The 143,420-nt window shown below is 33.1% G+C and overlaps 2 protein-coding genes across 3 annotated transcripts; both read right to left on the reverse strand.

Annotated features, from left to right (window-relative positions):
• Window positions 1-27,126: 27,126 nt before the first annotated feature.
• On the reverse strand, window positions 27,127-77,878 carry LOC113398505 (uncharacterized). Of its 2 annotated transcripts, XM_064219187.1 has the most exons (5): window positions 77,700-77,878; window positions 34,075-34,285; window positions 32,790-32,937; window positions 29,616-29,654; window positions 27,127-27,172 (listed from the first exon to the last, which is right to left on the reverse strand). In XM_064219187.1, the coding sequence occupies exons 2-4, from the start codon at window positions 34,219-34,221 to the stop codon at window positions 29,623-29,625; spliced, it is 327 nt and encodes a 108-aa protein (XP_064075257.1). In that variant the 5' UTR covers window positions 34,222-34,285; window positions 77,700-77,878; the 3' UTR covers window positions 27,127-27,172; window positions 29,616-29,622. The 2 variants fall into 2 exon arrangements, with proteins under 2 accessions (XP_064075257.1, XP_026493050.2); XM_026637265.2 differs by lacking the exons at window positions 27,127-27,172; window positions 29,616-29,654 and having other exon boundaries at window positions 32,678-32,937.
• Window positions 77,879-104,287: 26,409 nt separating this feature from the next.
• LOC113398497 (protein boule) lies at window positions 104,288-143,174 on the reverse strand. The gene is made up of 4 exons (XM_026637258.2): window positions 142,448-143,174; window positions 105,940-106,002; window positions 105,461-105,614; window positions 104,288-105,154 (listed from the first exon to the last, which is right to left on the reverse strand). The coding sequence occupies exons 1-4, from the start codon at window positions 142,817-142,819 to the stop codon at window positions 105,006-105,008; spliced, it is 738 nt and encodes a 245-aa protein (XP_026493043.1). The 5' UTR covers window positions 142,820-143,174; the 3' UTR covers window positions 104,288-105,005.
• Window positions 143,175-143,420: the final 246 nt, after the last annotated feature.

Here is a 143,420-nt window from a genome sequence, read left to right on the forward strand (position 1 = left end):
TTTTAATATAGGTGTATTAAAAAAAGAGCCGTGATGTTCCAGTGACGATTCAAAAGTGCTTCTAAAAGCCTACTTTAATAAATATAATGAGTAGGTATATTTTGATTTTTATTTTGGTTAGAACGCGTACATCTTAACCGATGATTGTGGGTTCAAACCCAGGTAAGCACCATTAAATTTTCATTTCATGCTCCGCAGTGAAAGAAAACAATGCGAGAAATGCATGCAACCTGCATGTGTCTAATTTCAACGAAATTCTGCCACATGTGAATCCACCCGTATTGGAGCAGCGTGGTGAAATATGCTCCCAAACTTCTCCTCAAAGCCAGAGAGGAGCCAAGTAGTGGGAACTTTACAGGCTGTTACTATATACAATTTAAAAAAAAGTGGTGGACGAAGCTCCAAGCACTCTCCTTGAAAAGATAAATAGAACATTCACAGCTATACCTTACGTAACACGTCTCAGAGACCCTAAGAGACCGTCCAAATAAGACGATCATTCTGTGAGTTATAAATACCTAATATCCCTATGTTGCTAACAAGAAACACTTTCAATTAGGTATACATTTCGCATGCTTAACTTTAGATAACTTTATCATAGAAGTTCAGAAACCAAAAATTATTCACCGTTACATCACTACTGATAGAGATTATCATGGCAATGTGATATCTATTTATATAAACCTAAAGGTGATTATTGCGAGAATGAAATAGAATTATAACGTTGAATGATAATATTGTTTATTTTAAAAGCGCGTTGAACTTAAGACGCTTTTGTTCAGAGCGAGGGATATGAAAATTATATATATCGGTATTACTTACATAAGAAGTCCCCATTGCTCATGGACATTGGCATAACAAACAATGCCTTATGACACCAATGGGAACTACCACACCCCGCCTTGGAACTAAGATGTTTTGTCCCTTATGCCCGTAGTAACACTGGCTCACTCACCCTTTAAGCTGGGAGACAACAATATTATTGCTTGGAGATAGAACATGTGATGACTAGGTGGTATTTACCAGTGGGTCTAACAGAATGAAATTTTGCATGGGATTCCTTTATAGAATGTAGAGAAGTACTAAGAAGGGTTTTTTCAAAAATGTTCTTCTAAGGGGTTTAAAGATGTGATAAAACTATAAATTAAAAATAGTTTTATATTCAGATGTTACAAATATATATTCGGTCGTTAGGTTTTTGCTTATGAGTAAAAGGCGTTTTTTTTAGTATTTTTGAAAATTTTTCACCAAAGAGGGTGAAATTGAATATGAATTTTTGTATGGAAATTCGCCATTTTTTTTATTAGCGACATTGTTAATGGTATTTATGCTTCTGTTTATTGTAAAATATATTCATTACATGTAAAAGATTACATCAGAATTATTAATATTAACTCCTTAAATATATACAAATGTAAATTAAATAGTTACTGTATAAATCACGAACGCGTGGAATGGTGGCCAGAAGGCTAGCAACATTTCACCGTTGACTCGCAATTCCGATCCTCTGTCCAAAAAACGAACCAGCCCTCCTGTCACCAGTGGAAGCAATAAGGCGAGATGTTATACTGATAATGAAGCTGATTTCACTACTGCTAAAAGGTCCAAATGTTACAACGGCCTCCAGTGACAAATGGGGCAAAAAAATATTAATAAATGAACGTTTGTGTGGACGTTCATCATTTATAAAATTTAAAACGTGGAATTAAATATTTAGGCACCTGAAGTTTATTAACAAACAAATATAATAATATTCCAAGGAGACTAGTTTTTTTAATCAGTGTTCTAGTTGTTAAAATTTCATTTCAATAATATTAGACTGTTTCCGGTCTCGTTTCATATATACTCTGACTATACTATGTTGAGTTTATATATATGTATTCACTTATACTATCATATTTTACTTATTTATTTATTAAGGACCATCAGCAGTCACTACACTTACAAAAGTTATACATAAAAACATATTCATACTTAATGTAAAGTGTGCGACTTTTTAAGACGGCCACAGCATGCATTTTTAGGTACAATCCACATATATCTTTTTACTAAAATAATTTTATAATACTAAAATATTAGAGATTAATTACATTTCGTTTCAAAAATAAAGCAGTAAATATTATAATCAACAAGTTAGTTAATATAATTGATCACGTTAATGACATACAACAAAATAAATTCAATAAAAAATGAAGAGAATTAATAAATAGTACTAACTTAAAAATTTTAAAGGGAAATCTCTGGAACTAATATCTAATTCTATAAAACTTTCATCTGGTAAAAAACTACATTATTTCTGTGTATATTGCTTAAGTACTTTAATTGTCGTTAAGTTATACGAACAAACATAAAGTAAAGATTAAATAGTTCGATACAATTGTCCCAATTCCCAAGGACGATAGACCAAATAGCAAGGCAAGGCAAGACATTATAATGCATACGTATATCCAGACGCACAATTATACAATGGGATGGCAAATCTGACATGACCAAATATAGTTCAGGATCCACCAATGACTTTTCGTGCTTTCCAAGACACAAGGGTATAACACTAACATAAGACTACTAATTAGAATTTTGAGTCACATTTGACCACAGACCATGTCGAGATTTCGTACAAAGTAAAAAGGCAAAAACATAATTAGGTATTTATTTTCATATATCATATAAAACGAGTTACGAAAAAGATTAAGAATTAAAAACGAATATTTAAAAATTAAAGAACTAAAATTTGCCTATAAAATTAACTAGCCGAATATATAAAACTTTACCGGTATCACACAAACCGTCACCCCCATTTTATCGAGGGGTGAATTAAAAAAACTATACCAGATAGGTATTCCTCAGGCCCTTCCTCGGGACACAACCTACCTGTACCAAATTTCAGTTAAATCGTTTCAGTGGTTTGCGCATGAAGATGTAACAGATAGACTTACTCTCGCATTTTTAATATTAGTATAGATTTCCTATTCTGGCTGTAGGGCTATGTCAGACTTCATAACTAGTAATTTCATAACTAGAAACTCTGGAACATTTCATTTTCCTGCTTATGTTACTATAATATTACAGTTACAAAACGCATGTCACATCTGTGGTCGCTCGAGGTTATCGCTATGTAGATAAAATCTTTTAAGAAAACAATAGTAGTTTCAGGAATTATATTCTGCATAAACAAATTATTGTGCATTTATATAAATATGTATACAAATAGTTAATACTACTCAAAAATCTATACCTGGACTCTAGAGTATATTTATGAAGTATTGAAATTACTTAATAAGTCAGGCAAAGGGCAATTGGGCCATGATGGTAAGTGGTCACCACCGTCCATTGAAATTAGTGCTGTAAGTTATGTTAACCATTCCTTACATCGCCAACGCGCCGACAACCTTGGGAACTAAGATGTTATGTCCCTTGTGCCTGTAGTTACACTGATTCACTTACCCTTCAAACGGTAACACAATAGTTCAAACTATTGCTTTTTGGCGGCATAATACCTGATGAGTGGGTAGTATCTGTCCCAGACGAGTTTGCACAAAGCTCCACCATCAAGAAAGCTATATCTTGTGTATAATATATATATAATATTTTAAATTAATATATAATGATGTTATGAAAAACCTTTCCAAAGAAAAATACGTATATAAACCAAAAACATGTTACCATAATTTATGCTTAAAATCTCTTAATACACTAATGACATTGCATTGCAGGTGCGATATTTTTTCATCTGTTATCAAACCTGGCGCAAATAGGATTATGTTCGCTTTATAAAAAAATATTTTGTCATATATGCTTAAATTATATACAGACGAAATGAATAATCATTCTGAGCAGTATTGAGTCCAAAAAAAAAAAAAACGATCCAGAAAATTAACTTATTGATAAAATTATTTGATTTGTTAGTGAATCATTTTTCGATTGGAAGTCAATTCCACGTGCACGATAGCTAGCATCCGCTTGTATTGATAATGTAGTGCAAGTCAGCAAACTACAATGTTGACTTTGGCCTTTTAGATTGATAAAGTTTATTTCCAATAGGTTAAGAAAATGTTGGCATGTGGGAGCACAAATGTCCTTGAAGTGGAAAAACATTTATCATTGTGAGTTTCTTTATTATCATTCTGAGTTTCTTTCACCGGTTCTTCTCAGGTCTGAGGTGTTTCTCTCGAAACTGGTGGTAGATTATTTTGACAATATGTGAGTGTAATGCTGCCACATTGATTATTGACTTTTAACTTAGATTTTTTTAAGTTGATTTCAAATTTTAAATAGTCAAATAATTGTATTCAGACGGCTGGATGAAACACATGGTGTTTAAATGTACTCGTTGGGTTTTTGAGAACAAATATGACATGAATACACATAGAAAATAAAAGAGGACCCAACAAGCTACCTTGAGGAACGCTGGTAATATGTCTAAGTATATAGTATCGAATGTATTACTAGAATCAAGCCAACAACTCGCTGTGAACTCTGTGGCAGTTGATTGTATATTATTTTACATATAATTGAAGATATTATAAGGAATGTAAAATTAAGTAGTGAATATGATTATAAAAATTGTTATTGTGCTACGACTTCGCTTGCGCAATCATCCGGATCTCGATTATTATTTTACGAGAACATGAAATTACACTTCTTACGTCAATAGTCTGAATCTAAAGCGGGTGAAAGAGCGCAGTACAGATACTTGTATATACTAAAACCTTCTCCGATTTTACTTATATACAATTCTATATAAGATATTGGTACTAAACGGTTTACCTTTATTGGTATACTCTTTCCAAGTCATTCAGTCATGTCAGGTCGGCGTGCAGTTATCTCCGACTGAAATGTAATTTGTATTGACCTTTGATATTGCTTACGCATTTTTATTTATAATAATATAATTAACATAATTAGGTTTCACATTTCGTTTTCACATTCGTTCACACTTCGTTTAAAACAAATCAAAAATATACTTTCACTTAAAACGAATTAAAGTGACAATCAAAAGTATCAGACAGTAGCAAAACAATGCACGTAAGTGCAACTGATCTAAAATTGTGTCATATCTTGTAATTGAACAGAATTTACTTAATTAGAAGTTGATTCTTTATACTATTAAAAAAAAAATTTACTGCTGACTTTGTGCAGGCCTAGGTCTAAAATTAAGTGCTTGAGAAGTTACGACCTTAAATACTACATGTATTGAAATTTTAATTATCTTCCATCATTGTTTTTACCTTGGTGGCATTCTGGATCTGTAGGCCTATCTAATCTCCATCAATGAAGCATCTCTATTTTGGTTATATTTCGATTCCTTTGGTCAATTTTTATTAGAAGGCCACCAACATTTTTCTTATTATATTAAAACAAATAGGTATTATTTAAATGTTTATTTGAGTTTTACATTATAGATATTATATATTTAATATTACGAGTGTTTGAACTTTCTTATCTTTTTATAAATATGTACTCATTTGTACCACACAACACAACCTTCCAACAAAAGAAGAAGAGAAAAATATATTAATAAATAAATATGAGGAAACAAAAATCTACGTCACCGCTTTAAATGTACGTACTTTGAGAGAAGAAGAGAACTTAACAGAGCTAATATATGCGTTAGAGAAAATCAAATGGGACATAATAGGGCTCAGCGAAGTTAGGCGAGGTGAAGGTATAGGTGTACATCCAGACTACTTACTTTATCATATAGGGGAGACTCCAGGCCAATACGGGGTAGGGTTCATAATCAAAAACAAGTAATTGAGTATGTAGAAGGATTTGTAGCGATCTCAGAGCGTATTGCAATAATGAATCTAAAACTACCGGGATACAAAGCTCCCTGGTCTATTGTACAAATATATTTACCTACAGAGCAATCTAAAGACGATATTATAAATAAGTTTTACTTCGACCTAAATAGAGCTATAATAGAGCACTGCCACAAAAAATTAATAATATTAGGAGACTTCAACGGTCAAATTGGCGAAATACGCCCAGGAGAAGAGCCCACAATAGGAAGCTTCAGCTATATAAACAAAATCAGTAGCAAGAATGGAGAGAAAATTGTCCAATTTGCACTAGAGAACAATTTGACTATATTAAATACAGTGTACAGGAAAAACAAAAATAATGTGGACCTGGATGACGCCGGATGGGAAGAATAAAAATTAAATTGATTTTATAATGACTAACAAAACTAGATACTTCACAAACTTCGATGAAAATAATAAATCTAAATAAATTAATACGAACAGAATTAACAGCAAAACAATCTAAAAATATCAGACCAAGACAATACACAGGTTACGGAAATTCTAAAAATCATAACATAGAAGAAATCATATCTGCTATGAAATACACGTTTGCAAACTTTAAAGACTCAACTGAGGAACTAGGAACACAAGATAAATATAATTGGATAGAAAACAATATAAAGTCGCAAACTAATTTAGCTTCGAACACTAACAAAGAATCAAAGAAAAAATTATCAACAAATGATGTTAATTTACTTGAAGAAAGATACCATTTGATCAATGCAAGATATGCACCAGATAGAAGGAAACTACTAACAAAAATAAGTAAAGAAATAAAGAGTAACATAAGAAAGGACCGGCAACAAAACAGAGTGAAAATAATTGAAAAGTAAAAGTAAAAGTAAGACGGGTGGAATAAAAAAAACATATAAAGAATTACAAAGTTCTAAAGATTGGATAGTAAAATTAAAAAATGATAGAGGGGAATGGAATCGTCGCCGGACAGACATACTCAGTACAGCTACAACGTATTACAAGAAACTGTATGCAAGTGACACTACCAACGAGGTAGTCGATCTGGAAGAAATCTCCGATGTCCCTAAAATTTTACCATCTGAAGTAAAAAAAGCTATAGAATTGAAACCCAGAAAGATGACAAAGCACCAGGACCCGACGGCATAAATAACGAAATCCTTAAGCAAAGTAAAGATGTATTGATACCTGTTCTGACGGAAATGTTTAACAATATCATAAATACAGAAACCATTCCACGCCAATGGTTAGAATCTAATATCATCCTTTTATATAAGAAAGGTGATAAATATGATATTAGGAACTATCGTCCGATTAACCTGATGTCAAACCTATATAAGATATTTTCCAAAATAATACTCAAACGGATGGAATTAAAATTAGATGAACAACAACCCATAGAACAAGCAGGTTTTCGTAAAGGCTATTCGGTTATCGATCTTATTTAAGTAGTATGCCAAATTTTAGAAAAATATAATGAATATAACCTTACATACTTTATCGCTTTCATCGATTATAGTAAAGCGTTCGATTCTTTACTACACACAAAAATATGGGAGGCTCTAACCGAACAAGGAATCGAGCACAAATATATAAGATTAATAAAAAATGTATATAGTTATAGTACCGCAAAGATTCAGTTAGAGAAGAAAAGTACGGCATTTGAAATAGGAAGAGGCGTAAGACAGGGCGACTCTATGTCACCAAAACTATTTTCAGCGGTACTTGAACAAATTTTCAGAAAACTGAATTGGGAGCATCTTGGGATTAATGTAAACGGGACGATGCTGACGCATCTGACATTTGCTGATGACATTGTGCTCTTCGCCAAAACTTCTGAATATATAAGTACAATGATAAGTGAACTTGCGATTGAAAGTGATAAAGTAGGTTTAAAACTGAACCCAGAAAAAACTAAAATAATGACAAATGGAAATAAAAGTGCCATAGTACTAGAACAAACGGAAATTAATTACACAGATGAATACATCTATTTGGGGCAGCTAATAACTCAACGAAAGCCTATGCAAAACGAAGTTGAGAGACGAATTACTAATGGCTGGAAGAGGTACTGGGGACTAAAAGAAGATATGAAAGACACAAAACTCCGTGTAAGCATGAAAATCAAATTATTTAATACATGTATATTACCTGTTCTCATGTACGGCTGCCAATCATGGACACTGACTCAAAAATTGACAAATAAGCTTGCAACCTGTCAATATGCAATGGAGAGGAGTATGCTCAACATTAAGAAATTCGATAGAGTGAAAAACCACGACATTAGAAACAAGACAAAAGCTATTGATATTACATTAACAATAAAACGACTTAAATGGAGATGGGCAGGGCACACACTGAGAGGCCAAGATAAATGGAGAAAAAGAGTAACCGTTTGGTATCCTAGAGGAGGTAAGCGAAAGAGAGGTAGACCTCAAAAAAGATGGGATGGTGACATCAAACAAGTGGCAGGAGTGACGTGGATTAGAGTGGCTCAGGAACGAGCCGGATGGAAAAGGTTGGAAGAGGCCTTTGCCGATTGGCAGACGGATCTGCAAACGATAAATAAACAAGAAATGTTGGAAAATATTTAGTTCAACATTTGTTGTTTATTTATCTATTATCAAGTAATTGCTAGATTAATATTATTTTTATATAATACTTTTTGTCGTTTAAGTTTGATATGTTGTTTTCTATGATCCGAATAAAGGGCTACATTATAATTATTATTATTACAGCATGAGTATAGGCTGTTACTATACTCACGTGACATTGCTGGGCTAAGGCCTCCTCTTCCTTTGAGGAGAATGAACAAGGACATGAAAATATCTATTGAATTAAATTAATATTAAAAATATTATAAAAAAGTTTTTATGTACGATATTTCACGTTCATTCTCTTGACCGGTTAGTTTCGTCGCCTGGAGCCTATATTGAGTGTAGAATCAGATCATGTCTGTCATAAAAATGTAATATCATCGGAACTGAACCCACATGAATAATTTCAAATCCGCAAGTTAAGAAAAATTGACTCTAATTCAGCTTACAAGATATGATCCATACTAAGCGTTACACGATTAATGGCAGCTCGTAATTCGAATATGTAATAATTTTAAAAGTATATGTTATTAGTTGAAGATGTTTTCCTGCGACAAAGATCATTTACCTTCCTATCTATCGGTAAACTTTGACCATTGTTTACTCGACACGCGATAATTTCCGTGACAACGCTGATTATTTGTAATTTGTAATGTTAATTGATATTATTATTGTCAAGAATTAATACTGTTGCAAGGGAGAGACACATCTATGTTGATCATCGGGCTTGTTACAATTTTTTTGGTGACAAATCCCGAATTGTCCGATTGAGAAAAGGAGAATCCTAAACTAAGTTCAAGTTTGGGAAAAAGTCAGTGATTTCGTGTGCTTAATTTATATTTATAAACCATCTCGTACTCGCTGGTGACGGAGAACAGCTTGAAATCTGCCAATTTCGGATGTAAATATGCCACGTGTGTATTTAACAATCCGCTCTGAAACAGCGTAGTTAAATAAATTCCAAATTCCTCAAAAGTAGAAGAGACCCAACAGTAGGATCATCACATTACGTTACTTTTATACGTTTATTGTTAGCTTAATAGTAATATCATACTTTTAATATTGGAAAAGCCTCCATACTACCTTTATACCTATTATGTTGAGTAAGTAAAAAAAATGGCGGTCGTGAAAATTGGTAAGAGGTATCTACCCTGATGTACTGCAAGCAGTCCATACAACTTTTGACATCGAAGGCATCGCATGGGATGTTGTGTTTTATCCACGTGGCCCATTTTTTAGCATCAGGTCAAGTCTATGAAGGCATCTATTTGATTATGATTTATAATTTTACATATGCCATACCCCTTTCATCAAAACACACAGCTCTACTGAAGAAGATTTTTAAGAGCCCTTAAGTTGTTATTTAACTAGACTACATGATAGTATACCTTACTCACAACGGTGCTTGCCCGGGTATCAACGCAATCTTCAGTTAAAATTCATGGGTTCTGTCAATTAGAGAGTTCTCTTTTATTATACTAGTTGTTAGCCGCGATTTAAGTAGATGTATGTTAGTGAGATCTCAATGTAAGTAGCTAAAGCACCGCAGACACTCAGACTCAAGACGACATAGAAAACTAATGACTGTTTCTACATCGATTCGGCCGGGAATCGAACCCGGGGCCTCGGAGTGGCGTACTCGTGAAAACCGGTGTACTTACTATTCGTCCACGGAGGTCGTCAAATAATATTAATACGGATTATAATATCAGGAATCGTAAATTATAAAAAAAAATAACTAAGAAATTTAACAGTCATTCAATATAATAATTTCATTGTAAAGTACAGAGGTCCTTACGTTGCACTAAAAGGGCTATTGTGATAAATATGTTAATTGAGGCTAATTAATGTTTTACTTTCAATACTCGTATCCTTATTAATTGACTTGTTGTTCTTTTAAATAGGTTTTTGTTGATATCATAAACAGTTGTAAGTCACGGATTGATATTGTGTTTATTTGTTTTTGTTTTAAATTCATATAGGAAATATCTATACATTATCATAGTTATAAAATGTATCCAATATATAATTGTACTATCTGTACTGTTATAAATGAGAAAGTACTTTGTCTGTCTGCCTGTTACGTTCTCATAGCTAAACTATTGAACCGATTTTTATAAAATTTTCTTTGATTATGCTTGAACCCCAAGGAAGGGTAGTTTACTACAAAGGCTACTTTCTATACTTAAAACCTACGTCCCCGTAATCCACAGGCGAAGTCGCGGGCATAAACTCTACTAGTTTTACTAGTACTATAAAACACCCCTGTCATAGAGTCATAAAAAATAATGTCATAAATTATTATTTATGAATAACTATACTAATATTGTGAAATCATTATGATAATAGATCATTGGGAAACAGCATCCACACAGATGTCACTACAGATTTATTTATTTATAGATATTCGAAACACCATCGGCATATTCACAAATTTTTAAGAAAAAGTAGGAAATAAATTCATCTACGGTGTGATACACCGCTACAGGCGTTTATATTATACATTTTAAATAAAAAAAAAAATCACTACACTCCTACATTAATATATCTTTAAAATAAAAACAAAAATAATAAATTACTCCAAATTAAAAAGAAATATAATGAAAAAAAATATATATATCTTGACACTAATTGAGGAAAGAGTCTATTTTTTTCATAAAACTATGGCTGTTATGGCTGTATATATCAATGTCATTAGAGGCGATATCATTGTAACTAGTCATATATCGGATCGTAGGCGAAAACTTCCCTACATTTGTACGGAATCTAGGAATAGCGAAGGTGCTCTGAATTGGGTGACGCGGAATCGTTCTTGGGACATTTATATAAATTTGAGAAAGTAAATTTTGCGAGTCTATTGAACCATGGATTAATTTATGCAGAAACATTAAGTCATGATTGGACCTACGCTTCTCCAATGTGGCAAGTTTGAAGTGTTTCAATTAATATAAATATATATCAATATTAATACAGATATTAAAATTTCTCACTAAAACGACCACGTCGGTGTAGCGGCTGAATATTACGCCGCAAATCATTAGACTTTCGGTTTTACAATAGAGGTCGGGCCGATTAAAAGTTTATAGGTTTTACTGCTGAATAAATCAACAGCAGCGCGGAGTATGGAACTACATACACTATGAATCCCAAAAAGGACGTAATGACATTGGTCCGGCGCCTGAACCCTTTTTGATCGTATCTGACTTCCCATACCATCGGAGTGTATAGAGACGGCATCTGTTTTTTCGCACAATAAAAGGTTTTCAATTATTTTTTAATTATATATTTTAATGCGATATATCTCTTTTAATTAAATAATCATTTATTAAACAATAAGTGGTATCTCTATCTGTGAATATTAAATTCGTAATTGTTGTCGGTAACTGTACAATAAACGAATGCAATTTGTTAATTATTGATAAAATTCTGTAACTAGTTATGAAGAACTAGTGACTTAGATATTAGTATCACTAATAGTTTAGCTTAAGTACATTAACTTAACATCCGGCTATACTTACATAAGTAAGTTTTTTTATGACTGACATAAATAAAAGGTACAAATTTCCATTAAAATTCATATATATTTTTTTTACAATTTTTATTTAAAACTTCATTCATTTTAGTTTTTATTCAATATTATGTAGTATTCAAATCAAATCAAATTCCTTTATTTAAAATAGAATTACACTTACTTATTGATTGTCAAATAAAATACTACATTTTCGGAAAAGAAAATACCCTTACTTGATAACCGGCGAAAACTCAGTGAGTTATTTTTTTGTCAATATAATTCATTACCTAATTAACATATGTACATTCAACAAGTTGTGCTAACATCCATGAACTCACTTATTGTATAGTAACCTTTGCACACAGCCTTTAAAAAGAAATTTATATTAACTTTAAATTACATTTCTCTACATATTTAAAATACTTAATTGGCTTTTCGAACAGTTTATTTAAATTTTTTACTATACTATTATTTTGTTATATCTTAAACATATTTCCCTTTTTTATGTGCTTGTGTACTTTTATTAATTAGGTAGTCTTTAGTATATTGTTTACAAATGGTATTGTTAGTTAATATTAAGAATTAATGACATCTCATTACTTAAAGAAGCGAATTAGAAGAGGCAATTATCATAATCTTATTATTCCTTAGTTTAGTTACAAATTTGTACGAAAAAAATCCAGAATAAAAAGTAAATATCATATAAAATACCATAGAGATTTTTTTATATTCTTAAATAAATATTTACATAATAGTATATCTTTATCTTTAAACATGGATTACAGACAAAAAATATAGTCTTCTCTTTTCTGTATAATCTTTTTTATTAATTTTATTCTCTCACTATTTTCAATTCTTCTCCGTAGCTCCTTCTCTTCGTATCTCTTGCTTAAAATAAATTTCATCATTTGACTATACAGCCATTTCTTCATCGCATCAGGTTTTGGTTTCATGCCTCGAAAAACACTAGTTCTTGATGATAATCTTCTTCATTTTCGTGAAATGCTGACGAAAATTAACAACGAACGTACATACATACAAACTCTAATGTACGTATGTATGTTTGCTGTTAATTGCCATCCCATGTAACATACGCGTAATCTTCTAACCGTAGAGCTGTCAAAAATAGCACTCATTGCCCTACATCAGTTTCAGTTTCTTAGTGGTGGTGATTAGTTTAATTATTTTTTAATGAGTTTTCTTGTTGCTGTATATAATATGTATTTATAATAATAAATAGCAGGAAAGAATAGCATATATTAAAACTATGCTTTGTTAACAAGAAAAACAAAGGTACTAACTGTGCTACAAAGTAATATGACACACAAAATTAACTATTGACTGATCAGTTTTACATACAAATCAATTCAGGTTAAACAAGAGGTGTCGTGAGTTACAACCATTTGGAACTAAGTTATTTTCATAATACAATATCAATGAAATAATTCACACAATAAAATGAATATAAAAAACAGGAATATAAATAAATAAATGATAAATATTAAAAGTTATGATGACGGTAATGATGGTTGAAGTTTTACACATTTTCACCAAACTCTCATTCTCCATGCGTTAACTGTTATTGTTACGTCACTGTTAACATGTGATTGTAACATTAAAAAAAAAAACAAATATTATTTATTCAAGTAAGCTCATAAAAGCACTTTTGAATCGTCATGCTACAGTGTTAAATTAAATATAAAGCTACAACCGGTTCGGAACGTAGATTCTACCGAGAAGAACCGAAAAGAAAATCAGTAGTTACTCTTTTCTAATATGACAATTATTTTTTTATTCTAGGCAGTATATACTGCCTAGAAATCCATCAATACTAAGTCTACATTTTTTATAATATTAAAATAACAGCTTTTTATCAAATGCATATGTATGTATACACGGTACTAATACCAAAATAACATCTTTTTAAATTTTTGTCTGTCCGCCTGTCTGTTTGTTCCAGCTAATCTCTGGAACGGTTAGACCGATTTTGACGGGACTTTCATTGCAAGATAGCTGATGTACTAAGGAGTAACTTAGGCTACAACAATAACTTTTTTGTTCAATTCAAACGCGCACGAAGTCTAATATAACTTCTGACATACAAACCTAACGAACCATACGTTATATAATAAAAAAAACTCTTCGTTACCTTAAGATCTTTAATAATTTACAAATACTTGTCGCTTTTCAATTCGTTTCTTCAATTTCAAGTGTTATAAGGATATTGTAAATGCGAGGGCGGATATTTGTTGCTCAATGAATATCGAATGAATTGACAATTAAAGTAAATTGGCTTAGAAATCGATTGTGTCATGGTATCAGGGACTTTTTAATTTTTTATTATAATATCGGCAGGGGGACGAGCAAATGGGCCATCTGGTGGTAAGTGGTCACCACCGTCCATAGATAAACCAATGCCATCGCCACCAACCTTGGGAACTAAGATGTTATGTCCCTTGTGCCTGTAGTTACACTGGCACATTCACCCTTCAAAACTGAAGGACGGAACACAACAATACTGAGTACTGCTGTTTGGCGGTAGAATATTTGAATTTTTTACTTTGAGGGCTTTGTGCAAGTTCTACTTTTAAGCAACTTAGTAAATTCTTAATACTTTGTGTTCCGGTTTGAAGGGTGACTGAGTAAAGGCGGAATACGACTGTACGAGGATCATAAGATAGTCTTTTCAGAGTTTGGAGGCGCATTGGTGATATAAACATTGAATCTTTCTTACGGCACTATTTCCATAAGGTGGTACGGCACATTTACCCATCCGAGTCTTTTATATACAAATATTTATACAATGAGTTAGTTTTTTGATCCTTATAGCATTTGGTGATTACTTTCTGATGTTATCGACAAATTATACAGCTCGCTTTTTGTGTTATGAACTAATTAAAGAGTAACTAATGAGTTTCTTGCCGGTTCTTCTCCCTAGAATCTACATTCCGAAGCGTTGGTAGCTTCATTTAAAATAGTTTGTTAAATGACGATTCAAAAGTGCTTGTAAAAGCCTACTCGAATAAAGTATATTTTGATTTGATTTGATTATGAATCACGTGTCCTGTTAAATAATTTAAAGTCAAGTTATATTTGTATACTTATGCGTATATAGGGGATCTAAATAAATAATCGACCGATTTAAATGTTTTTTTTTTTTTTTGTGTTTATTTGAGTGGATCTCGAGTTGGTTTATTGAGCTCGGTAGATGAAGCTTCTATCGGGAAATAAATGAAATTATTTCACCCGGACGAAATCGGGATGAGATAATAAATGTTATCTTAGTATTTTACAAGTCTGTTACAGTTATAGTTTTATACAAATAAATATTAACTCGCGAAGAGGGATGTCAGCTGGTCATCACCAATCACCAAGAAGCAGTTTTGATAATTCATTTCGCCCGAAGTGTCCTTAGATGAACCACTCGGAGTCCACGCCCTGGTACTCTGAAATGCACAAAATAGTATATTTATAATTTTTTATTATGAATATTTACTAGTGTATACAATTACGTGTCTTTTAACTTTTGAGGTTTCGTATGCTTATAACGTCCCTCTATAAAACTTAATGATTGTGCTATGTGCAAGCCGCACTGTTATACAGTAATATTTAGTGTTATATTCCGGTTTAAAGGGTGAGTCAGACAGTGTTAGTCAAAGTCAAAGTCAAAGTCAAAAATCTTTATTCAATATAGAAGTGTTTACACTTGCTTATTAATTGTCAAAAATCTACCACCGGTTCGGAATTTATCACCTCGGACCTGAGAAGAACCGGCGAAAGAAACTCAGCGGGATATTTTTTTTTTTTTTTACTACAGTCACAAGAGAAATAACATCTTAATTCCGAAACTTTGTGGTGGTGGTTATAACATATATCCACGTGATAACCAACGCGATAAAATGAAATTTTCATTTTGCATTTCATTGCGGTTTTACGACTCAATTAGAGTCTGTCATACGACAGACGAGTTTCAGCAACTATGTGTATTAATCTTTTTTTTTTTTTAATCTGGCAACATTAACATTGACACATATTCGTCGTGGCGGGAAAATTGGTTCTCAGGGATATGTTTTTAATTATATAGGACATTCTGATAAACAATTGTTTTATTTATGAACTAAGGCCAAGTTTTTCAATATTTATATTTATTTATATGCCAACACCAATAAGTAGTACAACAAAAATACACAATAGACCAAAAGTCATCATAAGTAATTGGGTAATTGCCTACTTCTAACAGGTGTTATAAAATTACTTGAAAATTTAAATATAAGTCAACATTGTAAAAATTATAAAAAGTTAATTGATAAAATAAAACATTATAAAATTAAAATAATATTTAATGAGATAATAGAAAACAGTCTAAATACAGTTTTCTTGTCAAAATATTAAAAATTAAAAATATAATATATATACAATGTAATCATATATATATCAAATCAAATCAAATCAAAATATACTTTATTCAAGTAGGCTTTTAGAAGCACCTTTGAATCGTCATTTAACAAACTATTTAAAGTAAAGCTACCACCGGTTCGGAATGTAGATTCTACCGAAAAGAACCGGCAAAAAACTCAGTAGTTACTCTTTTTCAACATCTAAAAATACAGTCATGTTAGTTAAATATATGTATGTTATGTCTCCTGTCTGGAAGTCAACAAGCATTACAATATGTTGATAGTACAACACTATGATGATATATTTAAGGTAAATATATACGTTGTCCATTTACAAAGAAGGAACCCAAATGAATTAACGGAAAATACCTGTAATTTGTATGCCAGCTACTGCGATAAACATTACAAATATTGTTTAAATAATTAATTAGTGTTAACGGTAGAGTCCCGAACAGGCGGACGTTTCTTCGTGCTACTGCTGGGAAAGTTCCTTTTTTATGTAGTAGATAAGCGGACCAGTAAATGGGCTACCTGATGTTGAGTCACCACCGCTAATAGACAGATAATAATAAGAATAATCTTTATTTGAAAAATATAAACATTACAGTATTTACACCAAGTCACTTATATCTACACCAATTACTTAACATTTTTTTAAATATTCTTACTAATTTGACTAAATCATATTACTAAGGACGAACGAAATAAGCTTAAATCTATTGAGGAACTACAAAATGTATCTTTAAAATTCTGGAATATATAGAATTGTTTGAATATAGTATATTAATCACAAAATATATCTACATGTCAACAACATAGTAGGAAGCTATTTAACGTAAAAGTTTAACAGCCCTAGCAGTGGGACTGTTGCTAGCTTGGGGAGAATGCCACATATTTATTTATTAAATTGAATAAAGCAAAACAAATTGTTCAAGTTGGTTAAAAAAATTGCTCTAAGTGAGTCTATCGGGAATATGAGGGACGTGATTAGAACGTCTACGAATCGGGTAAGGTGGAAATACACTTCTGTGACTTATAATGAACGGTATTACGGCGTTTTTTATGATCATGTTCAAATCAAAATAAAATGTATTTTATTCAAGTAAACTTAAAAAAAAAGAATAACTAAAAAAGATCTAAATATTTGTGTCTTATGTCAAATTATTTTTTTGTTGCATTTGCTGTCGAAACACTTGGCCCTTGGAGTAATGGTGCAAAAAGCTTCATCAAAAGTATAACACCTCGCCTTATTGCCTTCACTGGTGACAGGAGGGCTGGTTCGTTTTTAGCCCAGGGGAATTGCGACGCAACGGGGAAATGCTGCTAGCATTCTTGCCACCATTCCACGCAGTCAAGATTTATACAGTGACTATTTTTAATTCATATTTGTATTTATTTAAGCACTTAATGTTATTAATTCTTATGTTAATAAAAAAAGTTGTCATATGCTTAAAAAAAAAAGTTAACTTTACGATGAAACATTTTTGAATAGTCAATATTTCAATTCGCATAATTGCTCTCAAATAACGAGATTTACAATGATGTTAGTATTGATATTTATTGTTTAATTAGTCTGTGTGTGCACCTGTATTTGCGAGCATAATTTTTAACTATTAATTATCCTACAATTATTTCCCCCCTTGTGCGTGAAAGCCGTGGTCAAAATCATAATTCTATTGAATCCCAAACATTAAAGAAAATCAAATAAACGATTTTATATAAGATTTTGTGTCTTGTAAATATTTTATCGATAGAAAGTGTCATCTGCACGTGTCGTTAACAATTTAAGATTATGTTCGCAATTGATAATATTACGTGACAAACTCGTAATTATATCAATTCATGTGTCATCATTTAATTATACAAGCACGTTCGGTAAATGTGATCGAAATGACTGAAATGGAATTGAAAAAAGTTATATTTAGGGCAATTATATATATATATATATATATATATATAATATTATGTATTAGGTGGCAAACGGGGCGAAGGCTCACTTGGTGGTAAGTGACGACCACCGCCCATAGACATCTGCAACACCAGGTGCGTTGCTGGCCTTTGAGAAATGAATAAGCATTTACATAGACATATTGGTACGTATTGGTAGATTTCTATTTAAAAATTAATTGTTGTAACATTAAAACTTATTTTTATAATTTTTTAATTTTTTTTAATTGGTATCTAATTAAATTCAAAGGAATTTATGCCGATAACTCTTTTGCTACTTCCCATATTTGGTGTTGGTAACACTTTTCGTTTGATTTTCGCAATTTCTCATACGTAATTTAAATAGTAAAATAAATTACTTATATATATTTTAACGGTTCAGTGAGATTATTATTGGAATTGTTATTATTAATTATATTTTGTTATCTAATTCGTTTAATGTATTGGCTTCTATATCATTTTGCATCGTTTCAGATCAATTTATTCCGTTTAGTCCTCTATAAACGTTAATTTTTGTTTTGTCGGAATATTTATTGTAACGGATTTATTTTGCCTTAAAATTGGATTTTATTTAATGAAATAACATTTCCTTATCTATTTCTTTCATTTAAATATGAACGTTATTACATATAATTCAAATTAAGGTTATGTTAGTAGTGATACTGGCCGCCTCCCTAAAGCTTTCAAAGTTCTTTTTGCATTTTTCTATCATCGGTTCAGTTTGAATTCGGTATTCAAACTTCAAATTCGATGTGCTGTATATATAGGTGAGCGGTATCCATGTTTATTTTGTAGTTGACAGTGATTTTAGACCAATTGGAATGATTCTCCGGAGTTGAAACCTTCATTTACAGTACTTTAAGCCTCCAGAAGGGAAACCATGCTAAAACACCTCAATAAAAGTATCTTCGTGTTGATTACCTAATTGATTCTGTAAATTTTTTATGTTCCACTCGAATTAGAAAGTTTAAGCTATAATAGTAAGTTTGAATGTGTCCAGATTCCCGCTGGTGGCACTCAAAGGATGCCTTAACTATTGGCATTATTCACGGACAACTTGGTGTCGTACATAATCAGCCTTTAAATTTCCCACTACTGGGCTAAAGCCTCCTCTCCCGTTGAGGAGAAGGTATGGAGCATATTCCACCACGCTGCTCCAATGCAGGTTGGTGGAATACACATGTGGCAGAATTTCGTTGAAATTAGACACATGCAGGTTTCCTCACGATGTTTTCCTTTACCGCCGAGCACGAGATGAATTATAAACAAATTAAGCACATGTAAATTCAGTGGTGCCTGCCTGGGTTTGAAACCGAAATCATCGGTTAAGATGCACGCGTTCTAACCACTGGGCCACTACACACTTTTTTTATTTCTATAGTCCATTGTATGAACTTACTTTATACTGGTGTTCATAATGGTGAACGGTGTTTTTAATTTTATTATTATTTATTTATTTATTTAGATTGATTTCTCTAACGTTCTTTTCCCAAACCACACTGAATATATCTTCCATAATTTTTAGTTAAATAATTTCCGAAACAACTCTAACTATAATTTTAAAAGTAATTTAAGATCTGAAATTGTATTAACAATGTGTAAAATCAACCTATTTATCTTTTACTTGTAAATAGAACTTCGATCCAAACTGAAAACAAAATTGATTGTTATAGAGTATAAGCAATATTTATAGTATATTATTTTCTCTTAAATTGATACCATCCGTGCGAAACCGGGGCGGGTCGCTAGTGTCCGATATTTCATTACCACACTCAACCCCCGTTCGCCATCTCTAGGGTGGTATTTAAAAGTTCGAATTTACGACTCAAACCCGACGCATTCGTCTAGGCGACTCTATTTACGTTTCCGCATGGAGTTCGTTTTATGTTTTCCTTGTTTTAGTAGCTAAAGTGTGGTTTAGAGGTACGAGTTAAGACTAAAGGATGGTTTTAAATGTTTTTACATGGTTTTATTTAAACCAGTATATAATAAACATATCTCGCTATAGGATTTTACACTCCACCAAATGTACCTACAGATAGACTGTCAAACTGTGAACACAGTAGTATAGCAGTGGCCATCCGTTGGCCACTAAGTACACGCACACTAGGAAAGTGGTATGATGTTTGACGAGAGTCAATCGTAGCTATCACGCACACCAAGATATTAAAAAAGTTGGCTCGATTGGTTTAATTTTTCGTAGTGCGACCCTATAGATAAATAATGTATGACTAATAAATGAGCCGAGACGGCCCAGTGGTTAGAACGCGTGCATCTTAACCGATGATTTCGGGTTCAAACCCAGGCGAGCACCACTGAATTTTCATGTGCTTAATTTATATTTATAATCCATCTCGTGCTCGGCGGTGCGTCGTGAGGAAACCTGCATGTGTCTAATTGCAACGAAATTTTGCCACATGTGTATTCCACCAACCTGCATTGGAGCAGCGTGGTGAAATATGCTCCATACCTTCTCCTCAAAGTGAAAGGAGGCCTTAGCCCAGCAGTGGGAAATTAACAGGCTGTTAATGTAGTAAATAATAATGACTTATTGAGCCGCCTTTTATTTTTCTCTGTCGGATTAAATGTTCGGTCATTTAAAAATGTAGACAAAAACAAAATCAAAATTCGAATAACGTTTATTAAAATACATCCGTAAAATATATATTTTCAAAAATCGAATGCATTCCAAAAAATTATTTGTTCAAAATACCAGTGAATTGTACTGTAACAGACGATTCTAGAATTCTTGTAACGATATTTCTTCTCGGCAACAACATACATAGCCGTGCAATTTAGCCCCTGATTTATGCTGTAATCTACGATTCTAAATAGCAGAGACTGTATTTATTCGTATTAAAACGAGCGATTTCAAATTAATTCGCGCAGCTTCGAAGTCGGCGCAGTTAATTTAACTTTAAAATGTAATTCTGTCTGTGAATCGTAATTATTTCGATGTATATATTTCGTAAATACATATTTAATGTTTATAGACAAGATTTTAATAATATACAGTTTCTTAATAAGATAATATTAACAAAAATATAGGGAAATCCTTACTAATATTATAAAGGCGATAGTTTGTAAGTACGGATGTTTGTTACTCTTTCACGCAAAAACTACCAAATGGATTTTGATGAAACTTTACAATGATATAGCTTATACATAAGAATAACACATAGTCTATAATTTATAAAGATATTTCCTTATATAATATGTCTCTGTAAAATTGTAAGTTACCGTTAAACCGTTAGATTACAAGATCGTGAACGGTGATTCAATTTATCATAAAAAGTATACAATTTCTGTTGTTTATAATCTTTCGGTTTGCTTAGATTTTTTATAATTTAACTAAATTTCAATTCGAAATATTATATATAAAATATATCGAAAAGTATTGCGTTAAATTGTAAGCAGTGTTTAATGGTTATCATATAATCTCGTAAGATATGTTCAAACCGTATTTACAATATGAAATACATATATAAAACAATTATTAAAAATGTTATTTTTTAAATAATATTCAGTAGCGAAATTAATTCAAATTTTATTTCTATTATACAATTTTGTTTTGCAAAGATTTATAATAATAAAATAATAATGAAAGACTAACTAACGTGGTGGAAAAATAATATATTTATGAATGATTCACCAAAAAACTGGAATGCTATGTCCACTAGTGAGATATTTGTTTGTATTGAACCAATCAACGAATAAAGATCCAGATTCAAACTGCTATTTGTTTAAAAATCGATCAAACAAACGAAAATAATTAAAAAAAAAAAGTAGCCTAAAGCATTAAAATATAAGTCCAAAAAAACAAAATCCATTCACAAGACAACACTATAAAAGTAAACTCATTCAAAGTTCCTTGCCCCTCGAGTCATTAACCGGTATTTTATACACATTATTCGGCCTATGAACATTAAATTCGAGTGCATTTTGTCGAGCGCGAATAAATTCGACATCGTAAATCTAGAATTTTCTAGAATTTTAAGTCTTGGCTTGTGTCAGTGAGGATGAATGTTCGAAAAAAATATGTCACAGATTATAAACGCGTGTAATAAACTAAGAAATGATTGCCAAGTGAAATATGTATGTGGGAACAATAAAAATTCATTCTTTGGGCGTTTTATACGAGTACATTTAAGTTAAACTTGGCCGCAGTAATAACTCGTGGAAAAACGTGATGTTCAAATAAATTGCAAAGTACATAGACTGTAGAGAGTAGTGTGTGAGTTTTGGCGATATTTTAAGTATCGTATAGAAATTGGGGTATTTTTCGTTTTAATGGTATTTTATTTATATTGAAAAATAATATAAATTACGCATTGAATAAAAAAAAAACCATGATACACATATATGAAACGGAATGAAACGTCAAATTAACTGATTCTAATTTAATCTGTGTTGTAATTGGTCGATGGCATTTGATGACGTAAAGTGACCAATGAGCGTTCAGTATTTTGTCAGATTAGTAAATCTGCCATTGATATGTGTTTAAGGATTTGAAGGTTAGTTTGTATTGCGTACTTTATATTATTCTATACCGTTGACTATTTTACATACAAAGCGTAATGAAAATAAGCTGGATTAATTAATGTAATTTACGTTGTACTAGTTAACTTAAAAATATTTATCTTTAAATAAATCTATATATTAGTACGCGAAACAAACTTTGTCTCCTTTTATAAGCAAAACGCAAAGCAAGTTTATATAGAGAACAGGAAGCAAAAATATTGAACATAATCAATATTAATTTTATAAATGCGAAAGTAACTGTCTGTTGCCTCGTCACGCTAATACCGTTGAAACCATTAAGATAATATCTGCTGTGGAAGTAGTATGAGTCCCGTGAAAGGACGTAGTCTTATTTTTTTTTTAATTCACCTCTTCAGGAGATGAATTGGAGGCGAAGGTGAAGTTTTATAAATTTGCCGCGAATAAAGCCGCAGATTCAGCCAGTATAATATAACTAATATGTTACAGATACTATATATAAAATAAAACATTCATACAAGAGACAAAACATGTCTTATCAAATTTTAAAATCAATGACGTGTATTTTGACATTTCTTTTTGTTTTTTTTTAATTGTAATAATGACAAGGGTATTGTCCTAATGAACTTTTCTTCTATTTTATCTATATATCTGATATTTTTATTGGCAATGAATTACGGTCGAGTTTTGACCATATCTAAGTAATAATCAATAGATAGGTACCTCGAGTATGTGCAGTTAGCATTCTGTAGTTAGCTATTCTGTTAAAACTCACTTCGTATCTCACTCACATTACAAAAGAATAAGAAACTGACTTATGTTATAGGCTATTTTATGCGTGTATTTGTAATATGCTACAATCAGTATAATTATAGTCACTTTATGTTACTTCACGAGAGTGTTCTACGGTTTTCGAATGTACACTCACAGAATATCTCTACAACCAAAAGAAGGCAATTTAAAAATACAATCGTTCGAAATTGATTCCAAATTTAAAACTCATTTATACAGCAGATAAAGTAACAAACCGAATTTAACTATTTATATTTTCAAACGATACAAAAGTAATTCTCTCTCGAAATGAATTCGTTAATATTATTCATGACATCCTGAGAGCAGAGACCGACGGAAGTGGCGAGTGTAGTTGAGCTTCGGGTGTAAACTTAGTGGGATTATATTTTATTCGCTGTGGCAGTTCATAAATGGTCATTTTTAATACGTTACGTCTTTCGTGTGAACCCTTTTAACTTTCTAAAATATATTTTTATCACAAGGGATTTTTATTACGTCTTTTTTGTGTCTTTTTGCATTTATTTATTCAAATAGGAAATATATTTTGCTTCAATAATTTCACAAACTATGAATTTAAAAGATATTTTCCAAATTTTGACTCAGTAGCCCCTGGGGGATTCCGGACCCCTACAGGTAGCTACAGTCCCTCAAACGATGGTTTATATCCATCATTTGACGGACTGTTAGATTACAATAACTGTAAAATAATATTGGCAGATTACGTGTTAGACTTAAGCTACAATGAAATAGAAAGTTTGTTACGATGAGTTTCTTAATACACAAACATACACACATTCACACACACATACACAAACGCATTGGAGCAGCGTGGTGGAATATGCTCCAAACCTTCTCCTCAAAGGGAGAGGAGGCCTTAGCCCAGCAGTGGAAAATTTAAAGGCTGTTAATGTTAAAAATGTAATGTAATATAAAAAGTAGTAATCTCTGCATACAAAAAAAAAAGAAAATTCGTAATTAATACCCAAATACGTAGTCTAAGAACTTTCCGTACCATTTCGTTCGTACTCCATATTCTGTGGCTTTTTCGGTTTTTTGCGGAATAATCTGAGATATACTATAATAAGATGAGGTAGCCGTTCGGACTACGCTCGCTGGAAACCGGCCAAATGTTCCCGGTTGCATAACCAGTTGTATTTAAGGATATTACACATACATATACAGAAATGATCACTGCAATGAAGCCAACAGTATTGTCCTGTATCCTACGCCGTTATACAAAATCACTAAATAAAAATGTCTATATGTTTTTTATAGGGACGGCAAACTATAACGAAGCCACCTTTGTCTATTTTGGCGTAGGAAAAAAGTCAGCCATTTCCGTATTCTCATTTATGTTTTTATTGGATTCGATTTTCGAAATTCAAATTTGACAAATGAGCTAATTGTAATTCCCGGTAGAGGTATTTTTTTTATGTTATAGGGGGCAAACGAGCATGAGGCTCATCTGATGGAAAGTGATTACCACCGCCCATGGACATCTGCAACACCAGGGGAGTTGCAGGTGCGTTGCCGGCCTTTTAGGAAGGAGTACGCTCTTTTTTTGAAGGTTCCCAAGTCGTATCGGGCGAAAGTTGGTTCCACAGAGTGGTTGTGAGAGGCAGAAAATGTCTTAGGTATTCTGTAAGAAGTCGAAACTCTCCGCAGAACGATCGTCAAATCTCAGATTGTGTGTAGTAGGCGACATAGACTACTAGAATTATACAATTTATAGGACACACGTATCAAAATGGTGTAATAATTGTGCGTCGGTTGTCAATAATGAGTTTCTAAATGAATTCTTACAGAATCGCAATGCATGGCTTGTTTCTCTAAAAATCCTACATTTATTACTCAAGTCTTACAAGTAATCTGGTAATGACTTATTTTAATGATTAAATTTAAAATTTTAACTTTATTTTTATATTGGACAACATCACATACATCACTCTGATCCCAATGTAAGCAGCTAAAGCACTTGTGTTATGGAAAATCAGAAGTAACGACGATATCACAAACACCCAGACCCAAGACAACATAGAAAACTAATGGACTTTTTCTACATCGACTCGGTCGGGAATCGAACCCTCGGAGTGGCGTACCCATGAAAACCGATGTACACACTACTCGACCACGGAGGTCGTCATAGAAACAGCAAATAAATTCAGTGATTACTTTTATTTAACTTTAACAAATTGCTGTGACGGACTGGAAACTATGTTAAGAGTATGTCTAACTTGCTAAACAAGAATCCATTCCATCTGACTCATTCCCAGTGTCGGCTGTACGACATTTGAATAAATCACCATCTCTATTAGTGTAATGTAGAGCTCCTTCATATGACGCCTTCAAACGACAAGATACAAAATGATTTTTATCGAGTATTTCATTTTATATTATATTAATTATTATTATTATTTTTGTGTTTAGTCCTAAGATTTCTATATTTTATGTTTGTGGTGTACAATAAAGTATATTAACATTGTTGACATAATCGTATTTATGTAAATACAATAATTAATTTCACTTAAATTTACTTGGTGGTATGGCCTTGTCTGGGTTGGTACCACAAACTCATCATATATTCTACCGCCAAGCAGCAATTCTTTGTATGGTTGAGTTCCAGTTTGAAGGGTGAGTGAGCCAGTGTAACAGGCACAAGGGATATATTAACTTAGTTCCCAAATTTGGTGGTGCATTGGAAATGTAAGAAATGATTAAAATTTCTCACGGCACCAATGTCAATGTCTTCGTTACGTAGCCTCACCGTCATAGCCGACAGGGGAGATTCGTTTTATTGCAGCCTGAGTAAACTCACAACTATAGCCACTTGGACTATATCATATATAACTTATTTTAAATATTTTTAATAAACTTGCTGTAATATCGAATTAGGACAACCATGTCCTGTAATATACAGTCCTGATATGTGTACAGTTTTGTATTATAAATAAATAAATGTGTGGCGGTGGTGACCACCTACCATCAGATGGCATATTAGCTTTTTACCTATTTCTAAATATAAGATGAAAAATAAATAAAATATATAATTTCAAGCCCGTTCTAAGTTTGACTGGTAGAGAGTCATTGCATCATTGAGGTCGACTTAAGTACAACAAAGATTATTAAGATGATAAATAAATATGATACAAAGTTTAAATAGTATTAAGACCCGCAAAGGATAAACAAAGAAAGATTCTAACATTATTAAAACGTAACACACCGTCTCCTTAAATATTTTTCAGATCAACAGCAAACGAGTGACAACTGCAGGACTTTTCTATGTCACGGAAAACAGGCGTCCGAAGACCCTTAACAACGCCATTTTGTAAATGATCGTTACAAAAAAAATTGTTTCTCACCTTGAATGCTTTAAGAAAATTATTTTAAATGTGAAAATTATTAGATTAGATATATTATTAATTATAAAATATCTACTTTTCACGTTTCTAAAGTGATTTCTGGCCTTAAACGGTTAACGCGGTTAGTATTCTTGCTACAATAACATGCGTTCACGACATGGTCAGTTTTAATTTGGATTTTTATCTACTTATTTAAGCAAATATTTGTAATTCTATAGTAATATTATATACTTACGTTTTAGTTTTGGGCTTTTTTCTTTTGTGTTTAATCCCAGCTCTAAGAAGACACCTGAAAAGTAAATTATAATTATGTATCAAGTTTGTCTATGAATTATATCTGTTACTATAAATGTGTATATGCATAATGTGTAATGCATATAAATAAATATTATATATTTCCTATTATAGAAATTAAAAACCGGTTTAGAAACAAAAAAAATAATCTTATCTTTCAATAATTCCTTTATTTATCTATTTAACTAATATACATAATATATGACGATATGATTATATATACAGGGCCGGACCGTGAGTTTAGGGGGCCCTGGGCTAATACTACTTCGGGGCCCCACTTAAGACACACCTAAACGTAGACTTGAATTGAATTAATTGAATCCACGGGGCCCTGGGCTGAAGCCCTAAAAGCCATTCGGTAAATCTGGCCCTGTATATACATATTTTATTTAAATAACAGTAGCAATGGCCCATCTTAAGGAATTACTAATATTTCTCGTTACCCCTTCAATGAAGCCTTAAACTTGAGCTAGGAGTGGGGACGCCAACAGCCCAAGCGCTCAGAATAGATCCCGAGGCTAGCGTCTTCCTGATTAAACAAATCTATACACTCAACATACTTTCATCAAATTCATTCTAATCATTCAGATAAATTAAAACTGGGGTCTAACTTAACCAATTATAAAGTTTACGATAAGTTCCTGAAATTTAATATATTTACATATTCCGGTTCAATATCGACCATAGTTACGAGGAGCAAGGGGACTTATTCACGAATCAACGATTAGGTTCCGATTCGATAACGACAGTGACAATTTGTTACGGGAATCCTCCAACTGTTTATGTAATTAAAAAAAATGTTCAGGCTTATCTATGAATAAAAATGTCTTAAATAAACAAAAATAATTCACAGAACGCGTGCATCTTAACCGATGATTGTGAGTTCAAGCCTAGGCAAGTATCTTTATATTTTCATTGTTTTATTTTTTTTAATTCCTCTCATGCTCGACGGTAACGGAAAACGTCGTGAGGATACCTGTATTTGTCTAATTTCAATAAAATTCTGCCTACATTTGTATCCTAATATAAGAATAACCGTCTAACCTTCTTAAACGAGAGATCTGTACCTTTTAATTTACCTTTTTATTTATAAACTTACACCAATGAACAAAATATAATAACCAAATATAAAAAAACAGACAAAAAAATATTTTAATATCATCTGTGTCTCTCGAGTGCGGGCTTGGTGTTTATAAAAGAAAAATCTTTCATAACAAAACAGTATTTCGTACTGAAATAAGTGGACCGATAACTAAATGTATTATGTTAGAAAAGTTCCATAGAGAGAAAAAAACAAGTAGCACGTGGAATTTTATATAAAACGCGGACGCAGAATACGAACATATAAATCACGGTACACACAGACGTAAAAAATGTACATTCTACCTTATACTATTATTATACCTTACCGTCGAGGTAAATATATATATATATATAAAAACTTTTTTTTAAATTACTTCATAAAAGGAGTACCTCGAGTGTATTTTTTTAATTTTTCTTACTTACGTATTTTTTCACTCATAAGTGAAAAAATACGGGAAAAAATCTTGTATGAGATCGAATTATGTATTATGTAAAGTCGATTTTTTTGTTAATATAATATTTAAAAAAAAAAAAACGCGTTTACATTTTCGTGTGAGAAGTTCTACTTCTTCAGCGTTGTTGATTTTTTTTTAATCCATTGCATTAATTGCTTACAATAAATAAATTAATAAATGTATATTATCTTTTCATCACTCCTATAAAAATCTGTTACAAATATAATCGTTTACACTTAGAACGTTGTAGAATAAGATTCACTAAGCACCTCAAGTTGTCTATTTCAAGCTTCTTGATATTTAATTAGCGATTAAGCGAGCAACTTCATTATCTAGTTTTTATCTCACCCTATGCACCTGCATCATAAAAAATCAATCTCGTCATTTTTTTACAACGCCCCAAAAGTAGTTTAATTTAAAAAGTTAAATCAAATATAAAAATATAGTTTTGAATCAATCCACAAGATTAAATTCATAGTAACACGACCTTTACCGAATGTAGATTCTACCGAAAAAAAAAACCGCATACAAAATTAGTAGTTATTCTTTTCCATCAAATTTGTACCTACATATAATCACAATTAACATTTCTATAACAATAGTTACTAGCTTGATAAAATATAAATTGCCTTTATTAAATAATTAATTATTATAATTATCAAGCGCCATAATAATATAAATTAAGTTAAGGCAGTAGACTCATATGTCTATTTCTACCCCCTATTATATTGGTGAGTGTAAAGGAACGATATAAGGGATAATGATTTAATTAGTATAATCTTGTTACCTTAGTACACGTTAAATCCACATGTTATTAAGTATTTTAGACTAGCTTCTTGAGCTTCTTGATTGTAGCCGATTATACTAAAACAGTGTAATTAAAATTTAAATAATACTTACATAATACTCATCCAATCCCTCTGAACCTAAGAACACCATCTGAAAACAGACTCGTTGCGGATTGTTAAAAGGACAAAACAATAATTATAATGCCCATAGATAATAATAAAATAGATATGTTATCTGTAATATACAAAATTATAGCCCAAGAGTTGAGGATAATTGTGGACTATTTAATTTAAACGTATAGCTTTAAACTTATGTTTCTACTTATTTACTTAAATCGTATTGTGACGTTGAGTCATTTCGCCTTTTGTACGCTTTAAACATAATCATTATTATGTTAATGTTATTTTATAACAAAAATTGATCGTTGTTTTTATGACTTAAACTAACATTGAACCCCAATGTCTGCACGCATAAACATTATTTAGTAGTTGTTTAGTTGAACAATGAATTGTCATTATGACATTAGGAAAAAAAAACAACATTCCTTATTTCATAATTCCTACACATTTACCCTATATAAAGGTAAAGTTAATAATATATAAAACATATATTATTATTAAATATGATACAGTAATTGAACTTAATTCAATGTCAAGAATAAAATAAATATAAAAAATATGATACCCAATGAATTAGCAGCCAATAATTCAATGGGCACCGAAACGAAAAAAAAACTGTATTTAATTATAATAAATAATAAAAAAAATGATAAATGCCTAATGTATGGTCTTACTTAAGTGAGCGTTTTATATGTAAACATCTGCAGTTCGGTTAGAACTCACTTCGTATCTTACTTTCGAAATGTTGTAAGTCGACTCGTGTTGATACGCAATATTGATCTGTGTATCTCATTAGTGTTATGATAATTATATTAAAGTCACATACCAGTTTTTGATATTCAATTATTTCCGGCGATTAATTTTGAGTGCCTACTCACAAAATCGTATTCGTAATTATAATTTTTATGAATTTTATAGGAAATCAAGGAAAATTAATATTTATCATCTATTTTTTTTATTAACTGAAGACTGTAGTTTTAAATCGGAGCGAGGACTATTGAGTTAATATACCTAAATTATGTTTTAAATTAATATTTAACTTGGTGACGAAGGAAATCTATATTAAGTAGCGGATGAAATTGTAGGTAAAAGCAAAGGTTGAAGCTCTAAAGATTTTTCTCAAATCAATAGAAAACCAATAGTTCCATACTATCTAGCAAAACAACAAAAAATTTTTGCTTTAAACAGTCCATTTATTGAGAAATATTTAAAGACTATATAATATCACGTTACAACCCAAAAGGACGTAAAATCAAAGTGTACCGTTCTAAAATAAACTTTACTCTTATAACATTTAAGGTATCAATTTGATCGATGTATATGTATTAACAATTTTTACAAATACATATAATAAATTAGTTTATTTTTGAGACTAGACCATGATCGAGCAGATTCTTAGCTATTAACTGACATACGGTTTATGATAATCATAATATAGGGTCAATAAACTCGACTCGTCTGACGCGAGGTCAATGAACGGTCTTATCCTCGTATCCTCCAAATCTGGCTTTCTACTGAAATTATTGACATGATAACGTTTTTTAAGGCTTGTCTGTCTGGATTGCTGGCCGTGTTATTCTAGTGTTATTCTATCTCTTCTTATATTTCATTTAAATATGTAAAAAGGTTTTAATTGTTATGTTTAAATTATTAATTCAACTGAAATGTAATCTCTCTATAGTCAATATTTTATAAGTTACAGTCTAGACAATTATAATTGTAAATTTCGTTACAAGTAGACATAATGTAGTCTTAAAAATTATTCAACTTTGGATGTCAGATGGAAAAGTCGAAAAAAAAAATCGAGTTAAAAAGTTAACTGTTGACATATAGTAAAACCTTATTACAAATAGATCCTCTTTAGATACTACTAAAATAATCACTTAATCTTCTCTTCGTAATTTAAGTATGACAGTTATGTGATTGAAAAACCTCGTAATAAAATAACTTGCTTTATACTTTTTATTTCCAATTAATAACAGCATTAATAAAGACTTGGTTCATTGAGCCTTTATTTTAGTTAATCTTTATCGAGTTCCTATGTTTAACAAATCTACTGTATATCTGTAACTGATCGTTTTCGAGTTACGAGTAAAGAGCCGTTTAAGTCATTTCTATATGTCTCAAAGTTCAAAAGTTACGAAACGTTTTTTATCAGCCACATATACAGACTTTTGGTAGACACGTAATAACGCAACCGCAACAAAAAAATCTGCAAATGCACCAATATTGGTAAGGTTAGGTCAGGTTTTATTTTTAAATTAACCTTAACCTAACCTATATTGTCGTGTTCGAAGATTTTTTTAAGTACGACACAACTTAGATGTAGCAAAATTCATAAAACCGATCACATTACGAATCAAGCGCGTCTTCAAAATCGTTAATCTTTATTAATTTCTTATTTCAAAAAGATCTTTATGAAAACTCAAAAAAATAATTTGTAATGTCATATAAGCAAATACATTCGCAAAATTGACGATAGTTTTTTTTTTTTATTTGTCGATGCTACATTTAAATTGTGTCGTACTTTACGCAGACTTTTATTAGTATTTTAAGATATTACTCAAACGATCAATTTTTGTTATGATTAGCTTTGCCGATTAAACAGATCATCGAGGATTACTCGACACGTTTCAGAATAACGTCATGGATATGTTACGAATGTGACGATAAATTATACGGAATCGACATAAGTATTCCGTTTATCATTTGTTCTGAAATTGAACGATTTGGACGGAAGCGAAATTTGAAATCGCTTCGACAATTGTTGAATATATTTCGTCTAGCCATTGTATATTTGAAACATGTATAGAATTCGATAAATTATATAATTTCACGTCTTAGATTAAACCAAAAAAGGTTTTTAATTGTTATTTTTTTTAATTGTGTTATTTATATCCCCACAGACGTTTTGATATAATGAATCCAACCATTTACTACATAAACACGTACATGCAAAGAAAACGAGATATTCCACACACGTAACAATTCTTGTCTGTGTTTAAGACTTCTAAATAATTACTATCAATTTAACAAGTAACACAGTATGCATTGAACTTAATTTGAGCAACCGAATTATTGCCGTGATTTCCCTCTTTTGGTTTAAAATAAGGATATATTTTTGTCTAAGCAGGATTATTAAGATATGTTCTTCTAGCTATGTCACCTCTGTGTGCTATAGCAATGATCTCTCTCATGCTGTGTTCTGTTTCCGGGCGGCGCTCGGGGCGCGGGTCGGCCGCGCGCGCCAGTATTTGCCTCACAACGTCACGTGGGGGGGCGCCAAGCGGCGTGGGCCGTGACGATAGACCCAGCTGCAAACAAATTTATTATTTAATTAATTGTATACGAGATATTAACATGTTTACTATTTTTAAGAAGACAGTCGCTAAATCTATTTGCAAAAAAATATTAATCACTCATTAGGCAATGACTGTACCATAAATTTAAGGTACCTGTGTCTGTAGTTATACAGGCTGATTTAAAAATGATAATTAGGAAAATGTGGAATAAGTAAAAGAACCCAGATAGAGTGAATACAAAAAGTTAATCATTCTCTCCTTTTGAAGAGACGACTTGGAGTCTATTTCACCACGCTGCTCGCATCGAATCCAGGTTTCCTCACGATATTTTTTTCAACCATTGAGCACGAGATGATTTGTAATAATACACATGAAAATTCAGAGGTGCCGGCTCAGGTTTGGGCTGCGCACTGTTCGACTAAGATTCACGCGTTCTAACCACTGGGCTATCAAAGGTATCCAGCAATTTTTTTCAGACAGCCTCTAGAGGAACGTGAACTTTAATTTTAACAATTTTAGTTTAATATTTTTGTTCCAAACAGATTTCATAATTCAACTTTTAAAAAAATATTATATTTTAACCATAAATTTCTGGTAAACTATTTTAGCAACATGGCTTGTGTTTAAAAGTTTCGGCTATTCATCTTACGAACGAGAAGTTCGGACTAATATAAGAGTTTCATAGCTCAGGCGTTTGATTGATAATCTGTGAACATAATTACGCTCGTGTGAATTTGTTTTATCTTTAACTTGAAATTCACCATTTAAATTATATCAGACCTTGAATTTCATCTTCAAGGTCATGGAGTTTTAACAAATATGGTTATTTTGAATCTATATAATATTTAGTTTATCTCTGCTCGCGACTAGTGCCGGCTAATATAGTTTAATTATAGCTATTTGTGAATCCAAATCCAATATATTTTATTCAAGTATACATTTACAATAAAGTAGTTTTGAATCGTCAATATTTGAACTCTATCACCGTTTCTGAAAGAAATCTCGAGAACAAACTCGCATAGTGGCTCTTTTACTTCCTTGTAAGTAGGTACCCGCTTAGACATGCCTACACAGTGTTACTGTGTCACATTCGGTACGTTCTGGGATGCTACATGGTCGTAGATATATATAGAATGAATGAATTAATACCTTGGCGAGTATCTGTGTTTTGATGTGTTCGAGTCTGGCCGGCTCGGGCGTTGGGACGTGAGGGTGGTGCTTGTGGGAGGCGGCGGCGGCGCGCGGCCGGCTCGGCGCTAGCGCGAGCGCCGCACACAGTAGGAGGCAGGCGCGCATGGGCGCCTAGCCGAGCGCGCTCAGCCCGCGCCATCGGCACCGCGCCCTCGCGACATCTCCGCGCCTGTAATGACACATTTGTTAAAGTGGCTCCGAGATAAAGGGACTTCCCTGAGAATTATTTGTATGACGACACATTCGTTGTCAGATAGAAAATATTATTATTATCATTGGTAATATTAATTTAACAAGGACATACTAAAAGCACTCTAGTCACCATTCCTTAAAATCTACTATTGAACTACGTACGCAAACTTAAACAAACATCAAATGACATAAAAATAAATAACAATCTTAGTCTTAAGATTTACCATTAAATACAAACAGAAAAGAGTAACTGGGAAATATAATAAAAATAATAAATACAAAATTTACTTTTGACGTTTATTCCACTTTGCTTTTATGCGGATGCATTTGTGTACGATTGCGGTTTACGACGAGGTTTATTGTGAAATCAAAGTACACGAATCTTTAGCTAAGATAACCGTATTCTATTCTACCATCTCACGTTACATTAAATCGCTATAAAATAATTAATTAAAGGTCTTAACAGTAAACATTGTAACATCGGGTCTCGTATAACATCGTTTTTTTAGAGTTATTTTATAGTGGACATGAAATGCTAACCCGGTCAAAGTAATTAAAGTGACTTCAATAAAGTAATTGAAAACTTTAGAATTTAATGCTGAAATCCATCTGTTTACTTCAACATTGTAACGACGTCCGATTAGTATGAGTTTTATCTCTGACCTCAGCTCTATCGGATATTGCTTTTTCTCTTGAAGTATAAACTTAACCTTACCTTGTTATATGGTATTCTAAGTTATATATTTTGTCTTCGTTTGTATGAAAGAGAGCGATCGAAAAGATACCAAATTTTATCAACACAAAAAAAATCCGCATAAAAAAAACACATTTGAATAAAATATATTTCCCTTCACATGAGGATTCCTGGAACTCCTGAAACAGTTTTCACAATCCCCCTTTACCATATACAATAAAAACGCCGTTTGTGATAACGGTACTCGAGGGCGAAATTAACCCCTAACAGGACGGATGGTCCGTGTTAAGAGCGGATCACAAAGACCAATATTTAATATTTCGCCAGAACGTCTTCCGCATTGGAGCAGCGTGGTGGAATATGCTCCATACCTTCTCTTCAACGGGAGAGGAGGCCTTAGCCCAGCAGTGGGAAATTTACAGGGTGATTATGTTTTATGTTATTATGTTAATAGAAATTATTCTCAAACATTGTTATTTATTTCAAACTCAAACTCAAATTCCTTTATTCAACATAGAAGCATTACACTTACTTATTGATGGTCAAATTAAACACCACCACCGGTTCGGAAAAAGGAACACCCTGACCTGAGAAGAACCGGCGAAATAAACTCGGCGTAATAATTTTTTAAATGTAACTTTTTTTCAATTAATATTTTCATACAATAACAATATCGTAGAACGAATACTGAATGACGTGGTTAAGGAAGTGACGTCACCTTTGAGACGTAGCAAAAGAAAGGGGCATCCATCTTGGATTGTCATGGTGGTAACAAGTTTGTAACTGTCAGTTGCGTTCTTCATGACTTTGATAATATTTTGTTGATATAACTAAAACTAAGCTAATCAGTGTCTGTGGACATTTATTTTAAACGTTTTAGTGAATAGTCAATTATAATAAATATATTTTCGTTATTTGAAACAGCCTGGAGGCGATCACCCCAAGGTGTGCAGTCAACTAATAAGACATTAGTGTGGTAACACTTTAACGTTTTTTTTACAATTGAATATTAATTATTAAACGTTTTCTGGGATCGAATATATGTACTTCACATTTTTTATGTTTTTGCGTACATAACATTATCAAAAACAAATTAAGAAGCGGATTCATTATTTTATTATAGATATAGATTTAATTATTTTTTTTACGTCACAGGTGGCAACGAGCGGGAGGCTCATCTGATGGAAAGTGACTACCACCGCAATGGACATCTGCAACACCGGGGGGCTTGCAGGTGCGTTGCGTTTAATGAAGGAGTATGCTCTTTTCTTGAAGGTTCAAATACATTCAGAGACTTCGGATCGCGTGACACAAACAAGCGAAATCGCTAGACGCTCATGACATGATATTGATTTCATATCAAAGTTCTGGGTCACGGGTCGCGGCAGTGAATTACGGTGTATCGGAACTTTCACCTGTTCAATAAGAACTTTACCCCTACCTTATAATTATACCACTTCGTAAGTGTTTCATTCGTTATCTGTTACTAATCTATTAAAAAATTATCGTTCTTTTTTTAAAATAATCGGTCATTAGTGGAGTAGTTTTTTTTTAATTTTACTTGCAATAATCAAGTCCTACCAGCAATATTATTAATAGTTATTTATTTTTATTTGTATATTTAAGTTTAAAGTGTGAGTCGGCTAGTTTATTTAAAGATGCATAGGCCATGACTTAGTTACAATAGCTAACCGAAATAACTGTATTATATAGAAACATGATATTCACTTTAACTTTTTCAACGAGTCGAGATGGCCCAATGGTTAGAACGCGTGCATCTTAACCGATGAATACAGGTTCAAACCCAGGCAACCACTGAATTTTCATGTACTTAATTTGTGTTTATAATTCATCTCGTGCTCGGCGGTGAAGGATAACATCGTGAGGAAACCTGCACTTTCAACGAAATTCTGACACATGTATATCCACCAAACCGCATTGGAGCGTGATGGAATAAGCTCCTAACCTTCTCCTCAAAGGGAGAGGAGGCCTTAGCCCGATAGAGGGAAATTTACAGGCTGTTACTGTTGAAACATTTTCAAAGACCTACTTTTGAATTGTACAGAGACTGATTGTCACTTCAAGGCGATCACTGGATATCAACATTGCTTGCGGCTCGATGCAATATACTTAGCAATTGACCCTTTGTAACGCCACCCTATTAAACTGACAACATTTTTTTCCTTTTAGGAACGAAGTTATTTCACTTGGCATACGAGTGAACTGGCTGAAATCTTCACGCAAGGAAAAAGTGTTATACCTCCTCTAAACGATATTTCGTATTAGGCTTTTTCATTTCTTAATAACAATTTTAATTATTTTCATTGAATTATTCTTAAATGTTAATTTATTTCATCGTGAATCTCATTTAATATATATTGAAAACATAATTTAATTGATGGAAAGATGTATTTACAGAGTATAGATCAGTAGTACTATGTTAAAATGCGTGTAATACTTACTCGAATAATGTATATTTGAATTTTAATATTAACAGTGTAAAACCGTAGAAAGTTATATCAATTATTATATATAAATATACGCGTATATTTCATTATATATTATAAAATTATATATAATATGTTATTTTATTTTATTATATTTGATTGACTTAACTTTGTAGTTCAAAAGTTTCATAAGAGTTACTACCGATAATGATATTCCTGGCGCCTAATTATACTGTTTGAGATTTAATATATTGAAGTACTATTAATAAATTAGTAGTTAAGTGACAATCGTTTATTAACGAATGAATTTGGAGATGGCCCAGTGGTAACAAAACATTGAAAATCGCGGGTTCAAAACCCAAGCAAGCACCACAGATTTTATGCTTTTTTATGATACCGTAAAATTCTATGCTATAATTTACTACTGAGTTTCTTGCCGGTTCTTCTCAAGATAATCTACATTCCGAATGGTTGTAGATTTAAATTTAATACAATTATGTAAAATAACAATTCAAAAGCTAACTCGAATAAAGTATATTATGATTGTGAATTTTTCGTTAACATTCCAGATCTGAGGTTTGTACTGGAATACGTCTGTGCAAATGCGCCCATATAGACTACCTTCGTGTTGCTGAAGCAGTAATTACAATCAAATAAAAAAAGTCTTTACCATGCAAGGCGATGCAAGTTCAATGTTTCCTATAGCTTATATAGAGATTACATTTTATAAAATTACCAGTTGTTAGATTATTATAATTGACGTAATTTATCCGGTAGAAAAGAGTTAGTACTGAGTTTCTTCCATATTCAGTAAAATCGGATCGGTAGTAATCAATTCACATCTAATTCAATAAAATATATTTTAATATTAAGAAGAACCGACGTTAATAACTCGACAGCTTTCCGAAATCATTGAATAAACCTTACCTGTTTAGCCGAGTGGTAATTCTTGAACGTTATCAACAGTATTCGAACTCCGGATAGGAAAAAAATATATTTATACTTTAGATCGATCGTTCACGGAGATGAGGACGGTACTGTTTGTTATCAGGCGGATCTTTTTATATATACCGCGGTGTACCTATACATTATGTACTTCAGTAAATAAAGTATCGTTACAATCAATACCGGTAAATTCTGTTACCATAGAACTATGTTAACTGGAAGTGGCGAGAATTATACTTAAAATTACATACTGGATCGAAGAATTCATGTTCGAAGTTTTTATTTCAATCTAGCTGTTCAGTAAGAAAAAACTCAACGACACAAATGTCAGAAAGTGTTATGCGGCATTTATTAAAATGAGTTATTATTTAAATGTGTTAGTTGTTGTAAATAAATAAATATAAATAAATATTGGACAACATCACATACATTACTCTGGTCCCAATGTAAGTAGCTAAAGCACTTGTGTTATGGAACATCAAATGTAACGACGTTACCACCCGGGTCGGTACATCGAACCCGGGACCTCGGAGTGGCGTATTCATAAAAACCGGTGAACACGCTACTCGACCACGGTCGTCATAAATTGTAAATGAACAAGTTTATAACATAGTCGAAAGCATGACTATTGAGAATGAATCGACCTACACACCTAAAATATACTTTATCTTGAATAAACTCTTATAACTTTTGAATCACTTTTCATCCGAGGAGTGCTGAATCAATTGACAGAGTCATGTTAATTAAATAAAATAAAATAATTATTATTCATGACCAAAGAAAAAAAAAATCGACTGTTATATTGTTTATATTGTGTTCCGATGTTGGATATTAAACTATATTAAAAAAATATTTAGTATGTAAGTAATGCCAACTCCATTTTATTTAAATTTATGTTTTGTTAATTGTATAGGAATATAAATTCAAAGAAAATATAAACTACGCTCAAATATATGTATATAGTAGTACCTTTTCAGTCACATCCAGTGAGGACTTAATTCCGTAATCATGTGTGGGCGTACTCATTACGTATATTATCATTATATACATTTATTTTAGAGATTTACTATGTGAAATATAGTCTCTCGTGATGAGAAGACAAGGTATATAATAAAATAATGTTATAAATCTAAAATGTTTTATCTTTATATATTTTTTTTTGTAGAACTTATAATGGACCAACTGATGGCAAGTGGTCATCACAGCGCACATACATTGGTACTGTAAGAAATATTAATCATTCCTCATATAGAGGATATATAGACCATGGTGGTTTATAATTATAGGTAATGTTTGTTAATAATTGGGTCCAATCGGCGAGCCAGTATACAGGTACAAGGGACATAACATCTTATCTCCCAAGGTTGGTTGTGTATTGGCGTATGTAATATAGTTAATATTTGCAACGCCAATCTCTGTGAAAATTGGTGAACAAAAATTTTTTTTTTGAATGTTATCGGTAGGTGGACGAGCAAATGGGCCACCTGATGGTAAGTGGTCACCACCGCCCATAGACAATGGCGCTGTAAGAAATATTAATCATTTCTAACATCACCAATGTGCCACCAACCTTGGGAACTAAGATGTTTTGACCCTTGTGCTTGTATTTATCCTGGCTCACTCACCCTTCAAACAACAATACTGAGTACTGCTGATTGGCGGTAGAATATCTGATGAGTGGGTGATATCTACCCAGACGGGCTTGCACAAAGCCCTGCCACCAAGTAAATACTATTATCAAATCCATTGAATTTGAAAAAAAAATCGCTTTATATTTTTAATAAATTTATTTCTATATCACAAATCAAACCAACTGTGCTATTTGTGTTATCTATAAAACGGTTATATAAACTCATTATGTATCCAATGAATGGTCGCCCACGTCGCTAATATAATAAGATGTAATTAAAATAGATGGAATATTCTCTGACTATTTTCGGATTAATAGAAGAACAGAATCGGATCACGAGAATAGAACATTGTGATATTTATAAATATTAATAATTATCTATAAATATTATGTTCCCGTGTCAGGGAAACAGTGTCAAGAGCCGGAGCCGTGCACACGATCCAAATATTCCTCACTTATACAACAAATATAGTGTCCCATCTGCAGTTGAAACACTTGGTCCTTGGTGTAGTGCAAAAACCTTAATCAAAAGTATAATGCCTCCACTGGTAACAGGATGGCTGGTTCTTGTTATGTCCAGAGGATCAGAATTGCGATTTAACGAAAAATACTCCTAGTATTCTTGAGACTATTCCACGCGGAATTTTTAATTGTTTTAACATTTACATATAACTGTAATTTGAAAATTATAGTTATATATCATGGAAGATAAAACAGATAGACAACATGTTACCGGGACAAGAATATATAATATAAGAAATAAGAATGCTCGGAGTTATTAGACATAGACATAACATACATATATAATTGTATTTAACTAACATGACTGTATTTTTAGATGTTGAAAAAGAGTAACTACTGAGTTTCTTGCCGGTTCTTCTCGGTAGAATATACATTCCGAAACGGTGGTAGCTTTACTTTAAATAGTTTGTTAAATGACGATTCAAAAGTGCTTGTAAAAGCCTACTTGAATAAAGTATATTTTGATTTCATTTGATTTGATTTGATTATTCGTTGATTTGGATTGAGGATATTATATAAATTTAATAACATATGGTGATTCGATGATATAAAAGAGGAATTAGCGAGTTTTATGTCGGTTCCTCTCCGTAGAATGTATTGTTGAAGAGTACTGCCCTGTTAATGTTTTCGAATGAATACTAATCTATTCCTAAGAAAATGTAGAGTTCTCGTTTGTATACTTGCATTTCATTGGTTTAAAATTAATTAATTACTGTAAAAATATCAAAATTCATTTTGAGCATTATTTGTAGAGCCCTAGTTAATGTTTTCGAATGATTGCTATCATCTATCCGTAGCGAATCTATATAGTTCTGATTTCTATACTTCTATGTTTCATGGGTATTCAATTAATTAATTATTGTAAAAATATCATTGTCTGTTTTTATTTGCATATCGTAGTCTATTGGTGGTTGTCTATAAAAGTCTTGAATGAACTACATTTTGATTTTCGAAAAACGAAAGTGTAAGCTGGGATTGATTCTACTAATTCATAGCGGCTATCGTAAGTTCCCAAATCTACTCTGTTTCATCTTCGACCGAATCGCAACTGAAGCGTTGTGTTCGTATAATATGAAAACCGTTAAAGAGCAACGGTAAAGTTTCGCTTCGTTTGAGGTGAAGTGGAAATTTGTCAGTAGATTTGATCACCTGGACTCTTCCCCCTCCTCTCTTCTTTGGGAATAGAGCTGATACCCATGTGTTCTACGCTACGGGTTGGTGAATTCAACTGAATATTTACATTTCCCATACCGTTATCTTTCACAAATGATAAAATGAATTGCATATATTAATTAAGAAAAGATGAATTATTAACAAGTATATGATTTATGTTATACTTGTTGTCGCCCACGGCTTTGTTCGTGTTTTAGGGGTTCGTCGTCACGTGTTAGGCCTCATGAAGTATCCTATGTATGTCCTGCTTTCTACACAAGTTTGCTTCAAATCAAATTTCATCAGATTCGGTCCAGTGTCTGATGCATCAAAGAGCAACAGACAGACAGACTGACAGATGTTCGCATTTATAATAGTAGTAGATTTTATAAGTATATCACAGAGCTATAGAAGATTTATATATAGTACAAAAAAGAAACTCAGTATGCACGAATTCAACATTTTGTGGAGAAAGAAAAATTTTATTAAAATATTAACAAAAAATTACAGATTATACTGCAATAGATCAACTGGCACTATTGTTGAATTTTAGAGAAAACTAGATAAATTATTTATCCAAATATAATTTCTCTAGGAAAAAATCTACATCAATATAACCCGTGCAAATCCGGATGTCGCCAATAAACCGTACTTTAAATTGTACAGAAAGACAATGCCATAACTCAGAGTTAATGTATTTAAAACAAGCAACCATTTCTCCAATACATCTCAACTTAAAATGAGAACAAAAGTTCTCACATTATTTACGGAGTGATAAGTTTTGTTCGTAACTGGGACAGCGGGGATGAAATAAAAACAACAAGACAAGTAGAAATAACAAATTAAAAAAAAATGTATATCGAAAAGCGCAGAGAATTTTTTGCTCGATTGAATTTAGATATACGTTTTTCACATTTTTATTAGAATGAACTCATACAGGCTGAGTTCATTCTGCAGACTTAGCAGACTTCATTAAAGAGATGATGTTTAATTGGAAATGGTCCCATTTAAATTTCGTTAAGGTATGAGAGCGGGACTTTTTCATAAATGCCAGCAATACAACATTATTGATGTCGGATATACTTTTTAATTTAGAAAACATTGATAAAAAAGGCATATAACTCAATACAAGATTATTTATTATTAAGATATTAATGATAAAAAAGCGTGGACTCATACTTTGTAATTAATATGGTCGAAAAGAGGAACTACTGAGTTCCTTGCCGGTTCTTCTCGGTAGATTATACTTTCTGAACCGGTGGTAGTTTTACACTAACACTCTAACACGTCGATTCAAAAGTGCTTTTATCCTACTTAAATGAAGTTTATTTTATAACTAGTCTAACTAGTCAACTAGTTTTATTTCATATAAAACCTCGAGAATATGTAAACATTTTTTAGACCACTAATGTCAAATCACGGCCACTAATTTTATGTCCCTTGTCTAGGCTCACTGAACCTTCAAACCAGAACACATTAATATAGAATATTGTTGTTTTGCGGAAGATTAAATAATAAATAGGTAGTACACATTCCATCGAACTTTCGCAAAGTTTTACGACTAATCATTACCATCTTTGGTTATTAAACGTAATATAGGTTAATAATTATTAATTACTAGTTTTTGCTAACGGCTTCATTCGCGTTTTAGGGGTTGGGTATAAAAAAACCTGTGTCTCTCCTTTGGCTTCAAGCTTGATTCATACAACATGTACAGCCTGTAAATTTCCCACTTCTGGGCTAAGTCCTCCTCTCCCTTTGAGGAGAGGGTTAGGAGCATATTCCACCGCACTGTTCCAAAGGTTTCGCATGTGGCAGAATTTAGTTGAAATTAGACACATGCAGGTTTCCTCACGATGTTTTCCTTTACCGCCGAGCACGAGATGAATTATAAACACAAATTAAGCACAGGAAATTTCAATGGTGCCTGGGTTTGAACTCGCAATCGTCGGTTAAGACGAAATTAATGCTAAATTTCATAAAATTTCGTTCAGTGGTCTGACCATGAAAGCGTAACAGACAGACAGAGTTACTATTGCATTTTTAATATTGGTATAGGTATTAAATGTAAAAAAGAAAAAGTTTGTAACACTTTTTCATTTTTCTTTAGTAATGAGTTTTTTATGATCATTTGGCCCATAGACGCAGACATTAGCGCTGTGAGAAATATTAACCATTCCTTACATCGCCAATGCACCACCAACCTTGGGAACTAAGACGTTATGGCCCTTATTTCTGTAGTCAAACTGGTTTCGAATGGGTGGTACCTACATAGGCTTACACAAAGCCCATCCACCAAGTAAATACCACGATATATAAAAACTAGCGATCATACGACACAGTCATAATATAAATAAAAAATACTTGTACGTTTGTAATTAAATCTGTACGCCTTTTTCAATATCGCCGACATTGTAATTATATTCGATTAGAACTTCGTAATGTCTAGAAGCGTTTTTCATCGTACGATGCGATAACGAAACGCGAAATAAATTTATTATTTTTTATTTCGGTCGCGCTCATATTTATTTTAAGTAAAAATTCTAACGTGCGATTCGGTAGTTGATACGTGGACGAGAATATTGAGTCAAATTTTAAGGATGCGTCACGTTTGGGCACATTTCGTTACGTGGGAGGGAAAAGATGAGACGTAGAGGGAAAGAGAAAGCAAGTTATATATTTAAGAAGCTGCACGCGCAATGATTTTTTATGTATATGAGCAAAAATATTAACTTTAAGATACCTCGTTTTTTATGTAATTTTTATTTATTTTAAATAATACGTACATATTATTTTGGCCCAGTGGTTAGAAGACTTAATCTCAACCGATGATTCCGAGTTCAAACCCGATCAATGAATTTTCATGTGCTTAATTTGTGTTTATAATTCATCTAAATCCACTTGCATGTGGAGGATGTGAATCGGTCACGTATATCCACCAAGTCGCATTGGAGCAGGTTAGAAACCTTGTCCTTGAAAGGGACAGGAGGCCTTAGCCCCGGAATGACACATTTACAGGCATTTAATTTATCACAATTACATTGTTAGCGAAAAAGACTCCGACGTTATTTAACATGACGTGAATTGATAAATATAATGATAATTATAAATAGAAATTAAGCTTATGAATAGTTAGTATTTTACTGTTAAAATACCTATAGTTTTTAATGGGTGATCGAGGCTTTATCCCGACTTAAAATAAGCTGGTTATCAAATCGTGTGTATATTTATTTTAAATATTTCTTACCTTCTGTTATTTATAACCGATTTGGAAATATTTTCTTTCTTGGTCCCATTTGAACTTAAAGGGAAAAAAACCGTGTCTTAACATACGAATATCGCACATTGTAAAAATGATATATAATATATAATGGAATTTATATATAATTTACATTCTTATACGATATTGATAATGTTCTAATATAAGTACTGAAATTATATGAACCAATTAAGCTGAGTTAGTAGAAGTACTTTTAAGTAATATTTGTATTCATACGTCTATTATTAATAACGAATTAATAATAAGAGTAATTTTAATTTAATAATTAAAACATAAATTTTGTTGCTTCATTATAATGTTTCGCTATATAGTCTCTGGATACAATTAAAACTTGCTTTTTATGATCAAAGCTACGCTGTAGCACAGTGCTACGCTTATTAAAATACGTATAATATGATCGTACATTGAAACATATCTCATAACATAATATCACTGGTTAGACATCGTCATTACTTGGATTAGGTATATATTTGGATAGTCGCACTACAAAATAACTAAAATAAAACAGGCCAAGTTTATTGGTGTGCGTGAGGGCTAGGCTTGACACTCGCTAAACGTCATACGTCTTTACTAGTGTGCGTATACTTAGGACAACTATTGACCACAATTTTTTTCGACGCGTTAGCTTTGGCGGTATATCTATACATATAAATAATCAAAGTATTATTTTCTATACATATAATAAAATTGGATTGTCTGTTTGTAATATTAAAATAACCGCCATTTGCTAAATGCTTATGTATGTATGACAAGGTACATATACCAATATATATATTTTTTTACATTTTTTTTCTGTCTGTCTGTTTGTCTGGCTAAACTCTGGAACGGCTAGACCGATTTGGGCACTTTCACTGGCAGATAGCTGATGTAATAAGGAATAACTTAGGCTACTTTTATTTTAGAACTGTATATAAAATAATAAAGTTATTATTTTAAGTGTTAAATACAAAGGCGTGTGAATTCCCGAGCACAGCTAGTTATATATATATATACAGTAATTTAATATAATATATAATGATGGACTTATGGGATCTCAAATAAGGGTTAAGTTAAGACTAAAAAACGTGTTAAAAGTTTCGTTTATTGTACATGTGATAGCAAAAGCAATGAATCTAAAGGAAAGTCGAATATATATATCTCTATACGATACAAAAAATCGTCAGTTAAAAGGAAGATTAATAGCCAGCATAATTTTTATTTCTGTCGTACCTTACACGGCGGGCTTGCACAGAAACCTACCCCAAGTATTAAATTTTAACGTATTAAAATGATCTTATCATATTTATCATAAGTAAAATAAACTCAAATATATTTTTATCATTAAAGGCACGCAAAAATCATCCTGTATTTAATCCCTAAGATAAATATTCTCATCGCTTAATCCTTGTATTGTATTAGAACAAAAAGCTCCACAGCGTTCATGTTTTAATGCTGTATCGTGTTACAAGTTAATTACGAAGTTTCTTCCAAACTTGCCGAATTGTTTGCACGAGTCTTATTTATATAGTAGGGTGGCCATTATATGAGACTGCAGACAAGGATAAAAAAACATCGATCGATTTTTTGTAATACCATTAAGGAACAGTGGTGAAATCTGTCTTAACAGATTGTGGGTTCAAACCTGAGTAAATATCAATGATTATATATTCATGTGGTTTTTAATTAATTTCGTACTTTATTATGGAAAATATTGTTAAAAATCAAAAACAAAATATTGTTTAAATTTTAAGCTATCGGTTCGGAAATTAGATTGACTGACTTTCGTCCGGATTTAAACATGCAGACATTTGAGATTCATCGATCCAGTAGTTCATCGCGTCTCACAATAATTTATATATTAAATATCAATTTTCGTCTACATTACGGATACTTAAGGAACTATTATTATTTACGAAAAGTAGAACCTTTGGATAAAGTTTCTAAAGCAATAGCTTTGAGGTTCCGTATGTGCGGTTCAAGATTATGAAGTGTAATATTTGTTCACGGAGTTCCAAAGCGTACATAACGTGTGACTGACACTTATAGAAACTTGAATACCGATAAGTCTGATTAGAAAAAGAAGAGAAGAGAAGAGTGCTCAGCTAGAGCGAGAGAGAATGATATGGAGATAGAGTTAAGGTGTATCTTCAATATATAATTTAATGTATTTGATTTGATTATACTATCAATATTACCTCATCATAGCGTTAATATTCCTTCTTTCCATGGAAGTATTTTCAAAATTGATTCAAAATTTTTAAAGATTAGCACAGATAATGTCAAACTATTACCGTAATTTATTATAAATACATATTTAGGTAATCATACGTATCATATTATAATAGTGATAACTTGGATAGATGTATGTATGTTTGTTGTTCAATTGCGCGAAAACGGCGGAACGGGTTAATGAATTTGGTACGGAGACAAATTATAACGTGAAATAATACTTTTTTTTTATTTTACAACAGCCACGGGCTCACAATTGCCCGTGCCTGTTTTTAACATTCTACTTTTATACATTTTGGCGTTTTATATTTTATATCTTTACTGAACATCAGCAGATCTTCGCTGGACTTCAAGCTAGTCGTCTTCTTGGAAGACTTGGCCCACATTGGTTTCTTTTTTTGTTTTCATTAATTTTAATTATAATATATAATAAATACGGAAAGTGTTATATTTACATACATTTGGTGTCACAAATTGAACGCTTGGGAGAAGATAGAAAGCTTTTTAATCCCATTACAAGGTTTACTGCAATCCAGCGGGCTCCTGCTCCACGCTCGATCAGAGAGAGCACATAAGTTACTTTTTATTCCGAAAAACTTAACATTTTCACTTCGTCTTCAAACGCGGATGAAGCCGAAATTAATAACTGTATAAAAGTATCGATTTACAATCAAATGGTTCGGAATGTTGATTCTACCGAGAAGAACCGGCAAGAAACTCAGTAGTTACTCTTTTTCAACATTTAAAAATACAGTAATGTCAGTTAAATACAATTACATATGCGTGTAATATATCCTGCCTGGAAGTCGACAAGTAACATACTATAAAATTGCTTTGGGACTTAGCCCTGTCTGTCACGGTCACAAGCACAGTGCTGAAAAACTTATCTTTATCAGTCGAACAAGTTAATCAGACCGTTAAATATTGAACTTAATATAATCATAATTATTCTCATTTGCAGGGCTGGGTAGGTACCACCCCCTCATCAGATATTCTACCGCCAAGCATACTGAGCATACTGATGAGTACTGACTCAGTATTGTTGAGTTTCGGTTTGAAAAGTGATGAAGCCAGTGTAATTTTAAACAGGCACAAGGGATATAACATCTTAGTTCTCAGGTTGGTGGCGCATGGTATTGTAAGGAATGGTTAATATTTCTTACATGGTCATTGTCTATGAGTGGTGGTACTTACCATCAGGTGGCTCACTTGCCCATACAATACATTTTTTACATTAACAGCTTGAAAATTTCCCACTGCTGGCCTAAAGCCTCCTCTCCCTTTGAGGAGAAGGTTTGGAGCATTGGAATATGCTGCTCCAATACGGGTTGGCGGAATACACATATTAAACATAACCACAAATTAAGCACATGAATATTCAGTGGTGCTTGCAGGTTTGAACTCGAAATCATCGGTTAAGATGCACGCGTTCTAACCACTGGGCCATCTCGGATCGCACATCCACCTACCTATATAAAAAAATATATAAAATGTCAAAAAATTGACAGCAGCCAAAAAAAATTGCCTATAAAGTCCATGTATTTTAATTGAAGCACTATCCTCAGGACTTTGGAAACAGGTCTAGTATTAAAAGATTATGTACTAATAAACAATAAAATAACCACAGTCATATTACTATTAGTGACTTGAAACAGTTTCATATAAATGGTATATTTATGATTTTAGTCTTAATAAGACGGAATAATGGTAATTGCTTTGGGAAGCCATATTAAGATAAATCCTATAACTTAGTCTAGACTTCTTTGATAGTCTAAGTTTAAGTGTTTCGTTCTAAGGCATCCCCTTGATGGTTCTAATTTACTAAGTTTTAGTTATTTAATATGAATAGTTTTAGTCCATACCTATTTTGGTAGGCGTATTTTTTGACATTTCATTTGACATCATGGTCATAAATTATACTGCTACCAAAATTAAGGCTTTCTGGAAGACCGTCTGGCAAAATCCATCACATCAGTTTAAAAGGTGTGTCAGTGAAGGGCCAGCATACTAATAAACTATAAATATCAGTGAACATTATTGATGATGTGTTAAAGTTGATAGAAGTTTTATAGATTGCCCATGTGCAATGTGCAAGTGTGATGACCACTCACCACCAGCTAATCAATCATTTGATTTTTTAATTTAAATATAAATAGCACGATTGCTAGACGGATTGCCAAAAAAATCTAATATGATTTTCTAAGGCTTACTCTGATATGGATTATGAAAATCATTTCGTGATTGGTGATTACAGATACTTGGAGGATATGGAGAATGTATACAGTTGAGACAAATCTGGAACAGATTCGTAGTTTAAAAGTAACATGGTCGAATGTGTGTTGTTGGATATTAATTCGTATGGCAGATTTCCGTCTAAAACCTGCAAGTTTGAATAGCTTGAGCACGAAATTATTAATGCATATAAAAGGTGTTTGCTAAGGCTTGAACTCGCTATCTTCATTAAAGATTCACATTTTCTAACTAGTGATACAACCAGGCTTTTATATGCATACCTTGCATATGACATAAGACTTTGACGTGTGACGTACTTCTCGTCTCGTTTAGTAGGAATCGCCTGTGTCGCCGTGTTTTGTAGTCTTTCTTACAAGTACTGTCACCCATGTACGCTCGTGTTCTTCAAGCGTGTGAATACCAATAAAGTATTCACGAAGAGTGATATTTTTATTACTAAGAGCCTGGATCACGAGGTAGTGAGATACTGGATAGCTTAGGGTAATAATTGCTAAGACTAGAGGAGGCTTTGACCTGACATTTACAAGCTAACTGATAATATAAGTGAAAATAATCCCAATCCACATTAGTGATAAGCATTTCAACAAAAAAATATCAGATAAAAACATAGAGAACCAAAGGGATTAATAGTAGATAAAAAAAACTTCCAGTCCTTAACCTCTGTTTCTAGACAACCTTGGGAGGCGCCGGCCTGTCTGGAGGGGGTGGGGGACGCGTGTTTGGGTGAGTCGTATGATGTATGTAGTTTTATAGTAAAATGTGGACTGACACATGACTTCGTCGACTATTTATATGACAGTTAAGATATTTATTAGGTAACATAATCGCGTGGTTTTAATAATTCGACCTAGTTCGAAAAAGTTTTTCGTAACGCGCAAGTTTAACATTGTGTGTACTATTGAATATGAGTATCCTATTTTTTAAACAGCTAAATGTAATCCTTAATTATGATAAAACAATAAAAATCCTTAAACAAATTATTGAAAAAAATAAAAATAATATACCTATTTAATTTTATTAAACGAAAAAAAGAGAATTGTTGAAATGAAAACAAAAACAAATTGATAAAATAATATTAATTGTTAGACTCAAATTTATATATGAATAATTTCATTAAAAATTTCATGAAACAAAATTAATAATTAATAATACTCTAATCTAAAATAATCTTTATAATATATAGATCATTATATAATAAAAATAAAACATGCGATTTATTTTATAGTGTGTTAATAGAATGGATATCCGGACAGACGTGACGATCTTTTAAAAAATTATTCGTATCAATACTATATAATACTTATGAATATTCGATTGCAGTTTTTTTGTCATATCTTCCTACATATTATATGTGAATGGTGTGAGAAAGAGTTGATAAAAGTTTTTTTTTTTTTTGTTAACTGTACTTGTTTTTTTTATATTAGCAGTCTGTTCCCGCTGCTAGGCTAAGGCCTTCTCTACTTTTGAGGAGAAGGTTTGGGGCATATTCGCCAGGCTGCTTCAATGCGGGTTGATGGATACACATGTGGCAGAATTTCGTTGAAATTAGACACATGCAGGTTTCCTCACGATGTTTTCCTTCACCGCCGAGCATGAGATGAATTATAAACACAAATTAAGCACATGAACATTCAGTGGTGCTTGCCTGGGCTTGAAACCGAAAACATCGGTTAAGATGCACGCGTTCTAACCACTGGGCCATCTCGGCTCGTACTTGTTTATTAATCAGAGAATTTGACAAAATTATTTTGTCAACCGTAAATAAAATTAACATAACATATTCCAAAGTGATAATCGATCAATTCATCTGATAACGTCCATCGCTCATCCCTTAAATTGGCAGTCAGTCTTCATTACCTCCAAAACTATTATTAAGACCATAAGTCTCGTTTACTTCAAAATCTATTTTTTCAACGTCGAAATATCAAATTACAAATTTATTCCAGCAAGTTAATAAATATGATCTCACTAATAATATTTTAAGTCGTCTAGAAATCTGTTCGACCTAAATATATTTAGTTATAAGCTTAATTTCAACGATATTTTTAGTGCTGCGGCTAGACATAACTCGGTTGACCTAGTTGGTGCGTCTGCCTGATGTCGGTAATAAATCACCTAATTAGGATATATTATGTATGTACATGGTGCTAAGCTAACGGAAGGGTGATGGTGTTTTTATTGACATATTCGATCAAGTTTAACGTTAAAAGTCTTGCCTGGGTCCGGTTTTATTACACATAACATAAAAAACATTTGACGCTTTAGGAGAATATGCTTGGAAATTACAGAGTTAATTTTTTTTATGGATAATAACATGTTCTTATCATATTAATAATTAGACACGTAAAGCTTTTGAGACTTTTCATCTTGCTTTAGCAATGTTAAATCAAAACATACTTTACTCGAGTAGGCTTTTACAAGCACTTTTGAAACGTCATTTTACAGAACTTTTTATGTATATTAAAAGTAAAGCAACCACCGGTTTGGAATGTAGTTTCTACCGAGTACCAGCAATAAACTCAGTAGTCTTTTCCAACATTTGAAATACAAATAATAATGTCTATGTCTGAATAATTCTGAGTTGAATAATATGCCTTAATAATGTAGGCGTTATAAGCTTATCCTGACGTCTCGTATTCATACAATGATCAGGCAATTTCGGGCTTATTCTTCATGGTGGTATCTTTATTTTTTATACATGACTAGTAATGAAAAGTTTAAATACACTTATGTATTCAACTGAAACACAATACATCTTTCTACTAACGAACCGATTAGACCAGGTTTTTTGCAGTCCGTGTTATCATTTTAAGGGTAAAGGAGAAGTTCAAAATCGAAATCAGTACGTTTTAACAACTGGAAATGCGAAAATCATCTAGTTTATTCCAGTTATATGTGATGGATATTTAGTAAAATAAATATCTTCTCAGTGTCAAAGGGCCCAGGTTTAGAGAAGGGTTTAGAAGCCCAGAAGAGCCAACATATATACGAAAATACTCGTCAATGAACCATCTATGCTCTATAATATTCGGAGTTATAATTTTATCGTGTTAGATAAAAAAATACAAAGAAATTATATATTAAAAGATTTTTTTTTTAATTCATTCAAAAATATAATCGTTACAACATTTAAATAAGATGAGAATCGTAGTTGTATAATAAGCTATTTCCGGTTTAATTACTCTCGTAACGGAAGCACGAAACAAGCAGTCGTTACAGACTAACAATCTAAAATCTAATTGTTTAGAGTCAAAATTGGTAGCAAAATACAGTTATTTTTACACAAACACATGGCACACTTTTATACAGTGCGACTCAGTATTCAGACTGTATAAAAAGTGTGCTTTAATTTGGGCTACCTGATGGTTAGCCACTGCGAAGGCTTTGGCCCCACCGACATTGGGAACTGAGATGTGACTCCCTTGTGCCTATAGATACCCTTCAACCCAGAACACAACAATTCTTAGTATGACCAGAAGGGCTCGCACAAAGCCCTATTACCAAATTAGTAAATAATGTCATTTTATTGGAATGGATTATGTGGTTATTGGAATTAGGATATGTTACTTTTTTTATGTTAGATGTGGCAAACGAGCAGGAGGCTCACCTGATGGAAAGTGACTACCACCGCTCATGGACATCTGCAACACCGGGGGGCTTGCAGGTGCGTTGCTGGCCTTTCAGGAAAGAGTATGCTCTTTTCTTGAAGGTACCCAAGTCGTATCGGTTCGGAAAAACCGCCGGCGAAAGCTGGTTCCACAGAGTGGTTGTGCGAGGCAGAAAATGTCTTAAAAATCGCGCTGTTGTGGATTTTCGGACATCTAGGTGGTGTGGGTGATATTTTGAATTTTGGCGAGATGTCCGAAGGTGAAATTCAGCAGCCGGGATTAATCCGAACAATTCATCGGAAAATTCCCCGTGATAAATTCTGTAGAAGATGCAGAGCGATCCAACATCTCTACGCAAAGCCAAAGGATCAAGCAGATCGGAAAGGGCTTGATCGTCGATAATTCGAGCCGCTCTACGTTGAATACGGTCGAATGGAAGGAGCTGGTACTGGGGAGCACCCGCCCAGACGTGAGAGCAGTACTCCATGTTATTTTTAAATCTTATTTTTATTTTGTAAACTTATAACCGACTTGGTCTACACATATTATGTCATATTGATTAAGTAGAAAAACAAATTATGACCGAAGCTGTAGATTATGTAAATATAGTTTGTATCTATAACGAAATATATTAATGGTTTTCAAATCCGAAGGGGAGGCGGCAGGTTGTTCCAGCACTTCGTTGCTGCATAGCGGAAACTACCACGAAAGCCTGCTGATCGATGAAGAGGCACGCTAAGCATATAAGACGACGCTCTCGTGGGACATTTTTTGTTATTTTCTTCTGCCCAACTCAACTTACTATATAGATATAAAAATGCTTTATTTTGAATAACACCAAAGGGGGGGTTGCAAGATGTAATTGCCTTAGATATTCCATCTTAATCATCCGTGCGGTATTAAGGTATGGGGATACATAAAAGGAAGAAGGAAACAAGTCAACACATCCGTAAAAGGATTTCAGGACAAGCACGACCTTCAGTAATGAAGCATACGAAAAAGAAGAAGACACTTATTTACGACACATATCAAAATGACGTTTCACCGTAAGTCGCTTGTCTAAATTTATCGTGTGATACGATGGGAATTCTTACAGGATCGCACAGCTAAATCTATTTCTCGTGTGAAAACTTAACGCTTCACGTTACGTAGCGTAAACGTGCATATTGACGTCGATTTTGATCCCTCCATTATTACTCCGGTTATGGTTCCGGCGATAAATAAAAATATCGTAAAAAAAAACAACTCGTAAATACGTTCGACCGTAAATTCCGTTCGACAAAAAAGTATGGTAACGGTCGAGTTCTGTTTATTATTTATTGATTTGTGTTGTGAAGGGATTTTATAGGAATATTCTTTGAATTTAATATGATATTGCAGCAACCTTAGATTATAAACCTGAAAATGAGTTTGTCTGTTAAGCTCTCACGACTTAACTAAATATACGTTACCGTGGAAACGATCAAAGATGTAATAGCGTTAGGTAGCCTTGTCCACAACCTAAATCGGACTCGGACAAAGCCACTCGTGTAATCTAGTTTTATAAGTAAGTAAAAATAATTTACATGACATGTATCAATACCAAATTTATATCATACATACATAAATTATTCGTATAATAAAAATATATTATAGTTTTGACGATTTTTATCGGTTAAAATTCTATAAATAGTATAAAAAAGTCATTTTCAATTTCAGATGACTTTAAGATCGGATTAAGATGTGGTTTTAACTAATAAGAAGAGTAATTAACGAGGAAGGTTTGTCTATATCATCCGTAAATATTTTGTTCAAAATGGCTCAACTGTAACGGTGTTTTATGAAAATACGCTGGATAAACCTCAGTAGATATATCAAGATAATGTTCTAGATAATTTCAGGCTTCAAATGCCTATAGAAATATATTCTAAGGTTCACTCATAATTAAAATTTAATTAATTAATTAATTTCAAGTTTCACTCGCACCACCTAGATGTCCGAAAATCCACAGCGCGATTTTTAAGACATTTTCTGCCTCGCACAACCACTCTGTGGAACCAGCTTTCGCCGGCGGTTTTTCCGAACCGATACGACATGGGAACCTTCAAGAAAAGAGCGTACTCCTCCCTTAATGGCCGGCAACGCAACTGCAAGCCCCCAGGAGTTGCAAATGTCCATGGGCGATGGTAGAAAAAAAAATTGTTATATATTACAAAATAGTAAAAAACTATACGTCATTTGTGATGCAATTTCTCCAATTCATTATAAATCATTATTCATATAAACATGTTAGTTACTTTGGGTATTTAAAATAGAGTAAAATTGTTCTTACACAATAACATTCGAATTATTACTTTGGAAGATATCTTCGTTTCTAAATTACGTGCAACGAAAAAAAAACGTTCGTTCCGAAACGCGTAGCTAAATAGCCGGCTGTAACAATTACGACCTTGGCCATTTTTAAACTATACGCTATGGAAATCTTTTAAACATTATAAATTATAAAAATAAAATTACCAACTTCTGTTGTCCAATATTTATTATATTTATTATTATTATTAACTTCATATTTTCTTGCTTAGCGCACGTTTCGTATTATTTCCTAATAAATAGCTGTCGTTTGCAGCGAGTCGTTAGTAGGTATATAATAAATAAATACCAATACCTGAGATACGCCCGTTGCAAAAATAGCGACGTTCAATCCCGCCATTGCAATAAAACAATTTATAACATGGTCGTAAATATTAATACAGTGCCGAGTCAACAGATTTCTCAGTGTAGTCGTTCTTCAAACATTTGTCGGTTGTTTTTGTTTTGCTTATTATTAAATATTCAAAGACAAACTCACTTAAATATGAGTGGATCGCTGCCCATTTAACGATAAGAACTAAGGTATAATTACACTGGATCACTAATATATCGATAAAAATTAGTGCTGTTTAAGGGTACACTGAACTATCAGTGTAACCTCCGCAACCTTGCTTTCATAAAACCTTTCCACGTAGTTAATATTATATTTTATAAAAAAAAATATTTTATTTAATCATTATTTATATATAAAAAGTATATATACAATATACATATTATATTTAACTAATAAAAACAACAGAGTAATAGGTAGGTACTACAAAAAAGGTAAAGTACAGGGAAAACTAAGGTAAATAGCAATACAGAGATATATATAAAGTAAATGAGAGCTGAGATGGCTCAGTAGTAACGGTAATCTTAACCGATGACTACGTGTTCAAACTCAGGAAAGCACCATTAAATTTTCATATTATTAATTTTTATTTATAATTCAACTTATTATCGATGAAAGAAAACATCGTGAATCGAAGTGGAAAACTACACGTTTCTCATTTCTACCCGCATCAGATCAGCGCAGTGAAATAATCTTCAAGCCTTCTCAAAGGGAGAAGTACCTTCACTTAAAAGCAAGTTCAAATAAAACTTCTACTTTAGCAGTAAAACCACGTAAACTTATAACACCCAGTTTCGGATTCCACAGTCAAAACATACTTCCCTGTGCATGGTATTCGTTTACGCAATAAGATTCTGCAGATATTTTATATTTAATGATTGAGGAATTTAAATCTTACTTTTGATGTCACATGCGGATTACCAAATTAGCTACCTGATGAAGTGGTTACCATTGCCAAAAAATATTGGTAATGCAATATTAATATTTTCATGTAACCCCTTGACTTCAAGTGTCAGATGACGTCAGCGTCAGACTCGTTTAGACATCAATTCTCAATTCTTTGACACAATTTTTTTTGACAGGTGGATCGGCAAATAAGCCATCTGTTTGTTACTGGTCACCACCACGCATAGACTGTGCTGTAAGAAAGATTAATCATTCCTTATATTTTCAATCTGCCACCAAACTTGGGAACTAAGATGTTATATCTCTTTGGCTTGTAGATACACTGGCTCATTCACCCCTCAAATCGAAACAAAGTAATGCTAACTGGTATATAAATATATGATGATTAGGTGGTACCAAACTACTCAGATTTTAACAAATCCCTACCTACAATATAAGCGCAGTCAGGATAGGGGTACCTATCCTGACAGCGCTTGCACATAGCCCTACCACCAAGTTTGTAGTGGGAATTTAACATGTTTTTTTACTACTATAAAAGTTATATATGATGTAAACGTCCAGCTGCTGGATTAACCTCTTCTAGGCATCTTTAAGGTCTAGTTTTTTGGAGCTTATTTGACCACACTGCTTCAATATGGATTAGTGGACGCACGTGGAAAATTGTCTAGAAGCTCAAAAAATTTGCCTGTGTGTGAACCAGCAACCTCCAATTAAGATTCACGTGCTCCGCAACTGGACCATATCAGCTTCCACTACAGATGAAACATGTACTAGATTCATATCTCCTGCAAATGGATCCAAGTCCTATAAACCCATTGTAACGCGTAACAAGCCATTAGCTCGTAAATCATCGTCGAATAAGACTTTTGTTTATAATCATTTTTCAACTTGCATTCGTAATAGTGAGAGAGTTGGGTGCTGGTTTTAGATAAATTTATAATAATTCATTTCGTGTTCGGCGAATGCAGACATTGGGAAAGGCATTTGTCGCTTGAAAATCTGCAACATGCGTATCCAGACGGGACCAAAAGCTAGTGTACATATACGCAGACAAATTTTTGCTCGCGACTGAAAATATTTGTACTACCCTTTATGCATTAAGGACCTGTTTCAGGTTTAGGGCACTTTATTAATAGTAAGAGTGGACTTTAGAACGTTAGGTAGGTTAGGTAGGTTGCGAAACTTTAACCGTTTACGCACACAACGGAATCTCTCAAAAAATTTTTTTTTATAGTTGTAATAAGCGTTTGTCTCCCATCTCACCTGATGGAAAGTGTAGATGAAGACGAAGGTGGTACACGCCCATCCAAAAGAAACCTGTTCACTCTACTCTTAAAGGCTCCAGAGTTCAACTCATCAGAAAAAATAGACCCAGGCAGGTCGTTCCAAATTTTGGCGACTCTCACCTAAAACGAGCTGTCAAATAGTTTAGTTCGAATTTTGGGTATGTCAACAACGTATGGATGAAACTTTTGCCTACGCCTAGTAATCCGATAAAGGAATGGAGATGGCTCAACTAGTTCGAAAAGAGCCTTCGAGCACTCTCCGAAGTGTATCCTATAAAAAACCGATAAGCTGGCAACTCGACGACGATGCTCAAGGGTGTGTAGTCTGCTATTTGAGAGCTTTTCATTGTTAATTAACCTACCGGTCAACTGAATCCAAAGCTTCCAGATGATATTTGGCTGCACCGTCCAAGAGATGACTGCAGTGTTCCATGCGGGATCGAACTTGGACAGTGTAAAGATTAAGCAGCTGTTCAGAGCTGAAGTACCGCTATTCAAAATTAATAATTTCCACGTCTTTGCTACCTTTTTCACTGATACTCCTCTTCTATTGTTCATAGCGTGATAGTATATAGCTCAAAGCCTTTCTTGATAATAGGGCTGTCCTTCAAATCGATAATTGATCAAATCAAACCCCTAGTTACTTAGATTAACGCTTTCAATCAAATAGACTCTTCAGCATATAATATTAGTATAGATGGCGAAAATAGTGCACTAGAGTTATACTAACCCTTTGCCTTTTAAGTTCAATATATGGAAAAATACTTTTCAATACTTAAGAAAAATCCGGAAATTTAAGTCCTATATACTTTAAAATTTGCATAATATAATTTGACTTTTGAAACTAAACTTTCATTGTATAATTTGAATTGAGGTCAGGACGTTGCATCGAATTCCATCGCTTTTTAACTTTTGGAATGTTTTTTATAATATCAGATTAACATTATCATATTTTTGGAACGAAGTTCTTTTACGGCGTTTACAGGAAAGTTAACAGGCGGAAATCGCGTCATAAGAAAAAAGCGTTATGCTGATTCTAGGAGACCTTTCTCTCTTCCTCTTAGTAGTATACACAGTTTTATATAATACTAGATGAACCTGCAGCTTTGCTTGCAAGAAATTTATACAATATACCCATAGTACACAAACCTCAAATTTTACCCACGAGGATGGAATAAAAAAAAACTCTTTACCCAAATTGGTTCAACGGTTAAGCTTGAAGATGTAAGTGATTGAAGCTTGAAGTGATTTCGTATTTATAATATTAGTATAGATTATGTTGTTATTATTGTAGTTCACACGGGATTTTAATATTAATTTTATTTATTTAACTTTGTTAATATTTAGCTGTGTCTGTTATTAAATACATAATATATTGAGAAAACCACTCTGTTCCTACCGGGTATCCTACACATCTCGTTTTTATTTTATATCAACTAGGATACTGAGTCAATTGAAATGTTTTTTTTTCAAAGAAGTAGGTGTGAACTTGAATTAGATATCCAACTAATGGAACTAATATTATAAACTGGTTACAGGACACGTAACGAGGTGGCCCACTGGTTAGGTTAGGTGTTACACATGCATCTTAACCGATGATTTCGGGTTCAAACCCAGGCAAGCACCACTGATCTTTCATGTGCTTAATTTGTGTTTATAATTCCTCTCGTGCTCGGCAGTGAAGTAAAACATCGTGAGGAAACTTGATTGTGTCTAATTTCAACGAAATTCTGCCACATGTATATTCCACCAACCCGTATTGGAGCAGCGTGGTGGAATATGCTCCATACCTTCTCCTCAAAGGGAGAGGAGGCCTTAGCCCAGCAGTGGGAAATTTACAGACTGTTAATATAATGTAATGTAAAAAATTCAGGACACGGTTTATTCCGCCTTTGTGTTGGGGATTAGGTTAGGTTAGTATGCAAAGTTCCATAATTGGTTGATGAGAAAAGACTTGGCGTCGGATATATTATGAGTGGATAGCTTACCAGGCGAGCTTGCACAAAGCCGTCAGTTAGATGTGGTATGTAGGGTTTTGTAAAATGTCAATAAATTAATTGTCAAATGTCTCCTACTAATAATCACATGAAAATTCTTCTCCGGATAATGAGAAGGAAATATCAAAATTGTTTTTTTTTAACATACATAAGAATACAAGCAAATATGTTACCTAACAATAATTGGTGATAAACATTGCCCTGTGGCAAGGAGTGGTTTATCACCAATTATGTTTATAAAGTATTTCTGTAAATACAGTATCAGAATAGAATAATTGATGCATGGATACCCGCTCAGACAGCGCTTAAAGACCCAATGACTGCATACGTATCTTTATATAAACCTAATCTTTAATAAATCCTCTGGAAGGATTTTAGTGAAGTCTTTCTTAACGGTTTCGATGATATTTTTGTGTTTATTTGGACACCATAGCTGGATGCGAAGTAAATAAAGTTCTCATTTCATCTAGACGAAGTCGCGACAGATAACTAGTTATTTAATAAATATATTTAAATACCAAATTAATAAAAATGAATTGCAATAGTTAGTTTATAAAGTAACTTCCACTAACCTAACGGCGAAATAACTTCCCATAGATATAAATACGTATAGAGCTGAAGTCTTAAAAATAATTAAATTCTTACACAAGGATAACCCAAGGATACATTAGCCTAGAGTTGCCTAATGCTTGAGTGAACTGAAGCTATTAGGGTGCTGAGCCTTATTTAATGGCTATTTAGTCTAAAGGGCTTCATTGTAATTCGACCTTTGACCTAGGGAACTTATTAATTAGTATACTTTTAAATTTTATCAAACTCTATTCCTAAGTTGGAGTTCCTTTACTTGGTTGTATGGCTGTGTGTAAGCTCGTCTGGGTAGGTACCACCCGGGCACTGGGAGCCAGTGTAACTACGGGCACAGGGGCAAAACATCATAGTTCCCATGGTTAGTATTGGCGATGTAAGGTACGGTTAATACTTCTTACAACGCCAATATCAATAGAAAGTGGTGGTCACTTATGATCACAGGGGCCATTTGTCCGTCCGTATACAAATATCATAAAAAAAAATTTTGCATTATTTTTATTGCTGTGAAACTTTTTTTTCTGTTAAGTCATAGCGTACAATATTCTAACCAGAAACTGCAAATGTGATTTAAAAAAAAACTCGAACCAAAAAAGTTTTAAGTGGCCCATTTATAGAGACAGATTATTACTGTTTTGTACATGTGTATGTCACTGTATTACTCCTAAACGGCTGGACCTATTTTAACGTTTTTTTCTGGTTGAATGTTACCCTGGATAGTTTCTTTTGAATCTGGTAGTTCACGTTGAGTATAAATAAATAAAATTACAGTCTTATTTCACTTGTAAGAAGTCACCAACTAATCGACTATATATCATCACTTTGATCAACAGGGGCGGGACACGAGACGTTTAATTTAAAGTAGGTGGAACCACACGAAATAACTAGTAAAAGTATATTATATGCCATCTAAAATTAACATAAAACAAAATATTAAATAAAAATATCCCTATAATTTTTTTGCTAACCTTACTCTGGTCTGGAGTGTTTATATTACAAATGCGAAAGGGTAGTATTTTTGTTACGTTTCACGTCGTGACTACTCAGAAGATTATCATTAAATATTACAGGCACGTCGTATCTCTATAGAGGACAGAGGGAGGGACTCACTCCCTTGCAACGGCAATAAATAAATAATGATTCTCTTAGTAAGAATGAGCATGGGTACTGATTGATTAATTGCTTATTTTGTCAAAAGCATTCCCTGAGTTTCTGATCTAATAACTCAAGTGTGAATAATTGTAGAGGTCAGAAAATAATAATGTGATCTATATAAATACTTTCTAATACCCGGTATGAATCGTAATCAAGTAAAGAGCTCGTAAATGGTCCACTACTGGGTCATTTTTCTTCCTTAAGGGACGATTTGATGTTAAATCACGCTGGTCCAAAGTAAATTGGTGTATATTGGATTATATTTAACCGATCTTAAGGATGGTACTACCTTTGTCTGCATATTTTTTATTATTTAAATTTAAATTTATTATATTTTAAACAACCTTTTTTCAATATTTTTGCACATTAACAAGTTCTTTATTTTAAGCATTCAATAGAGTTTTTTTTTGAGTCATTTTTTATTATATATAATATGTGTATATACATATAAAAAATATTTATATATTCATGCAACATTATACCACGAAATGATACATCTATCTATTTATCTTTCATAATAAACAGTTAAAAACGATATAATATTATTTGTGTGATATTATAGCCGACACGAGCCGAGATGGCCCAGTGGTTAGAACGCGTGCATCTTAACCGATGATTTCGGGTTCAAACCCAGGCAGGCACCACTGAATTTTCATGTGCTTAATTTGTGTTTATAATTCATCTCGTGCTCGGCGGTGAAGGAAAACATCGTGAGGAAACCTGCATGTGTCTAATTTCAACGAAATTCTGCCACATGTGTATACCACCAACCCGCATTGGAGCAGCGCGGTGGAATATGCTCCATACCTTCTCCTCAACGGGAGAGGAGGCCTTAGCCCAGCAGTGGGAAATTTACAGGCTGATTATGTTATGTTATGATTATGATATTATAGCAACTTCGTTTTATGTAATATTTTACGTTTATAATGTCTTAAGAATATTCTAGATCAATGTCCAACGAATTTAGGTTAAGTGGTTACACAGAGGGCACACTATTATAATGCTAAATTGCACGCATGTATATATATATATATATATATTTATATATATATGAAATAATAAATCAAATACCACTCAACGCTCAGCATTATGCCAAATCGGTCAACGCGTTTTAAGTTTTTGGTAAAAATAAACGAATCCAACCCTACATTGTATATATACGTCGGAGAGCGTGCCAAGGGGGGTGGCTGAAGCACTATCATTTTATAACTACTCACACAGACGCAGAGCAATAGGGTTTCCACTTACAGCTAATATTATTTTTTAAACAAGATCTTTCTACATGTTTTAGTGACAGTTTAAATGAAATTTGACGTTATAAGAATAGCTATTTGGATAATCACCAAACGGACGGAACCTACAAGGCCTTATTGTATAAATTTCTCGAAATGTACATGTAAATATTTAAATAATTTAATTTTAAATTTCGTTTCTTTTCGTTGGGTTCGGTTAAAACAGTTTTACAGAAACATTTATCTCAAGGTTCAATTTAAAATATTTATCGCCAGTCAGCAATTTTGGCATCGGATTTTAGAACGTTGCAATCATAAATAACCCATGCTATTTCCATGGGACGAAACTGTATAAATATGCAAATTGACGTTCCATTTATAAAAAAAATAAATATCAACTCGCGAGATTTATCAGGGTTGTATTAAACGTATGGCGGGTCGTAAACTTTTGGATTACGCAATGCATGCAAAAAAATATTACTTATTCAATTTTTAATTTTTTTATTTTTCCTCCATCGTGCCAACCCTAGCTGGTCCGCGTTACGGCTTGTGCAATATTATTGTGAATTTAATGGGCTACCGAACAAACTATGTAGAGTCGGCTACAGCATCGCTGGTAATAATTTGGATTGTGTTGCAACTAGACGCGATTTAAGTCTTTATACGAGCTTATTGTCGTTGTAAGTTATGTCCAAAAATTTTAGCTAATGTTCGTAGTTTTAGGTTCTATGACATGAAACTATCAACATTGAGTCGTTACGGATTTATTCGACGCTGTAGTGGATAAGGTTGACTCAGAATCGAACTCGTTGCAATAAGATTTTGTTTGTAATCGATGCTTTAGTTTAATGTAGTCTAAACCTAAGTAGCCTGTCGCGACTATTTAAAAAAGTATGAAATTAGATTGAATTGTACAGGAATTCGTACTGGATCTATCTTTTAGCCTAAAAAACTATTATTTTCGTTAAAAATGGGAAAAATATTCAAGATACGAAATACGAGAGCTTTTCTGTAAAACTCGAAACACACTGTAGAACACTGAAAAGTACTTTAGAAATTCATATACGATGTATAAATAAATGCAAAAATAACTCTGTCTGTTTGTTACGCTTTCACGGCCAAACTACTGATCGGGATTTGATGAAATTGGTGCAACGCAAGCTTGAACCTCAATTAAACATATACTACTATTTTTTATACCTAGCACTTGACAAAACAACCCCGAACCTAACCCAAGCGAAGCCGCGGCTGAATTAGGTGACTGTAATAATTATAACATTACACGAAGATCGCAAGTTCAGAACAAAACACAATTAAGTCTTTAAGTGGTTAACTTGACTCAATGTTCGTCTCGTGCTAAGCGGTTAAGGAAAACGTCGTGAGAAAACTTGCACCCGTTGGATGTCATCGTACAGATCCATAAACCGAAAAGTAACAGCGTGGATTATGCTCTAAACCTTCTCGTTTACAAAAATCTTTACTGAAAATAAGCGAGTGAATTAGCAATCATACTTAACCTTCATAATGATATTCATTCCTGAAGCCCAATTATTCTGTTTGAGATTTGATATATTAAAGTACTATTAATTATTTAGTAGTTAAGTGACTATCGTTTATTTACGAATTAATTTGGAGATGGCCCAGTAGTAACAATATATTAAAAATTACGGGTTCAAACCCAGGAAATCAGCACTGATTTTAAAACACTATGCTATAATTTAATACTGAGTTTCTTGCCGGTTCTTCTCAAGATAAACTACATTCCGAACCGGTGGTTACTTTATATTAAATATAATCCTGTTAAATGATGTTACAGAGATACTTCTAAAGCCTGTTTGAAAAAAGTATATTTCTATTTTAGCTGGATAAATTCAATACATTAATATGGTTATATTAACAGGAATATACTTAAAAATGAAAACCGATTCAAGTAAGCGCTCGTCATTACACGCGAGTACAGACCGACGGTATATCATTTTAAATTGTGATAAGTTCAGATAAGATCATTATATATCATTTGACATGTATAATGGGTTTTAAATCTTCCGAATGCGACCGAACTATCGGTCTTTTAAAATATGAGATCGGCGATTTAGAATTTCAAATGGTTATTGTTTTAACTGTTTTATATTACTATATGCTATCTCTTTCACTCAAAATGTCTCTACGAATATATAAAAGTGACATAAGTAGAGAGACCCGTCTGGGTAGGTTCAACGCATCATATTGTCTGCCGCGAAACAGCAGTACTCAGTATTGTTGTGTTCCGGTTTGAAGGGTGAGTGAGTCAGTGTAACTACAGGCACGAGGGACATAACATCTTGGTTCCCAAGGTTGATTATGGCTGATGTTAGGAATGGTTAAAGTTTCTTACAGCGTTATTGTCATTTCTTAGTGTTAGTGGCCCACTTGCCCGTCCGCCTATATATATATATATATATATAATTTAAAAGATCTCTACAAGTATATTAAATTAGCAAGGAGTCCATTGTAAGCTGCCAGCTCCTTCGGTATATAGAGGAGTGCCATCTGATTAGTGACCGCCAGTACGGTTTCCGTCGGGGTCGCTCAGCCGGTTATCTTCTAGTTTACCTTACTCATAAATGGGCGGAAGCAGTTGAAAGCAAGGGGGAGGCAATAGCAGCCAGTCTGGACATAGCGAAGGCTTTCGATCGCGTGTGGCACAAAGCGCTTCTTTCGAAGTTTCCTTCCTATGGGCTTCCCGGGAAATTATGCAATTGGATTACCAGCTTTTTGGCAGATCGGAGCATCAAGGTCGTTGTCGACGGTGCATGCTCCGACCGAAAAGTCGTCAATGCTGGTGTTCCACAAGGCTGCGTTCTATCACCCACTCTGTTTCTTCTGCATATCAATGACTTGTTGCAAATCAGGAACATTCACTGCTATGCAGACGACCGTACCGTACACACCTCATACACCGGCCATGCTAATATTTCTCGGGAAAACGTCGAAGAAAACCGGAACAAACTTGTGTCTGAAATCGAGTCTTCATTTTCAACCCCAAAAAATACGCAAGTTTGCGCGTTAACCGCCAAAAAAATACCATTCGTCGTATCTCCCCGATTTGAGAACATTCCGATAGCCGCCACAGCTAGTATCGGAATACTTGGCGTTGATATTTCGAGCCTCGTTCAGTTCTGCGGTCAATTGGAAGGCAAAGCCAAATTGGCATCAAAAAAGCTCGGTGTGCTCAGCAAGGCAAGACAATATTTCACGTCGGCCTATCGCCTAAGACTATACAAGGCGCAAATTCGGCCACACATGGAGTACTGCTCTCACGTCTGGGCGGGTGCTCTCCAATACCAGCTCCTTCCATTTGACTGTATCCAACGTAGAGATTTTGGATCACTCTGCATCTTCTACCGAATATTCCATGGGGAATGTTCCGAGGAATTGTTTGGATTAATCCCGGCAGCTGAATTTCACCTTCGGACATCTCGTCTAAATTCTAAATTTCACCCGCACCACCCAGATGTCCGAAAATCCCCAACAGCGTGATTCTTAAAGCATTTTCTGCCTCGCACAACCACTCTTTGGAACCAGCTTTCGCCGACGGTTTTTCCGAACAGATACGACTTGGGAACCTTCAAGAAAAGAGCGTACTTAATCCTTAAAGGCCGGCAACGCACCTGCAACCCCCCTGGTGTTGCAGATGTCCATGGGCGGTGGTAATCACTTTCCATCAGGTAAGCCTCCTGCTCGTTTGCCCCATAAAACATAAAAAAAAAACCAACTTCCCTGGGGTTTGAGCTTGCTTTACAACTTTCATCGAATTCCGTTCAATATCTGACAGACAGACTTTCGCGTTTATAATATTAGTATAAATTATGCAATTTCATTTCTTATAACATTACGTTTATCGAACCCTTTTATTTGATACCCATACCAAAGCTAAGGAAACGATGAGGTGACATTTTGTGTCGCCATATCAGTATTTAAACATATTAATTTATTTACCATTATGAGACAAAAACATTTTTTTTTACATTTTATATTAGCAACCTGTAAATTTCCCACTGCTGGGCTAAGGCCTCCTCTCCTTTTGAGGAGAAGGTTTGAAGCATATTCCAATGCGGGTTGGTGAAATACACATGTGGCAGAATTTCGTTGAAATTAGACACATGCAGGTTTCCTCACGATGTTATCCTTCACCGCCGAGCACGAGATGAATTATAAATACAAATTAAGCACATGAAAGTTCAGTGGTACCTGGCCTGGGTTTGAACCCGAAATCATCGGTTAAGATGCACGCGCATCTCGGCTCCAGAAAAAAAAATAGCCTAATTTATTCATTATTATTTTCATGATTATATTTACATTTTCAATATCTTTTATTAATACATTTTTAACATTAATTCGTTGCGAGCAAAGCTATCGGATGCAAGTATTAAATATATCCGCAACATATGTATATCCGTTGAGCACAGGCTTAACTATTAATAGAAGTTTGATAAAGTGATTTACATTAAACCGTGACTTACATCCGGCACGATATTATCCGATACAATTTCCCCAAGTTTCCCCACGATGCTGTTTCCTAACCATTGAATTCGAGATTAATTATAAACACAAATTAAGTGTTTTCGGTTCTCTTGTTAATTTGATAGTTTCAAAAGCGTAACAAATGAACTCATTTTAGTAATTATATTATTAATTATTATTATAATGATAGCTGCTGATGTTAAAGCCATTGCTCATATTAACTTGGAAGCTGAATTTTGGACACAATTGTTGTCATTCATTATCAAAATTATATATTTTTTTAATTTTTTTTGTCAATATGTTGTTTCAATTGTACCGTGTCATAAATAAACATTTTATTCTTTTCTTAATTCTTTATGAATTTTTTTTATCGAATTTTTGAGATCGTAACCGTTTGCTTAATCAATAAAAAAATAACAAATATCTATTAGGTTTAAATGTAAAAAATAAAACTTTACAATAGTATTTGCAATGACGTCATCAATCAGAGCTGTTATTTAAATATAATTTTTCAAATTTCGAACGAAATTCAATTATGTATAATAATGACTCGACATCTATATAAAAAATACCGATCTAATCTTCTGTATCAAAGACAATATATGGCTGAGTTTGTTTTCGTCGTGCCATCCAAAAACCCAATGTCGGAGAGGTGACCTGCCTGACCTAGTCAAATTAACTCGCCTTGATCCTCTTGTAAATAAAGCTAGAAAATATTTTTTTATAAGAAACAGTAAGATATAGGTCAATTACTAAGAAATTTGGCATTCCAACAGACATTCTGAGTAGAGCCATCGTTATCAACCCAGTTTCTGGACGTTTCGGGTTTGACTTATGAATTTAGATTCCTATCATAATTCGTGAGTGATATCTGTGTATAAAATTGTATTATATTTGAAACTATTGTTCAGATTTTAATAATACTTGTTTCTCCAATTGCTTAAAGTTTACAGATTATATAACTTTACGTTAGACCCATAATAAGAGTTGAACAATAAACATCTTCGAACATCTGTCTCTTAAGAATGACTACACCTGAGAAAATTTTGATCAAACCAAATAATTTATTTGTAAATATAAAATATTAAAATGGTATGAATGCCCATTTTCATATCGACGCCGTAAGAAATATTGACCGAACTATGAGGTAGAGATTACCGAGTAGTCCGCATGCATCGTAACCAATGACTGCAGGTTCAAACCCAGGCGTGCTCCAATGAATTTTGTTGTGTTTAAATTGCGATTATAATTCATCTCGTGTTCGGTCGTTAAATATTATGACTGCGTGGTTCCTACCCAAGCTTGCACAGAGCCCTACCACCAAGCCATGCAATTACATATGAATGTTTTAAATTCTAGCAACATTACAATCGAACTTATGTTCCGATGTGCGTTTATTCCACAAAAATAATTCTTTTAAAAATTTTCTCGCAGCTATTACTTAGTTCAAGGACTCGTTGGTGTGTTTCGATGCCAGATTTGAATAAGTAAATCTTGGAAATGCCGTGATATCCCAGTGGTTAGAAGACGTGAATTAAGCGATGATTCTAAGTTCAAACCATTGAATGTTCATGTAAACCAACTTTGGCAATTAAGATGTTGTACCCCTTGTGCAAATAGTGACACTGGTTCACTCACCCTTGAAACTGCAATCTTAGACATAATAATTATATGAGAAAAATCTATATACAATTAATAAGAAACATTTTTTTTTTCTAATATTCTTGTACAATCTAGTTTTACACCAATTCTGCAATTAACAATTACGACATTATTTATATTTGAATTTAAGTTAGTAAATAAATTGAAAAATTAAAAAAGATATCATAGTATTTGTTACAACTAAAGAAATTAAAACACATGCATGTACATGTAGAATACATGTTTAATATACGAAAACCTTAAAAGATTTATCTATAAAATAGCACATTACATACAAGCAATTATAGTTCAGATTTCATATAGTATAAGGTACAAAATTGCATGTCGTAAATTCAATCGCTAAGGGCGAATTTGAATTGATAAATTGTAACCTTTAAAGAGCAAGGTTAACTAGTTCTACTTGTTTTATCGTTCCTTGAATTGTAAAAGCAACATGAATTTGGGGGGGCTGGTTCTAGTTTTTATCAAAGCTAATTATGTTTGGTGAGTATTTTTTTAGTAGTCCCTCATTCAGTAGTCGTTTATAAATCCAAATACGTGCCAAAAACTCATAAAAGTAACTAAATTATTTCTTCAAATTATTCTTTTTTTCGTGATTTAAGGAAGTAGGGGGTAGCAATCGATCATGGACCTAGGACAGCCAAGGTATCATATCCTTCCCCGGTAGATGCTACATAAGCGGGCTGTTTGTACGTGGACATTGAGACGTCGTCATGTATCAGACGCGAAGAATGAATGCTACATGATGGGAAATAAAATTATATTATGAGAATTTCCGGTTAATTAAGTAAAAAAAAAAAATTGTTCACCTATGATTTGAGAAAAATATGTTTATATAAGTTTTATACTTTACATAACTCTTATCAAGTCTGATGTGTTTAAGTAGGATAAAAAAAACTCTTGTTTTTTTTATAATATACTGATATATGTTTATGATTGCGCACGCTTAATATAAAAACAGTCTAAAGGCCACTCCTTACAGCCTTTTTATATTGTTGGGAAAGGGGCCACCTGATGGTAAATAGTCTTTATGGCTAGTACCTACATCCTTCAAACTTGGGAACTAAATGTCAATATGTCCCTCGTGCCTGTTGTTACATTGGCTCACTCATCCGTCATATCGGAATACAAGATTACAAAGTATTGCTGATTGGTGGTAGTATATGATGACGTCACGACTGGGTGGTACCTACCCATTAGTATTAGTATTTAAGGTAATCGCTTTCAGACAGACAGACGGACATTGGGCTGTATTTCGTAATATATTTAATGTCGTAAACCACATGGTCTTAGGTATAAAAAGAAGCCTATTTCCTTGATCGAAGTCCAAGCTTGCTTTATATCAAATTTCATCTAATTTGGTTCAGTTATTTGCCTGTGAAAGAGTAACAGACAGACCGACCGTCAGAGCACTTTCCCATTTATAATATTAGTATAAATTTAAAGCTACCATTGGCTCAGAATAGATAGAATAGATAATATATGATAATATAGATAGATTATACCCAGACGAACCGATACCCACAACTACCGATTCCACGATTTTTTTATCAGCTATTAAATATTGAAGCTGCTGTCGCACTTCAGTACATCGATGATGTTCGCGGTCAGACAAATTAAGTGAGGGTTACAAGGTATATAACAGTTTAGTTCCCAAGGTTAGTCGCGCGTAAGGAATATTTATTATTGCTCATAGTTCCAAAGTCTATGGTCGGTTGAGACCACTTATTGTCAGGTGGCTAATTTATAGTCTACCTACCTATTCTAAATTCAAACGTGTTGTTTATCTTAAAAGCTTATAAGAATCGAATTAATAAACACAAAGTATAATAATTTTAGAAAAATAAATTTAATTATTTATTAAGCAATCTATACGTTGGCCCCAGTCTTAGGAACTACCGCACATATTTTAATTCCATTTTTATATGTAAACAGTGTTTTTTTTAAATAAATGACAACATCACATACATTACTCTGATCCCAATTTAAGTAGCTAAAGCACTCGTGTTATGGAAATCAGAAGTAACGACGGTACCACAAACGCCCAGACCCAATACAACATAAAAACGAACTTTTTTACATCGACTCGGCCAGGAATTGAACTCGGGACCTCGGAGTGGCGTACCCATGAAAACCGGTGTACACATTACTCGACCACGGAGGCCGTCGAGATTAATTCACGAGGTATTTTTTTTTATGGCATTGGTTGGCGGACGAGCGTATGGGCCACCTGATGGTAAGAGGCACCACCGCCCGTAGACAAAGGCGCTGTAAGAAATATTAACCATCCCTTAGATCACCTATGCGCCACCAACCTTTGGAACTAAGATGTTATGTCCCTTGTGCCTGTGATTACACTGGCTCACTCACCCTTCTAACCGGAACACAACAATACAGAGTACTGTTTTTTGGCGGTAGAATGTCTGATGAGTGGGTGGTAACTACCCAGACGGACTTGCACAAAGCTCTACCACCAAGTACTTTGTATATACATAATCAGCCTGTAAATTTTCCACTGCTGGGCTAAGGCCTCCTCTCCCGTTGAGGAGAAGGTATGGAGCATATTCCACCACGCTGCTCCAATGCGGGTTGGTGGAATACACATGTGGCAGAATTTCGGTGAAATTAGAAACATGTAGGTTTCCTCACGATGTTTTCCTTCACCGCCGAGCACGAGATGAATTATAAACACAAATTAAGCACATGAAAACTCAGTGGTGCTTACCTGGGTTTGAACCCGCAATCATCGGTTAAGATGCACGCGTTCTAACCACTGGGCCATCTCGGCTCTTCATTTTTATTAATAATTTGTATATAATTTATATATAATTAAAATCTAATGCTATGATATAATTTGTCGATTAAGAAGGTAATGTCATGTGACCACCGAGTTTCCATCGCGTGCGTGTGAATCGATAAAGTATCCTATTTGAGTTCCTTATTAACTTACAGCAAAATCGTCTCATGTTTTATCCATACTAATATTATAAACGGCCTCTCTGTATGTAACTCTGTCTCTCTTCATACTTCAACTGCAGAACCGATTTAGATGAATTTTCGTGTGGAATTTGAGTCCCGCGGAAGAGCATAGGCTACTTTTTTAAATTCTACCCTCGAGGTGGTAAACTGGGGTGTGACGGTGTGCTATAGGTATTTTTCGCGTCGGTAAGGCCTCAGGTTCATTTATGACTTACATAGTTAACAGACAAACGAAATAGCAAATATTGAATAAAAGGGGATCGTCTAATAAAATTCCGCAGACATTTTTAACTCTGCCATTTAACTCTAACATTTGTAAAAAATTCATCGGTAAAGAGGGCATATTATTCAATACAAGATTATATAGATGATAAAAAAGCGTGGAGTTAATGCTTGTTGACTTCCAGACAGGATATATTACATACATATATAATTGTACTTAACTAACATGACTGTATTTTTAAATATTCAAACAGAGTAACTACTGAGTTTCTTGCCGGTTCTTCTCAGTAGAATCTACATTCTGAACCGGTGGTAGCTTCACTTAAAATAGTTTGTACTTGAGCAAAGTATATTTTGATTTTGATTTTCTATTAGCGTTACAACTAGTTACAAACAGTCATATAGAGGATTTAAAAAAAACTGATGTCCTGATTGATTGGGATCATATTATTCCCTTTACAATATGAGCCAACAACGCGGAAAATATTATAGCACACAGATTTGTGCACAAATACACCTGTGTCATATGCACTCTTTATTCCTTCCGATGGGACGGCAAACGCGACGCGACCGAAAATATATATTTCAGGCGTAGGTCTTTGCTAATTTCCAAACTCCGATTTCTACTGAGTATTTCCAACTCCAAATCCAAGCCCAACATAACCGTATACACTAACCACTAAAGCAATAAAATTATCAATAATGATTTTTGTATCTCGTTTCCAAAAGTACTATTTTGGCATCATCGTCGTCTACGGTTCCCTGATATACAATAATATATCGTTTATGTATTAAAAGAGAATAAACACGATGGAAAATTATCCACAGAAGTCATTACTTCCGATCGTTAAGTGAACTTCATGCTTTACATACAACAGTTACTCGATAATCTCGACGTAAAATATTCAGAACTTTGTCAAATTCAATAAACGGTCGAAGAAGTTTTTTACGATTCGTCCTCGAATAGTCTTTTTGTAAGACCTTTTTGTATAAAAAAAAACAATATTAGAATATATTTCTGTGAGACCTAATATATTTCCAAAATCAAATTTCGAATTCAACTTAACAAATGATGTAATTATTTTGTTAATATGACTAGCTGTTGCTCGCGGCTTTGCTCGCGTGGAAGTTGGATTTATTTACAAATCAACTTAAAATATTACGTCAAGAACTCTTTGTGTTCCATATTGGTGTGTATTTCACCCGTTAGGTTAGAACATCCAGATACACTTACATAGGTATCTACTCATACGGACGGACTTCCATACAAACTTTCAATCCCTAGAATTGCCAAAATCCCTTCCTTCCTACTCACCAAATTTCATGGCCCTAACTTTAATACATAGTTTACGCTCGGCGATGATGAATCATCGCCGAGGACATGTTAGTCAGTCAGGACATGTTATTTTATAAGTATAGATCAATTGGAAAGATATAAATTAAAATCTGATAAGGCTTATGCTTAAGCACGAATAAAAGCTTTGGAGCTTAATCGACCACATTGCAGGTTTTAATAATGATGTAGGTTTTCTACAACAAGATGAATTATAAACACAAAATAAGCATATGGAAGTTCAATCTTGGACTAAAATGCACGTGCTTTAATTACTAAGCTATCTAGGCCCTCAGTGTTAGTTATAACAATATTTTACACATCGTTAGTTTTAAATGATAGATATTTATGTATTCAAATTTTAAAAGGCCTCTTTTAACAGTATCATCCGTGGCATACAGTGCGGTTCTGTAAGAATTCACTATGTATTTCCTGAAATGTAGACAATTGTCTTAAACTGACACGCCATTTTGATACGGGTATCCTATAAATTTTATAATTATTAGAGTCAATATCGCTTAACACGTTCTGTCATTTCACGCTCGTCTTCTGCGGTATGTTTCGAGTTTCTTTTTGTAGCTCATACAGCTGAACTAAGTGTACTGAACAGACAGAATAGGTTAAGTAGCCATAATATATATGTCTTTTTTTATGTTCTTGTATTAGTGTATATACATATACAACAACTATATCTGACCATGTCTATTTCCTATAAAAATTAATGTAGTTAATTTAGAATTATTTGATATCAATTCGTTACAACTTGATATATAATAAATGTTTTTAATCAACTTTTAAGACTATTAGAACTTAGTCTACTATCTATTCAATAATCTATCTTTATTTTTAATAAAAATAATATTATTTTTAGGAATTACTTAAAAGTCAGCTATAAAAGTGGTCTTAATATGACTCGCAATCGATTTCGGAGAAGCTTCGGACGATGCGCTTAGCGATATATTTTATTATAAATTATAGCTATTTTCATGAACGACTTCGAAATTAAATAAAAATGTTATTATTGAGAGCAAGATACAATTAGATAAATCAATACATACTACATCGTGTTAAGTTTATTCAACCGATTACTTAAACAGTTGTAATTATACGAATTTCAGACAAAACGAATACGAACAGGAAATAAAGATAATATCCAATCCCCTAAAATTAGTGATTCTTGTTCCGGAAGGGCGCTGCCATTAAATCGTAATGTACAAATGTTGAGGAAAAGGGGTGAATAGACGGGAAATTGTACATGTTTTAGGAGATTCGTTTGCCAGCGTGGACCCGACTGCGAGGAATTGACGTAAAGACGGAATTATTACATTTACATGACAGGATTTTAAACGACATGGTCTATTTTATGACCAGAGAATCGGAATTGCGAGGTTGCGTTCCACGCGGTCATATTTTGTACAGTAAATATTTTTATTTATTTATTGTTAAAGCCTTAATTTTAGTCATTCTTATGTACACTAGATAGAAATTTAATAAACGAAAAATTAAAATTATTCTAATATTCTATTTTATACAAATGAAATCGCTAATCAAAGTACTGTTTATTTATTGTTTAATTCAGATTGTCTTACTGGAGAAGAATCACGTATGTAGGAATAATTACAAGTTAAATTTTTACTACCAATATTTTTTTGATTGATTAAATTTAAAACTCAAATAAAAATTAATGTTATTAGTCCATGTTTATTGGTCGGCTTTTAATAATATACATCTATATATATAAGCTTTGTGTTGACATTCGAGTGTTGGCAGTTGAGTCGAAAGAGCAGAAGAACGTCTCAGTAAAAAACGTATCATATTTTTTAATGACATAAGAAGTGGCAGTTAATTTAAATTGTAATTTAAATATTTATTTAAGACTCAGTTATAAACGTATTTTTTTTATTAATTAGTGTTCATTTAGAGTGGAAAGGGCAATTCCAGTTCTCTTTTAAATAAGGAAATAGAGCACGAACATTGCAATTGTCGATTCTCCGTTTAAGGGTTTGTATTAGTCAGCCAATTAGTATTAGTATTGTGAAATTTATTTGTTATTAACAAAATTCAACTCTGTTTTAGATGAATCAAATTGTATAATGCTTTGAAAAACCCATGTCCTTATATATATAATATCTGACATACTCTGTAATTAAAATTGCGAAAAAGTGAATCTACTGAGCTTTGCCGGTTGCTCTCAGTACTTAGTTTTACATTTAATTTGGCACAGTAACATGATTCAAAAGTGATTTTATGACCGTACTTGAATGAATAAAATTTTGCTTTTGCTCCACAGCTAATCTATATCAATGAGGTTTATATTATATAAATATATAAAATTTTATTCACGAACAAACATAAGCTTTGACGCGTCGTCTGGTTGTACTAAAATGTTATGATATATAAAGCCGTAACGATGTAGACTTGAGATAGAATCCACTTCGATTCTACGATGGGCAAAAACCTTTTATCGTGACGATTTTATGGGAAATTGTCGCGTATTACAATCGCCTAAAGGATGAATTTTCCGTTCCTTTTTAAACATTTTTGTATAAATATATTTTGAATGATAATGATTTCTATTTAAGGACAATCCGACAAAAATATAATCTGAATTTTTTTGTACCAGAACCTTTGCTAGCGTACATAGAACACATTTTTTTTTTAGCGTTAACTTTACTCAATACTGATATATTCTTATCATCTGACCCAAAGTTATTATATATTAAATTATCGTGTAAATAATTCGTCCGATATCCAGACAATTACATAACCCAAAAATGTTACCCATGTGACAGGCATGCCTTACGAAACCGACAACAACCGTTGAATGTAGTATCAGTGGTTGCCTATATCCAGTCAGGTCAAGGGGGCTGCGGGGTGAAGGGTCGCACGCAAATGATACGCGGGCGACGCCGCATCGATCGCCATGTGCCTGCCACCCCACCCCACGCTCTCAGACCACCACGTACACGCACACAGCCGATATCATCTAATGTGTTCTGCTAAATGATCCGTTTCGGATATTAAGCCGTCTGTATTCTTGAAAACTGATCGTCATCGAAAATCATCAACGAACTTTAAACTAAATTTTAAATTAAAAACGAAAAAAAGTTAAATACATTACACAATTAACACCACATAGTATATGAAAATAAACGAAGATTGGTGTCATGTAATAAACTCGGCAAAACAATTTGTACATGACATTAATAACAGCTGTTGTACAGGTCTGCGATTACCGGAAGCGAGCGCTCAACACCTAAAGGGGGAAGTTATGTGAACTCTGAACCACGTGGTATCAATTATTTACCTTATTTACCTTAAGTCACACGTGGATATCACGCCCTTCATATATCATCACAGTGTCATCAATTGAAGGAAATCTTAGAACGATATATATCTAGATACAAAAGTCATACAATTTCTACAAAAGTCTAGACCAAATGTAACATCTATCTGTCTACGAAAAAGTATAGCGACCGGCGAAGCATTGCAGAGGAGCTAACTAAAAATGAAGAAATAAGACCGTAAATTTACAGACATTCCGCTTTAATGTTTCTACTTGGAATGTGCATTCGAAAAGCTACTCTAAAACCAGAATGGGACGGTCTAAAATGCATCAAACTAAATTGTATGATATGTACGACGGGCGCGACAGTACACTCTATGCGGTTCCGTTAAAACGTCTATGGATTTTAAGGTTATTGCTAAAATGTAAATGTCAATTGGATGATACAGTGCACTCACTCAATGATTGCAACTTCAACGTTACATAAAACTAAACACACATTGATTTGCCTTACGTATGTATTATGTATATATGTATGTATTATGCCTTGCCAGTCGCATGCAGTAAATAGAGCATTGAGTTTTATAAAGTAAAGATAAATTTCTAATCGCTAGAAATGATAAAAAAATATATATATATACTCTCAAATTTACACTTTATTTCTAAAAATAATGTTCTACATAAAACTATATCTACGTGAAACAAATTAAAGAAGCATTAACTAGTTTTAATTTAATGTAAAAATGTAGCATTCGAGCGGTCCAGCGACGACACCCAAATCTAGGGCACGTGTTTTGCAGACGAACGCTGCAAGATCTCAACTCACATTAGCCACAAACCGGTACAGTCCTAAAGAGTCTTATCCTAGAAGGTATCGATATACACAGTCAACAGAAACCGGCGATTTTTACTTTACGAATGTAAGTCGATCGCGAATTGTGACTCCGCGAAGACTTCATTTGGTAACACTTAAGTAACAATGCGTGCGTACGGCGCGACGGTTGCGGCTCGACTGAGGCGCCGCGAGGCCTCACCCTTCGCGCCCCCCGACTGCATCCTTCAAACGCTCCCTGATAATCGGGAGAAAATACAACACACAGTTGCAATTGGAACTCCGCATAGCATTCTTTTTTGGCCATGATTCAGCCGGTAATTGCGCGGGTCTTCATTGGCCGGTTCCTTGAACCCGACGAATGCGTCCGTGCAATGAGTGTACCATTATAAAGGACTAGTTAATTTGGAGTCCTTTTGTAGGCGTGACCGAGTACTTGAGCCTCGCATTTTAGCAGACTATCACTATGAATATAGATGTTTCATTTTGTAAGATGGGATATTTTGTTGTAAATTACGACCGTTTGACGACCAGTCTGTTACTAGATCAGTTTCGTTCCTTCTGATTTCGAATTCGTATCGTGAATAATTTATTAATATAAAAAAATACGTTGCTAGAACGCTAATTTTATTAATGTAATCATTTTTATTTGAGTAAGCAATTATATTGCTTATATAAAGTTCAAGTAACAGCCCAGATCATTAGATAGTGGTTGGAAATAAATTACAATACAGAAATAATGAATAATTAAAACTATAAATATGGTTGGTTGTTACTATTACCTTGAAAAAGAAAAGTTTTTAATACAAGACAATAAAAGCAGACTTATAATTCTACGATTTAAATAAAAAATATTTATTTATTCTTATAAAAGTCTAGGACGTTTAAAACCGAGCTTTTACTGCAAAAGAACGCAGTATAGTTATATTGTAAGCCATAAAACTGTTCAACGTTTCCACTTACATATGAAGTAATAGCAATTGTCGTTTCTTATAAATACTTTTACATAAAAAAAGCTATTACGAACTAAAAAGTTAACAGGATCTTGCAAAAATAATTTTATTAAGTTTAAAAAATTTAATATCTTGCTCTACATATGCTACGCTTCCGTAGCTATCGTAGCACGTAGCTCACCGCTACGAAGCTTGTAAAAGGCATATAGAATTTTTAAAAGTGTGTCAATTATAATAATAATAGCTATTTTATTAAGTTTTGGAATTTTTATTCATAATACCCTACTATGTGTATTTAGGAAACAGTAGTCGGTTACTCATTTACAAGAGAAGTTTTAAACTACTAATTTAGTTGTACAATCTTATTACTAAAGTTAGCAACTTTAGTAATAAGATAATAATAATAAAGATAGCAGGTTATTTTCGGTCCGTCTACATTGCATACCGGTGTTAACTTTATGGTCAATAGCATGTAGATAGATTTGAAAGTTCCTTATAAGTTCGTACTTCATTAAAATATATTTAGTGATTTTGATTTTCGATAATTTAAGCATTTTTTTTTGTATCTCTACAGACATGTTGTCTTACCTTTAGTGTACCTTATTTTTAGTTTGTACTTTTTAAAGTGCTCGCGTGTTTTTATTTAACTTAAGTATAAGGAGTACATTTATTTAATTTTCTGGTAGTATTATAAATATGAGTTTGAGCGTTTCCTTGAAGGGGTGTTATTTGTCATTGTGAGATTCTAAATTCCTTAGTCAATCTTGATTGCGTTCGGTTAGTCTGTTCAGAATCGGACCCAAACATAATACTACATATGTATGGCTGTGTTCTTTTTGGAAGAGTTGTGTTATTGTGTGTATTATAAGTATAATTACAGGCATATATAGCATCTCAAATCGTGTTTTGTAACGCATCGATGACTAACTGGTTTATGCTTCGAAGAGTGTCAGTAGATACTTGAACCTAGATACGCTAGGCGATTTATAAAGTAATATGTTTTGTGTATTCATTATTTTATAGTTATGATTTAAATTTATTAAAAACACATACAGTTTTTGTTTTCTCGGTGGTTTTGTGCACGCCCGTCTGGGTAAGTTTCACCCAGTAATCGTTACTCTATTGCCAAGCAGCAATGTTTACATAATCAGCCTGTAAATTTCCCACTGCTGGGCTAAGGCCTCCTCTCCCGTTGAGGAGAAGGAATGGAGCATATTCCACCACGCTGCTCCAATGCGAGTTGGTGGAATACACATGTGGCAGAATTTCGTTGAAATTAGACACATGCAGGTTTCCTCACGATGTTTTCCTTCACCGCCGAGCACGAGATGAATTATAAACACAAATTAAGCACATGAAAATTCAGTGGTGCTTGCCTGGGTTTGAACCCGAAATCATCGGTTAAGATGCACGCGTTCTAACCACTGGGCCATCTCGGCTCTTACAATGTTTACTAGTGTTGTATTCTGGTTTGAATATTGGATTGGATGTATGGACAGGTATAACTACAGGCACAAGGGACATATCATCTTAGTTCTCTGCTGGTATCAACGTAAATGGGCCATAGTGGAACACTTAACATCAAGTCCATGAGCCCGTCTGGATATTATAAAAAAATATGTGTGTTTACGTTAAAATATTTGTAACGTATCATGATGAAGGTTAGTTAAAACATTTAACATATTATATTATTAATTGCTGTTAGTTTAATATATAAATAATACAATTAATAGAATAAAAATAAATCGAATACAAATGATATCTTTACAAGTCTGGACACTTATTCTCACAAAGCAATTAGCAATAATATAAACTAAAAAGCCTTTGTTTATTGCATTTAATAATTCATAAAAAGCAATTATTCTCAACGTTAATAAAAACCGAATACTTTAATCCAGTTCTTTTTCTGGCCTAAAAATTTTATCTGATTAATTTCTGAATTCTAAATGGCTTTGAGTTCATGGAAAATCAAGCCCTAATGAAGGGGAATAGAATGGAAAATCGGTTCCCATGTAACGTCATAACTCACTTGAAGGACGTCGCGTTACATTATGTTTTGTGCATCCCCGCTGGAGACGACACGTACAGCCACGTAGACAAGTGCTTATGAAAAAAGGGGGAAAAATAATTTCTTTTAATTTAACTTCCCTTGAGAGCAATATGATCTTGTGGTATTAAAAAGTTAGATAAACTAAAAAATAATAACAGTGCAATAGTCAATACCTATTATTTTATTCCAAGCCAATTTGTCGGCGAGCGTTGTTCTCTTTGACCATGTTTTATATAATAAAACCTTCTTCGAAAGGCGCTATGTGGTCATAGATATTTCCAGAAAAAAAAAACTTCTCGTCACTTAATTTAATTTATTTTATTAATGACTTATTAGTAGCAATAGTGATGAAATCAATACAAGTGTATTTATAAAAAATAAATATAATTAATATATCTATGATATTTAAAGTAATTTGAAAATTATATTTTAAAATCTACATAATATATTATTGTATAATTTTATCTGTTATAGTTTTACCAGCATTTTGTATAGTTACTTTGACCAACTTGTTCTTTCCGACTATATATTATATATGTATCATTGTCTATGTATCTTAAAACTTATCCTTAATATATGTATACATGCCTCGTTTATATATATCTCTATATGTATAACTCTACCATCAAATTATCATTATGTTAATAATGAATAAAATATTATTTTATCTTTATTGTTAAATTTATGTTTCCACAGACATTTTGTTTTTAGTATGCCTATATGTGCCAAGCCATAAACATACTTAATTAATCATAATCATTTTAATTATAAATATTTAAAACAAATATTTGTCCGCCTATTGCATACAATGTACAGTCGGGGTAAGAAAAGGTTCGTCACCTTAAGATCTATTTTCGTATGCTCAGTATGAGCGATAACCTGCTTTACCGATTGAGTATGACGTATTGCGTCGCAATGTCATTGTAAGTCGCATCTAGCAAAGAGTATAATAGCGTTTAAAAACTATAATAATAATACGAAGAAGCCGTCAATCGAGATGACAATTACCAACTTTTCACGAAACCTCATAGCCCTTCTTGAATGCTCGTGTAACATCGGAGATTAGAAAATTGTCTTGTCTCTTATAAAAGAGAGTGCATAGTAGTAATCCTCCTTCCTAATCCTAATATTATAAACGCGAAAGTTTGTGTGTATGGATCTGGCTGATTTCTCTGACGTATGGATGGATGTTTGTTACTCTTTCACGTAAAAGATCCTGAAAGGATTTGGATAAAATTTTGCACACAGATAGAATATATACTGGAATAACATATTGGATACCTTTTATCCCGGGTAAACGTAAAATCTTTCGGGAACGCGGGTGTAACCGCAGGACGGAAGTAGTAAATAAAATAGTAAAAATAAATAGTAATTATGGTAAAATTTATTAATTTAAACAAATCTTATTTATTTTATTAAAAACGAGTATATCCGCCATTCGTATCAATCACAGCTTGTAGTCGCTGTCGCAGTGATCCAACAAGGCGAGAGCATATGTCGGTTACTCTGAAGCTCTCCCAAACACTTCGGCAATGTTCTAAGACAGCTGCTTTGATTCTATCGTTATTATTTATCCACCATCAAACCCCATAGATTTTCGATAGGGTTTTTATCCGCCGCTTTTGCCGGTCAAGGAACCACTTCCCGGTGCCGATGGAACCACTCATCACAGGTCACGTTATTACATTAACCGTCACTCAAAATAACATAAAGTTTTATTCTAATTGTTGTAAAATTGCAAGATATTGCAAGAAAATATATGACACTGACAGATTTTGACAATTCAGTAGAAGATATCATATCTAATTTAAATCTTGTAATGACTAATTAGGCCATTAAAAAGGTTTCATGTCGATGTGACACTAGACGTAGTCCAAAGATGTTACACTATTTTGAACCAAGTTATCATACTATGTTAGTTTAATTTTATATGCAGTTGTCTGTTTAGTGCTTTAGTTTCAAAAGGTACTAAGAGTTTGCGACTTGATAAAGGAATTAATTTGAAAACTGACGAAGGTTTTCTTACTCTGACTGTACATATATTTCCATATATATATATATATACTTGCAAAACATTCGTCCTTCCAAAATCGTTAACACTATTGCAAGTTTGACAGATAAACAAAGTAACTTTTTAATGTCCCGAGGATTGAACTCAGGGGTTAAATTTACAGCCTAATAAGCTAAGCCAAGAAAGTAATATATATCATTAAGATATCATAATAACAACTACGGATAGCACTTGTTATGTGACTTGTACGAGTCATGTTAGGCGACATCGTTCAATTCCGGAGCGACACGCACTAAAACACCCACTAATGTTCACAAATTCTCATATGTAACTGTTTCGAAATGTATTTGAATCCATATTACATAAATACATCTATTATACGTTATTATATTTATTTTTCGATACCAGGTGATCCAGTGTATCTCATGGTTAGTTGTTTTTCATAGACTGAGGGACATCGGCACTGCGCTTTGAGAAGAATTACCAGATAGTCACAAGCGAGGAGTAACAGTATGGGTTAGTTGATTATGGTCATTTTCGCTTGCTACGTTATATAGAATCGACCCCATTCCATCTACAATCCATACCGAACAATCACAGAGGTTTTATTAGGTAAGAATCTCTCTCAGATATCATAAATAATTTGATTCTCCGCCAGGAAACCAATTAAAAATTTACACTGGCATGGCGAAATGTAAACGACATTACTTAGAAAATCAATGTGCTGCAAACTATTCTTTATAAAGCTACGACTCTTGTGTTTGTAAGTATATTGGCTCACTGATGTCTCAAGCCCGTATACAGACAAAGTATTGATCCTTGAAGGAAGAATAAACGATGGTGGTACTCAGAAACAGGCACACGGAACCTTATGGCCGGAGAAATAATAATAACTTTGATACTACAATATGTAAGATCTAAAATTGGCCTGTATATCCCAAGGCGGAGCGATAGAATCCCTTATACTTAAAGATAAGGCTTGGTCTTTTAACTGCTCTGCTAAAGAATGAAACGTTTAGGTTTCTTCAGGATATTTTGTTTCAGTGTGGACGAGATAATTTTGGGTAAGGGAGGACAAGATGGAAGGCTTAAGTTTATGATGTAAGATAAAATAAAACAACGTCATATAAAACTTTTGTTTTAATCAGTCTTGAAAGAGATCTTATTTAGTTGAAAAATTGTGTTTTAAAAATTATTAATAATAAGTAGATTTTCTTTTATGGGTAATTAAAAAAAAACGTCAAGAATTCCATCTTGTCCTTACCCTGAGGGCTAAATGGAAAGATCGTACGCACGATAGAATGTATAAGAAATTACAACATTTTACAGTTTATACAGATAATATTACCATCTTCTATGACGGTACACAATTCATGTGGTGGTTGGGCCATTACATACTGGACATTGCACCCAGTCCTCCGTGGGAAAAATGTAGAAATATGTAGTATACAAAAAATCATTTGCACTCGCTTGTTTTTTTGTTTATGAAATAGGTAGGTGGGCGGGCAGGCTAGATAGTAAGCGATCACTATCATCCATAGACTTAGGCGTCGTAAGATCCGTGAACCAACCTTGGGAAATGAGTAATTGTGTCATTTGTTGCAAAAGAGTAACTACTGAGTTTCTTGCCGATTCTTCTCGATATAAACTACATTCCAAACCGGTGGTAGCTTTATTTTAAATAATTTGTTAAATGACGATTCAAAAGTTCTTGTAAAAGCCTAATTGAATAAAGTATATTTTGATATTTTGATTTTGTGTCTATAATTACAATGGCTTACTCACCTCTAACCGGAACACAACAACAAAATGTATTGCGTAAAAAAATATATTTGATAAATTGGTGGTACCTAACCGGGGCTGATCACTAGTCCTAAATAGACAACGTATCAATAGGAAATCCGAAATCCCATACTGGATAGACCGAGCTATTTGGTACAGAGAAAGATACTCCGACTGTAGGCATATACGTGAATCCTTATTGAACAAAAAATTATACTAACCAACATAATCATATATTTATATATCGGTCTTTTCATTAAAACCATGATTGGCGTGACAAGAGATAAAGTTCTTTTTTAAAATACATTTTGGTCTACAAATCAGCAATAAAAGCCTTCGCTAACGATTAATCTTTAAAAAAAAAATAGGCTACCGACACGGCCTTGCCATTTCGATGTGTATAGTATTATTTATCGTGGCATATTTTTTTTCTGGCAACAATCACTTTCTTCACCGTACTTTTGATAAGTTTCCAATTTCATGCAGAGCGATTGCCATCTGACCTTCGGTGAGATTCGAGCCACGTGGAGTTATTGACGACCTCCGTGGTCGAGTAGTGTGTACACCGGTTTTCATTGGTACGCCATTCCGAGGTCTCGAGGTCGATTCCCGGCCGAGTCGATGTAGAAAAAGTTCATTAGTTTTCTATGTTGTCTTGGGTCTGGGTGTTTATGGTACCGTTGTTACTTCTGATTTTCCATAACACAAGTGCATTAGCTACTTACATTGGGATCAGAGTAATGTATGTGATGTTGTCCAATATTTATTTATTTACGTGGTTCATTTCAAAAGAAACGTAACCTAATTCCATCAATAAGAGTTTAGATTTTTTTAAAGATATTTAAGAGACTTATGTCGATATGTTATAACTGTACAGTGCAATTATTTATCACCAAAGTATAACATTATACTTTTAGTCATAGTATGGACATATTATGCGGAGGAATGACTTTGTTGTGAGGAAGGTCTTGAGCATAGACGTGGATGGATATAGAGGTAGGGGACGACCACAGAAACGATGGATGGATTGTGTGAAAGACGATATGGCTTGAAAGAATGTTACTTGTGAGATGACGTCAGACAGAGAAGTATGCAAGAAGACATGCTGCGCCGACCTCAAATAAAATTGGGATAGGTAATGGCAGCAGGATGATGACTTTTTGGACGCAATAATGTAGGTAAGTCCGCTCTCTTCAGGCATTTTCTTTCTCTATTTCTAGTGTATACGCTTTATGTAAAATTGACTAAAGTTATTTTTTGTTTCTGTTTTAAATCACATGGGCTATTAAATAAGAATTTTATTTTAGCCAATTAATTATTTTCAAGAGCCGAGATGGCCCAGTGGTTAGAACGTATGCATCTTAACCGATGATTTCGGGTTCAAACCCAGGCAGGCACCACTGAATTTTCATGTGCTTAATTTGTGTTTATAATTCATCTCGTGCTCGGCGGTGAAGGAAAACATCGTGAGGAAACCTGCATGTGTCTAATTTCAACGAAATTCTGCCACATGTGTATTCCACCAACCCGCATTGGAGCAGCGTGGTGGAATATGCTCCATACCTACTCCTCAACGGGAGAGGAGGCCTTAGCCCAGCAGTGGGAAATTTACAGGCTGATTATTATTATTTATTATTATAATTATTTTCAAACGCAGTAGTTTTATTTTATTTCCATTTGTTTTATACGAACAGTATAGTTCCACGGTTTCCAATGTCTTGGGACATAGCTTCTTCTTGTTCCGCTGCCTGGTGGCACATCAACTCGTCTTACAAATTTTTAATCATAATAAACTTAAGTATTACAGATAATTATTTTTATCTTTATTTCTCGTGCTATTTTATTATTAAAATTATCAATTATCCTGTGGATATATATGATATTGTTGTAAATTTATTGTGACGCTACCGAAACCCTATTTTATTTTTAAAAAGTCTGAAGGGAGTTTTTGTCACCATTACAAATACGTTACAAATAGTCCGAACAACTTGTTTGAAGAATTCATGTATAAATTGTATAAATGTCCGAGGCGTTGCCCCAAAGTGTAATATACCATAAGAAAATATACCATTTGATAAATGATATACTATTGAATATTACTACCAAGATTGATGTGCTACTCGTTTTAGACCTATGCTGTGGATCTGGATAAAAGATAGATAACGGGTAAAGTATCATGGAACACATGCCATCTTATAAAAGTTTACTTGGTGGTTTGTGTTGTCTGGATAGGTACCATCATCTCATCATATATTCTACCGCTAACAGTAATACTTAGTAATATTGTGTATCGGTATGCAGGGTGAGTGAGCCAGTGTAAGAACAGGTACAAGGGATATAATATCGCAGTCGCCAACCAGCTTTCGCCGGCGGTTTTTGCCGAACCGATACGACTTGGGAACCTTCAAGAAAAGAGCGTACTCCTTCCTTAAAGGCCGGCAACGCACCTGCAAGCCCCTCGGTGTTGCAGATGTCAATGGGCGGTGGTAGTCACTTTCCATCAGGTAAGCCTCCTGGTCGTTAGCCACCTATGACGTAAAAAAATATATTATATTTCTATCAATTATATTTGAAGAACTTGAAATTTATGTTCGCTAATAGCTAATTAACCCTACCCACATTTCCTTCTCCGAAACGTGCTGCATCTTTTGGTATAAATCTTAAGGTTCAATAGCTTCTTCGGTTAGATATAACAAAAAAAAAATCCTCATTTGTTAAAATAGAGATAATTTATTCAAACGATATACGATGGCAGTTTCATTATATGCAGAGGTTTTATGACTCCACTATGTTACATAATTAGCAATAGATCCTATTTAAAAAACCATTTAACCAGTCCAGTAGACAATTCGTTAAGCGTAAATGTAGATTCGTCGTTTTTAGTTTATTTGAATTTGTTCCAAAAATCCGTCGTATTTTTTTTGTAAAGTGTATTTCGATAATAAAGTATTACTTGAGTTGCCTAATCTACCATTTTTATTGCCTTGACACAGTTAACTTACTACGTTCTGAAATGCATGAAGTTATAAATGACGCAATAAGTTACTATGGTTTGCATCGAGCTCAACTTGTTCTCCGACTACAAATTGGAACACTTATATCTATTTTGAGAAATCGAAGGCTTTTTTATCGAAATAATTTATTTATTGTTACATTATTGAGGAAATTTGTCTTCTCTATTTAAGGAAGGCTAGGAGCTTAATATAACAGCATCCACAAATGCTGGTCAGTAGACACACGCATGGCATTCTATGTGCCACCTGCAGGTTTTCTCACCACTGAGCACGAGGTGAACAAGAACTGAAATTAAAGATGGTAAACTTCGTGATACTTGTCTAGATTTGAATCCGCAAGATTTGGCTCAAATCTAACGTGTTTTATCCATTGCGTTTTCTAGGTAGGATAGGTTTTTTATCAGCTACCATTATGAAATATTTCAGTGTAATATACGCAGAAAAATCCAAAAAATCGTACTGCAATAAAGTTTGTAAATATAATGTGTCCCAAATACGTATCTATCAGCTGAATTAGCAAAAATTTGAATATGGAATCCAAGTACTGATTGCGGCGTGCTTTAAATGTTATAATTATTAAAGACAATGCCGCTTATGACTTCCTGATATTTCACGATCGTGTTCAGTTGTAATCGTCGAGTTTTCTCTTACAGAATAGCTCTAGTGTAAGTACCTTTTTTATTTTATTAAAACATTTATAATAAGTGTTTCTTTTAATCCAAATATGTACTCTTTGTTTTATATGAATGAATAACCATCCTATATTTTCCAAGCGTGTGCTAGGAGTGGCAACGAGAAGAGAGAGATCAAGAGGTAAAACTCGAAAATGTGATTTTCCTATTGTTGTCCAATGTATATAATGGTGGTGACTACGTACCATCTATTAATATGGATATGTTATATATAAAAAAAAAGTTTACTCTGACGTTTTTAACTATGGACAAGAGATGCTCTGATGATAATTCCTTATGATTATTTTATAGAAGAAAATTTTCTGGCTTTTATCAAGATATAATCACAGGATTAAATTTGATGTAGAAGTTCTGAGTCAACATATAAGATTGAGCAAGGACTCGTTAGTGAATTCAGAGATTGAAAATTCAATACTCTTTTCAGCTGTCGCAGTTGGGTAAGAATTAAATTTTCCCAACTTTCGCCGAATCGAAACTGAGCTGTCAAAATTTCATCTGACGGGACTGAATGACCTTGAACATCCTACGAAACCGGGTGAAGAATATCTAGTCTTAAATTAAGTGCTGGGCTTCGTCCGTCTGCCCGCGCCGTCGGGTCTCGGCTTCAAGTAGACTAAAACGTCTTAAGCTCGAAGAAAATTCATACAAATTGAGGCTATATTTAGTTACGATTGAGTTGATTTTCGTTCGAAATGTGTATCGTCGAAGGGGTGTGTAGCGAGCTCGGTCGGTGCGTCCTCTAAGAAAATGGAGACAATATGATTATATTATCATAGTATAGGGAAAAATACGATGCTATACAGATGTATTGAAATTATTGGTTTGTCAGCGGCTTAAGAAATTCTTTATAAATGGATAGAAAGCAATTCAGAATCATGGCAACAATATCTCATTCATTGAATTCTCCACATTTTGAACGGAAAAAATATTTTTTTTAGGATGGCTGATTAAAAAGTCCACGGAATAGAGTTTGGGCAGTACCATACTAATTATAAACTCATTGTTAGAGGAATATAATGTTAAAGAGTATGTAAAATTAAAAGTCCAATGACCTTTAAGTATGAATATCTGAGCTATTTAGTTAAGTTGTGTAGTTTTATAAGATATCATTGTTGACTAAGTTAATCGAAACCTTACCTTAACATAGATTCCATTTCGCTGATCGCTTCATCTCAATATGTTCTACATACATCAAATCCTCCAAATAATATTATGTATAATATAATAATTTAGACGATCGTCTTTTTTCTTCTTTCATCTCATCGCCTAGCTATCTTGCATCCCTTTCTGGCCAGTCGGTGTCGCTCGCGGTTTTTTTTCATTTTTCAGATTCTCGCTACACTGCTGATTGACGGAGACCTTAGTTTAGTATGGACGATTTCCGCTAGATGTCGCTATTAAGTGTCTTTTAAGGATGGACATTGAGTGTTATAGATTTTTATGCGGTGACATGATATAAACTATTCATCTTCAGCCTTACTTATTGTTGTTTAGGGGGGGGGGGGGGATTAGTTAACGACTGTTTTCTTTTACTCCTACCATTAATTTGACATTCCATAGGAGGCGACATTGTTTAACTATTCATCCCTTAAAACATTTATAAATGAGACGGATAATGTTTTGTGATGTGGAAGATGATAGAGCCGAGATGACCTAGTGGTTAGAAAACCTGAATCTTAACCGTAGATGTTGGGTTCAAACGTTTGGGTTTCAGCCAATCCGCATTGAAGCGAAGTAATAATCTCCAAACGTTTTTCTTAAACAGAGGGGTTCTAGCCCAGCAGTGGGTCGTTTAGTAGCATTTACTTTTCTTTTGATTTAAGATGTTATTAAATACAAATGAAACATACATACAAAATTGCTTAATGACACCATTAAGCAATTTTGACATATTTCATGAGATACCAGTCCGTGTGATTCTCACACGTCTTTGGTAGTGTGATCAAAATTTCTGAAGAATTAGCCCAATTCAATTGCAAAAAATATTTTTACACCTGACAAATTTTCAACTTTATTTTATTTGTTTATATATATTTATAGTTTCATCTTTCTATACTTTTCAGTAGTAAGATTGTGTTTCTATTATTATTTATTTATAATACATAGATAGTTACATACGCCACCTGTAGTGTTCAACCTTCACCCAAACAGTGTCAGGGCGAGAAGTTTAAGTTATTCCTGACACCATCAATGCGCTGCCAACCGTGAAGGCTATAATTATACCAACTACCCTTTAAAAGCAACCGAAATGGCTCAGTGATATCATGTGAATTTTAATCGTGATCGTGGGTTCAAATCCGAACGAGCACATTGAATTTTTTTATGCAAAATTTGTTTTAATTCATCTGCCACATGACTTTGTATCAAACTTCTTTTGAAAGAGCAAATCTTCTCTACTTTACTTAATTTTATATTTTGATTGCTTATTTTTACTATTAACATAAACATAACATAATCAGCCTGTAAATTTCCCACTGTTGGGCTAAGGCCTCCTCTCCCGTTGAGGAGAAGGTATGGAGCATATTCCACCACGCTGCTCCAATGCGGGTTGGTGGAATACACATGTGGCAGAATTTCGTTGAAATTAGACACATGCAGGTTTCCTCACGATGTTTTCCTTCACCGCCGAGCACGAGATGAATTATAAACACAAATTAAGCACATGAAAATTCAGTGGTGCCTATCATCATCATTCAAATCATCGGTTAAGATGCACGCGTTCTAACCACTGGGCCATCTCGGCTCATTACTATTACTCATATCAAACATAACATCTATTTTACGAAGTCACCTGAAACTATTTCGAATATCACGTTAAATGCGATCTCCTCTCAGTAATACTTGATCTTGACAGATCCCATTGAATCTAATAGAGACGGCCATTTTGACAACGTATTCATGTAAACGGACAGAGAAATAAACCTTCTACCCTTTAAACGTGTATATAATTACTTAATGATACAAACCAGTAAAAAGATCTATAGAGTGATAGCACAGTTCCTTTTACTGTATACAGTGTTAACTTCTGAAGCCTAATGATCAATAAAATAATGTCCAAATTCAGTAACGTCCTGGTCAAGTTTGAACATCACATACATTACTCTGATACCAATGTAAGTAGCTAAAGCACTTGTGTTATGGAAAATCAGAAGTAACGACAGTGCCAAAAACACCCAGACTCAGGATAATATAGAAAACTAATGTACTTTTTCTATATCGAGTTGGCCGGGAATCGAACTGGAGACCTCGGAGTGGCGTACCCATGAAAACCGTCGTCGACCAGTTTATTCAGTACGAGTACTATGCGGTTTACTTTTATACAAAACTAGATATCGGTACACATCGATATTGAATAACAGTTCCTCTCCCTCGCGGTTCAAACTTGCTACCAAATCTGGTTAAATTCGGTTCAGAGATTTGGCTGTGAACATAACTGACAGACAGTTACTATCGCCCTTATAATATTAGTAGGTTAAGTAAATATTGTACCCCTTTCAATAATATTGAGGCGCACGAAAGAGTACTAGAATAAAGATAAACTTTATACAGAATGTGAGTGCAGAGAGTCAATAACTGTTATGTAATATAATATAATATAATATATTTGCATTATATTAAATATAGTAAAAAGTTCATACTGCAATGAAATAACAAGTCAATCTTAAAAATCAATAACGCGTTTTTTGACATTCCTTTTTTTTTTTTAAATAACACAAGGTGTATTCCGGCTGAGCCTAATTTTTGCTATTTTTCAGATCAATATATCCGTTTTATTTACATAAACCAGTAGTTACTATTATAGTGCTAATATTAATGAGCCACGAGGTTTTTAACAATAACAACGACCTCCGTGGTCGAGTAGTGTGTACACCGGTTTTCATGGGTACGCAACTCCGAGATCCCGGGTTCGATTCCCGGTCGAGTCGATGTAGATAAAGTTAATTAGTTCTCTATATCTGGATCTGGGTGTTTGTGGTACCGTCGTTACTTCTGATTTTCCATAACACAAGTGCTTTAGCTACTTACATTGGGATCAGAGTAATGTATGTGATTTCCAATATTTATTTATTTAACACAACCACGATTTAATCTCAGTACTAAAAGATCTTATAGTCTATATAGATCAACCTTATGACCACATGACCAACGAGACAGCTAATACTTTACACACACATAGAAACGACTAAGCCGCGTTTCTTTTTAGTTGGATATTAAACACACACACACATGGTTGTTGTCCCAACATTACCCGCAATAATTCAAGTGGTGGTTAAGATTGGGGTTAATTAAGTAAGACATAGCTAATGTGTCATCTGCGGGCAATGCATCAGATAACCGGAGCCAGTACTGGTGGCAAGATATCAGCGCTGCAACTTGCCCATTCATTGGCTTAACGCCAAGTAACAACGATGTTCGTGGGTTGGATTTTTGGATGCGGTTGTTTTATTTTTATTTAAGGTGGGAGACGAGAAATTATGCCACTGTATCATATACCTTCACCTCACCTTGGCTTGAAAATGTTTTGTTAAATAATCGTATTTTTTTTTTCAGAAATCATGACGTACTTTTCACTCTAGTAACAAGTATAAATTTGTAAATTCAATCAGATTACACCGGGTTAAACGTTAGTGGGACAATGAATACGTTTTTAACACAGAATACCAGAATACATTTAAAAATAATCAACTATAAAATTTAAAAGAACCGTTAAAGAGCGTTTCTGTGCTACAAGAAATTTCAAAACTAACGACTTTTTAATTCGATTGCACGCCTTGGGAATGAGATGATCGCCTCCACTTTCACATAACGAAACTATATATTTTTTTAATATTGTATGTCATTTAAAATTGTTAAATGTGACATCAAAATCTTAAATCAATATAGAAGTGTTACACACACATATTGGTTGTAAAAATTCTACCACCGGTTCGGAAATGAACACGTTGGACCTGAGAAGAATCAAGAAACTCAGTGGTATATTTTTTCTCATAATTATGTATATAATTATGGGTTTCATTGTGGTGAAAATATTTTAGTAATTCTTTTATATCAGTTGGCTATACACAAAGTACATATTGATACGTTAGTTGTGTGTAGCGAACAAGAACTTAAATAAATGATTTAATACCGCATCCATGTAACATAGTCATTGTCCATAGATCGTCTCAAGCCAGTCTCAGAAATTATTATAAGAACAGGGTCGGGGAGCAATGTAAATTGTCAAAAATAATGTTTTTAATTTACGACGGTGACCAGCCTGACTTATGCCCGGTTTTATGATCCACGCGAACTACTCGGAAACAAGAGTGTCGGCTTTTTAAGAATTTTACACTCCTTTTACTCGAGCTTAGTAACATTATACGTTTTAGGTGCTAATTTATAACGCTCCTATATTTTTGTACTGATTGTGCTTGTGAGGTCATTTATGTTGGAAATGAAAAATTTATTAAATTATCGAAGGTAGGTTAAAAATCCGCTACTTAAAAAAGGCATTTTACAATAAATATGAATACTGGCTTTCGCTTGCGTGTGTGTGGGGCTGGGGGGAGGGAGTATAAGGTAGCCTGTGAGTTAAGTGAGGCTACAAGCTGTCCAGCCGTTTTTTCACGATTGAGTAATAAACGTCAATAGAAAATAACAATAAGAAAAACTTTATCCCGAACAGAACAATTGTTAAACAATAGAAATGAAAAAAATATATATATTTATAAGAGTTTGGTTAGTAAGCTGATCCGTGCTTGTATTCCTTGTCAATGTAGTATATTTATTTGGTGGTAGGGCTTCGTGCAGGCCCGACTAGGTAGGGACAAACCACGCATCGTAATATATTCTTTTATTTCTCTTTGAAGGGTGAATGAGCCAGTGTAACTACAGGCACAAGGGACATAACTTCTTAGATTCCGTGGTTGGTGAGGGTTTAGGAGTGAGAATGTTTAGTATATCTTTATTAGCGCCTATGTCTGTAAAAAATGTGTTTTTGTACCGTTCTTGCTAAAATCATAATTATAACTTCCAAAAATTTGACATTTTTTGCCCAAAAATTGGTGTATATAAAAGAGCAGTTCGTGATATCTTAAAATGTTAACTGTTTCTAAATTGATAATGTACTTATATGCTGTTTTAATTTTTGTTTTAATTTTAATTTTAATTATAAATATATATTTTTTTGTGTATTAGCTTTAAGTGGAAACTTGATTGATTTGTGTTTTATGTTATTTTTGTTTTATATTACAGTGTTTTTAAAATTGTTTGTTTCCCAAATAAATAAATAAATGTCCATAGTCGGTGGTGACATAAAATAAACCCTCTTTTTCTTCACTCGTGTAATCTCATACGAGAGAAAGAACATATAAACCTGACATGACTCATGTGTATTTAAGGCGCAGGAGCAACGGTCAGCCTTACGTGCTTTCCAAAGTACGGTAATAAAAACATCGGTGGTGCTTTGGTGATTAATATTTCGTACAGTACTTCTATGAGCAGTGGTGACCACTTACCGTATGGTGGTTCATTTGCCATATTTGAATAAATCCCTCATTCCTTTAATTTACCTGGTGGTTGAGTTTGGGCTTACAATAAAAAAATACATTAAACCACAAATAGTGTAAAAGATTTTTTCTATGTCATAACGAACATTGGTCACGTTATATTCGAGCACTGAGCAAATAATTGCGCATAGATTATTATCACGCGGCTAAAACTTTGTTAGTTTTTAATGAATGCACTTATTAAATATCGCGTGTCATACTTTTAATCGAGCTTTTAATATGCGACCATAATTGACCAGTTAGCACTCTTGTAAACCTGGTCGTGACATGACATTTCGTTGTAAAATAGCTTAGCGGTAAAACTGTTCTATAATTACCAAGTTGTAATTTAACAGCCGAGATGGTCCAGTGGTTGGAACGCGTGCATCTTAACCGATGATTTCGGGTTCAAATCCAGGCAGGCACCAATGATTTTTCATGTGCTTAATTTGTGTTTATAATTCATCTCGTGGTCGGCGGTGAAGGAAAACATCGCCAGGAAACCTGCAGGTGTCTAATTTCAACGAAATTCTGTCACATGTGTATTCCACCAACCAGCATTGGATCAGCGTGGTGAAATATGCTCCAAAACTTCTCCTCAAAGGGAGAAGAGGGCTAAGCCCAGCAGTGGGAAATTTTACTACCTACCTACCTACTACTTACCTACATATACATAATATGATAAACTATAATTTTCTTCGAAATGTACATCCTAAAGATATTAGTAATTTAGCAAATAAATCATTCCTCACATTATCAAAACGCCACCAGCTTTGGGGAATAAAGATGTTGATGTACTTTGTGTCTTTATTAACACTTGCTCAAGTGAAATATCACATTATCGTATTTTTCTTGTAATTATATTTTAAGCACTCTGCTAATTCATAGTATTATTTTAAGAAGCGATTTGACCTATAAATGTATTCATACTGGTCGTGATAAAATTTGGTCAGAGTTCCCACCATGTTTGTGTCCATTGTAAATATGGATGATGATAGCTTAACATTACATTAACAGCCTGTAAATTTCCCATTTCTGGGCTAAGGCCTCGACTCTCTTAGAGGAGAAGATTTGGAGCATATTCCACCACGCTGCTCCAATGTGGATTGTATACACATGTGACAGAATTTCGTTGAAATTAGACACATGCAGGTTTACTCACGGTGTTTTTCTTCACCACCGAGCACGAGATGTACTATAAACACAAATGAAGCATATGAAAATTCAGTGGTGCTTGCTTGGGGTTGAACCCGCAATCATCGGTTAAGATCGTGCATCCTAACCACTGGCCCATCTCGGCTCTGATAGCTTAAAATTTACCAGAATTATTCCTAATATTACACAGCTTGATCTAGAGATATGAAGTAAATCATAATGAATGAGCTATCGTGGCTTACATTTAAAATATGAATATTATACTGAAGATATTGAAAATACACACATATTTTGGAATAAAAATACTGTAAATAATTACTACTGTCCAAATCATGCATCCGTGAAGGAGAGCAAGAATATTAGCAGAATTTCTCAAGGGAGTTGAGTCCCGTTCAACCGCAATTCCAATTTTCTGGGAGAAAAATGGACCAGCATTTGTGTCGCCAGTGGAAGCAATGAGACAGGTATGTTATTATCGCTAAAAGTTACGAATATTTCAATTGCAAACGGTACAAAATAAATTTGGAATCAGGAAGAAAGAAAGAGGAAAAATTATCTTCAAAATAACATAGCGGTAATTAAATAGAATTAAAAATTAAAAAAAAATATTATTCATACTTCTACACTAATATTATAAATACGAAACAAACTGTCTGTCTGATACGCTTTCACGGCCAAACCACTGAATCGAAGTTGACGAAATTATATATGAAAAAACTTGAACCTGAATATACCTCAAGGAAATAGGTTACTTCTGTTATAAGCAACACCCGTAGAGTGAATGCAATGTAACTAAGAGCTTGGTGTAGTAATCGAAGACCTCTAATTAAAGAGGATTTTTTGGTCTGTTTGTACGTTTCATCATTTACCGCTGACTTATTATTTGGATATTTGACGGGATCAATGAACCATCATATGCCGAGCGGAACGTCAATAGTGGCAAGAACATGTTTTATTATAAAATTAATTCAGCCGTGTTCGAAAACCTAAACTGAACCACATTGATAAATAAAATTCAATAATTTTTCAGAAATCAACTTGCAAAATTATAAATAGGTATGTTTATTTCAAAAACTAAATAACATAATTCGATTCAATATCTGTACGTTCTATATTGTGTGCGTTAAATTAAAATTAAACTTAATTTTTATATACTCTAGATATTCTGTCGGATGAAATTCGGCCACTGTAACCAACTCGTAGGGGAAACATGGCGGAATAAGCTCCTAAACTTCTTTTAAAAGACCTTTCATCTACTTTACATTTATTCAATTATTTTTAACATTAAATTAAAAAATTAAAGGAAAGAAAAGTTTTTATTAATTCATATTATCAAATCAATTGTATTTAATTCAAGTAATCTTTACAATAAAGCATTTTTGAATCGTCAATATTTCAGCGAGAAGAAACGGCAAGAAACTCGCATAGCTTTTTTTTTAAATTACCAGATTCACAATGAATATTCATATTCAGAAAGTGGTATGGGAACCCGAGCTAAATCCAAACGCATTTATCTAAGAATTATTATTTTAATGTATATTAGGTATATAAATAAAATACTATTATTTAGTTATAATTAATTTATTATATACTTATTAATAATTAATCTGTTATTGCTTCAATATTTATTGTTCTTATTTCTATAAATAGGGGATTTGATTTTGGTATATTGGAATATTATGGACCAACGCCGTGTTGAATAAAAAAAGTGACATACAATGTATGTATTCAACATAATATACATAAATATATGTCTAATTATGTATATCAAGGTATTAAGTTTTATGATCACATGTATGTAGTTTATTGCATTTTTTTAATTATATATTGAATATTTTCTGAGCTTACTGACATATACAAAAACAAGTTTATATTTACTATGAAGTATTTCGTTCAATCATATATATATATATATATATATAGTTTATTCTTCTGTCTGTTTTAAATTACTAATTAATTAATTGCAATGTATTAATAACAATAATTATATTATTTATGATTTCGTACACGTTGTATATGCAACACTATTATAAAACAAGATGTGTTTTCGGTTTCGGTAAGTCACTTCGTATGTCGATCGTGAAATGTTAAAAAACCGACAGTGATACGCCATTTTGATGCGAGTATCGTCTGTTACAATAATAATAATACTTATAGCGTTGGTCACTTTTTTGACATTTCACGCTCGGACTCAGCTTGAGTTTGAAGTTTTATTTTTTTTCATAGAATATTTTACAGGGTTTAGACAAATGGATTCGATTCGATTCGAAGCGATTTCACTTATCAAATATCACGTCACTTCTAAACATTCTGATATCTTCTACGAACTATTGTTACTATGATCGATTACTTTTTTTTTCTACTAAATATATTATATTATAGCCGAAGATGTATATGTATCAGTTTAGCTCTGGGTATTTATAATAAAATTAATAGTATTTTTTCGGCTTCTGGCGTAATGAATGATCCATCGTTCATTTCTCATTGAAATAATTTTCATATGTTTAATTTTATATAACACATCGCACTTCAGATAATACGGAGATATTTTAAATATAATTAATGCCTTAATTTAATTTTGCAATTGCATAAGACTTTCATGCTATTGAAAATCTATTATCAATACATTTGGATATAGATATATTATTAAATATATTAATTAAATATAACACATAATAATCATACTTTGTCACTATCATACACATCTCGTTAAACATAGGTAAGAGGGAGACGGATAAAAGACAATAATTTATGTCTAGTTTAGTTTCGATGCATTTGTATTGTTGGTTCATTTGTTTATAACAAAACTATTTGAGATCGCACATGACTATTTAGCGTAAAGCTACTTCAACATATTTGCTACAAACACAATTAAAAACCAAGTAATTGCAAACGTTTCAAATCAAGTGTGGCAGCTTTTCACTTGGTCTTTTGAATGTTTTCTAAGAGTAATATATTTAACAAAACTTTAGTCACATTTTCTTATTCAACAGGAGTTTAAATTTTTATTTATCGAAAAAGATCTATATCTACAAAAATAGCTTAGAAAAGGAAAAATCGTTATAAATCACAAAAGCCTTTAGATTATATATTATAATGAAAATCGTTTCTTATTTATTGCTGATAGATTTTATAAGGTAAAGGTATTACAAGTTTTCAACAGAATTGTAGCTGGAGTCTGAAAACTGGAGTCAAAAAAGAAAACTTTTTTTTTTTTACATATCAAAAATCTCGTTAAGTTTAAATATAAACCAAATATCGTTAACATCGTTCGAAAAGAAAATAATGGAAAAATCAATGAAGAAATCAACGAAACCAGATGAAGACGATAAAGAAAACAAATCAGTTAAAACGCACGATCCTATGACTCTAGCTACGATACTGCAAACGGTGTACCTATTTAAATTAACACACATACATACGTACTAATCACCTAAACTATTTACCTAACTCGCAACACATCACATAACATCCTTAAAATCTCTTAATAATAATCTTATTATGATTTATTCTAATACACAAATGTCAACAGGAAGAATATAGACGTTATAATTTAAGTTAGCGTTTAAAATATCTATTATTCGAATAACAATATCACATATATAACTAGACAATAAATTAATATTAAATACGATAACAATCAACAATCATCTACGTATATACATTCGATGATAATAGCTTGTTTATATAAAATACATCGCTTAATCTGAATTCGTATATAATAATTATGTGCGTTATGACTGAATATGATCACGTTAATGCGCGTTAAGTCGATGGCGCAAAAGCTGATGTCGATGGAGAAGTAAAGCGTGACAGAGAAGCTGATGAACCACCTGGTACTCTATTTGTTAATGTCGACAGTAACGCTGGTGCCGAAACAGCCGACGATGAGTTACCAGATATTAACATTATATTTTCAAATTAAGCTTTTGCGCTAGTGACTCAACGATTTTCTACGTTATTAGTTCTAACACCGTCCGATAAAACTATATATAGTGAAATACACACAGACAAATATTGGAATATATTATTTTATTTCTCTACATTTGATAGAATCTAAACACATATATTTAAATAGTAGGAGAATCATTACGTATATAGCTTAAATATAGCATACACAATTATTTTGTTTATTTTTATTTATTTTTTTTGTTTTTGTGAAGAGTTTCTCAATCTAAAAGCTTTATCTTAAGATAAAGATGAAGTAATTATTCGATCGATTAAACGAACTTCAATTGAAAATTTTACATCTCGATATTAAACGAATTGATTAAACCGACGATTAATTTAAAATAATAAATTTGATGTAATACGGATTTCAAAAATACAAATTCGATGATTTGTTCCAAATTCACAGATTGTTTACATCTATGACTAAACATGCAACAGTGATTAGATAAGAAAAACTTTTATCCTAACGACGTGATGAGAAATTGGGAAGCAAATTATCGCTAGTTAAAGATAAAACTTAAGTCGTTCTATTTATAGCAACCATACATACAGGTGAAATAGGTTTCGAAACCATAATTACAATAGCATTACGAAGTCTTAAAAGTAGTCAACGTTTAAAATTTTATAGGAATAGGGGATACACCTATGTCAACAGAATAACTCGCGATACAAATACAATTTCTAAAAGGACAAAGATAATGGATCAGGAATATAAATTTGTAAAGTTATCAAAAACGTCTCTAGTTTAAGGGAAAAGAGTTTGACTAAAAGCCCTTTAAATTTTTCAATGATATCGGATACAAATAAATCAATATTCAATACGACAACAATATACACTAACATGAATATCTTTGAAATTTTAGATTTGAATATGGCAGTTTTCATTATCTAGATGTACTAAGTTATTAATTATTCATTATTAATACTCATAGTAGCAAAGGAAGCGACTATTTAAACAACATTAAAATTAAAGTTGCTTTAATACAATAAATCAGAAAGCATTAAAATTCACGACATATTTTTAATCGACATCATGCGCGATAGATATTTGACCTGATTTAAACATTAATAGTAAATCTATATAAATTATATTTGAACTTATAACGTTTCGAATAGATTTGGTTTTAAACTTAGTGTTTTTTCATAGATGTGATTCTGGTAAAATAATGATTTCATTATGTTTATATCTCTCATCTCCTTTAAAAATACGTGAAGAAGAAGCAAACGAAGACAAATCTTCTGAAAAATCTACCGGAGTCTTACTAACGCGACGATATTGTCTTAGTCCCTGTTATATTTTATTCGATTTCGACGGATCGTAGTATTCCGTATCAAGACAAACCCTTTAGAGGATTACAAACAAAAAGGACGGCTACTTAGTGCAATCTATATTCAATTGTTGATAAAGTATCTAATTGTAAAAAGTTTGTGGAGGATCTAGTATTTTGGGATGATGCTTCATCTAACAATTCTACTGACAATACGGGACTTTGTTTTATACACATAACTCGAAGTATTGTTATTAAAATATTAATGAGTATTTAACAATATGGCGTATTTGTTAAATATTGCTGAAATTTATCAAGAAACTTATTATTTTTTTAGATTTAAAAGATTTTGAATGCCGTTGACTTAATAGATATACAACTAAACATAAAATAGACGCTCCAGCTGAAATAGATAACACAAAAAAAATTCATAATCCTAAGCATCAGACAGATCACATTAAACGCTAAGCACATGATCTAATTTAATATATCATAGTATTTAATAATATAACTATTACTAAGTTCGTTTAACGTAATATTGTCTAAATTACATCGCTTAATAGTCACGAATATACGCCTAGCGAGATATTAAATATAAGAAAATTAGCGTAGTGATTTTTTTTCTTCGATATGTCAGGCAGTAAGGTCTCTAGGCCACAGAATTTTGATCCATTTGTTATTGTCATAAATGTATGTAGATACACTAACAGTACTGCAGTGCTATTTTTAAAGAACTCTAGCTATTTTGATGTATTTTGGTGTATCATTTGAATTATACAAGCTATCGTCACTTGAAGATTTTTGACATTGGATTACGATTTTCAAATGTGTTGAGTTGAATTTCAAGTATTAGTGAACAGCTCTCTTTAAATGCTTATTTATTTTTCAATTAAATTTATAATTAATTTCTCGAGTAAAATATTTTCTTGAACGATATGTTAATCCAATTATTTTCTTTAGTCTACATTAAGACTCTGGTAATCATTTATGACAATAACATTTTAAGCAATTATACACCATAGAGATTTGATTTGATGTGTAATATAATTGTACATACATATCATCTTATAAGTACATATCTTATAGCTGTCATTAGAATACTTAGAAAGCAAATAATATGTAATATAAAACAAAGTATTGCAAGTCTTTCTCATACCAAAAATATCTCACTTGACGATTAAAAAGTTCATATAAGCTAGAACGGAATAGGTTCTCATCTGAAAGGCTTATGAAGAAATAATAAAGTTGAGCAATTAAGCAAATTATTCGTACGGCGATAGACTTACTGTCCTAACAATATAGTAATAGTCCAAGTTAGTAAATTGACAACGTTTTTCGTTACATTATATATATCTGATGTACATACAGCAACTGTTTTCCTCAAAACTATTTGTATTTCTATAAGAAAAAAAAAGTGTAGTAGCTACTTTTTTATTGACAAAATAAAAATTAGCAGAACTAACTGGGCTTATATATTCTTTATCATTCTTTGTTTCTGTCAACACATTAACGACTAATTAGAATAATTATTTAAATCAGTGTATGAGGATTTAAAAGTGTGTTTATTACGATTTAATCGATAAACAACTGTACAGGACATATTTTGGTAAACATGTGTGTGTGTGCAAGTTTCAGTGCACTCTTTATTCCGTTATTCTTACAATCCAATGGAACGACAAAACTGACACGATCGGAAAGGGTTAAGATTTGGGATCGTTTTACGAGTTTTACTAGACACGAGAGTGTGAACACTGCGAAATGCTCCTACAGAATCTTTTTTTGTAAGAAACCCCAACAACTGACCTCAGAACCGCAGCCTTGAAACTAGCTATAAAATTTTCACTTTAATATAGACTGATTTACATTTAAAAGAATACACGATCAAGATGAAGAGTAGTCTTCTGTCGATAGAAGACTGAGAGTTTAAGAACATGACGGAAACTGTTGCTGCTGTCATTATAATTGTGACGAAGCTTATTTTAAAGGCAGAATAATTAAGTACATATAGATTATTTCGTTAAACACTAAGACGTCATCTACATACACATATGCAACATCAATACGATAGTACATTAAAAATTTCAAAATCTTATTAAGGATTCAGTAACGACTAACTTGAGATTAAATAACAAAATAACGGTATCTCGTATCAACAACATCGAAGTTATATTGAATTTTACTTTACTATTTACTAAATGAGAACCACGATAATATGATTTATAGTCTTTGATAGGTTCAGCATCATAGCAGGCTTTAGAATTAGCACACAGAATAGTTACATCAACGTATTAAGGATATAATATATTATTCAAAGACGATATAAAATATAGTGCTCTATGCCCTAAGTCTGTTAAATGATTAAGATAATAAATTAATTTGAAACGTCAAATCGGACAATGTATCCAATTGCCTTGCATTTTGGTCCTATTTATTGTTTAATGATTTCCATAGTGAGCTTCGCATTGAAACAAATCTACAATCTAGATAATAAATTAAACATAATAACGATCATTCCATATCAATTTCTCCATGATTTTAAATATAACATTGAATTCTTTGACAAATATGTAACTTTTAATGAAATAGAGTCTTCTACGCAAGCTGATAAACGATTGCTTATAAGTGTATATGCTAAAGATTCGCTTCATACCGATAATGGAATCAAATTTTTCAATGACTATGTTAATTTTTTCTGAGGCGATGATACTATTTACTAAAATCCTCTTCCAAGATAACAGTTAACAACGATTACAATAACTTAAAATTTGAATTTTTCTCACAATATTAATATACGTAATGACATTAAGGGTATATTTATATGTGAGAAATTTTCAAATTTCGAGTATCTATCACATCTTGGACCCCAGATTTGTCTCATTGTCAATAGCAATTGTAACGAAAACGTTTAAAAAATAGTTTTTCCTCTGATCTAGGTCTTAGGGCAACAAAGCAATCTTATTCTATTGATGAACGAAAATCCTTTATAAGGATAACAAGCGATATCAACAAACTTTTATTGAGGTATAATATCATCTAATGCTAGCAACTCATCGACTTTGTGCTTTAATTCGTTGCGTCTCGCGCTCACATTTTAACGATATCATTATTTATTAATGGTTATATTATATCGCATCAGAACGTGTTATGCTTACAAGTGAAACAAGTAACGTAGTCATAAAAACAAAATATATTCGAAAATAGAAGCGATTATATCATCCGCGTGAAGTAATGTTGAATAAGTTACTATTTAACCAAAATTTAACCGAATAATCAAATGTGATACATAACACGTTATGATAAATCTATTTTACCTTAATTTAATGATAGCACGTGAATCCACATTAATCGTCCTTATAAGTACCTGTTCGAAGCTAATTATTGTATAACATTTTATTTATCTAAGATATAGGTACAACCAGATATAGACAAAATTGTCAAAAACACACCCAATAGACGAGAGTCTTGAACACTTCTTTTGCATCACTTTATAAACCTCAACCATCTCAATCCAGTGCCATTCCCAAATGTATTGTGAAATAAATTTAGTAAGAAACACATAAATCGATTGAGCATAATAAAGATTGGAAGACTCGAGCGAAAGGAATGGTTCTTTTTTTTTTTGCAGAAATCTAAAAATATGTCTAAAAAAGCCGCTTACATTGCAATTATAAATACCTTATCGAATATCTAAACGAGATGTTTGTGTCTTTTTGATTCAAAATAACTTGACATTGATTTTATCATTTCTGAACCTGAAAATATAATAGGGAAATATTTGTAATATAAAATCTTAAATCAATCTGAATTATTCATCATCATCTGATAATAATATAAATAATGATACAGCTATAAAACTTAATCTAGACGATTATATCTTAACTGATGACTCATATAAAGTCAGTAAATAAAAGCGGGGTGAAGTGGGGGGGCTGGCACGCGGGGCTGTTTGTCCAATGGCGCGCAACATGAGGGCTCGCAGCAAGCCGTGCTATAAGGCGCTGGTAGGAGCGCGTACTGTGTCGGCGGAGCATACAATGCTGGTGCAGCTGAATAAAAGTCATTAATATTATTAATATATGTACTGTTACTAAATATCATATATTTGAGAAAGGACCTCCTCTTTTTTTGTGAGTAAGATGTAATGTTTTCCTTCCACCAAAGAATGTGTACATTTACAAAATAGGTATTTAAAGTGGTGCTTGCATCGGTCATAGTCCACGATCTTCAGTTATGATTCACCATCATAGCTCCATATGAGCTCCATATGAGCGAGCATAATATAGAAATAAAAAAATCAATGAATTAACATAGAACTTTCTATCCTTCTTTTAAAATGATTATAGAATACTTACTATCAAACGGTAGCGGATACACAGCGTAAGGTGGTGGTGGCATCTCGCACGGTGCGCAAGCTGGCAGTGGTGCCAGGGGAGGGCAAATCAGCTGATAGCAGAGAGGTGCCTGAAGAGGTGCAGCTTCAGACGTCAACATAGGCAGTTGACTTATCTGAAAAATTAAATAAAAAAGGGAATCTAAATATTACTTCAGAAAAATCGTAGTACCAAAAAACTGTACAGATAAAATCTTTAATAGATTAGAGATATTAGAGAGAGATTAGAGAAGAAACAGTTCTCTACGAATAGTAATAATTTCGTTTTGTATTGATAATATAATCAATATTTGGCTGCGAGATTCATCTCTGGATATGTGCCCTCATTCCGTCTACACTTTGATAGACATTTTCCTTGTAACGATGGAAGACTTCTCATAGAGATTTATGTTCAAACTTTATTTTTCCAAGATAAAATGTTTTATGGTGGTTTTTAGTTACCTGCTTTCGTACAGCTTGAGCGACACGAAGACGTCCCAGTGGTGAAAACATAACGCCACCGCTCTGAAAATAATATTAAAATACTTGTAAATATATAACGTCGTAACTGATTTCGTTTACGGTAGCTATTTTCAATAATAACCGACTACTCCTCAGCTTAGTGTAAGCACGTAAGAACATGATTTATTCTCCCACTCTTACAGTTCAATTGAACCGTTATTGTTCACGACTTGAAAGAATAGGAATACAGAAACGACTGTACACGCTTTCCGAGGCATGGGACTTGATCCTCTTGTGAGACTGTAAACGGTATTGTTAGATTTGAACTTCTGCTTAACTCTGCTGCTGCTGACAATTCCTTGACACAAAAACTAAATAATCCAAGTGTTCTGAATTTGAACCTTATACTATGATATCTCCATCCTTATAAGTTAGCAATTAGTCCAACGAGACAGTACAGTTTAAAGGTTCATTTTATCATAGTGTTTAAGATTTAGAATCGCTTGCGTCAAAACGTTTAAATATTATTATATTTATGGTATTCCATTAAAGGATCGTCAAGCAATATTCGTCCATACTGATAGGATTTTTACAGGTGAAACACGACCATTTCCAAATAAATTGATTCGATTTAAATCCCTCAGGATATCTCGGTCTGTTACTTTATCTCCAATATTTTTATAATGGTCTTGATATTTTGTGTTTTTTATATATTTTTTCTAGCCTCAAATCTCCAAAGAGCTACAATGTGACTTTAATGCATCTTTCTGTTATTTTAACTTAATTTTGTAGCTTGATACGGTTACCGTTACTTTTTGTTGAATATTTACGTGATATAGATTTGGAAATATTATTGGGTTTGTTCCTAAAGTAAAAGGATAATGTTGAAATGAATGTGTAAATGTAACTCTCGTTGATTTAAACTAGTAATTAGTCGACCTGGTACAAGTTATACGATAACTATAATATAAATACCAAATGTTAAAGCTATTGCAACAAATAACACATTAAGCATAGTCGTTTTCTCACTTCTCGATCTGTTATTAATCATTTCTTGATAGAACCTCAATTACTGTTCGGTGAACTCAATATTTTAACGTCTATATATTAGTATAATATTAATTATAAATGTGAAAATATCTCTGTATGTCTGTCTATTTATCTTTCAAATGGCCAAACTGCTAAACCAATTTTGATGAAATTTGGTATGAGAAGGCTTGTACTCCAAAGACATAGTCTTTTCATACCTAACGCCTGACGACCCCTAAAAAGCGAAGCCTAAGAAGCGAAGCGAAGCAACAACTAGTTAAGAATAAAAACATACCAAAAATGCACTCATCACAATCTACTCAAAGGAAAGAAATAATACAGAAGTATTAAATAATATTGTTTATATATTTTTTCGTTTTAACGCTTTTCAAAACACACATATTTGAAACAAAGCAACACGTATGAAAACGTAGACATATGTACGTCTTTAACACTTTTCGCTTCACAAAGACTAAAACCTAGAAGTGCCGCTCTCAACGGCCTTCTTTGTGGAACACTTTCCTTTTCAAGCCCTTTGAGAGCACCCATTGTTTCAGTAATCTCTCCTATTTTTAGATTCTTCTACTTTTCGCGAGGGTGTGTTTAGAATTTGAATTTCATATATATATAAAAAATATATATATAATTGTAAACGTGTTGCGCAGGAGTGGCGAGTACTTGTATGATTGCCCGTTTTGTTGCGTTTTGCAAAATATACCAAAAGATTATTACTAAGATTTTAATATATTTAAGATTAGTCGCTGAATGGTGTACAATAAACGCAGCATAATCGGTATTATTAGATAATTATAAAATAAAAAATTAATCTGGGTAGATGAGCCGTCCGGTGTTAAGTGGTCACTACCATCCACATAAGAAATATTACATAATCAACCTGTAAATTTCCCACTGCTGGGCTAAGGCCTCTTCTCCCGTTGAGGAGAAGGTATGGAGCATATTCCACCACGCTGCTCCAATGCGAGTTGGTGGAATACACATGTGGCAGAATTTCGTTGAAATTAGACACATGCAGGTTTCCTCACGATGTTTTCCTTCACAGCCGAGCACGAGATGAATTATAAACACAAATTAAGCACATGAAAATTCAGTGGTGCCTGCCTGGGTTTGAACCCGAAATCATCGGTTAAGACGCACGCGTTCTAACCACTGGGCCATCTCGGCTCGCCCATAAGAATCCCCATAAGAAATATTAACTATTCCATAAATCGCCAATGCACCACTAACGCTTACAACTAAAATGTTATGCCCTTTGTGCCTTTACTTGAACTGGCTTGATCACCCTTCAAACCAAAACACATTAATACTAAGTATTCTGCTTAGCGTTAGATATGAATATCCCGACTTCATATGAATAAGATTCCACAGTTAAATTGGCCTATTAAAAATTTGAGGCTCATGTCAAAAATATGACGATTCAAAAGCGCTTTTATGAGCCTAATTGAATAAAGAATATTTTGATTTTGATTTGATTTATGAGTACCTACCAAGACGAGCTTGCACAAAGCCTATCACCCAATAAAACTGTCAACTGTGACTGAAAATTAAAAACTAAAAATATTAAAAAGAGAGTTACAATATATTTTTTCTAAGACAGTTCGCCTAAATCGGCAAGCGTTATACAGCATTATAATGAACGGGAAACTATTCTAAGGTGAGGCTAAAGAAAGACTGAAAGGTTTTTCGCCTTCCACATCCGATTGGATATTATAATTTTGTTTGTATGTTATTGTTATATATTAATAGTTTTTGTTAGGAAAGCTTTTTTAAATAATTTATATCTGTTTATTAAAGTCGAATACGTTATGTTATCTATGCAGTTGTTTTGACTACATGGATTGTTTTCTTTATGGTATCGGTAGTACGAGCAAATGGGCCACCTGAGGGTAAGTGGTCACCACCGCTCACAGACAATGGCGCTGTAAGAAATATTAACCATTCCTTACATCACCAATGCGCCACCAACCTTGGGTAATAAGATGTTATGTTCCTTGTGCCTGTAGTTACACTGGCTCACTCAACCTTCAAACTGGAACACAACATTACTGATTACTGTTGTTTGGCGGCAGAATATCTGATGAGTGGGTGGTACCTACCCAGACGGGCTTGCACAAAGCCCTACCACCAAGTAAAACTACTGGACTATTAAATTTAATCACGATATGTATTAACGGTTTTTGCTTTGATCAAAAAACTTCAGATTTTGAAATTACATCGAATTTTGCAATCTTTGAACAATCGGATACTCGAATCAAGATTGATGTAAAAAAGATGTACTTAACAAACATTTTTAACATGAAAATTTCTGAAAGTTTTGAAGGTTTATATAATGACGCCCTTTACCCTACAACCCTACAAATAAACGGAAGGGATCGAAAACCCTCGTGAGGGAAAAGGAAGATTACTTTTCATCAAACGATTCCTTTGAATTACCATAAAATTGCGTATCAGTGCAGAACATGGGGATCTATTGAAATATCTATGTATTAATACGTGAAGCAGAAACTTCGTAACCCTTTTCATGAAAATACGTCTACCTAATATGCATTAGAAATACATCAAATAAGAAAAAAATCATAGTCACTAACATGCGATAGACACACTCAAACATATACATATTTAATATGAAATATTATACATACACGTCATGTCCAAGTTAAAAAAAATACGCTTTTCTGACATTTTTTTTTTAATTGTAATAATAATAAGGTATCGTCCAGCTGAGCCTAATTTTTATATTTTTCGAATCAATCGAATGTATGAATGAATAAATCATATATTTTTGTTAGATATTAATGACGATCGATCAATGAACGCTTAATATTTTTTTTTTATTGTATAGGTAGGAGGACGGGCATATGAACCACCTGATGGCTTGTAGTCACCACCGCCCATAGACATTAGCGCTGTAAGAAATATTTTCATCGCTAATGCGCCACTAACCTCATGAACTAAGACATGTCCCTTATGTCCCTTGCATTTCAAACCGAAACACAACAGTTAGTACTGTTGTAGTATGGCTGTTTAGTGTTGGAATATGTAGTGATATGTGATGAGGGGGGCTTGCACAAAGCCCTATCACTAAGTCAAACATATGTTTACGCACATACTGAAGCACTAAATTATATCATGGGTAGTCTTGATGATGAGGTCTTGAGGACGTTCTTAGCAAAAGAAAATGCTCAGAATCAGATCATCAACATCTTGCATGTACTGTCACCTTTCATTTGAACCAGTATTATGAAGCTGTATTAGTACTACAGTAATAGTCAAATTTGAAAAAGCTTAAAAAATATTATAGTTTTTTTAACTAGTTGTTGCTTCGCTCACGTTTCCGATGTTGGTTGTCGGGGATATGAAAAGTAGTTTACGTCCTTCCTTGAGGTTCAAGTTTACTTTTTACCAAATTTCGTCAAATTCGGCAGACAGGCAGAAAAACTTTAGCATTTATAATATTAGTATAGAAGATGACTATAGACGACAACACCACACACACACGGGGTTGAAGTTATCATTTTTAACGAGAATGACACCCTTCCGGAGCAGCCAGTACCAAATAAAAGCAAAGTACCTAAATATTCATCGATTCGTCTATTGATTTATTTTCTAAAGAGTTACCATACACGTTTGTACGAAAATCTCTATTGTATCAAGGCCGTTTCAGCTTACAGAGTGATAAATTAGAGAATAGATAACGATTGAACTATAAACATTTGAGACGAAACATAAATTATATTTATCTATAGTATTATAACGTGAAATTTTTTATGTCAAGGTCGGATGGATATTTGGGCGTCTGAGCATCCAAATAATGACTATTGTATTACGATCAATACGAGACTAGAGTTGAAATGAGCGTCAAATAAAAAAAAAATTGGTCACGTGACGCAACGCAAATGTGAAACATCGAGGTTGATGATTATTGACATAATTTAAGCTTAAAGAATACCATAAAATAATAACATAGAGTTTCGATATTAAAATAAATTCTAATATTTTTTTTTTTCGTAAAGAATAACTAATATTCCTATTTACCCCTCCATTTAAGCTCAAAGCTTGTGTTAGGAGAGGGGACGATAATAGCCGAAGGGGCCAGGGTAGCCCTAGGATATCGATCCTGTGACTTTTTACATCGCAGGGCCACCCCTTAAACCATTTCGCTATTGACACATAAAAAAGTCTTTAACTTGGTTTTGATATCCTCGAAATGTGTTTCTGGCTTAGTGTAAAATAGTCTTAAAGCCTTGTAAAAGTTTCTTTACTATAAAAGAACATGGAGTCTATGGCGTTCATTTCCATGATCGAAAATCGCTTCATAGAACGTGTATCTATATACAGGGTTGGAAGAGTAACCGATTCGTACCGAACATCGCTTGGCTCGCTCGTGTGGCCGATCATTTATTCATCGACACGATGACAGAAGGGTATGGTACGGTTAACTCGCTTCGTTGGTCTAGTGGTCTAACTTATAAGGCTATAGATCCTGAGGTCTTTAGGTTCAAGCCCCGAACTGGACAAAGAAAATGATTGCATTTTTTTAAAGACAAAACTGACAACAAAATTGATGCATGTCTGGTTTTGGAAGCCAGTAAAAAAATTTAAAACTCATATAGCAAAATATTGATAAATAAGATACATTGCTCAATATAAGATTATATCAATGACAAAAAGTGTGGATTTAGTATTTGTCAATCAAAGTATTTATAGGCAGGATATTTATATCTTTATTAACATAATTTGTAATTATAATGTAGGAAAAGATGTGTTTCTGAGTTTCTTGTCAGTTCTTCTCGGTAGAATCTACATTCCGAGCCGATTGTAGCTTTAATTTAATTCAACGCTGTAATCTGACAGTTAAAAATTTTTTATGGGCCTACTTGAATAAAGAAAATTTTGATTTTGAATAATGATTGCAATCCAGTGCCTTGGGACATTCTCTCATTTTGAGGCTTAGAGATTATTTAAACGCAGTTCGAAGGAGCCGAGATGATCCAGTGGTTAGAACGCGTGCATCTTAACCGATGATTTCGGGTTCAAACCCAGGCAATTACCGCTGAATTTTCACCTGCTTAAATTATGTTTATAATTCATCTCGTGCTCGGTGGTGAAGGAAAACTTCGCCACGAAACCTGCATGCGTCTAATTTCAATGAAATTCTGCCACATGTATATTCCACCAACCCGCATTGGAGCAGCGTGGTAGAATATGCCCCAAACCTTCTCCTCAAAGGGAGAGGAGGCCTTTTATTTTTATTCATTCAAATTTTTATTCAATAAATGCAAGTAGAGTTGAGATTTATGAAATAATTAAGCACATGAAAATTCTCGTGCTCATTGGTTTGAGCCCTCAATTCAAATTCCATATTCAGGTGTTCTAATCCCTAGGCCATATCGCATAATGCATCTGACTGATTCAATGATCACGGAAGGGTAGCGCTCAAACCTAATAGGTTTCAAAGTTCACGTGTCTATTGTTGTGTGGAGGACGGTGGAATTTAATTAAATATTTTTGACAGTGACAGATGACGGCTCAGCAAAGTAGTTTTCATACCGCAGTTACCACATCGCAGGGCTAAATTACCTTCAACACTAGGCTTTGAAGGATTGTCAGAAATATATTAAAACAACATTTAATTAAAATATACCATAGTTCGTTTGACAGATTTAACTGATTTATTCATAAAAGTTAAAGTTAAACCACTAACTGAAGGAGAGAATGAGAAAAAGCGAGACTGAAGCCTGAGCACGAAATCCTAACGTAAATATTGTATTACTTAAAACAATAACAATTAAATTATTTAAAATGTTAATAAGAATTTTTTGTTTCTTACGTTTTGCAAGGTCAAGAATGCAAGATACCATACAAAAAAACATCGTTACGTAATCTTTTATAAAATTCGTTTTGTAAGTTTTTAATTTGATTACATGCAAGTATCTTAATTGCAGCGGAAAGTCGAAGCAGAAAGCTGATATTATTAACAAAGTATTAGTTTTTCCTTAAAAGTTTTTATATTTTGTATTTGCTTATTTTTAAATATAATAAAAACGTATAAGATAGAAATTATGTTGCGCTTTATTGAAAATTAAATTCTATTCGCTTTTTAAGGTATTATTATTTATAATGATAAGCTTTATTAAAGGTATAAAACTAACATAACTTATTAATATACACTTCATATTATATAAGAATAAAAGTAAAAAATTAATAGTTGAGAATGTCCCACTTCTGGGCAGAGGCTTCTTCTCTCTTCAAGAAGATTTGGAGCATATTCCACCATGCTGCTCCAATGACGTTTGACGAATACAGAATTTTATTGAAATTAGATGTATAGGTTTTCTCATTATGTTTTCCTTCGCTGTCGAGCACGAGATGAATTATAAACACAAATTAAGCACATGGAAATCAGTGGTGTGTAACTCATCTAACCACAAGGCCATCTCGGCTCTTACTATAATACCAAAGGCCGATATTTTAATACAAAAAAGAAATAATATAAAGATAAGAAAAGATATACTAATAAAGGACACAGAGACTGTAGAGAAAAAAAAATTACAACATGGCCATAATTTTGTAGATATGTCAGGTTTGGGTAGTTTTTCTTTGTATCCAATACAAAGAATTAATTTCATAGTATATATTTCATAATAATATAATATAGATTCTGAACTATTGACTAAATTTGGCTATACATTTATTTATTAAGACAACCAACCGTAGATACAATATTACATTAAAATAAAAAAATTCAAATTACATTTCAAAATGATCTAGGCAGAAGTTCTACTACTTACAAGTAGTCACACCATGCACTATAATATCACAATATTTATTAAAAATATAAATTAAATATAAGCAATAATTAGAGATAAGAAGTATAATACATTTTTTTTAACTATTATAAAATTAATACAAACCAATAAAATATACCATAAAAATTAGAAATGAGCACAAATTAAATTCTTTATTTTTCGATCGAACTGAGGGCGACTATCGTGACATATGTCTAATTCCCCATACCCCGGTCCCATTATAGATAAACTAGCCTACCATTTACGATACCCGACCAGTCCAGGAGATTAGAATCCCACGAAGATCAACACTGCTTCAAAAAGGCAACTAGCATACAATGATTAAAAAGCCTAGAACGAAAAAAAAAACTTCTCAAGGAAATTAAGACATTAAACCAGAAATGACGATTGTGATGTTAATTGGAACTAAATAATGCATGCACATCAACAACACAACAATAGAAAAATGAAGGCACATGTGTGAAGATTTGTTAGTAGTAAAAGTATTCTATATCGAATAATTTGCGCAAAAGCTTCCATTCATTGCACGTGTGTATTCCCAGGCTAAGGGGAATTATCCTTTACCTTTCAACCTTTCCTAAACCAGGCATATTCTAGACACGAGAACAATACTGTCTGGAAAACGGGTCGCCTATTTTAAGAATGGTAGGATTCGAGAATAATATATTTGATTTTACGTATATATATAACGAAGCTTTAAAACTATATATGTATATACAACATTTATTTAGGGGATTAAGCTATTCAGTTATTTGCTAAAGGTTAGTTTACTTGTACCAAGTGTACAGGTGTCTTTCGTAATGTCATGCATGTAGAATACAGAAGATTTGAAGGATATTCACCTCCAGTTTCTGAAACGCTTATTGTAAGTCTAATTAATTTAGCTTTAATCTGAAAGCTCATTGGTCGTCTATAGCGCCATGGGCTGCTATCGACCAACAGCTGTTCAGATAAGCGAAATTAATCAATTTAGCAAAGGCTGATTATCAAATATGACGCTAATTTGGGTCACGTCATGTTTAACCTTACAACAAAACTAAAATTTTAATAAAATAGAGAACTTTGTCTGCTTAATTATATATATTTCATTTTATATTAAAATTCAATAATGTATACTAAATTATGTATTTCATTTGAGTTATACTAAATATGAAATCGCGGAAAATGTCCGCCTCTGATAATTTACCGCAGGCAATAAGTTTAAGTAGCCTGTTTTGGAATCCTGCATTGCAAATTAATCAGAGTGCGAGTATGTGTAGTATTTATATATTCTTATGTTGTTATTGGCATTTGTGTAAGTAAATAAACCCGCCCTAGCTTACGTTATCAATTCTCCAAAGCATTTCTCCAAACCCAATGTGTGTCTGAAAAAATTGCTCGTCGACAATGAAACCACTTATAGCATATCTATTTTTTTGGCTTCTTAAGCTATGTTGTATTTTTTGTACCCAGTATCGCTCAGAATGAGTTTTCAGCATTGCACTATTTTTGGTCAGTTATGTAAATAACGCGTAAAATTAAAAAACACGAGGGGATGGAATATTTTGTCATAAGGGTTACACTTAAAAAACAACCTCGGTAATTTAAAGAAAATAAAACTTGCATTTTTTAAACTTATCTTCAAGCTGTTGCCGGTCTTTCTTTGCAATGACTCATTAAATTTAATTTTTTAATTTTAGTTTTATGCTTATTTTATCACGTGGTATCTGGTTTTGCTATTCTACCTTCTCTTTTTACGCGTAATGAATAAGAGACTATATTAGATATTTAAAACGTAATACAAAATTATAATTGTATTGAATTACGCGACGCGCGCCCGTAAAGCAGTCGTCAAGATTTTATGTTTCTTATTTTTTTTTAATTATATAATAGACAGCTGGATGACTAGTTCGGCCAGCTGGTGGTAGGTGGTCACCATCACCCATAGATACTATTGTCGTATTTGACCAATAACTTTAATGTCTTGTACCTTCAACTAAGCCTTCTTCATTATTTTTTCCATGAATTGGTAAAAACCGTATGAATTACGGCATTTTTTGAATTTATTGCCTTCAAACGTACAGACTTTGTTTTATACGTAGTGGTTACTTATTAATATAATCCAATACAATTTACACCAATATATTCGTACCGCTCAAATATTTACCAATTGTGTATTATAGGAAAAGATGAATGACTAAAACCATACATATCTTATCTTAACTTTATTGAATTTAAACCTGTTACATAACGTATCAAAAGTGATTGTAAAAGCTTACTTGAATTATATTTGGAAAGTAAAAAAAATATCTCTTTGTACTCAACTCGTAAAAATAATATTCGTGAAATCAGAAACTGGTTCGCCAGTATAATCTAAATTAAGCAAAATCAATAGGTATTTTCTCGTACCTACAGAGCCGCAAATATTCTGAGATTGAATCTGATGATGGCATTATATTTTGGGAATGTCTCCTCGCCTGTGGGTTCTAAATTGTAGAACATTAAATTGGCATTAATTGCCTAGCGTATTCATGAGATCTTCAACGGTTATATTCAAGAATCGATTCGTTTTGGTCGCGGATAGTAGAATTTTCTACTAGGCGTAATTTCGAAGTAAAATTCGAGGTAGGATAAGGGTCAAATAAAATGTTTATATTTAAGGATAACAAACATTTTTAAGCCGTGGCACTGGCGTTCGTATCCTCACCAAAGTTTCATCGTAATCGGATGAATGGTTTAGAAACGCTTAGAGGAATGCAAACATACAAATATCTATGTTATGTATTAAGATGAAAACTGATAGTACTATTTATTAATAAACGAGATACAGAAAAGCTACAGAAGTCGCATACGATGTAAAATATCTGTCAACTCACGGCCAAGGTATCATCTGACGGCAAACTCTAGCACCACATGCACATTGATGAAATCGGCTCAGAGAACAAACACACAATATTCATGTTTTGACGACCTCCGGAATCGAGTAGTGTGTACACCGGTTTTCATGGGTACGCCACTCTGAGGTCCCGGGTTCGATACCCCTCCGAGTCGATATAGAAAAAGTTCATTAGTTTTCTATGTTGTCTTGGGTCTGGGTGTTTGTGGTACCGTCGTTACTTCTGATTTTCCATAACACAAGTGCTTTAACTTACATTGGGATCAGAGTAATGTATGCGATGCTGTCCAATATTTATTTATTATATATTAAAAAAGAAGACAACAAACAACTATTATGGTTCTATCGCATAAACAAGCACGAGCAACAGACCCATTATAGCAGTCTCATATGATGGGAAACATTTGAAATCATAACTTACGATGGTAATAACCAAGGAACCTGACAGCCAACTTTAGCACCGCGCGTGGTCATTGGTCAAATTAAATAGCGTGCATTTTACCAACTGCCTGTTACATACTTTCGTTCTATTTCATGAAATCACTCCTCGATTGCAGGAAAGATGAAAATAGCCATACATAGATATACAGTACCTATCCTGTACATCTTAATATATTAATTTTTATGATATCAAATATTTGGCTTTGATTTTTTAAATAACTAAATAGATTATCAAAACTGAGAATGCGTTGAAAAAAGTGGCCATCTGTTGGCAGTACACGCACACTATTAAATTAGTATGACGTTTGGCAAGTGTCAATCGTAGCTGTCAGGCACACCAAGATAATAAAGTTAAAACTTTATTTTTCTCGAAGAAAGTGGGGACGAGCTGACAGTAATATAATAAACTTCGAATAAGATTCTCGGAATGTAACGCAGAAAAGTTGTTAAATTGTTTCGTAAATATACTTGTGGAAAACTTTATTACAACGGTATATTACTAATACACTACAGACAAACAATAGACGATATTAAATTGTCGAAAAATATTTGGCCCAAGATTATATTATTGTTTGAGTTTTAAGGTACCACCCACACATATATTCAAACTGAACTAAGTTGTGTTTCGGTTTGAAGGATGCCAGTGTAACTACTCAAGGGATACAACATATCAGTTCTCAAGGTTGTTAACACATTTGTATTGTAAGGAATTCTTAAAATTTCTTCCGCTGCTCATGTCTATGGGCAGTCGTGATCACTTACCGACAGAATACCCAATTTTCCTACTTTACCACACAAAAAAATATAGTGTACTGTATTTTACCAAATGTTATGTAAAAGAGTTACCATATGGTTTTTACGTGCTTATGATCGTAAAATACTTAGTACAACTGGCAGCAGTTTCACATAGGACTCAACTTCTTTTCTTTCGGTGATAAAAAATTTTTTTCAGAACCAAACCGAGGGTCCTATTCTGGTTCTGGAGACGTGGGATTCTAAAAGTCTGTATAATTGTAATTTAAAATTCCATCCCTACCTTCGTATACCCTCCAGTAACTCACTCTGTAACTGTAGGAATAAAGAATATGCCTCTGTTGAGGAGGGACAAATTGAAGGGACTTATACTGCCCTTACTCTTGCGTTCATGGCACGATTTAACCAGGCACGATAGCTTGCGTTAAAGCTGTTGAAGATAGGCCTGTCAGCACATTAACAAAATCGAGATATCTCTTGAACTCCACCACTCTGTTTTTGTGAGAAAAAATGACCACAACCTACTCCTGCAACTGCAAACCAATTAATGAGTTTCCAATTTTTCTTTATTGTACCACTGAATACTTCTCACTCTTAACAAACGTAAGTAATACGAAGTAGTCAAGGCTACCAGTCTTGTATTATATTGTTTGTAGAACAAAGTGTATTCGCTTTTATATATATTGTGTAGCTTTGTACATATCTAAGATGTAGATAAAAGCTCCAGGCTAAGACTTTATTCGAGAGAATGTCGCGGACTGTGTGCAGTGTCGACTGAATCGAAAGTTGAGATTTTCAGATCTTTTGCATTTAATAATTAAATATTAAATTTCAAAGACTTCTCTGCAAATTGCAATTATATAAATTAATTTATATCAAGATATTAAATATGAATCATTTTGTTAATTTTTTTTTTCACTTAATTGCATTCCAAAACTTAAACCAAAATATACATAACCCTTATTATAAAAGCAAAAATGAGTTTTCCCTTCCCATGCAAACCCTCCTCCCCCTTACCTCTCGAAGGTAGGCGAAGCCGTAGTTCAGGAAACTAGTACTAATATTTATTACTAATTGGTTTAATCCTTACCATCAATCAACCTTTTCGCTTCAAAGCTACTGATCCAATTATAAGTATTTAACCAATTTTAGTACCAAATGAACCGTTACTTAATGATGAAGTTATTATCGATTTAATTATATTAAGCTTACGAGTTTGTTTGTTTTTTTGAAGGACCTCATCTCATGATCTACTAGCCCGACTTGAAAATTACTTTATAAAATAAACACTTCCACCGGTTCGGAAAAAAAAAACTCTGACCTGAGAAGAACTTGCGAAAGAAACTCACGAAGTATTTTTTTTTTGTCAATTTTATGATTTAAAAATAGTCAATATGAAATATTTTAAATTTGGTAACAAAGGCATTTTGAACGCATTCTGAGATCCTTTTGTAGAACCGTATACATTGTCCCACAAAAGATTTGTTGACTCTATGTAGTCGAATAAGTTGAGATTTTTCATCAGATAGTCCATTTATTTAAAAAAGATAATAGACCATAAACATGAGTCTACATTGCGTCCGATCATGAAAATAATATCATCACATAATATGTCAAGCAATCCCCGATGTTAACGAAGTGAAACTAGATTAGTTATATTTAACCAAATTTACGAAGGTCTGATCGCATGGATGAGTTAAACCCTTATTAAAATAACAATATATGTTTTATTAACAACCAGATTGATTGTATTGTAACAATATATATTGGAGTCACATTTATTGATAGCAATGTTCGCTGCAATCCTTGTAAACGATTGCTAGTCTTAAACATTCAGCGTCGTCATATATTTTTCAATATTATTGGCGCAACGTTCTTCTTCAGCTATTAGCAGATTTTATTCGTTTCGCTCTCGCCGGATCAAAGATGAAGCAAAGTTTACATTCGTTGCATCGTTGATCGTATGTCTAGATATAAGGGCACAGATGCCGGGGTAAAAGGTTCTGGTAGGGCCGTTAAAATTTACTGGATTCTTCAGCCGATATTACATATACGAAAGGTGGATTACAAACGCAACAGAATTTTATTGAAATGCACATGTATCCGAATGTTTTTTTTGGGAATTGGGGAATCTTCAATGGATGCATAAAAAAGTTTCCATATCAAGGCGCTTGTAAGAATCTACTCGCATAGAGCACATTTTGATTTTTGATTATGATTTATTTAATAAGACGAGTTCACGTCCACGACGCAAAGAAGTCACGAGATTCTTTCTATTTAAGTATTAACAAGACAATATTATACGACGAAAGTAAATGTATGTACACTGCGACGTATTCAATTTGCTTGCCTTTTATTTCTCTCAATAACAAAGGAGGGAAAACAAACACGATGGAACATTCTAGTAGAAAACAATATGGCCGTTTGTTCTGTTAAAACTTATGAATAAACAAATGTTCGCTGTGAACATACCGATGGCCTTTTTAATGCGTTGGAAGATATAAGGAATTTTTATCATATAAGTTTGGGAATGTGAATGTGAATAGGGATGAAATAAGTTAGACTTAGTTGTTCTACCAATTAAGCAACGTTTGCAAAACTATTGCAAAAATGTATGCTTTTCATTTGTGCCAAGTTCTTTTGTGTCGCGATTTTTTTTATTAAAACAAATAAAAAGTAAAAAAAGTGACGTATATATAATTAAAGTGATTCAGCTTAAAATAAAACTTATAAAATTTCATAATTTCTAAGCTTGGGTTTTTTTTTTATAATCTAACTGTAATTCACCTCAATAGATTGTAAACTTCCGAAAGAGAATGCGTTAAATTGTAAGCAGTATGGTACGGTTCACAATCTTTCAACAGTTTACGAGATAGATTATAATCTAACGGTATTAACAATGTTACGGAGACATATACCTACTTTTTTTAATGAGTTATTTTTTTTAAAAGATAGTGTTTTTTATCTAAGTAAGAGAGAAAGAATTGAGACGGTAAGATGCTTTAGAAATTGATATTGGTCCTCTTGAGATGTCTTCCACCAATTTCCAATTTCATTCCAATTTCAGTCCAAGGTTTGAACCAATGATCTCAGAAACTTTGGCCTTTATCGGCCAATTTGAATATACCAATTTATTGCCAAATACAATTTTATGGCGATGAAGTTAATTACTATCCTTATATAGGGACAAAACTAGTCGTTGGATCGACGATATCAAGCGTTGATTTGGTAAATGGACATATACCCACAGGACGATGTTGCAACCATTGAAATCTGTGATTATTTGTATTGATACTTGGTGGTCGGTGTAGGTACTAGCCACTGATCAGATCTTCCTCCGCCAAACATCAGTATCCAGTATTTTGCATTCCGATTAACTACAAGCACGAGGAACATAACATCATAGATCAAAAAGTTGGTGACGGATTGGCGATGTGAGGAATAGTTAACGTTTATTACAGCGCTATTGTCTAAGGGCGGTGGTGACCACTTACCATTAGGTGCCAATTTGCTCGTCCGCTTACCTATATCATAAAAAAATTGAAATGTAACAGTAATAAATGTAACATAAAACATACATTAGCCTGTAAATTTCGCACTGCTGGGCTAAGGCCTCCTCTCCCGTTGAGGAGAAGGTATGGAGCATATTCCACCATGCTGATCCAATGCGGGTTGGTGGAATACACATGTGGCAGAATTTCGTTGAAATTAGACACATGTAGGTTTCCTTACGATGTTTTCCTTCACCGCCGAGCACGAGATGAATTATAAACACAAATTAAGCACATGAAAACTCAGTGGTGCCTGCCTGGGTTTGAACCCGAAATCATCGGTTAAGATGCACGCGTTCTAACCACTGGGCCATCTCGGCTCAATATATGTAAAGCAAAATTAAAATTAAACTCAATTCAGCTATTGAGTCAATTGGTCAATCCAAATATATGTCTGATATTAATCAAACGATTCAACCTAAACAGAGAGCTTTTTCATTTAGAAATGTTAACATACAACAATACGAAATTATTTTTAGTTTCTGTTTAGTTGCAAGTTGAAAAATATTTTGCCAAATGTTCGTATAAAATTCAGATCGTATCTAAAAAAGTGTCTCATTGAATGCCCTTTTGGAAATCAATATCACACATGTGTCAAAGTTACATCCAACATATGCAGGTATCCTTACGCTATTTTCCTTCACCATCTAGCACGAGAAGTAAGAAGAAAATTCAGTAGTATGTGCTCGAGTTCGAATCAGTTTTCGGTTAAAATTAACGTAATTTAATCACTAGACTATCTTAGCTCTCAATAGATAGAGTTCCATTAATATCTCTTCGCTTTTAAGAGATTGCAACAAAGATATGACCATTGCATTAAATAAAAGAGGATAGGTCTAACCGTTGTTAAATGAAAAATTGTTACAAAGATCTTTGCTGTAATTAACGTAACGGTACTTAAAAAAGGTCAAAGAAATGAGTAGAATTTCAAACATTTAAAGGCCAAGAGGATTGTGAATACTTTTCATACTCGTATTTCAAAGGTCAAAAGGTAATACAAACGATTGCTAAAATTACATTATTACCTTAATGAATACAAAACGGCATTGAAATACTATTCATTAAAGTTATATTTATATGAGAGAATATTTAAACAATGTCCTGTCCTCTTCTTGAAATGTCAAATCGTTTATATCAGAAAGAGACAAATCCCTGTTTAACAATACAGTGCTAAATATTGCCGTTAATACTATATTTATCTATTATTAGCTGACTTCAAAAAATGAGGAAGTCACTTTGTTGTAAGAAGTACAAACGAATTGAGAACCTCCATTATTTTTGTTATTAAAATTTCATTTTTCGTTTGAATTTAAAGCGAAAGTAAGTACTAAGGGTGGAAAATACGGAATAATTTTTTTGTATGGACTCAAATTTTGTTTATAGAAAATTATTTTAATATTATTCGAAATCAGATTTTTTTACGTTAAAATTTTATTAATTATTACAAGTAAGTATAATATCTTCAGTAATTTTGGAAACTGAGTTTTACGAACTCAACTTTAAGCGCCATTTCTTAATAGTACCATTTTGGTGCTTTAGTCTTTTTGCCTTTGCAATGACGATATGCTGCTCTCTATAGAATTAAAATAATATAATAACCTACCTACCGAACCTGCCTACTTGTGTGGCTGATTTGCTCTGATTATATGTTTATTTAAATATATCACAACATAACTAAAATACGTATATTGATTTTTTAAACACTTCGTAATATCATGTAATACATTTGTATCTGAAATTATTAGTCAAAACATTAAAATGTAAAACGGTAATATGTGCAGAACAGTTTCAATTGGTGGTAACGTTTTGTGCAAGCCCTTAACACCGCCAAACAACAATACTTAGATTTGTTGTGTTCCGGTTTGAAGGGTGAGCGAGCTAATGTCACGAATTCACAAGAATCACATCCTAGTTTCCATGATTGATGGCAAATTGATATGAGGATTGATTAATATTTCTTACACTACCAATGTCTATGGGTAGTCGTGGCCACTTACCATCAGGTCAAGATGCCAGTCCGCCAATAAGAGAACACGTTCATGCGAGGATTAAGGAGTGAACAAATAATTTGGAGTGATTATCGGGAAGTGGGCGAATGTTAGAAAGCTAGAGTAAGTGTTAAGCTCCTTTACTTTATAAGTAAGACACAAAAGAGGGTAGGAAATTTCGACAATTGTAAAGCCGATTTCGAACGTCCCTTACGTGATACGGCTAAATTATTCAATTCAATACTTCAATCGTTACGCGGTAAATCGTATACGTTATGTAATATTCATACACTTTCGTCTTTCGACAGACGAAATCAACGCTCGTTATTTGTTTTTTGAAACCAAGGTCTTTTACACGGCCTATAGTACAGTGAACTGGCAGAAATCATCACGTAGGGATAAAGGTGCCTGAAAGGGACGTAACCCTTTCAGACACCTTTTCCTCTCTTTCTATTTCTCACGATCTCTTTCTAATATATGCTTATAATATTCATCATTATCATCAGCAGCCTGTCAATTTCCTACTGCTGGGCTGAGGCCTCCTCTCCCTTTAAGGAGAAGGTTTGGTGCATATTCCACCACGCTGCTCCAATGCGGGTTGGTGGCAGAATTTCGTTGAAATTAGACACATGCAGGTTTCCTCACGAGGTTTTCCTTCACCGCCGAGCACGAGATGAATTATAAACACAAATAAAGCACATGAAATTCAGTGGTGCTTGCCTGGGTTTGAACCCGAAATCATCGGTTAAGATGCACGCGTTCCAACCACTTGGCCATCTCGGCTCACTGGACCATCTCGGCTCGCTATAATATTACTTAGTTTTTTTTGTCATTTCATTATTCTTAAATTTATTTATTTCATCGTGACTTATGTAATACAGAATATATAGCAAAAGCAACTTCGTTCGAACCGGGTGTCCCCTGATACCTCTCGTTTTTTCTTTCTTGGGAACCGAGAGTAAGATATAGATAAACAAATCCTGACTGTATTTAAAGAGGATATTTTTGTGCAAGCCTGTGTAAGTAGTTACCACCACATATTCTGCCGCTAAATAGCAAAACTTAACATTGCTAAGATACGTCTGCACACTGGAGTCATAGCATATTAATTGAAAATGCAAAGAATGGTTAAAACTTCATACGGTTCTAATTTGTATAGTTGGTGTTAACTTATGATGAAGTGACCCATTTTCCAAACTGCCTAGTTATTTGGAATAGAAAACATATATACAAATATTATCCCGTTTTCCTGGAAAACAGTATGTATAGGAAAAAGATGTAGGAGTTTATATTTCAATAGAATAAAGTTAAAATCTTCCAATTGGGCTCAGACATTTTGCAGGTAATCGCAATATATAAAAAGATCGCTTGAAACGAGCGCGGTTCGTTCGCTTGTTTTCGTGAATCACATCGTTAAAATTACTTGTATTTTAGTGATGAATTGCTCCATTTGCTATTCAAAACATTTTGGTAAGTTTTAACAAAGTTTTATTTAACTAGCAATATTTGACAGATGATAGTGCGTTTTTATGGTCAGCTTGGCCAGATTCTACGCCCTGAATTGACACCAGACGAAGAAACTCTTCAACGATGTACAGCGTTGATACGACACACGAATTAATATTTAAACGCCAACTCCCCACCCCATCCATCAACGGAAAATTAGTCTTGAAAGTTAAGTAACAAAACATATTATCAGGAAAAATAACTATGTCACAATTAATAGTAAATACCAATAGAATGTTTAAGCTAAAAATTGAAAACTTAAATTGAAATTCTACAAATCGCTGGAATGAAAAGATAAACTTAATTTAGTATGTATACTCAACAAGTATTTATACTCAACAAAAAGGTCACACATTAGGTCCTAGGCTCGAAGTTTTCTACTAAATAATCAATGGATGAATTGTTTTCATTTTTTGGCAAATGGCGACCTGATGCGATATAGGTACGAGTTGAAATGTTCACCATCATAAACATTGGCTCTGTTAAAATATCGAGCATTCCTCATATCACCAATGCGCTAAAACTTAGGGAGCTAAGATGTTATGTCTCTTGCACCTGTAGTTACACTGGTCCACTCACCCTTTAATACAGTATGTGTAATGTCGGAATACAAATTTTATTGCTGCCCAGCGATGGAATGTCCACATAGTAAAAATGGAATTGAATTGATATTGTCGTAATTCATTAAATATGTTAAGTAATAATGAATTTTTTAATATTAATATTAAGATTAAAATTCCTTTATCTTTTAAGAACGTAATGATTTAATATTTTTATACTGTATAAGATCATAAAATATTGCATTAAATAACAAAATTTAATTGTTATTTAATGTCATCTGCAATAATCTAAAGATGAAAGGTAAACAAAACGTAGCATTAGCATTAGCAGCCTGTAAATTTCCCACTGCTGGGCTAAAGGCCTTCTCTCCCTTTGAGGAGAAGGTTTGGAGCATATTCCACCACGCTGCTCCAATGCGGGTTGGCGGAATACACATGTGGCTGAATTTCGTTGAAATTAGACACATGCAGGTTTCCTCACGATGTTTTCCTTCACAGCCGAGCACGAGATGAATTATAAACACAAATTAAGCACATGAAAATTCAGTGGTGCCTGCCTGGGTTTCAACCCGAAATCATCGGTTAAGATGCACGCGTTCTAACCACTGAGCCATCTCGGCTCAAAATGTGAATAATACTAATTTCTGAGTTTCTTGCCGGTTCTTGTCGGTAGAATCAACCTTCAAAATATATTAGTTTTATATATATGTTTTTTTTAAATAACGATTCTGACGTGCTAATAAGAGCCTAACTAAATGATGTATATTTTGATTTCGATTTCGAAAGTCACTCACTTATTTCAGATTTAGATCGAGATTACGATAACACGTTTCTTTTGTGATAAATTTTGAATGAAACCATAAAAATGTGAGGCAGAGTTCAAAGAAATTACAGCGCTCACGTTTAAATTAATGCAGCGCCATTCAGGCAAGGTTAAAGAAAGGTTAAACATTACACACCTCATGCATACATACAAACATACCTCATGACATTTAAAAAAATTAAAACATTTAAATATTTTCAAGCGAACACAATAGAGCGGAGCTAAAAAAAAAATTTATCATCAGAGATGAAAATTTTAGATACCAAAAGTCGAAAAATTATGGTTTGAATGATGATATTATTTCTAAGGCCATAAGGTACAATTTTGATAACGGATTCGTCTCGCTTATCAATGATAGCGATAAGAATTATGAAAACAAAGAACTTCTCCATCACAACGATAAACCAAACGTTATCAAAATGCAGCCAACACTCGTCCTTGGAAGAGATAAAATGAAGTCAAAATTGTACTATGTGTTTTATTAAAAAGTAATGTTAAGAGCTGCTAGGGTCCAGCTGGTTGGAACACGTGAATCTTCTTTGAAGATCCAATTTTCATTTCCCTTTTAATTTATGCTAATATAACTTATAATCATAATATTCAAATAAAGGCTTTATTCGAAAACACACTGCCAAACATAACAAAAAAGAAATTAAAAGACTCCAAATTTAAATGGGACTACACGAGAGATATTTGCACCCAAACATAAAATATTTTTCTAAATCTGTAAAAAAAGAAAAACTACTACTTACTTTTTTTTTAAATCATTTAAAAAATGGCAGTTAAATTCAAACAGTTAAATTCAAAACATGCCGAGGAAACCTGCACATGTTAGATAAAATTGTGCATCAGCTAACCTATTGTAATTGGAACAGCATGTAGAATAAGATAAAGATATACCATTTGAGGTAAAGCCTTTTATTCGGCAGTGTTACTTTAGTTTTTTTTTTTAATTACAAAAGATATTACAATGTGTTCAATAAAAATCATAATGATACTCGATAAATATTGCTTAATCTCATTCGATTATTGTCTATTTGTTGGCGCTGTAAGAAATATTAACCATTCCTTACATCTCCAATGCGTCAACGATCTTGGGAACTAAGATGTTATGTCTCTTGTGTCCAGTTCCACTCGCTCACTCACTCGTCAAACCGATATTACCAATAACTTGGTTGTTGTTCCTGGGCTTTCTAATCTGTATAATAATTTTAAATTCTGTAAAGAACATAACATATTCATGTTTTTTTTACATTTACAGAATATTGACAAGAATGGTTTTCAATATTAATAAGCACTGTATCTCAAATAAATCGATCTGTGTCAGTTATCATACGTTTTTTCCATTTATACAACAAGTAGATTGATAACACAGTGTCCATAAAATTGTATCTATTAAAGATAAATACAACATCAGATTAATCTTATCTCTGTCTATCTATTATTTAAATCTCCTAAACAAACTTGTTGCCTAATATGGGGTATACTTCTGCATTAAATATTTAGCATTTTAATGAAATAAAATTACTACTATAATATAATTTGATTTTTTTTTTCTATCTCTACTTTTAATCGTTTCACGCACATCAACACATTGTCACCACGAAAGTCACTCACTCACACTAAAAGACACCGATGATAATTTGACGTGAAGGGGCTCGCCATCGCGAGTGAATAGATCTTTACTTATTAAGTTATTTGCGTTGAATTAAATAAATTAAAAAAAAACAATATTAAAAATAGCCAGTCCGATCATTTCTTCCCCAACTTCATTGGCATAAAGTTAATAATTTATTTGTAAACAGCGTTACAGAAAATTATTTTGCAATTCAAAATCAATTTATTTTTTTAATCATGCAGTTTTGAATTATATTATATGATTTACTAGCTGCGCCCGCGATTTCGTGCGCGTTTGAATTTAATAAAAAAGCGTGACTTTTTTATTATTTTACATATAATTCTAAAATAAAAGTAGCCTAAGTTACTCCTTATTACATCAGCTATCTGCCAGTGAAAGTCCCGTCAAAATCAGTCCAGTCGTTCCAGAGATTAGCCGGAACAAACAGACAGACAAAAGTTGTATACATACCGTGTATACATACATATGCATATGCATTTAGTAAAACGCGTTTATTTTATATGACAAACAGACACTCCGATTTTATTATATGTATAGATTAATTATTGAGATATATTCTCAAAATAAACATTTTAAGTAAAACAGTCTGAAAGATCAAACCCAAACACTAATATAATATTATTTTATAAATTTGATATGTTCAAACAAAACATATTTACATTTAAATACCAATATCAGAAACAATGTCACTCAACATGTCTATCTTCATGTTTTTTTATAATATAACAGGTAAATGCATTCTACAGGGCTTATCCCTTGTTCTCTTCACTGAAAGGGTAAGAGGAAAATCCTTCACCCTGCCCAAGTTCTTTTGTAAATAATAAACGTTTACAAACAATGAAATATTTAAATTTCGAACGCTCCACTAATGTTCAGTTCTTGAAACGCTGGTTTTATTCATTTAGATTTAATCTCAACGCTCATTGGTCTTCTATAGCGTCATCGGCCGTTACCGACCAATCGGAATTTAGATTTAAGCGAAATAAGTTAATTGGGTTTTGATCAGCGTTTCAAAAACTAGAGGGTTACTTTTTTAAATATATTTTTTTTTTTTACATATTAGTTATACAATATTTAGTTTTAAAAAAAACAGTAGTTTTAAATATATAAAATAAAAAGCTTCAATTTATTTTACAAATGTAAGAATATTCTATTACGAGATTATTGAACTTGATTTGTTAGTGTCTAGAAGTAATGTCCCAAGGCAAATACTTCCACTTCTCTTGAAGGGAAGATTTAAAGATTATATTCAACAACGCTGTTTTTCTAGCACATCGAATGAAAAACCTGTGGTACGTATTTATCATAATTTGACAATCAATAAGTAAGTTACATTTAATAAAGGAATTTGATTTTTTAATTATATCTGAGAAGATATACAAATGTTCCGGCTTAGTTGAGTAGCATATTAACGTCCATCCATCCAAATTTTCGAATTTATAATATTAGTAAGAATCGGTTCTCCAATCCATTCCACGGAACTATTCATAATACGAGTATTCATTCAATTAACAAAATATAACATCGAGTTGTCAGCCCAATCCATTCAAATAATGGAATTATTTAAGGTTCAAAGGGAATAATTAAGATTTTTGTACGGGAATTTATACAAAGCATATTTTTAAACGGTATTTTAATTGTTATTTCAAACACAGATTATTAATTTGCCTTTCACGTTTGTTCGTTTAAGCAAATATATATTATTGTTATATTAATTTTAATATTCTTATGGAAGAGAAATATCTATATTGATATTATAGCGTAAGTCTGTCTGTTCCTTCCTACATGCTTAAACCGCTGAAACGATTAGGAGGATATATATATATATATATATGTATGTATGTATGTATGGTGATTGTTTGAGTCCCGGCAAAGGACATTTTAGGCTTTTGAAGGTTCCGTACTCAAAGGGTAAAACGGTCCCTATTAATAGGCCTCCGCTGTCCGTCCGTCTGTCTATTAGTCTGTCATCAGGCTGTATCACATGAACCGTGACACTTGAATTTTTTAAAGATGGTGTTATTCTGTTGCCGTTAGAAAAACAAATACTAAAAACACAATAAAATAAATATTTAAGTTAGGCTCCGATACAACAGACATAATTTATTTGGTGTTTTTATAGATTACGGTACGGCACCCTTCTACCTAACTTTCTTTTTAATTCACCTCCTACCTCCTCCCTTTTTTTAAGTCCTCGTCGGTGTGGTATCATATTATTTATAATTCTTATAACAAAATGTGTTATTTAAATGTACCTGCATTTGGCAAGCCGCATCACAATTGGCTTAGTAGTTAAGCGAAAACGTAAAAAACAAACTCATTTTCGCATTTATAATTATAATAAGTAAGTGAACAAGATTATAGAATTGATAATAATATCTAATCTTCGTATATTTTATATATTGAATGATTACTTCGTGTGAATTGGAATCGAGCGCTTATTTTCATCTAATCGATTTAATGTTTATTTTTATCTGTGGAATAAACGACAAATTTATTATGATGTCGTTTTAATATTAAAATAAATAAATTTATGAGCTTAAACTGTGATAGCAATACGATTAAAAAATTTAAGACATTGTACTGCTTAAAAATGGTGCCATATTGAATTAAAAATCTATATTTCAATTAATATGTATAAATATCAACATCACTCAAAATGAGGTTTAGTTTCTTTATTCTAATGATACTCAATGTATCCTAATCTGTTCAGGCATTTAAAATTTATACAGCATGAACATTTTCTATCATCATCAATCTCATAAAAAAATCCACTTTATCATCAGATGCTTATTAAACTAAATAAAATTCTCATATTTCTCAAAAATGTAAGGGTCACTGAAAAAATATTCGAACAGCAAAAATTTCGAATAATAATCGTCGTAAAGACAAGGAACGTGTGTATTTTATTTTTAATCCCATCGAGTGGGTTCTATCATTATTCGAATTTGTCCAATAAATCTCGGAAACGACAATTCCCAAACGACATTTATGTGATGCAAGTCAAGCAACAATCAATAAAGAAGTTTGACTTACGGCCAAGAAAGTTTTAAGAAATTCGGTCAAGAGCTACCTTACAGGAAATGTTTTTAACTTTAAATTTTAATATATGTATTTCGAACGAAACTATTGAGAGAATTGTGTCTTGTGCAGATCGTCCAAAACGGAACTATGACGGCTTGGGTGAAAACTTCACACGATAAAACTAGTAAAGTAAAAGTCTGTATTTCTTATCGTCTCCTCGAGAAGATTTGGACGCTGCTCCAATGCAACCTGCATTGCACACGTGGCAAAATTTAATCCGACACCACAATGTTTTTCATTACCGCCGATCATGAGGTGAATTATTAACGCAAATGTTTGCCCTGATAATTTAGGCACCCAAAAATTCTCTTATTTATTTATTTATTTATTTATTTAATCGATACACCACAGTATTTGAAATATAGCACTTAAAACAAGAATACAATAAAATGACAGATACAATTTCAAACACTTAATAGGTATATACAGCATTAATAGTTACGTTAGCCTCCAATAACAATTTTTTTAACAATACTCTATTTAATAAATACTACAGACTGCAATATAGACGCTTATTAATTATTTAACATTTAAACAATTAGCAGAAAAATTAAATGAATTAAAAAAAAAAAATAACTAACAATAATTACAACAATGACAAATTAATTCTCTTGTCAAAACGAGTCGAACTTGATTGCAAATGTTCATAAAATTAATAGAAAGATATTCTCATAAAATTTTGAACCGTGTTTTACTGTGTTTAATTAAGGTATGAAAGTACTTTTTTACTGAAGATCGAAGGTACATTACATGATGGATAGGAAACACTAGTGAAATTTTGATTTTGATGGTACCTGGATATCAAAACATGCAGGTGTCAGATTAAGTAAGAAATAAATAAATAATTAAACAATTACAAACAAGGCTTACACTATGTATTGTATGTTTTAATCAATTCTGTAATAACAATAATTTAATTTAAGTTATTTTTGAATTGTGTTGATAACATTGATATTAAATAAGAGGGTACTTGATTTGTAGTGAGGCTTATATAAGTGATAGAAGCTCGGTACTTCGACTTTTACTTTACACTTTACTCCTCTTGAAGCAGCAAGGTGCTAACATTTAAGGTACGATATAATTTTGTGATATAGTATAATTGTTATTGCTTGTTAAATTATTGATGAATATATGAATTGTGTTTTTGCAATTATCAATATACAAAGTTAGTATTATATATACAAGGTTAGTATAATTGTATTTAACTAACATGACTGTATTTTTGTAGAATCTACATTCCGAACCGGTGGTAGCTTTACTTTAAATAGTTTGTTAAATGACGATTCAAAAGTGCTTGTAAAAGCCTACTTGAATAAAGTATATTTTGATTTTGATTAAGGTAATTGGTGTTAATGTAAATATTAATTGATACAATATTACGATTACTACATATTTCTATAAATCTTTTATTGTCTTATAACTTTAAAATATTGTAAAATAATAAAGAAATAGAAATTATCTTAAAATATCCTGACATAATGTATTAAGTCCCTCTATAAAAAAATCTAAAACAGGCACATCGAACAAACAAAGTTGAAGAGTAGAATACCTTTCGAAAAAGGATATACCTAAACCTAAGCACGAACAACACGTCTGTTCACTAGAAAGATAGAATAAAAAAGGATTAAGGAATTCTTAAGTGGTAACCCGATTCTTCAAGGACTTCGCTGTGTATCATCTATCAAGTCAAGTCAGGTCTGTCTGTTACCTCTTCACGCTTAAAACATTGAACCGATTTAGATGTAATTTGGTGGGGAGATAGTTCGAGCCGAGATGGCCCAGTGGTTAGAACGCGTGCATCTTAACCGATGATTTCGGGTTCAAACCCAGGCAGGCACCACTGAATTTTCATGTGCTTAATTTGTGTTTATAATTCATCTCGTGCTCGGCGATGAAGGAAAACATCGTGACGAAACCTGCATGTGTCTAATTTCAACGAAATTCTGCCACATGTGTATTCCACCAACCCGCATTGGAGCAGCGTGGTGGAATATGCTCCATACCTTCTCCTCAACGGGAGAGGAGGCTCAGCAGTGGGAAATTTACAGGCTGATTATGTATGTTATGTTATGATAGTTTGAGCCCCCGGGGAGGAACATAGGCTACTATTCTTAATCTACCCCTCGAGTGGGTAAAATGTGGAGTGCTGAAATGTGCTATATGTAAAGTTTTTTAAATTTCACGCGGGTAAAGCCGCAGGTTCAGGCCCGTATTATTTTCTGGCAACTTGAAAACGTGAAAGCGTAGCAAACAGACATACTCTTGCATTCATAATATTAATTAGTATTATAAGTTTGCAATAACTGCATCATATGTCTAGTAGCTAGCCGATAAGGCTACATATCCTAAGGTCTTGAGTTCAAACCGGAGTTTAAATTCACGATAACTTTATCAGGATACCCATTTCTTTTGTAGACGAATCCTCTGTAACAGCATGGTGTCTAGAACTTGGCACTGTCAACATTGCCTCACATTACCGACGACTCCTACGATTACTTGCGGCCGTGACTGATTACCAGGCTATCTGATTATGAGAGTAAGGCAAGCCCTGCGCTAGCAAGTCAGACGGACACGATGGCACCATCATCCAACTAATAGCATTTATTGGTTATTTATTTATCAACAGCAATTGTTACACCTATTGAATATTGTGATTGAATGGGTGTTTTGGGAAACGGTAATGGCTCCGTTATGTTTAGTGGTAAAACAAGTATATCTCTATTGAGTCACGAAGGTAGACAATTTAAGGTGGAGGGGAGTGCCTTCGTAAGAAAAACGATCTATAAGTCATAATGTGATCCCCTTTGACATAAAACATTTCGTGAAAGTAGATTCGCGGAACTATACCACATTTCGTATATAGGACAAAAAGTTGATATTTTTTTTATGTGATTTTTTTTTCACGGCAGACAAAGCGTCCGTCATCGCAATGCGACGTTTCATTTCACGTTCTATCTCGTCGGTTTTAATACATTTCGAAAATGAATTCACAGATACTATTACTATTATGACATGACAAAAATATCTATTAACCTTATACTTTGGTACCTTACAGATTCATAAGTAAGAATATTGTTTAACCTAAAACATAGTCGTATTAATTACAAAAAATATAAATCAAAGGTTTCATTTTTTTCTCATAGACTGGCAAATTGGCCTGATTGAAGTGGTCACCACCGCAACTTTAACACTGTATAAAACCATTCCTTAAAATGACAGTGCGTCACCACCCTTTCTTCTTTGGCAGTGGAATATTTATATAATTACAATATAATCCTGTTAAGCATCTTTTGCCAGTTAGATGAACTACCATCTTAGGTATTTGGAAATTTGGAGCTTGGGAAACAAATTATCGCCTCGCAGCCTCTTTCAAATACTAGTATCTGATTCGTAACTTTTCAAATACTAGTATCTGATTTGTGTCTAACAAGACAATGATCATGAGCAACAAGAATTCCACTATCCGTAAGCAAAACGAATCGTTTCTTGAATAAAGTAACTGAGCATTAAGCAATGTCTCTAAACCTTAAAAATTGGGACGTGAAGATGATATAATAAGACATATGTTCTTGCTAATATAATCTTATTAAGGGATTTTATAAGACAATTTTGTCAGTTTATTTAGCAATTTAACGAAGCTAATAGGACGACAGCAAAGCTAAATAGTAATTACACGCAAGAGAATTACGCAGGATTAATCCTCGGTGAAATGTAAACTTTTTTAATTAATCCAAGACTATTTCATTTTATGACATCCTCTAGATTTTTACTATAAATTTTCATCATATCCTAGCCGAAAGACGTCCACTTCTAGACAAAGACATCCCAAAAGGAAAAATGATTGTAAAAATATGTATCAAAGGGGCTGATTTCTGAATTACGTTTCGCTTCTTACGTTTGGTTCACCCCAATATAGGGTCTCGAAAATGAAAATATAATGTTGACATTTTCGGAACGTTGTAATACGTGTCAACACGAACTACGGGTGTGGTTTTTGGGATCCAGAGTGTACAGCATAATGTACTTGCCAGTTGGATTGGCGATCGCAGTAAGATGGCCGAAATACGAAATACGAGAGACGAGATGAGATTGGGTGGTAATATTCGTCGTCGGCATAACATTTAGTTTTGTTTCTCTAAATTACTGTAACGTAAAAGATACGAAGGAGTTTTATTCATTTCTTCGGTATTATTTGAGAATTTTAGAAATTATTTAAAAACATGGCATATGCTCAAAGATTTCGCTCAGTGCAGGATCATGAAAATTTGTACTCGAGAAGAGACACCTATATCCACGAGTGATTAAAATGGGCTAAATAAGATGATGATAATATTATAATAACCTACAACGAAGAACAAAACATATTACATATTAGTAGGTATATAGACAGGCAAAGTTTTTAAGAACTCATATCAGTACCCTTTCCTAATCTGTTCATCAACAGATCTTCTTGTTTTTTGTTTAATATTGACGAGCTGTAGTGTTATCAATAAAAAATGGATGCAGAATCAAAATATAATTTATTCAGGTAGGATGATAAAATCGCTTTTGAATCTTCACGTTACGTGTGTTAAATAAATCGATCCGGAAAGTAGATTCGTCCGAGAAAAACCGGCGATAAGCCCAGTAATTTATCTTTTCTACCATTTTAACTTAGTAAGATATTGTTTATTCTTTTTAAGAACATGGACAGAATTGTATGTTATGGAAGAGCGGGCCCTTCTGTCACGAGTATTATATTATGCTCACTAGAGGGTCCCAACCTTTATTTGCTATGTACAACTTGATAAAGAATAAACTATTTTTCATTTTTTTTTTTTTTTTAACTACATATTATGTAATGAAATAAAACAATAAGAGTAGAAACAGTAATTCGAAACTTGAAAATTTATATAATTTATATGTTCACTCAAATTTTCATATTTTTTAAATAAGTAAGTAACCATTCGTATTTTTTAAATTACTACCAAAATAAGTCAAATTCGGGATCATACCATGTCTGTTTTAATTGTATTAGTTAGATTTGACTGATGTCTTATGTCAACGGCCTTCCTTATAAACGCGGGTTATTTCGCAGGTGTTGGTTAAACGCTGAATGCTCTCTTTCCGTGATTATTGATTTTATATTCGTAAGAAAGAGACAACATTGTTTACCTAATTACCCCATAAATAGCTTTCTTAAGCCTTTTTAATACTATGCATTATATTTCACACTTAGGCTATGTAATACTAATATTAATGTTCGTATGTATGGGGTAATCTCCAGCGCTAATGGTCCAATTCTATTTTTTTTTCACTGTTAGAAAGCTACTGCGAATTGCTCTTGAGTGCTATAGAATATACATTTTTTTATATAATATTATTTTCTTTATTAAGAATATGCAACCTTGCAAAAAATCAAAATATCCTTTATTAAAGTAGGCTTTTACGAGCACTTTTCAATCGTCATTTAACAATTATTTTTTTTTTTATGTTATATGTGGCAAACGAGCAGGAGGCTCACCTGATGGTAAGTGACTACCACCGCCCATGGACATCTGCAGCACCGGGGGGCTTGCAGGTGCGTTGCCGGCCTTTCAATTTGGCTTTGCCTTCCAATTGACCACGGAACTGAACGAGACTCGAAACATCGACGCCAAGTATTCCGATACTAACTGTGGCGGCTAACGGAATGTTCTTGAATCGTGGAGATACGACAAATGGTGTTTTTTTGGGGTTGAAATGGACTAGGTTTAGCCGACCCCAGTTCGAGACTTTGTTTAATGAAGACTCGATTTCAGACATAAGTTTGCTCCGGTTTTCTTCGACGTTTTCCCGAGAAATATTAATTAAAAACTATATTAAGTGTACCTACCACCGGTTCGGAATGTAGATTTTACCGAGAAGAACCGGCAAGAAACTCAGTATTTACTCTTTTTCAACATCTAAAAATACAGTCATGTTAGTTAAATACAGTTATATATGTTTGTAATACGCAAAGCTGGGACGTGTCAATAATTTGGTAATTCCGTCTTAGATTAGAGTGCACTCACTAGATACGAACTCAAGTTACATTAAAGTGTTTTATCTATATTTAAATATAGATTACTTGCTTTCCTTTGAGTACTCCATTACGATAATTTTATAGTTTATAATTATAAATGATAAGGAATTATTTCTATTGAGGACATCATAAGTAACCTCTTCGGTGCCAAGCCCTCCTGTCCTCTCGAGGAGAATAACAGCCTTTTTCACAAAGTTATATGACAAAATTTCATCAGACACAATTTTAGCTTTCTTTAGGATGCTTTCCTTCACCGTCGAGTATGAGATGATTTACTTAAATATTTTTTATATTAGATAAAACGTATAGCAATTAGCCACAGGGCGGGGCGAGCCGAGATGGCCCAGTGGTTAGAACGCGTGCATCTTAACCGATGATTTCGGGTTCAAACCCAGGCAGGCACCACTGAATTTCATGTGCTTAATTTGTGTTTATAATTCATCTCGTGCTCGGCGGTGAAGGAAAACATCGTGAGGAAACCTGCATGTGTCTAATTTCAACGAAATTCTGCCACATGTGTATTCCACCAAGCCGCATTGGAGCAGCGTGGTGGAATATGCTCCATACCTTCTCCTCAAAGGGAGAGGAGGCCTTAGCCCAGCAGTGGGAAATTTACAGGCTGTTTATGTTTATTATGTTTACGGGGCGATAAGGTTTACTTAGTCTTATTTATATACTGATGTTGCGGATTCATAAGGTTAAACATGTCTGGCCCCACGCACTGTCTAGAATCCAAACATATAGTTAGTATAGAAGACTACATAAAGTTTTAACAATCCTGTAATGATACTATAATATTTAAGTTCGTTTCGAGGTCCATTAATTCATCATGTATAGCGCCAAAGCAATGCTAGGTATTATGATGTTCCTGTTTGAATGAGTGTGTATATAATTTGAGTGTTATTATTGACACATACAATGGTATAAAATATTAATTCACAATGGTAGCAGAAATTAAAAGACATATCTTGAATAACACCTGATATTACTTGGTGGTAGAGCTTTGTGCAAGCCCGTCTGGGTAGGTACCATCCACTCATCAGATATTCTACCGCCAAACAGCAGTACTCAGTATTGTTGTGTTCCGGTTTGAAGGGTGAGTGAGCCAGTGTGACTACAGGCACAAGGGACGTAATATCTTAGTTCCCAAGGTTGGTGGCGCATTGGTGATGTAAGGAATGGTTTATATTTTTTACAACGCCATTGTCTATGGGCGGTGGTGACCACTTACTATCAGGTGGCCCATTTGCTCGTTCGCCTACCGCATGAATGTTTGCTTTAAGTAAGAATTTAATAATCATAAACCCAATAATTATGATCAAAATCAAAAGCAAGCGATTTAGTTTGAGTTCAGTTATTTTTCTTTAAACATTGTGGTTGAATTGGAATCTTGACTGAAGTTGATATTTGAAATCAACAAAAAAAAAAATTGCTTGCAATGTAGTAAATCAAAATCAAGATATTATTTACTCCAAAAGGCTTTTAAGAGCACTTTTGATTCATCGTGTTACAGTTTTGAATTAAATGTAAAACTACCTTCGTTTCGGAAAGTGATTCTACCGGGAAGAATCGACAAGAAGCTCAGTAGTTACTTTTTTGGACTATTTTAATTACTGATATACTGTATATCAGTATAAAAACAATTAATTTTTTGTATATTCTGCCTAAAAATCAATATGTACACGTTTTTTATCTTATTTATCAATTTTGATTTCGTCATAAGCTTTTAAATATTTTAATAGACCAAGTTAGGAATAACTGAAACAATTGGTTCATATATAAAAAAGTTAAATTCGTTCCCCCGTTCTTGAAGTCGGTTAAAAGAACAAAGCGTTCCTCAACTTCAATGATAAATAATGATTCTTTTACCCAAATATACCTGAAATTCACGTAAAATGAATGAAACTAGTTAGAAGTATTCAATGGAATTCAAAAGTTAAAATCGTTAAAAAGACATTTTCTGAATGAGAGACACTCTCGCCGCTCGCTGGAGAGCTCTTCAGTTATTTTCAAAGTATTTTATTTTAACGTACCACGATTTTCAAATGTAGAAAGAATTGTGGATATTTCTTTTTTTTTACGAAATATCAATACATTTATTTTTTAAATTTGGAATATTTTTGGAACAATGTTTACAGACAATGTATTAATAATATTTTTTTTTTTTATAAAAACAAATTGTTATATAAAAATTTCGTGTCTTTGCTGTGGATCGTTGAGGAGTTCTTTCGTCTGCGAATCAAGCAGTGCTTACGAAAAAAATGCTTTGTCATCGAAAATTAATCAATATGTACAAGTTCAACTCTTAATTATGTTATGACCTGAACAAACTAACAAACGTACATTGCTAGTTAAATAATTAAAAAAATATTTAACTTGGAAAAAGTAAAGTGGAGAAGAAGATGTAGATTGCTCTTCCAAGTTGCTTCAATGATGATTGTATTATTACACGGTACTGGCAAATTTTCGACACAAGTTTTAAAACACAAATAAAGCACATGAAGGTGAGAGGTGCTTGTCTTGGTTTGAACTGGCGATCGCTAATATAACATCAATTACATCATTAACATTAGTCAAAGTCAAAGTCAAAGTCAAAAATCTTTATTCAATATAGAAGTGTTTACACTTGCTTATTGATTGACAAAAATCTACCACCGGTTCGGAATTTAACACCTCGGACCTGAGAAGAACCGGCGAAAGAAACTCAGCGAGATATCTTTTTTTTTTTTTTAACCATTATTATGTACAATGATAATTATATTTTAGTTATTTGAAGCAGCCTGGAGGCGATCATTTCATTCCCAAGGTGTGCAGTCAACTAAAAAGTCATTAGTGTTGTAATATCCTTTAGCACACAAACGCTCTTTAACGATTCTTTTGAATTTTATAATTGAATAATTTTGAACGTTTTCTGGGATCCTGTCGTAAAAACGTATACATTGCCCCAAAAAATTAAATAAAAGGCCTTAACTAGATATAAAAAAGAATTAAAAATAGTTACTGTACAAATCATGACTGCGTAAAATCGTGGCAAGATTGCTAGCATAGTACTGGTAATAGATATTTTAAACAATATTACGGATAGGACCAGATTTAGAGTACTTCAGAGGCACTATTTTTTTTTTAAGTTATTTTATTTATTGACAAAGTTACAATTCAACTTATCACTAAGCACTTAATATCTGATGTTGGTAACATTCAAAGCGATACCTATACACTAGAAAAGCAATAGAAATTATAAATTAAAAAAAAAAACAACCCAACGATTATTTTTTTATAAATAATTATAAAAATGATGGAAAGTTTATAAGTATTTATAGAGGCAAGAGAATTTAATTTGTTTCCATTATTCAAACACTCGACTAAGAAATATTCAATTTATTTAGAAAATAATAAGGGATTCGTTGCCTGCGGGCCTTGAAACCTCTTCATCCGGCGCTGGTCCTATAATATATAGAATAAGTAAATACGTGGTCATTAGGCACGCAGTTTTAACTAAAACCCACGTCGCTGCTTGATAGTATCAAAAGTAATCAATCTTTACGATATGCAAGGTTTTATTCCGCCCTCAAACTTGATCGCCATACGTCTTATTTTTATATATAAAACTACAATTATTATTAGCAAATTAATGTTTTATTTTTTAGACGTAGGTAGGATAGGGCAAATGGAACGCCTGATGGTAAGTGGTCACCACCGCACACAGAACATAGCGCTTTGAGAAATAATAACCATTCCTTTATTGCCAATGCGACATTAATCCTAGACACTAAGATGGTATAGCCCTTGTGCTATAACAATAATACTGAGTACTGCTATTTGGCGGTAGAATATCTGATGATTGGGTGGTACCTACCTAGAAGGGCACGCACAATGCCCTCCAACTAAGTATTATTTATTTTCTTAAAGTTATAGTGTGACGGTAAGTGAAAATTAAGTTTGTTTTCAGTTTTTTAAACCAAATAGTGATTATAAATGTACATTTATTTTCTTTCGCTGACAAATCTTGGATATAATTTTTTCATCCGCTATAGTTTTGGCAACGTTTCGTTTGTAAAGCGCCCAGACCGACGAACATATATAGAAATATGTTGACATAATAAGCTATGTCTTGCTAACATCAACATAATTTATAATCTGTCTATATCCGTCTTGAAAATAATACACTACATACATAATCGGTATAATTTTGATAATTGAAACTTTAACAAATAAATTATTTATACGATAATACTTAGTACCTTCCGCGGAAGCTGTATTTAACGATATTGGGGAGATTCAATGAAGTTTTTTGAAAATTAAAAATATTATATATTTTGATATGAAATGTCTATTGACACGTCTTAGGATTAGGGCTGGTTAGTATAACACAGTGATTTTATCTCTTTGGACTTATATGCCGTGACGGCAAACGTCATGACGCTCTCGTATGCCGTCATATAGGAATATGCGGACAGTCTCCGCCGGTTTTCTGTATCCGTTGTGTGTGCGTGTTGCGTATACCATACTATTCGTTACTATAATATACAAATTATCTTGTTTTTTTTCTCTATGTTTATTTATTTATTTATTTTGGTCAATATTTATGTGTTAGTTTCCGTTCAACATTAAATGATTTGACCGACATCAATTTTGAAGTTTTACACCTGCGACCCGTGACGGCGACTTTTTTTTTATTGCTTTTTTAACTTATAATGTCAATAGTACCGACTACCCCTTTTATATAATAAAACTATTTTTCTTTATGTAATTACATATACTATATATTATATTGAATATCAGTTATGTATACAAAATTAAAATAATTGTTTAACTTCTATCACGATAACATTAACTGGTAGTTACTTATTTTTCTATACATTAGAATAATTACAACATACTATTATTATAAAGTTATTTAATTTTTAATTAATTAAAAGGTAATTCTCTTAATGTGTTATGATTTTCTTTTGATTTAGAAAAATGTACTTTCGCGAACAGGTCGCGAACCTTTCAAACTCCCTTCCTTTGTCTTCCGAGCATCGTACTCCTAGCTACGATGTAAAGTTTAAATTAATAATAATACTAGAAATATATGGAATATTCACTTAATTAAACACCTACATTTAAATTATAAAGTATTTTTTTTTAATATATAAATTAAAAAAAAAAAAATTTGAAGAGTTCCGTTAAAATAATATACCTATTTAGAATGTTTTAGATAAATTACGTATTGTGATTAAAATTAAAAAAAATATCGAACAACAAGACTATCACGAACGCTTTGATACGAGATATCACTGATAACGCAATAAGATTAGATATGCGTAAATATATCTCAACTCACAACGAAGAAATCTTAAAATGAAGTTCATTGTCACAATATCGAAAAACTATAATTAAAACCGACCTGCTTGACTATCAATCTCGCGACTCGAGGGCTGGCGAAGGTCACGAAGCCGTAGCATTTTGAGACACCAGCTCTGTCATAGATGACCCTCGCAGCTGTGACGGTTGCGAAGCCCGAGAAAAACTTCCACAGGTCTTCATCTGTCGTCGTCAAAGAGAATCCGCCAACAAAGATTCTGTTATGAATGACGGTACCGAATTTCGGGGCGTCTGATGGAGGCAGGGTGTCATCCGTGTCCTCCTCGGGAGAATTGAGCAGCGCCTTTAATTTCTCATGAGGATCTGTACTTTTTCTATTGTTCGAGGTGAGCTCTTCGACCATGTGAGCACAGCTCGCGGATTCGCTTCGTATGTAACGCTTTACACTTTCCATGATTGTATTTAGTCTATGTTTAATTTAAAACATGTTCCCTTGTTTACTACACTAAAAAAAACTCTAGCGACAACTAAACGGGCACTAACTCACTCGAAACAACAACGTGTACTGCCTCGTTGTGGCGTATCGATTTTGACGGTAGGATATTGTTATAGATACATATGTCTTCGTGCGTTGCGCGGTAACTCGCAATCTGAATGATTTTTTTTTAACTGATACTTAGACAACGAAGGTAAGAGATAAGGTTGTGTGGTTTGAGATTTTAATGATACGCACTAAAAATAGTGTTTGAGCTATTGTCGACCGCTATTTTTACTAGTCGAGGGAAATAGGTCATCAGATCGCGGTTAGATGGGTTCTTATCTAGGTATGATTTAGCCTTGATTTGTTGATGATAGATGGCGCTTATTTCCAAGGTCATGTTTTTTAGCTTAATAGTTTAATATAATATAATAGAAATTGTAACTATTTTTATTGTTTTGTTTTACGGGAATGCGGGAATAATATATTTTCATTTTAATTTGAATAAGAAAGTCACCAATAAGAAAATAATTAAAACCTATCATTAAAAGCAACTTACTACATAATTAGCAGTTTC

This window comes from Vanessa tameamea, chromosome 26 (assembly GCF_037043105.1).
Source record: "Vanessa tameamea isolate UH-Manoa-2023 chromosome 26, ilVanTame1 primary haplotype, whole genome shotgun sequence".
In the NCBI taxonomy this organism is placed as follows: Eukaryota; Metazoa; Arthropoda; class Insecta; order Lepidoptera; family Nymphalidae; genus Vanessa; species Vanessa tameamea.

Excerpts from the sequence above, each read along its gene's own strand:
- LOC113398505 (XM_026637265.2), bottom strand. The coding sequence starts at position 34,221 with ATGCGCGCCTGCCTCCTACTGTGTGCGGCGCTCGCGCTAGCGCCGAGC. Across the intron at positions 32,938-34,074 it reads AAACACAGATACTCGCCAAG|CTGGGTCTATCGTCACGGCC; the intron begins GTATTAATTCAT and ends ATTTGTTTGCAG.
- LOC113398497 (XM_026637258.2), bottom strand. The coding sequence starts at position 142,819 with ATGGAAAGTGTAAAGCGTTACATACGAAGCGAATCCGCGAGCTGTGCT. Across the intron at positions 106,003-142,447 it reads CGAGATTGATAGTCAAGCAG|AGCGGTGGCGTTATGTTTTC; the intron begins GTCGGTTTTAAT and ends TATTATTTTCAG. Across the intron at positions 105,155-105,460 it reads GTATCCGCTACCGTTTGATA|CTGCACCAGCATTGTATGCT; the intron begins GTAAGTATTCTA and ends ACTTTTATTCAG.